This window comes from Gorilla gorilla, chromosome 2 (genome assembly GCF_029281585.2).
Source record: "Gorilla gorilla gorilla isolate KB3781 chromosome 2, NHGRI_mGorGor1-v2.1_pri, whole genome shotgun sequence".
Lineage (NCBI taxonomy): Eukaryota > Metazoa > Chordata > Mammalia > Primates > Hominidae > Gorilla > Gorilla gorilla.
This window is the reverse complement of record NC_086017.1, coordinates 23348626-23463834: the sequence shown is the minus strand read 5'-3', so window position 1 is coordinate 23463834 and position 115209 is coordinate 23348626. Positions and strand designations below refer to the sequence as shown.

General features: G+C 53.3%; 1 protein-coding gene across 4 annotated transcripts; it reads right to left on the bottom strand.

The window, feature by feature from the left end:
- Window positions 1–10473: 10473 nt before the first annotated feature.
- Window positions 10474–99624, bottom strand: FBLN2 (fibulin 2). 4 transcript variants are annotated; one of them, XM_055381061.2, is made up of 19 exons: window positions 99483–99574; window positions 88294–88399; window positions 76979–78325; window positions 40508–40619; window positions 39039–39168; window positions 34567–34747; window positions 30593–30802; window positions 29861–29974; window positions 29047–29148; window positions 26958–27098; window positions 22319–22453; window positions 20928–21065; window positions 19850–19993; window positions 19606–19734; window positions 18953–19078; window positions 18083–18199; window positions 17443–17571; window positions 12315–12438; window positions 10474–11320 (listed from the first exon to the last, which is right to left on the bottom strand). In XM_055381061.2, the coding sequence occupies exons 3-19, from the start codon at window positions 78282–78284 to the stop codon at window positions 10963–10965; spliced, it is 3696 nt and encodes a 1231-aa protein (XP_055237036.2). In that variant the 5' UTR covers window positions 78285–78325; window positions 88294–88399; window positions 99483–99574; the 3' UTR covers window positions 10474–10962. The 4 variants fall into 4 exon arrangements, with proteins under 4 accessions (XP_055237036.2, XP_030865301.3, XP_055237039.2 ...); XM_031009441.3 differs by lacking the exon at window positions 88294–88399 and having other exon boundaries at window positions 99483–99622; XM_055381064.2 differs by lacking the exon at window positions 26958–27098 and having other exon boundaries at window positions 99483–99589.
- Window positions 99625–115209: the final 15585 nt, after the last annotated feature.

The following is a 115209-nucleotide window of genomic DNA, read 5'->3' as shown; positions in this document are numbered from 1 at the left end:
TTCCATCATTAAAGCCTCTAGCTATCAACGATGGTTCCATCCATGGCAGAGCAGGCCAGGCCAAGCCAGCCCACAAATCTGTTTGCAGGAAGATTCCTGTGGTTGGAATCCCTTGGTCTTAGGAATGGGTCAGAGGAGCAGACCCCAGGGAGCCCTTGGGATCATGGACAGACCTACTGTTCAAGGGAGGGGTGGCCACTCTGCCCAAATTCCCTCAAGGACCAACCGTCACTCAGTATCCTATCCTCTCCCCACTTGGTCCCCACAGACCTCTGGCCTATGCTCCCACCGCACCTTTCCCTCCAGCCACACCGGCTGTGGGAAAGCCTTGCAGCCCTTCCTGCAGTCAGAAACACCTTTCCCCCGTGCCACTTGTCCAAATCCACCCCTCCATTAGTTGCAGGCAGAGCGGCCAGGCTGGGGCTGCAGCCACGAGGGGGCACTGTTGCCCCGCAGCTGCGTCAGAACTCATCCACAAAGCTGGAAGGTGCTTCTGTCCCACCAGCTTGGCAGAGCAGCAGGCGAGGAGAATGCCTGTCTCACAAAGCTATGGAAGCTAAACGAGGGGAACATCAGTGGCCCCATCCCACACCCGGGACCTGCTGGGGCCGCTCTGATACCTCCTGCGATGGGTGCTCACTGCCTCCAGCCAGGCTGCCCAGCCCTTGGCGGGAAAAGCTCTGCCTGGAGAAAGGGCTTTGCAATGGACCCTGTCTATTTTGCAGAAGCCATAAGGTCCTGTGGGGCAACAGGGTCTTCCAAATGAAAAACGTTGAGAAGAACAGATGTACCTTGGGAACCATAAGGAAGAAGCAGTTTGGGGTTTCCAGAGAAGCCCAAAACCTAAAAGGGCACGTGAAATTCCTCAGTGTTGACATGTTGGCTCAAAACTTTTCTAAATATTGTACCCAAGCCAAGCAATGACCCACTTGAGCCTACAGCCCACAGGATGGGATGCTGGTTTTGGGTGTAGCTCGGTGACTCAGAGAAAGCAGAACCCTTAGCGCCCGTGTGCAGAACAGCCGGCAAGCAAGCGCGGCACGCCCCTCCACTTGGCACATCTCAGGAAGTGGGATGATTGATGGGGACGCACAGGCTTTCTGGAGGGCAGCCTGATAAAATGGGGTCAAAACTGGAGTACAGACACCCATGATCAGCAGTTCGCTCCTTGGTTGCATGTCCAGGGAAGTCCACAAATGGGCTCCCTTCACTGCAGCAGAGTCTGTGGGGTGCGTACCTGGGATCAGCCTGGACACGTGATCCTAGGGAAAGCGTGGGGTGCCCCTCGGAGGACTCCATAGCAGGCACCAGCAACAGACAAGATGTGCGCCAACAGGAAGGAACACTTAACACTGCTGACTACACAATTAGGGAGCCGAGTGGCATCCGTAACACCAGGCTGCAAAGCAACTGCAAATATGTGCACCAAAGAGTGCGCTGCAGCGAGTGGGGAGGAAGAGAAACTTCACAGTGGAGAGACCCAATCAGCACGACCTCAGCCAGGTGGGCAACGCCAGCATCACAAGGGATGCCTCATGTTGACAGCAGCTGCCCTCCATTGGATGTGCTGATCAGGGCACTTTACCTGTGTGATCTTCCTCCCCAGACCCACAATCCCAGTCTAATCATGAGAAAAGTGTCAGACAAACCCCAGTAGCGGGCATCCTACAATGTATCGGGCCAGTCCTCCTCAACTGTCAAAATCGTCAAAACCAAGGCAAGAGCCAGGCATGGCGGCGTGTACCTGTAGTCCCAGCACTTTGGGAGGCTAAAGTGAGAAGATTGCTTGAGACCAGGAGTTCAAGACCAGCCTGGGCAACACAGAGAGACCCCCCCCCATCTCAAAACAAAAACAAAATCCCAGAGCTAGCCTAAGAAACCGTAATATGTATCCCAGAGGAGGTCCTGGGACAGAAAAAGGACATTAAATAAAAGCAAAGGAAAGCTAAATAAAGTATGGACTTTAGTTAAGAATGTATCAATATTGATTGACACATATCTCACTGTGCACATATAGTAATGTAAGGTGTTAACAGTAAACGGAATTAGGTGGGGGACTACTCAGAATTGTCTTTGCACCTTTTCTAGAAATCAAAAACTATTCTAAAACTAAAACTTTATTTTAAAAAATACATGCCCACCGCACCACAGTACCCATTTTCTAAACCAATTTTCAGCACAGAGATACACAATGAAGGTGTTATGATGGAGGCCGGCGGGGCAGGGATGGGGATATTGACACAGCCCCCAGGGACAATGGTGTGGGTGAGTGCCAGCCTTCACCCCCTAGCTCTCCAAAACTAACCCAACAGGAAGGCCGGGGGCTCCAGGCACTCCCCACATGCCCTCTGCATGCCCTGATGGTGGGGCAGCTGCACAGACCTGCCCATCATGGTGTGCCCATCTCTAGCTGGTCCCAGGCTGGCCATGCCCAGAAAGGACAGGCAGGCTGACCCAGGTGTTGGCCCCACAGGCAGCAGGAAGGCCCTGGCAGGGGAGGCCAGCAGGTGGGCTGGGTGCTGCCCTGACCGTGTGGGACTAACACATATGAGTGTGTCTGGGGTCTGGGGACCTGTGTTCCATTCCACACACCCCTCCTCAGGGCCGGGAGAGCAGCGCACATGCGGGAGGGCGGAGATCATGAACATGGGTGTGAATGTCGCTGCTCTAGCTGAGACGGGTCCACCAGGCTTGTCCAGTCTGAGATGGGTGAGTCACTGTCTTGTCCCTGAGATAAGAGAGGGGCCCAGGCATGAGATACAGCCCAAATGATAAGACTGGCATCCCAGGACCCCACACCATAGCGTCCCAATATCCCCAGAAGGATCAGCTCCAGCAGGGCCTCCCTTATAATCCGTTCTCCAGCCTACAGCCAGAGGGGTATGGGGAAATGCAGTTCCAAGGCTGTCATCACTGCCCCGTGCTTCAGCTGCTCCCAGTGCTCTGGGGATTTGCTCAGAGCCCTGGTGGAGGCTCGTGGTGCCTTGCTGACCCTGCCTCACCCCACCCCCTCCACCCTCATCCCTCATCCAGTCCTTCCAGTCAGATCAGGCTTCTCCGCTTCAGAAGCTTTGCACATGCTGTTCCCTTGGGCTGGCATGCCCTTCCCTGCTTTTCACTGCATCCAGCTGGACTTTTTTTTTTATTATGTTCAACAGAAAATTCACAATCAGGTCTTCGGCCTGCCACTCAGCTCTGCCTGCCCTTCCCCTTCAGGAGACAGGTGCCGCTTTGTGACTTGCCATAGGCTTTCTGCCTCCCGCTTAGCCGCCAACCTCCAACTCACAGCTCAGACTCTCTCATCCCTCTGCAGGGCAGTATAACTCAGCAGTCCAATTCCTCTGTCTTTGTAGTCATCATTCCCTCAAATTTTTCCAATGCCTGCATCAGCATTCCCAGCCACAGCATTCCCTCTACCAGCATTCCCTGTGAGTGTTCCCGGGCCACCACTGGTGCCATCTTTAGCAATCGTGCTGTCACCTTGTGCTGGGGAATATCTGTGCCCCAACCACCAATGAGCTCCAGTAAAAACTCTGGATACCAAAGGCTCAGATAAACTTCCTTGGTTGTTTATCCTCTTTGTGTATTATCATACATCATGTCTGGGAGGAGGTCACACCATCTGAGACAACCAGAAACTCCATGTTTGGACCCTTCCTGGACTTTGCCCTCTGTGTCTCTCCCCTTGGCTGGCTTGGATCTGTATGCTTTCACTATAATAAAATTGTAATAAGTATAGCACTTTCCTGAGTGCTATACTTTTCTTTGAGTCATTCTAGTGAATGATTGTATCTTAGGGTGGTTACAGGGACCTCTGACTATGTCACCAATTGGTCTGAAGGGAGGGTGATCCTGGAAACCCCACTCTCGGCTGGTGCCTGAAGTAAGAGCAGCCTGGTGGGGACTCCTTCCTTAAACTCTGTCATTTGCTGAACTCCTTACAGTTGGTGGCAGAGTTGGGACTTTCTAGACCAACTCTGACTCACTGGAACATGTGGTTTGGGAAGAGTAAAGGGTAGGAGCTGAGGAAACTTTCATTCCTGGTGGTGGCTGTGCTGCAATCCATTTTTTGTCTTTTTTTTTTTTTTTTTCAAATACACTGGCAGTTAGAACCAATACAATCAATTTTTTTGTAAGGTAAAAGTTATCAATGGAATTTAGAAATGAGGGATCCAACTCCTAAGCAGCTGGCTCACTAGAGTATAAGGAAATGCAAAGAAACAACAAAAAGGGAAAATGTGAAATCCCTTGGTTATTGTTATCTGCAGTGGTTAAAAGGTAAGTAAGGGTGAGTGTAGGAAAGGACCCTGGTGCTGAGCCAAGATTCTGGTCAGCCTGGACCACAGCCTCTAGCCCGAAGCCCTACCCAAGGAATGTGTGGGGTAGATTCCGATGCTGGGCCAGGGTACAGTCAGTTGACCCAAGGTGTAGCTACTGGCCTCAGAGCCTCCTCCAAAGGGAAAAGTGTGCCGAGACAACAGATAGTAAAGGTTTTCATAAGAGCATGGACAAAACAAAGGGGTAGGACCAAGGAGAGAGTCAAGGGACTCATCCCAGCAGGGTGGAAGCTTTTAAACAGGTGTTAAGAAATAAGATGAATAAAGTGGATATTGATGAGGATGAAACAACGGCCTCAATGCAGCACTCACAGAAGCTGGATGGACCCTGCCGGCCGCCCAATGTGAAAAGGCCCTAAAAAACCTGCTTTATTCATTCTAGTTCAGAAGATTTTTAAAACCTGGGAGGCCTAAAATGACAGTGAGAATTCTGATCTCGAGTTGCCTGAGGCAGTGGTCTCACAATCTAACCAGGAGAAGGCCTGAGTCTCTCGGCCCACCCCCTAGCTGGGGACCCAAAGCCGTACACACACGGGTGAGTAAAATGGCCGGGGGAGGAGAACAGACTCCGTCTGTGGGAGCCTCTGCTCTGTGATTCCAAACCCTGTCAGCGAAGCCCGAATGGAGGCTCTCGTTCAATGGGGAGGATTTAGAAATGTGATGGTTGATGGAATTAAGGTGGATACTTAGGTGAAAACTGGAATGTTGGAACAAATTCTCTGTGAAGTGCCTGCACCTGCTTTATCGGAGCATATGCTGGGGATAGAGATGGTCTGGCTGGGGAATGCTTCTCCCACCGATTGCTGTAAAATAGAAGGCCTGTAAACCTGCCCTTCTGGCAATAGTGATTGAAGACCAGCATCTGGTCAGCTGATTCAGACTTTGGAGGGTACACACTCCACGTCCAGGAATATTGCAACTCCTTCCCATAAAACTACCCCCAAAAGCCCTGGAGTCCTTACACAGACCAGGCTGTATGGCAAAAGCCTGTTAGTGCCACCCAGGGGTGACCACTGGGATTTGGGACTAGAAAATTTTCATTTGAGAGACAATGATTGGATTTTGACTGAGGCCACCCTAATGATTGAAGGCTATAAAATAATCTAAAAATCTGAAATACACATAATGTTCTGGACGATGTCAAAGAAACACCCTAATGGGGAGAATTTCCTTTTTTTTTTTTTTTTGTGAGACAAGGTCCAGCTCTGTCACCCAGGCTGGAGTGCAGTGGTGCCATCTCAGGTCACTGCAACCTCCGCCTCTTGGACTCAGGCCATCCTCCCACCTCAGCCTCCTGAGTACCTGGGACTACAGGCGTGCGCCACCATACCTGGCTAATTTTTGGATTTTTTTGTAGAAATGGGTTTTTGCCATGTTGCCTGGGCTGGTCTCAAACTCCTGAGCTCAGGCGATCTACCCGACTTGGTTACAGGTGTGAACCACCACGCCCGGCCCCAGAGTTTCTTAATAAAATGGAAGTGGTTTGTGCAGGAATGTGCTGCCTGGGGATGCAAAGGGGTACTTGGCGTAGTCACGAGCAGACAGGCTTTCCCCTAGGGCCAACTTTAGAACCACCCAAGGGGCTGCCAGATCCTACTGTCACTTGGCTGATGCTCTGTGAGAGCTCTTGACTGGCCAGTGTGTATAGATGATGGTTCCAAGGTATGCAGACAGCACAGTTTGGAAGGCCAGCCCTCCAATGGAAGAAGGTGAAAATGAATCAGCTCGGTGGGAGGGACTGCGTGCTGTTCAGTTGTGTGTTTGTGTTTTTACTGATTCGTGGGTGACCTTGTCAGACCCTACGGTCAGGCAGGAGGGCAGCGGAAACCTGGCCTATTAAAGGGATACCCGTGTGGAGCACAGCCCTGCAGAATCACCCTGGGAATCTGAGGGGTGCATTAAAGTGGGACATGTTGATGGCCATTAAAGGAACCCCCTTCCAGGATCAAGAAGTGATTGGGATGGCAAGTAGGCATCCCAGTGTGCTCGCTTGGGGTGGCCCCCTGGGTCCACGAAATGAGTGGACATTGGGGCTGCAGATGAACCTAGACACATTCCTCTTGCACCCCCTAGGCACAGTTCATAAGAGCTGTTCTTTCTACCAACAGACAGAGAGACAGAGACTGCTGATGGCTGTGTGGCAGAGTCCCATGAGGGAAGGCCCTGCATGGAGCTGGCAAGACAAACCAAACATAGAAGCCCCAGGAGGCCACCAAAGGGCCCTGACAGGGAAAGGCAAGACACTGACTCTCGCCTGGGCTTTGCCTCCCTGGCAGCAGACACTCGAGGTACTATAAAAGTGTGGCGATGGGAGACAGTGCACGAATTTGCACTGCCCACTCACACTTCTCCGGACCAAGGGACACACTTTATAGCCCTGAATGTCCCACAAGGGGCAGAGCACTCTCATCCTTGGCATAAGGTTGGATAGAGAACCAGAACATGTAATGGATACTGGTTGTCTAAAACAGAGGTGGTGGGGCAGGAAAGAGTGACTTGCATGCCATCACAAGTGTGTGTCCACCCCAAACATGAGAGGGGCCAGGAGAGGGTCCCCGCTAGATAGAGTCCTACACCTTTTCTTTTCTGTTTTTGTTTTGTTTTGTTGTTTTCGTTTTGTTTGAGTCTCACTCTGTTGCCCAGGCTGGAGTGCAGTCATGCGATCTCAGGTCACTGCAACCTCTACCTCCCGGGTTCAAGCGATTCTCCTGCCTCAGCCTCCCAAGTAGCTGGGATTACAGACATGCACCACCACATCCGGCTAAATTTTTTTTTTTTGTATTTTTAGTAGAGACAGGGTTTCACCATATTGGCCAGGCTGGTCTCGAACTCCTGACCTCAAGTGATCCACCCGCCTTGGCCTCCCAAAGTGTTGGGATTACAGGCGTGAGCCACTGTGCCTGGCCTCCTATGCCTTTTCTAAGAGAACTGGGGAAGGGAGGTTGCTGGTAAGACTGCTTTTTTTTTCTTCTCCACATCACCTCGCCTTCCTCCTTTCCTATCTGCTGCAGTGGCCCCAGGACCAGGGCTGCAGCTGCAAGTGCTGAGGTAGCAATGACTCCTAGGCAGGAGGGTGCACCTCTAACTCCAAAGCTTCATGCCAGAGCTCCTGAGGGCTGATGGAGTGGATGGTGCCTTCACCCCATCCGGAAAAATCAGGGCTGCTGGTGAGGGCAGGCACATTGCCTGGTGGTGGAGACAGACCACTAGTTCTACACCTGTGAAGCCCCATCCTACACCAACCGGAGTGGACTGTCAGGGAGGCACTTGCTAGGCTGGCATTGCTTCTGACAATCCGGCCCAACAGCATGGCCGAACCTCATGGACCTTCCAAAGGTGGAAATACCTGGATACAAATGGAGAAAAGGAGGAACCGGAGCTGAGGGTAAAGCAACCAGTACGTGGGTTGTGTAGTGAGGGAAATCCTCTGTTTTTTTGTTTTTGTTTTTTTTTTTTTGAGACGGAGTTTCGCTCTTGTTGTCCAGGCTGGAGTGCAATGGCACAATCACAGCTCGCCACAACCTCCGCCTCCCTGGTTCAAGCAATTCTCCTGCCTCAGCCTCCTGAGTAGCTGGGATTATAGGCATGTGCCACCACACCCAGCGAATTTTGTATTTTTAGTAGAGATGGGGTTTCTCCATGTCGGTCAGGCTGGTCTTTAACTCCCAACCTCAGGGGATCCGCCCACCTCGGCCTCCCAAAGTGCTGGGATTCCAGGCGTGAGCCACCACGCCCGGCCGGGAAATCCAATTTTACGTGAATCCTACATTACAGTACTACCTTAAGAGCAGCGTGGAGGGCATCGTCTCAGCTCAACTACACCAGATGCCTGAAAGGGTGACGCCAAGGCCGCCTCTGCTTTTGGAACTTGACAAGGTCGAATGGCAGCCTGCAAACCTGAGTGGCCTCGCCCTGGGGGACATCTGCTGGTCTGATGTGGTGATGGACTAAACTGCTATGACTGAGTGGGACTCCGGTCTTCCTTTTTAGGTGACATCCACCAGACTGCAATATGGTCCTACCTGGCATGGTTGGTAAGGTTATAACGTTGATGGTGATGGCAAATGTATTGAAACCCTGAGTTCCGGCCTCCTCAGGATGTAGCAACGATGGAGAATGACACTTGCGGAAGAGCTAGGTGGAGCCAACCCCGGGCTAACGCCTGCACACGGTGGTTCTTTACATGCTTCATAGGCACGGGCAGCCCTGCCGCAAGGGAGGAAGCAGGCAATGCTAAAGGAGCTGCCCAGACAAACGTGACTATTCCACTGCAAGAACGCTGGGGCTGCGGCCGGGGGTGGCCTGCAGGGTGAGCTCTCGGCCCCCAGAACGTCCTGGCTGGCACTGGAGTACCAGCGTTTCCAGGAGCTTTGCTACCTCAGTTCTGACCTCTGAGAGGGACTGGAGACTTAGGGCCAGCCACGCTGACAGCCAGGTGGTCAAGCTCCCAGACACACCTGGACTCCAAAGGTGCCCTGTTCAGCTCTATTCTGGTGTGCTGCATCCTGAGGACACGGGAGCTCCGTGACTGGGCTCTCCTGGACTCTGCTCTAGAATTCATCAATGACTTTAACCTGCTTCCTTTCACCATAAACTGTCTGAGTCACGCAGGTGAATTAATGAGCCTGAGGGTGGACGTAAGGACCCCCAAATCTGTAGCCCATTGCTCAGACGTGAGGGTGGTCCTAGGGATGCCTGAGCTTGTTTCTGGTGTGCAGTTCTTGGTCTGCAGTGAGGGTAGTCTTGTAGGGGCTATTCCCTGAAGCTGCAGTTTGCCAAACTTGCCGGCAGGGAATTCTAGAATCACCTCAGAAACTCTAAGGTCTGAAGAGAAGTTGTTCTCCAAGAGCCTCCGTATGGATGCGCTGGGTGCCAAGTTCATTTTATTGGCTCGATGGCCTGTGCAGGAAGAACAGCTGGAGCCCCTGTTCACAGGGGAGACCAGTGAGGGGAGGCGAAGTCACTTGCCTGAGGTCCCAGGAGTAACCGGGGCTGGGTAGGAGCAGGAACCGCTGCTGCCAGCCAGGGGTATCCCTAACCTGCCTGTCCTCTTGAATGGAGCCTGTCACCTACTGGTTCCCGCTGGTGGGGACTGTGCACCACAAAGGTGCCGGATCTAGTTTTTCTGAAAATCAGCAAAATAGAAGGAACAGAGACAGCCCGGCCAGGGACAGGGAAGACCTGGCTTCTGCTGCACCCTTGGGGATGGGGGCCGGCGAGGAGCAGGGACAGAGGGCCCCCACCGCAGGCTTCCGGCAAGAGGCTCCCAAACACCTGTCCTTTAGAAGCCTGAACAAGTCGCCACCTCTTAACATTGGGAGAGTTTGTGTTGAGGAATGAGAACATCTGGCCATCCCGGGCCACGTGCCCAGAAGGCGGCCTTGCTGGAGCCAAGTGTAGGCGCCCCCTTCACACAGGGCGTGTGCTCCCCAGCGTGCCCCGACAGGCCTGCTTCCCTCCACCCACAGTGAGAAATGCTTTCTACCAAAAGCCAGAGCTAGCGTGCCCACGCATAGGTGCACATGCCCCATGTACTGTGGTTTGGTGAAGCAGTTCTTCTCTTTACAGGGTGTGAAGCACTCATATCTCATCTGCTCTATTCTACGTCATTTTAAAAGTGCTGGCTGCCGCCCCCTATATTTAACTCTAGACCCACGGAGCCCGAGCAGGGTCCTCAGAGCTGGGTCCCGACACCTGCTCTGATGCTCGCTGTGGGCTGGGGGCACATCCCTTCCGCTCTCAGGGCCTCAGTTTCCCAGGTTCCTTCAGGCTCCTGCCCAGGTCTACTGCCTGACCTGACAGCTCAGCAACAGGGGCCAGGACAAGTTCTGGACGACATCCAAGTGACAGGCCATCAGTGGAGGTCTTCATTTGGGGAAGGCAGACGAGGGAGGAGGGAGGAGGAAGGAGGAGGGAAAGCTGAAGTGGTAAAAGCAGAATAAAGAGCCTGGTCAGTGACTGCTCACACTGGGGTGCCCTCACCCCAAAGTCAAACTTCAGGTTCGGGGCTCGTTGAGAAGGACATCAAGGTCTTCATCAATGAATTGACATGCTGGCCAGGCCACAGAGCCCTGTGACATCTGGACAATGTTGTCAAACTCTAAACACTTTACAAAAGTAAAAGGACCAAGAGGCGTTTTCCTCTGTTACTTTATAACCCTTTCATACTAGTTGAACTTTTTTTTTTTATAATGTACATGTACTACTTTATAATTAAACAAAAAAACTTTAAAATGATTTTTTTAAAAAAGAAAAGAATTAATCACAGTGGAACATGAAATGGAATGTCAACTTTGGGGACGGGTCATCCAGAGGAGTCCAAGAGCCCCAACATGGTCGCGTGTCTCTGGTCCTCAGGTCATCACCCAGCCTCACCCACAGGGCACCCGCCACGGCCGTGGCCCACCGTGCAAGTTTCCACTTGGTGCCTGCGTGGGAACGCACCACCTGCCGTGGAACTTCCTCCTGCGGGGCAGAGGAGGGGTCCAGAAGCCCACAGGAGTCAAGTCAGCAAAATTAAGTTAATTTACAAAGTTATAGTAAAAACCACAATAGTGACCCAGTCCCTCCCACGCAGTGTGAGCCCTGGGCTGCGCCACACCCGCAGGTGGCCCGTGCTGGCACCTCACAGGGCAAAGGTGGTGAAGAAGATGTGCATCTTGGCCAGGAAGGTGGTGACGGAGCCCTGCCTCCAGAGCTTCATCTCCACGTCCAGGGCAAAGTCCCGGGGCTCTAGCACGGCCCGCTGCAGGTAGACCACACCCGTGTAGGCGTTGAGCCTGCGCGTGCCAAAGTATCCCTCCTCGTTGCCCTTGATGATGTTCAGGGCGATGGTGTCCCCCGTGAAGGCTGGCGCGGGGCCAATGCGGAAGATATGCGCAGGCACCAGGAGGCCCGTCTGGAAGTTGAGCTGGTAGTGCGTGATGCGCGCTGGCGAGTTCTGGCACTCCAGGAAGTCGTGGCACGTGGTGCGCTCGCACTTCCTGCAGGGAGGATAGGCCGGGTCACCCACAACTCGCCCACCCCCCTCATCCCCAGACAGGGACACAGATGGCACAGCTCAGCGGCAGGATCAAGGGCCAGCTCTCTCCCTAATGGCCTGGAAGCCTCAGGTAAGTCCCCTTACGTCCCCTGGGTCTCAGTTTCCTTGCCTGCGAGATGAGGTTAATAAAAGCTTCACAGGCTCACTGGAATGGGTGAGTTTAGCATGGCACTGGCCAGGCTCGTTAACAGCTCTTACCTGTCCCCATGCTCCTTTCTTCCTCCCTCCTGCCATCCTCCCATTCTTCCTTTCTCCTTCCTTCTCCCTCTCCCCTTCCCTTCCTCCTCCTTCTCCCTTCTTCCCAGTGCACCCAGTGTCCCTCCCAGAGTCCCTCCCAAGTGCCGGGCCGTGTGGCTGGTGGCAGAGTAGCGGTCTGTCAGTTCTGAGGTTAAGTGAGGTTAAGGGGCTGCCGCTGGCACTCCTGATACACTGAGCTGGGGAGTGGCATGTCACAAGCAGCCTTGTGGAGGGGCTCATGTGATGCGGAGCTGAGGCCTCCTGCCCAGAGCCACATGAGCAGTGGCAGGACCCCGCACCCCGGACAGGCAGCCCCTGAGATCCTGAGCCAGACCACCTAGCTACACCACTCCCAGGCTCCTAGCCCTCAGACACTGCGTGACGAAGAGTAAGTATGTGTTGTATTCTGGTGCTAAATGTTGGTTGGGGTAACTGGTCACACAGCAGTAACTACCATGTGTGTGTATGAGGAAGAGGGCTGGTGTGTTGTATGTGTCTTTTCCCCTTCCTCCTCTCAACCCTGAACTCTCTAAAAGCTACTTATATTTGTTTTGGCCACCTAGCCCACAGACCCAGCAGTCAGGGGCTGGGAAGAGAGGAAGGTGGTCAAGGCAGGCGCCCATCTCTCAGCCTCTCCCCTGGATAGTACAGGACCAGGACAGGCTCCCTGGGACTGGGACTGGGGTGGGGACACTCACGTTTTGGAGACTTGGACATAGTTGGGAGGACACTCGAAGCGCAGGCAGCGGAAGCTACCCTGGATGTTGTGGCAGGTCTCAGCCTCGGAACAGTTGTGGGTACCCAGTGCACACTCATCCACGTCTGGGGGAGAAGAGGGGCAATGGCAGGGTCCCCACAGCTGGGGGACCCAGCCTGAAACTCCCCAGCCTGCATGAAAGGCCTGGGCCCCACGGCAGCCGGACCTGTGAGAATAGCCCGTGTGCCTCCCTGCACACACATGCCCCATCTCACCTGCTCGGCACCCCGCAGCAGGGGGCCTGGCTCTAAAGTATCAATCACCTCGTGTCATGCCCTCCCAAGGCTTCTCGCGCTCCAGAATAAAGCCCAGCTCCCTCCCCTGGATGCCAAGCCACACAGTGCAAGGCTCTCTGGCCTCTCTAAGCCCCTTCTCTTCCACAGAGGCCACAGTCCTGCTGGACATCCTTGGGCTGCCCCAGTAGCCTGACCCTTATCCTACCCAGGACCTTTGCTGCTGCTGGAACGCTATCCCCAGCTTTTCCTACTGCTGGCGCCTTCTCATCTTTTAACTCTCAGATCTTGAGTCACCCCCTCCAGGATGGCCTCCCTGACCACTCTACAGTGGTCCTCCTGCCCCATCACCCTCCATCCCACCCCATTTTATCATCCTCCTATGGCTCCATGCTCTGCAACACACCGAGGCTGTTTGGTATGGCTGCATGTTTTGTATGTTTCTACCGTCCCCCCTCAACCTGGGCTCCAGGAGGGCAGGGGTGTTTGTCTTTCTCATTCCCATGCTGTCCCCAGTGCCCAGTGGAGTGCCTGCATGGAGCAGTGCTCAATACTTCTTGCTGGATGGAAGTCCAAGACCCATCACTTGCAAGTCCCGACTCCGAGATGCAAAGCTATGGGTCAATGTCCCCCATGAGCAACAGACGTGCTCACGCTTCCTGTACATTCAGAAGCAAACATACATGTGCAACTCCAACAGGCACATAGGTTCAGCACACACGTGAGCACACGCACACCCCCACAGGTGCACAGAAACAAACACACAGAAGGCCCATTTGGGACAAAGAAACATACACATATAAACGTCAACAGACATATGAATAGATACCATTCACAAAAGCTCAGAGAAGCAGGGGTGGGGTAGGGGTGTGTGTGTGTGTGTGTGTGTGTGTGTGTGTGTGTGTAACCCACAGGCACCCTGGAGGACAAAAGGTCTTAGAAATGGGTTCTTGAGAAACTTTGAGGATGAGCTGCTCAGCCCAGAGAGGGCCGCCTCAGGAGGCCTCCAGAAAGTCCCGTGGGGTAGGGGCAGGGGGTGTTCCAGGGGCAACCACAGAGGGCTTCAGTTTTTGTTTTCCAGTCCTCCATATTGACACCATTTAGGAATTTCTCCTCACTCAGTCCTCACACCAGCCCTGTGCAGCGAGGGTCACTGGCTTCCTCAGACAGAGGAGGGTGTGGAGGCTCAGAGAGGGGCAAAGCCTTGCTCCAGGTCACACAGCAGCGAGCGGGGCAGCAAGTCAGGCATGCCTGATGCCAAAATCTGGGACCCAGTCATGATGCCAAGCTGACTCCTAACAATAACAACAACATAATAGTAATAATACCAATAGTCAGCCTGCCTCCAGAGTTTACTGCCTGACATCCCTGTGATGCTTGAGGGACTCTGCACCCACGCCAACCCCACGGGACAGGTGCAGGTGTCCACAAATGTGCCCAGGGTCACACAGCTGCCAGGGCAAGGCCAGGACTCAATACCCCTGGACCGCCTCAGACTCTGGGCTCTTGGCCACCAGGCTCTCTTGTAGGGGGTCAGCTCACATCTATTTACCTCTCCAGGCCTCACTTCCCTCCCTCCGTAAAACAGGCCCCAGGGTGGCGCAGAGGTGAGTGGGAGAAAACATGGCAAGAGGCCAGGCAGGGTAGAGCCCAACTGGGTGGTCCCAGGCTGCTGATTATTCACTAGTGGACTCCACATGGAGAGGGCCTCCTCCTGCTCCTTGGCCTATGCCCCGGGTGGCCCGCTCCAGTGACCCTGGAGCTTATGTGGGTGGGGCAGGAAGGATGTGGGAGCTTTTTGCTTTGGCTCTGGGCTGCTGCTGATGGAGATGCCCAGAAGGGAAGGGCCAAGAAGGGTGAGCGGCTACAGCCTGGCCTCACCAAGCTCGCGGGAGGCGGTCAGTCACAGGTCTTCCCTAACGCCCCAGGGCCTCGCCCATCGGCGCTGCCAGGCCCCTGGAGAGCGCAGGCTAACGTGGGAGCTGGATTAGGCCCCGCATCCAGGGCTGCCATCGCAGCCTCATCAGAGACAGCCAGGGTCAGCCGCAACTCAGATGTGCAAAAGTGGGTGACAGAGCAAAAAGGACGAAACAGGGGAGTCCTACAAAATTCAGCCCCGGAAGAGAGGCTTCCAAGGGCTTCTGAAGGACTTGAGGCCCAGAAGCCCACAACAGCTCAGGGGCAAGACCGAGAGTGCTGCTCAAAGCTGGCCTGCCCCATCGAGTGGCATGCAGAGATGGGCTCTTACTACACAGAAACGACCGGGACTCAGAGTGACTTTCAGCAGTGTGTGTGTGTGTGTGTGTGTGTGTGTGTGTGTGTGTGTGTGTGTGTGTGTGTGTGTGTGTGTGTGTGTTTATATCTGCTAAGGGAAAGACTGGAGGGAAATGCATGCAAACATGAGCAGTGGTTCCCTCTCAGCTCAGTCGTGGGGTCAACTGTCCAATGAGCACCTACTATGTGCTGGGCATTGCTCTAGATGCCGGTGAGCCGGACAGATAGGGCCCTACCTTCATGGAGTGTGCATGCCAGGTGAGAGGGCTGAGTCTAAATTCCTTCGGATTTTCCTGTCCTTTTCTTTTTTAACTATTGGAGAGAGGCTAAAGGCTAACGGAGACATTATCCAACACATTCTTTCCCCCAAGCCAGCCTCCCCCAACCCTGTTTGAGCCGAGAGACCTCAGGGTTTGGCCCAAGCCAGAACAGGAGAAGACGACAGCCTCTTAGCTCTGAAGGTCAGGAGCTGCAGAAGTCGCTACATGGAGTGACCTGTGAAATGGATGAGGCCGGGGAGCCGGCAGCCCCCACTGTGCCTTCGCCCTCCATGTTAGTCAGAAGGCTCTTCCAGAAGGAAGGTCTGGAGAGCAAGCGAGGGCGGCAGATGTGCAGGTGTGGGGCTCTACCTTGCCCCAACCTCCTGGTGGGGCTGATGGCACACTGGGGGCCTGCAGAGGGGACCTGGCCTCGCCAGTTCTTCAACACAGAGCAAGTCGTCGGGGCAGAGGAGCAGCCACCCCAAGAAGAGGACGCAGAGACGGGGTGGCGGGCAAGCCCGGGCAGGAGAGAAGCGCTGGGGTCAGGTGCACCCACAGTGGGCATATGCCAGGTCCCGGGAAGCCCTCTCTAGTGGCTAGCCAGGCACACGTGGGCATCCAGGTGTCCTGAGCACCCCCAAGGTGTTTGGTGTAGGTCAGAAAATAAACAGCCAGGGAGAGTCTGTCCTCAATGTAGACAGGTTTGCATCCTGAAACTCCTCCAAGAGCAAATGTCACTGCAGTGCCTGATGGGGCTTCCTTGAAGTGGCCACACTTGTGTTCTGCCACCAGGAGGAACAGGGCCTTGGTGTCACATGTGAAATCACAATCCAGAAGGATAAAGTCGTATTCCCTGCCGAGCTGAGCACATGGTGAATAGAATCCTTATCTTTTACGGAGTCCATACCGACTTTTTTTTTAATTAAAAAGAAGAGGGCTTTGCAGCCAGCAAGACCTAAGCCAGCTTCTGTGGGCCCAGCAGGCCTCCCAGTCAGTGATTTATAGGGTCTTCTCACGGTCTTCTGATTTAACTTATGACTCTGATATGTTTGCATCCACCCACACAAAGGACTCCTTGTGCATTGGGACTAGGTACACACATAAGGGCTGGAACCTAGGGTCACGCTGCACTCTGACCTGCCCCATGCCACGCCACTCCACCCTGCCCTATGCTGCTTTCTGTTCTACGCTAATGGAAAGGAGAACACAGACAGCTGGCTGAAGTCTATCGACTTGATCTCAGGATCCACTGACAGGTAGCAACCACCAGCCTGCACTGTACTGAGCTAACTCCAAACCCTTCTGGGAGCTAACTCTGGCCCTTCTGCTTTTGTGGGCCAAGAAGATGCCCAAGGCTGGGCCAGGACCCTGGTCACACCCCGAAAGCTGCACCCCAGGGAACTCCAGGTTCTCAGCTCCATGTGTGGGGAAGACCTGGCCACTGAAGTCAGGAGGAGGTCTGAGCTCTGCGGCGCCAAGGGACCGAGGGGCCGAGGGAGAGAGGGGCCAAGAGGCCATGGGGCTGAGTGGTTGGTTCTCCTGGGGCAATGACCCCTTCTGTGTCCTGGCCCCTCACCTTGCCCTGGTGGCTTACCAGGCCCAGAATCCGGTGGCAAATGGCACTGAACTTAGAATTACGACTCTCTAGCAGAGGAGGAACATTAAATACCACAGAACACGGTCTCTATCCAGGGACACAGTCCCCTCTCTTGCAAATTCCACAGGTGACTGCCCAGCTCTTGCACATCCTCGATAGCAGGGGAGTGGGGGACCCTCCCATTGTGCAGCCCCTCCCAGCTCTACACAGCTCTGATGAGGAGAATGCCCCTCTGCACCAGGGTTGGGAAAAGCCTCCCCATGACACCCTTCCCTACTCCCCAGGATCCCGCCCTACTCTCTGGGTCCACAGACCTGCCTGATCCCCTTGTCCCTGCATAACACTGCAGAGACTCGGGACACTGCCTGGGACCCCTGCGGCTCTTCTGCAGTCTCCTCACTGGGCAGGCTTCGTGCCTCAGTAGAACCACCCCATAGTATCCCTGCTCCACTCTCAGGGCAGGGTCCAGAGCTGAGCACAAGCCTGGAAGATTCTAAGCTGGATTGAGCAGCAGCAAGATTGTCACGTTCTTCATCCCAGGCACAACCTCAGTTAACATGGCCACTGGTAGCATTGGCCATCCTGCATTTATTCACTGGGTGTGGGGGCTCCAAGTGCATGCAAGCTGTGCGAGCTTTTCTGTGCCTGCTTGGAGCCTGCCCAAGGCCCTGATGGAGGCGGGGGCGTGTGGGGGGACTTGCTCACCCTTGCAGGACCTCCCGTTGGCCGTCATGGTGTAGCCCTGCTCAGGGCATGCACACTGGTAGCTCCCTGGCACGTTGAGACAGCGGAAGGTGCAGAGGATGCCGGCGCCTTGAGCACACTCGTCGATGTCTGTCAGAGACAGGTTCAGCCCCTGGTGAACCTCATCCACCCACAGAGCCCAGCCACTGACAGTCAGCCTGTCCCTGTCACAGCCATAGAGCTTAGGGGCCCATTTTTTAAATGAAGACAAGGGGACTGAGAGAGTAGAAGAGAGTTGCCCAAGGCCACGAAGCAAAACAGGACTCCTACTCCAGTGCTTATGCCCTAGGGCTGCTCCGTGACTGCTACTACCAGCTGAGGGGACAATCAGATGCCAGTCATGGGTACCTATGTAAACTTAGGTCTTCATCCCCCTGAAGTCGGGACCATTCTTCCCATTTTACAGAGGAGGAGCCTGAGGTCAGACTGGAGAGGCAATCTGCCCAAGGTCACACAGCCAGGAAACTGCAGGGCTGGGGCTTGAACTCAGATCTGATGCTAAAACCTTTCTGTGTCCATGGCCCGAGGGACTCTCGGGGAGCCTGGCACAAGGGAAAGGAGTGACTCTCTGGAAGGGGGCCCTTGGACAGGGGAGAGGTACCTGTGCAGGTGTGCCCATCCTCAGCCAGCTGGTAGCCCTGGCGGCAGTAGCACTGGTAGGAGCCGTAGATGTTGGCACACTCCTGGCTGCAGCGCTGGGCCTCACACTCATTCACGTCTGCAGGGACACCAGCAGGCAGTCATGGCAGGGCCCAAGTCTGCCTTGGAGAGCCCATCCAAATGCTGTCTGACAGCCAGGCCCACCAAGCTCCCCGGCCTGGACTGGGGTTGACCCATGCGAGGGCCAGCTCTCCTGCCAGGCCTGGTGACTGGGAAGGGATCCATGGCCTCCCAGGGGTCTCAGCCAACTCACCTCACCAGGAGAAAATGAGGAAATTGCCTCCAGGCTGGGGAGGGGCTGGGAAAGACCGTGCCAGGTAAATGGGGCCAAGACCCCATGGCCTTCTGGCTTGGCCCCTCGCACCCTCACTGAGCAGCCTGGTGGCCTTACTCCACACCAGTCCCCACTGAGCTGGGGCCAACAGCACCATGAACACACATGGGAATAATGTTACAGCCCCTCCCTCAGCCACAGGTGCATCCCGCACAGGTAGGTACACGGACCTTGGATGCCTCAGATACCCTATTTGTGGGTACAGATGACACAGAGACCCAGACTCTCTGGACTGAGGGAGCTGGGGCCCCAGGACCTCAGCAGGGGAATTCAGGGCAGAAAACAACAGAAGGAAGGTGAGAGTGGAGGCCAGAGAGGGTTGGGCCAGACAGAGGAGGAAGGAAGGGCCAGCATGGGTGAAGGTGTGAGGGTGAAGGTGTAAGGGTGAAGGGTCACAGAAGGCTCTGGGCCTTCCACGGTGGGTCTGCCCACTACAGATACCAGGCGGCATAGGGTCAGAGACGAGGGCCAGCCTACCTTCACAGCGCTTGCCGTCCGCTGCTAGCAGGAACCCGGAGGCGCAGGAACAGCGGTAGGAGCCGAGTGTGTTCTCACACGTGTGCTGGCACAGGCGGCCTGGCGAGGCCCAGCACTCATTCACGTCTGTGGGAGGGCAGGCAGCAGGTACAGGGTAGGTGGCCCTAAAGCCAGCTCCCTCCACCCCCAAGGGCCATCCAGGGCCGAAGGGGAGGCTAAGTGGGAGAGGGACCCAGAAGGAAAGACAGGGAGAGGCCAGGACAGGGAAAGAGAGAGGCAAAGAGACCAGGTGGCGGGGAGGCAGCAAGGGTATTGGAGGAAGGCGAGAGGAAGAGGCCAGAGGGACAGACACAGGCAAAGCAACAGACAAGAAGAGATGGTGACAGAGACCGAGGGAAGCAGGAAATACCAGAGTAAGAGGGGCAGAGGCACAGAGATGAGACAGGAGGGACTGAGAAGGTGGGGGCGGGGGCCAGAGCCAGGCCCTGGCAGGCCCAGCAGGAGGATGAGGCCAGCTGGAAGGCGACCTTGTGGGCTCCAGCAGGTGGGCCCCACTCAGGCAGTGGAGGTGCTGGGCATGGGGAGGTGGAGTGCACAGAGGGCAGGGGCCCAGCCAGGTGTTCCCCAGGGGTCCTGGCCACCAGCCTACCTACCGATGCAGCCCCGGCCGAAGGCATCCCGCTGAAAGCCAGCTTTGCAGTCACAGCGGTAGGAGCCAGGGAGGTTGTGGCACACCTGGCCCTCACCGCAGCGGTGCACACCCGTCTCACACTCATTCACATCTGTGGGGGGTGAGCAGGGTACCTTGAGGCCTGGGGCTCCCTCCACACACACCTCCCAGGGGTGGGGAAGCGGGCAGGCCGGGCTGGCTGGCAGGGCAGAGGCGGCTGGCCTTACCCACACACTTGGCCCCATCATCGCTGGCATGGTAGCCGCGCGCGCAGATCAGCGGGTTCCTCTGGCACGTGTAGGAGCCCACCGTGTTGATGCAGCTGAAGCCTGGCCGACATGGCTCGGACAGTGACGTGCACTCATTGATGTCTGCAGAGGCAGGTGTAGGTAACAGGGAGCCCGGCATGGTGTCCTCCCAGGCCCCAGCCCCTCCCAGGGCCACACTGGGAGGGGGTCGGTCCTGGGCTCCAGACCTGCCCTGGTCAGAGCTGCAGGGCCAGACTGTCCTACCCCTGTGCCCCACTACCCAAGGGATACACCTCCCAGAACCCAAGCACCTGATGGCTGGCCCTACGCCCTCTCACATCTGCCCAACAGAGCAGCTGGAGGCAGGGTGGGATCGAGGCTGAGTGCTAGGATAACCACACCAACCACGTGCCAGGGGTCTAGCTGCCAGGGAAGCACAGCACATTAACAAGAAGTTTTAGAGGCACAGAGACTAAGCAAACCCTTTTTTGGAAGGAGTTGATGGGGGGCGCAGAGAGAGTAGAATCTCAGACCCACTTGGGGACTAGGCCGGCATCTGTAAAACTGTTAAATCTCAACCCTCGAGTACGGCATGGAATCACTCTAGGAGGTCTCACTAGCATTCTCTGAAAATGGGAAATTTCAGTGGGTGTCACATGCAGTACTGTGTGGGGACACTGGTGTTGCAGTTCTTCCCGGATGTGTGTAGATGTCTGTGCCAGGTCATGATCTATCACATAGCCACTGCTGACTGGTTAAAAAAAAGGGATACTCATTCGCATCCAGTCCAACCCCACAGATAGCTTCACAGAGGCCACTGAATAATAACTAGCCAAGGTTTCACAGCTCAAGGTAACAGGAGCAGCTACACTTTGGGGACAGTGGTGCCTCCAGGGTTGAACACTTGCCATGCCCATTCACAGGTAGGGACAAGGGGGCTGGGAGAGGAATGGAGCAGCAAGCCAGGCCTCCCTGGTCTCTAAAGCCCTCAAAGCCCCCACAATGCCTCCGGTAGAGCCCTAGGCTGGTGATCCCCAGCCCTGCAGCCCCCGCTCACCCACACAGTTGCCTTCCGGATCCTGCAGGAAGCCATCCATGCAGCGCTGCCGGGCCTGGCAGTAGAAGGAGCCCTTGGTGTTCTGGCACAAGAAGCCCGGCTGGCAGGTGTGCGTGCCCATCGCACACTCATCCACGTCTGCAGCGGAGAGGCTGGGTGTCAAGGGCTGGGGGGCAGGTCCTGCCTTTACACTCAGCAGCCCTGCCCACACATCCCCGCCCTCAGACCCATGACCCTGATGGCCACAAAGATCTCCCTGGGAAGCTGGCACAGCCACATTGTTGCCGGCATGGCCTTTGTCCCAGGAGTAATAACAACGTGACCATGTTTACTGCGCTTCTCTTTGGTCCCACCATTGTTCTGAGCACTCTGAGATGGATTTATTTCCTTAATCCCCACACAGCCCTAAGAAGTAGATGTCATGACAAGCCCCATCTTACAAAGAGGGAAGCTGAGGCAGAGACAAGGCTCCACCGCTGGGGAGCACTGGACCAGGACCAGAACCCAGGGGACTGGCTCCCAAGCCTGCTTTGTTCGCCACTGTCCTACACTTGCAGGGGGCGGAAGTGGGGATATCCCCACCGTGTGCCTAAATCTCTAAGGTAAGGTCATGTGTTCACACTTTAGAGAGGTAGCACAGGTAGCAAGAAGGCTCCAACCCCGGAGACTGTCTTTCTGTTTCTGGAACATGCCAAGAGGGCTTCCTCCCCACACCCAACAGGCCTTGGCACGCTGCCCCCTCTGCCTGAACACCCTCCCCAGGAGCTTCTCATTCAGGTCTCAACTCCAACATCACCTCCTCCAGGGGCCTCCTTGAACCCACCACTTACAGGAGCCCCCAGCCCCCAGCCACTCTGCCATCTCTGTTTGCCTGTGTGGACCCCGCTGCCCCAACCACAAGGTCAGAGAAGGGCCACAGCACCCCACCCTGGATCCCTGGTACCCAGGACCCGGCAGGCACATAAGAGCAGCTCAAGAAGTACTTGTTGAAAGGGTTGGATGAAACCCCTCCCTCTGCTTAGAAGGCTGGAATTTTCCAGTAAAAGGGACAGAGTGAGCCCTCTGTGGGCTCCACCTCAATGTACAAACCAGGCCACAGCAAGGGGGATAACTGGCACCCAGACACCGGCAGGCAGGAGCAAAGCCGGGGTGGACCTAGCCTGCCCTCACCCTGCCTCAGACTCCCATCTCCGCCCCAAACACCACCATTGTGGGGTCTTCCCACCAGCAGGAAACCCAACTAAGGGGAGCTTGCTAGAAAGGAGGGGATGGAGAGGGGCGTGGCCAGGCCTAAGCGTGGCCAGGGCAGGACAGGGGTGGGACCAGGGAGGGGCGGGGCAAAACTGGCCATGGGGCGGGCCCTCCAGTTGGTCCTTCTGGGCCCTTCTCACCTTCGCACTCGCCATCCTTGAGGGCATAGCCTGGCTCACAGGTGAGTGCCTTGTAGCAGTGGAAGGAGCCCAGTGTGTTCACACAGTGCTCGCCCCGGCTGCACGTGTGCAGGTCCGTCACACACTCGTTGATGTCTGCAGGGAGAGCGAGGCCATCAGAGGCTGCAGAGTCCCCAGGACAGTGGCTGAGTGCAGCCAGCAGACCTTGGGCCACCAGGAGGAAGAGAGCTCCAGGCCCTGCCCTCAAGGAGCTCACCATTCAGAGATGTGGCTGATGTCTCGGCACCCAAACATCCCTTCATTCAACAAAGATTTATTGAGCACCTGCTACGCACCAAGCACTGTTCTTGGCACTGGGTGTACGTCAGTGACCAAGACAGAAATCCCTGCCCTTGTGGGGCAGACACTCAAGGGGAGAGGCCACAATAAATACATAAACAAACATAAACGGAGGTGGTGATGAGTGCTATGGATAAAACAGAGCAGGACGCAGGAGACAGGGAGTGCCCAGGTACAGCGGGGGGCACTGGGCGGGATGGGTCAGGGATGGATTCTCAGAAAAGAAGACATCTGAGCAAAGATGTGACAAGATGACAGACTGGGCCATGCAGACAGTCCAGGCAGAGGGGTCAGGGACGTAAAGGCCCTGAGAAGGAAGCCAGCTGTGCAGGTTCAAGGGCCCACCAGGAGGTGGGTGTGCTGCAGGGGAGAGAAGGGAGAAAGAGGGTGAGCAGGAGGAATGGAGGGAGCCATAGAGAGTTCCAAGCAGAAGAGAAAGTGGTCTTATTTATTTGGAGCAGGGATCCCTGGCAGGGGCTGGAGAATAGGGGTGAGGATCCAGGCAGGAGATTCAGTGGCTCAGACTACCTTCAATGGGCTGGGAAAAGTGGCTGAATTCTGAAGTATTGTGAAGCTGGAACCAACAAAACCCACTGATGGATGAGATGAAGGTGAGGCAGGAAGAGGGGCCCAGAGCTTCTGGCCAAGCAGCTGGACAGGTGGCAGTGAGGGCCGGCTGTGAGGTGTAGGCTGTGGGGGAAGGTGGGAGCCCTGCTGGCCATGACAGTTTGAGGGTGAAGAGGCAGCTGAGGACATGCCTTGGAGTTCACACAAGGGGTCTGAGTGGGAATACTAACTTGAGAATGGTCAGATGGCTGAGGCCACCCAGGGGAGAGATCACACAGAGAGGAGGCCAAGGACCAGCTCCTGGGAGATTCCAGAGATAAGCAGTTGGGGAGAGGAGAAGCCAGTGAAGGAGAGAGAGGACGCATAAGGGAGGTGGGAAGCCACAGAGGCTCAGAAACTGTCCCCGGGCCACAGAGGCCACCAACTCAGAAATCACCCCCAGGCCACAGAGGCCACCAACTCAGAAACCGCCCCAGGGCCAGAGAGGCCACCAACTCAGAAACTGCCCCAGGGCCACAGAGGCCACCAACTCAGAAACCACCCCCAGGCCACAGAGGCCACCAACTCAGAAACTGCCCCAGGGCCACAGAGGCCACCAACTCAGAAACCACCCCTGGGCCACAGAGGCCACCAACTCAGAAACCACCCCCAGGGCCACAGTGGCCACAGAAGCCACCAACTCAGGAACTGCCCAGGGGCCACAGAGGCCACCAACTCAGAAACCGCCCCAAGGCCAGCGCTAAGCCAGTGTGGAAGGCTGACCCATTTACCCCCTCCTGGTGCTGCACCTTGTGGCGGCAGTCAGGTGCACTAGTCCCCTGCTTATCCATCCATTCCACACACATAACTCTGTGCTAGGCTCCTGTGACCAAGTGGGTGTGTCGGCCCCAGCCCCGGCCCTCAAGGACAGGCAGGTGGAGGCTTGGGGGCTCTGGCCAGAGAACTGCCTGCTGTGGTCTGGACCATCAGAGCCACTTCTCAGGAGTGGTGACATTCAAGCTGAGTCTACAAGGATGACTAGAGGACCAGGTGGAGAGGTGGAGGCCAAGGCCCTGGGGAAAGAGACCCTCCCAAACTCACAGGTGAACCAAACAGTGTCCAGGCCAGGCAGACCCGGGGATGGCTGGGAATGGGGAGGAGGGAAAGGGAAAGTTCTGGGCCAGTGGTTTCCAAGGAAGGCTTGGCTGGGCAAGATAAAGTTTTCTGATTTATAGGCTGGACTTACAGAGGGACACCGTTCCCAGGACCCCAGAAATGCCCATAACCCAAGAGCCTCCCACAGCCTGGAGGAATTATGGTAATAAATAACAGCAGCACCAAGAGCGGAGGCTCACCAGGGTCAGGTGGTTTAGAGGACATCGTTCTGCAAGCCCCATTTCTCGGAGGAGGAAATCAGCCTCCCAGTAGTGCTGTGACTGGACCAGAGTCACACGGACAGCCATGTGGCAGATCAAGAACGGAAGCCAGAGTGCCCGGCCCAGAGCTGTACCCTTGTACCCATCATTCAGGCACTGCTGCAGCACCACTTCATGGGGGGCTGAGAGCCGGGGGCTGCCTCCCTCACATCTTGCAGCCTGGCCCACCTGCAACACTTTTCCCTGTGCCCAAGACAGGCTTCAAAGTACAGACCACAAAAGGCAAATGGTAAACACAGGGGAGTCCCTGGCACAGGTCACACCCAATACTGTCCCACTTTGATTTACATACCTCCAGTGATGGGGAGCTTACTACCTCTGCAGGTTGCCTCAGTGAAACATTGGTTGAATCATAACAATGATGTCACAAGAGTAGCAACTTCTTTAAATGAACTAATTCATTTAATCCCCACAATGACTCTTTGAGGTAGGTGCTGTTATCTCATTCACAGATGAGGAAACTGAGGCTCAGAGAGTTTAACCAACTGGTTTAAGGTCTTATGATTAGAAATTGAAAGAGCCAGGATTTCAGCACAGGCAGGCAGGCTGGCTGCAGAGGCCACACTCTTGATCCTAGCATGAGCCTCCCATCTCACCTGCCTGGGTTAATAAACAAGTGCAGAGCAAACAAATGAACTGCAGGAGAGCCCAGTGGACATTTGTGGACGTACAAATGACGGAAAGAACGCGCAGCAGGTGCTAACACGACGGGATGAACACGTGTGCGAGGGGCATGGAAGGATGAAGAAGAGGTGCTGACGGGTTTGTACAGGATGAACAAGGAGGGAAAGAAATAAAGGAATGCGTGTGAGCTCATCAATTTTGCTGAATGGAATGTGCCCTTGCTCTTTCATTCCCAGAACCCATTTTGCAGCTGCCTGGGGATCCCTTTTAGTATGTTTTATCTCCAGGCAGCTAGACAAGCCTGCGTACTCAGGCACCGCGAGAGGGCAGGGCATCATGGGAGGGGTGCTCGTGGGCCCTGGTGGGATCCGCCTTCCCAGACGTACATACACGGACCCAACCCAGACAGGAAGAGCTGGCCGGCTGCCGGCTGCTGGCAAGCAGGGTCAGGAGGCGCATGTTGTGCCGACGGCTAGAGGCCTAGGGCAAACATGTCTGCAGCAGGCATTCAGCCCAGCACCATGGGCCCGTGTGCCCAGTGGTGAAAGGCGAGGAAGGAAGGGGATATGTCCAGGCTGGACATGGTCCCCAAGCACAGAGAAGACAAACGGGGCTCTGGTCACATGCCCTGAACGCACTATGTTCTGATCCTGCTTCTATACCTTTATTTGAGCTGTTCCTTCCACCCTGCATGGCCTTACTGATTTCCAAATGCTAACCCGATGCCACCAGCTGGAATGACCTCGCCCTCTGCGCGTCTCTGTGATGGCACTTACCACAGTCTGCCCTGAGTCCCAGCTACTTTGGGTCTATCTCCGTTTGGGACCAGAAACTGGAGGACGCAAGGGTTTACAGTCCTCTAAAAACATCAGAGGCTGCAGACATGTACGCACAGAGCACTCCCAGAGCCACGGCGCCTGGCCCACATGGGGCCTAAGAGAGGAGAAGAGGCATCACTGAGCACCAACCCGGGTGATGTGCAGGCCAGGTGCTGGGTATGAGCCCTCGCCCAGTCCTCTGGCCCCACGGTCAGAGGGTAGGAAAGGCAGGCTCAGAGCGGAGAGCTCCGCTGCTCAAGGTCACATAGCAAAGGAACGCCAAGCTGGTATGCGAGGCGGGCTCTGCTGGACCCCAGCCTCCATCCACCAGCCTCTGCGGGGGACCCTGGGGAAGGCACGTAGCTGTTGTAGCATGCTCATGGTGCCCAGGCTCTGTGCTACCCCGCATACATGTCACACAATCGTCAAAAGAGGATCAACAGCCTCCTTATTACAGATGAGAAAACCACGGCTGGCGGAAGACAAGTCATTCATCCAAGGCCACGGAGCTTCTGGGGGTCCTGCTTGGCTAGGCCTCCTGCCTCCAGACCCCACACATGCTATCCTGCTCCCAGCATGTCTGACCCCCTCATTTTCCTGCAGCCCAGGTGGGGTCCCTGATCCACCAGGCCACACATCCAGTTCCCTGACACATAGACACGTCCCTGGGGAAAGCAGCCTCCGGGTGGAGCTGGCAGCCAAGCGGGACAAGACGCCAGGGCACAAGGGCACGACACAGAGCACGGGGATGCCGGCTGTGCTGAGAGCTCACATGCAAAGGGCAGGCCCTTTGACATGTGGCCACAGTGTGGTGGGCTTGGCGTGGAGCAGAGCGGAGAGCTGTGACGGCGGGCGGCAGGCAGGGCCCTGGCTTACCCACGCACTTCCTGTGCGCATTGAGGATATAGCCATCGGCACAGAGCACTGTGTGGTTGACACAGTAGAAGGATCCCAGGGTGTTCACACAGAACTGTCGCCGGCTACAATCGTGAGCACCCATCAGGCACTCGTCTTGGTCTAGTGGCAGCCGCAGGAGGAAAAACAGAAGGACTGTTAGAGGGACATGGGCTGCCACGGAGCATCCAGTGACAGGAGAATGAGACCCAGCAAGGGGCGGGGGCCTGCCTGGGGCCTCCCCGCCTGACTGTGTGTAGCTGGGCCTTGGGCCCAAGTGTGAGTGTGCAGAGCTGGTCCCCACTGCCCCAGTAAGGATGGTGGTGAGGTGAGACTCAGAGAGGGTGGGTGGCTGCCCACAGTCACAGTGGGGACAGGACCAGAGGCTGCCTCCCGTACGCACTCGATACTTCCCACATCCACAGGCGCCAAGAGAACCACGCCACCAAGAGCTTGCAAAGTCCAGTACTTAGGGGACCAGGCCAGCCACATAAACCAGGGAAGGGCCCACAGGGGCTCCAGGACACTGAGTGTCTGTGCTCCATCCAAAAGGGGACAGGGGTGTGGGCCCCTTGTATGCAGATTTCACAAAGTTTCAAGAGAAACCTAAAATCTGGAAGTGTTTTAATCATTCTGGTGCTCAACACGTTTGGAACTCACTTGATTATTTCCAATGCAGCAGAGTTGAGCAGCGCTCCTCCGCAGACCAGGTGCCTCTCTGAATGCCCATTGCAACCTGGACCCCAGCTTTCACTGCCAGGGCTTCCAGAGGAGGGAGGGGGTCCTGGGGATGCGCAGACATGGGCTAGGCTGCATGACCAGCACAGGCAGAGGGGCCTCACAGGGCTGGGCCCAAAGGAGGCCTGCCCCAGAAAAGATGCAGCCCTTACATCTTCAGGGCCCTGGGAGATAGGGGGCGGGGCCCAGAGAACCCAGCACCACCTGGACCTGAGAGCTGCCCCCAGCATCGGAGAGGAAGGCCTGCCGGTCACTGCCATGTCACGTACCCTGGGCAAGTCTACTGTCCTCTCTGGGCTCATAGGACGGTGTTTGTCCACATCAGAACAGTCTCGGCTGGGGATGGACACGGGCTTTCAGCTTCTGGGAGGGATGTGGGTATTCACCCAGGCAGACTTGACTCTGTTCTCCCCGAGACACCCACCAGGGTCTCATCTCTGAGCCAGAACTGCCATACTTCCTAGACTCTGCATACTCCATTTCTGTCCTGCCCCCAGGCAGGAGGTAGAGTCTTGAGACCTCTCAGCTTGGTTCTTCAGAAGCCATTCACTGTGGGAACCAACCCAGCAGGTGCTGGATCCAATGGCCTCATTTTACAGTGGGGGGTCCTGGCCCACAGAGGCCCCACAAAGACAAGACCCAGACCTAGGCGGGGCCACGGGGGTGGAAGGAATGTGATCCTTGGACAGCTAATCATCACCAGTGTCCTTCATTTGGGAACACATTCAGCCAGGCATTCCTGCTGTCCAGCCTCCCTCCCACTTCCCATCAGGGACACTTCTGGCTGCCCTTAAAACAACCGGCATTGCTTCCCCTTCCCCCTCTCCACCCAGGCCTGGACATGGCTGCACAGACCAGGGCAACCCTCAAGGGCAAGGTGAGTGGAGGTGGTGTCCACGGACCAGCAGCATCCATATCACCTTGTTAGAAGCACAAATTCTCAGGCCCACTCACCCAGACCTATTGACTCGCTCTTAGGGGACTCGGCAGAATCTCAGGACTGCCTGTTTGACCCAGGCCTCCAGAGACTCAGGTGCACACTCGGCAGGAGAAGCACTGCTCCAGGAAATGTGGAGCAACACCATGCGACGAGCCCGGGCTCTGTTCCTATGCAGCCACACTGCAGGCCCACCCTGGAGTGCATGTATACATCGCATGTACGGTGACAGGGAGTGACTGTTTAACCTGCTCCACTAGGGGTGCTCATCATAGCAGCCAAGACTTTTCCTGCACAAACTCAGCAAGTTTTAAGTCTCAGCCACCCCCACCTGGAGGCCCCCATCACAGGCCAACTCAGGTTTGCACAGGTAGGAGGGCACCCCAAGGCACTCACCTTCACAGGACACGCCATCCGCCATGATGGCATAGCCGGGAAAACAGGAGCATATGGCTGAGCCCCCAACAGTGCTGCACACCTGCTTGCAGGGTCCATTGTCTGGAGGAAACCACACAGAAATCAGAGACCACCAGGCCCTGGCCTTGGTCCACACTGGCTCATTCCCCATCCCTGGCTCTAACCTACTAGTGAGACACAGAAACAAGGCCCCTAGGAGGCAGGGAGGCTGGGAGACAAGGAACCCCACTCCTGCTCCTTTTCACAGGTTCATCCATTAAGTCTGCTCCAACACCGTCTGGCGTCGGGGACAACGTTCTGGGTCGACCTCCCCCACCACTCGGATCCCAGCCCATGCCTTGAGTGACAGCAAGAACAGTGGGGAGATGGAGGAGAAGAGAGGAGGATGAAGAGAAAGGGAAGGGGGCAGGGAAAAAAGCAGGGGAAGGGAATGAGGAGAAGAACAACAAAGAAGAGGACGTTCTACACAGCGCTGAACACAGCCTCCACAACAGGTCGGCAAACCAGGATTTGACTACCTCAACGTTACAAGAATGGAGACAAAAAGCAGCTAACTGGCTTGTTTGGGGTCACACACCAGGCCCTAGGCTCCCCCCACACCACATCTCCCCAGTGACTTCCTCAGCTCCTCACTCAGCCCCGGGTAAGCCCATCATCCCCAAAACAGAAGCACACCCTTTGGAGGGGCCATCTTGCACATACCCAGCACCAGACAGCTCACCACCTGCAAGCAGCCCAGACCCACCCCCTGGACCCTGGGCCCTGTCCTGGAGACACCACCCCCACTGCTTACCTTTGCAGGTATTGGGCTGCGGCAGTGGCAGCGGGATGGTGTTAGAGGCCACCTGGGAAAATTCTGACTTCAGTGCAGGCTCCTGTGGGGCTTCCGGCTGTGGAGGGTGACCCTCTGTCATGGGTAGAGCAGAGTGGGGGTTGCGGGGAGGTCTCAGGTCTTCAGCCAGGCCTCAGGCACTTCCAGGCACCTGCCCTTCTCACGCAGGGCACCGACATTTAATCCCCCACCCCATTTCACGGGAGAGGAAAATGAGGTTTGGAGTGTGCATATACCTTGGGAAAGATCAATCTCAGCTACTGGGGGCAGAGGGGGTAGAAGGAAAGGAGGCAAGGAAGAAGAGAGGGGGGAAAGGAAAAAGAGTGTCTGGATTAAAAGCCAATCAATTCTGGGACCAGTGGCTGCGAGGAAATCCCTCAGGATCACCATGGGCCCAGCACTGGGGAGATAGCTGGGTTTTGGTGAGAGCCTCTGTGGCCTGAGCCTGTCCCTGCGCTCGAATATGGGACAAGGTGCTGGGGCCAGGTCCCTGCAGATGGAGCCCCAGGAAGAAAGCTTCTATTTTTCCTGCCTCACAAATCCCCCATCACTGGAAGCTTCAGGCTTCTGTGGGTTCCAACGTGTGGAGTAACAGGAAGTGAAGGACCCCACAGTGTGCACCCCAGGAATGCCACACCCCCTGGCAAGATCAGCCCTTCCCATAGCCCCTGCCCTGGCCATCAGGGCCCTTACCTGGGCGGCAAGTGCGGCCATCGTCCTGCAGTGAGAAGCCAGGAAAGCAGGCACAGTGGTAAGAGCCCACAGTATTGATGCAAAGGTGCTGGCACAGCTCTCCCGGGAGGAGAAGGCACTCATCCTGGTCATCGCCCGGCAGGCTGTTCGGCAGCTCAGCCTCTGTGCCCAGTGACAGGGCCTCTCGGCCCGCCATCTCTGCCTCTGAAACTAGGACAGGGGTTAGAACTCAAGACAGAGGCAGCTTGGTCAGAGTAGGTGGCTGAGACCACCAGCTTTGGGAAACTAGTGCAGGTCCTCATCAAGACCTCTGTGTGCCCAGCAGACAGCAAGGATGGAAGAAGCAGGATGGATGGATGGGTGGGTGGGTGGATAGATGGATGGATAGATGGGTGGGTGGGCAGGTGAATAGATAGATGGATGGGTATAGATGGATGGGTAGATGGATGGGTGGATGGATGGGTGGGTGAGTGGATGGGTGGGTGGATGGGTAGATGGATGGGTGGGTGGATGGGTAGGTGAATGAATGGGTGGGGGGGTGGGGGGGTGGATGAATGGATGGATGGATGGATGGATGGTTAGATGGATGGGTGGGTGGATGGGTGGGTACATGGGTGGGTGAATGAATGGGTGGGTGGATGGATTGGTGGGTGGATGGGTGGATGAGTGGATGGATGGATGGATGGATGGATGGATGGATGGATGGATGGATGGGTTGTGACTGGATGGGTGGATGAATGAAGGAGGATGGATGGGTAGATGGAAGGATGGGTGGATAGATGGATACATGGGTAGACGGATGAATGAGTATTTGGCTGAATGGATGGATGGGTGGGTGGATGGGTAGATGGATGGGTAGATGAATGGATGAGTAGATGGATAGATGGATGGGTGAGTGGGTGGATGGGTGAATGAGTGAATGGAAGGATGGGTAGGTGGATGGATACGTGAATGGATGGATGAATGGGTGTGGGGCTGAATGGATGGATGAATGGGTAGATGAAAGAGTGGATGAGTGGATGGGTAGATGGACGGGTGGACAGACAGACAAACAGATGGATGGATGGATTGGTAGTAGATGGATAGATGGATGGATGGAGGGATGGATGGATGGATGGATGGGCAAATGAATGAACAGACCTCAAGCAGTAAGAATGAACCCATCAGAGCCAGGTCCAAGTCTTCATCACTGAGTCCTCTACAATAAGACAGGGTCAGATCCACAAAGAAGCTCTCACTAAAGTGTTACAATGGATTCAGACCCCTGACCTCAGTGACATCAAGGAGGACCATCCTTAGCAGCAGAAAGGGCTCCAAATCTGGGCTCTATTGGATCAGATGTGACCACTGACCTGGGCCTTCCCTAGCTGGGTCAACTTGGGAAGCACTAGGCCTCTCTGTGCCTCCAGGTTCTGGAATAAACCCATCTCCCAGGGTTGTGCTGGGGAGCAGGTGAGAGTGGAAAAGAAGGCTCCTGAGGCTGAGCTGCCTTGGGAAGCTCTTTATATGACAACTGTGGGGAATGCATGCAGCCAGGACTTCAGGGGGAGGCCTACAGCCCCTCTAAGCTCTGTGCCAGCCCAGGGCCTCCTTCCCACCCCACCCAGGCAGCAGAGCCCATAGAGAGAGCAGCTGCATGAAGTCACGTCTGAGGAACGTGTTTCATATGGAGGGTGTTTACGTTAAGCTGCAGCCCAATCAGTCCCAGCCGGTGCCTCCAGGCAGGGCCATGATGGCTGGCGGTCTGGTCCTGCAGAGACTCAGCACTGCAGGCAGGCAGCGGACAGACCTGGACCCAGGGCTCCTCCTAGCACACCACAGGCTAGACAGTACCTCCAGGATTCAGGCTCAGCTCACCCTCATCAGCATCTTCCTCACAGGAGGAGGGAGCATGGATCTCTGGCCAGGATCGTGCCTGGCTCTGTTGCCCACCTACTCCCTTCCACCCACCTGCCTTTGACTTTTGAAGCCAGACTTCCTCCCAAACTCTACCTTCAGCCAGACTCTTCTGGGTACTAACCTGGCCTTCACATCAGTACTCAACCATTCCCCTTAGAGCCAATCTCAGCAAGTAGCACTTCCTTGGACTGGACTTACTCTCTGTACCCACATTGGATTGGCAAGGGTGGTTGGTACATCTGTTTTGGTTGATCTGCCCAGGTCTGGCCTGGTCCAACCCCCATACACTCACCCCTGCCTCTGCCTCACCCTGATGGGAGATCCAGGTATCTGTTCTCCCACCTGTACCACACAGGATATGAGCTCTTTCTGTAGGATCTCCTGAGCCCTGGCACCTGTGGATAGCAGGCATCTTAACCCCTATGCACAGACTTCTGCCATCTTGCATTATAGTGACAGAGATCTGGGTCAATCGGAACCAAGGCTGACTGGGTCTAGATAAAACTCAGGGCATCACGACGGCTGGGGCAGAAATGGGAGTCATTAGAGCCAAGGTGTCCAGTCCTGGCTGTGCCAAAGACCCGGCATGTGCCTGGGGCAAGATCCTGCCCTTCTCTGGGCCTCATCTTCCCCCTCTGAGCTGCTGAAGCATGGCAACGGTAACAGCAACAGTGGTGGCAATGCTGAATGCATCACTAGGCACTGCCAAAAGCCCTTGACAGGCATCCTATCATTCATCCTTGCACTGAACAAGGTAAAGAATACAAGACCATTTGACAGATGCCACAGTGAAGGCTCTGAGAAGGAGCCTTCCTTCTGTGTGACCTGCCCCAGGTAAGCAAAGGAACTAGGATTCCAACCAAGTCTGCCTGACTCCAGAGACCAAGAGTTTAATCTTGATATCAGGACCTCATCTGTGGCTTTAATTCCCACTCCATGAAGTGCCCAGGACAAATCCACAGGGGCCCCAGATGACGGTCCATAGGAACAGCGAAAAAACTGGGCTGGTGGTTCTGGAACCCACCTGGACATCTGGTCCCCAACCAGTTGAGGCTGAACATGTGGACACCAACAAAGCAGGCCTGCCAGGACTCTCACAGCACCAGCCCCAGGGCCACAAAGGCCCATGTACACAAAGGACACCTGCTGATTCACTGGGGCACCCTCATCAGGCTCCTGCAGACCCACCAGGCACAGAGGAGGCTAATGGTCATGGGTCCAGGAGACAGCCCTGGCTAGGGGACAGGGACTGGACATGGCAGCTGGAACAGTGGCTACAGCACAAGAAGGGAAGAAGAAGGGGGTGACAGCAAGGTCAACAAGGATGGATGCATGGATGGATGGATGGATAAGTAGATGGATGAACAGACGGATAGGTGGGTGGGTGGATAGATGGATGGATGGATGGATGGATGGATGGATGGATGGATGGATGGATAGATGAATAGATGATCAGACAGATGGATAGATGGACAGATGAATGAATGAACGGATGGGCAGGTAGATGGATAAATGGATGGATGGATGAGGGATGGATGGATAAACAAACGGATGGATGAGTGGATAGTGGATAGGTAGATACATGGATGGATGGATGGATGGATGGATGGATGGATGGATAATTGGGTGGGTAGGTGGGTGGATGGGTGGATGGATGGATGGACAGATGATGGGATAGAGGATGAATGAGGGAGTGAATGAATGAATGGATGGAGAGATGGACAAGAGGATGGGAGGATGGGTGGGAGACAAGCGCAATGGATGGAAAAAGAGCAAACTGATAAGTGGGTAGGGAGGAAGATGTATAGACAAAGTAGACAGGGAGGAAGATGTATAGACAAAGAGAGGGGAGGGTGGTGAGTGGACAGTGAAAGGGTGATGGGTGGTAGTTGGTGGTTAAGTTGGTGGAGTGGGTAGTCCACAGAAAACAATGAAATCACCATCCTCAGAACTCTGTTTAGAGCAGAACTTGTGTCTCAAGCCACAGGTGATGATGGACCCAGGGTCCCCACAGAAGGCCAGAGGTCACCCAGCCTTTGCCCCATATGCCGCAGCCAGGGAAGAGCAGCACTCACCTCTCCGTGGTGCAGCTGCGGGCTCTGGAGGTCGGCGAACCTCAGGTACTATGAGAGGCTCTTCACCTTCACAGCAGGAGAGCATGACATGATTGCAGGGATAGCCCAGGTTAGGATTGGACTCACACAACTGGCCCTCGGCCCGCACGCGGAGGCCCAGGCCACAGCAGTCACAGCATTGCTGCAGGGAGAGACAGTTATCACTGCCCAATCTCTGGCCCCAGCCTGGAGCTAGGCTCAGGGGAGGGACTGATAAATGGAGATGAATTCACCATTATCTTATCTCCTCTGCCAGACTATGCGCTCTCCCAGGGCAGAGGGGTCCTCTGCCTCTATTTCCCAAGTCTGGCACGGGTAGGACTAATGTAAGTCTTTTGAAACAGATAACAAATAAATGGCCTTTTGTTGAAGGAACTATAACCCCCCAGCCACACTCATTATCCCCTCATGTTTACTAGCAAACCCCAATTCTATTCAAGTCAGTTAAAAGATGGCATTTCCCAGGGGCCTTTGCAGTTAGAGATAGATTCCCTCAGCGGAGCCTTCAGGAGGGCTTTAAACTGGGGATGACTCTACTTGAATCAAGTACATCGTTTTTGCTCCCCCTCTTTCTCCTTCTTGGAGTACATCTGTGATGGCTGGAGCTTTAGCAGCCAACTTGGGCCATGAAGTGACCCTGAAGATGGAAGCTACAAGTTAAAGATAATTAAACATAAAAATAGAAGACTAGGTTCCTAAAGATGTAGATCTACCCTAGCCCAGGCTGCTTTTCTTCAAAAATAAATTGGTTTTATTTATTTTAAAATACAGTAGTATTTTGGTTGCAATAACAGCAACAATTATTCAATCTTTTCTGTGTTCACTGTCTTTGCAATGTGATATTGCAGCTGCTTCTATTAAGAGAAAGTGTGTATTTCCCAACCTCTTGGTTGTGCCTTCTGTCTTGCTTTGGCCAACAGAATGAGATACACATGATGGTGTGCCAGTTCTTAGCCTAGGCCTCAAAAGACCTTGAATGCTTCTATTTATTTTCTTGGAACTCTGCACATCCACTAACTGAACAGGCCCATGCTAGCCTGCTGGGGGTTGAGACACTGCAGGGAGCAGAAACAAGTCATCCCAGCCAAGGCCATCCTAGGTCATCTAGCTCCAGTGGAGCCATCAGCTGACAGCAGCCACATAAGCAAGCACTCACCCCCGCCCCCAGGATCAGCTGAGCATGGCTCAGGTCAGCAGAAGTACTCAGCTGACCACAAATTCATGCATTAAGCCAGCAACAGGCCACTAGGTTTTGGATGGTATGTTACCCAGCAACAGCTAACTGATACTCTATTCTTGCATCTCTCAATGTTGAACACTTCCCACTAATGAAGGCCCATCACACACTTAACACTTAGTTTGCATTATCTCTGATCCCCACAACCACCCAAAAAGACATGGATTATTATCCTCATTTTATAGATAGAAAAGCTGAGGCTCAGAAAAGAGAACTGGCCGGGCATGGTGGCTCATGCCTGTAATCCCAGCACTTTGGGAGGCCGAGGTGGGTGGATCACGAGGTCAGGAGATCGAGACCATTCTGGCTAATACGGTGAAACCCCGTCTCTACTAAAAATACAAAAAAATCAGCCGGGCGTGGTGGCGGGCACCTGTAGTCCCACCTACTCGGGAGGCTGAGGCAGGAGAATGGCATGAACCTGGGAGGCGGAGCTTGCAGTGAGCTGAGATGGCGCCACTGCACTCCAGCCTGGGTGACAGAGCAAGACTCAGTCAAGAAAGAAAGACAGACAGACAGACAGAGAGACAGACAGACAGAAAGAAAAAGAAAGAAAGAAAGAAAGAGAGAGAGAGAGAAAGAAAGAAAGAAAAAGAAAAGAAAAGAAAAGAAAAAGAGAAAAGGAAAGAAAAGAGAACAGTCCAGGGTCAAACATAAAGACAGAAAAGGGGATTCTAAACATTTCTAGACCCTGTCAACAGGATCCTCTCAGTAATACCAGTTGTTTTAAGGAAAAAATTGACCCCAAGATGACCAAAATTGAAGTCAAAATCCTCTCCCAAATGCCAGAACCATCCAGCGGTCTCTGTCACCATCACCCAGGCTTGAGACCTTGGGCTTCTTCAATTCCTTCTCCCGCTCCTCAGTCAGGTTGAGGTCCCTTCTGGAAGGTTTCCTGAAACTGTGCCACTGTCGTAGTTTGCCCTCACCTCTGCTGTAGACAGCCAGCTATCCATCCCAATGTCTGTTTCCCTTTTTTCTCATGTTCATTGGGGCATCTGACCTCCCAGAATAAAGACACTACATTCTCTAGTCTTCCTTGCAGCTAGATGTAGCCAGGAGATGAAGCTCCAGCCAATGAAATCTAAGCAGAACTACAGTCTGCCCTCAAAAAAGGGAGCTCTTCTTCTGCTCATGTTCACAGCAGCATTACTATTCACAATAGCCAAAAGGTGGAAGCAACCCAAGTGTCCATCGATGAATGGACAGATACAGAAAATGTGGTCTGTCCACACAATGGAATATTATTGCACTTCAGAAAGGAAGGAAACACTTACATTTGCTACATATGGCATGGATGAACCTTGAAGACATTATGCTAAGTGAAATAAGCCAGACACAAAAGATCAAACACTGTATAATTCCACTTACATGAGTTCCCTAGAGGAGTCAAACCCACAGAGACAGAAAGCGGAATGGTGGTTACCAGGAGCTACAGGGAGAGGGAATGGGAGTTAGTGTTTAATGGGAACAGTTTCAGCTTGAGAAGATAAGAAAGTTCCTTGGATGCTTGGTGATGACGGCTGCACAACAATGTGAATGTGCTTCATGCCACTGAGCTGTGCGCTTACAAATGGTTAAGACGATCAATTTTACATCATGTGTATTTCACCATGATCAAAACTAATTTCAGCTGGACGCAGTGGCTCATGCCTGTAATCCCGGCACTTTGGGAGGCCAAGGTGGGTGTATCATTTGAGGTCAGGAGTTCGAGACCAACCTGGCCAATGTGGTGAAACCCCATCTCTAGTAAAAATACAAAACCAAGCATGGTGGCGTATGCCTATAATCCCAGCTACTCGGGAGGCTGAGGCAGGAGAATTGCTTGAACCCGGGAGGTGGAGCTGCAGTGAGCCGAGATCGTACCACTGCACTCCAGCCTGGGTGACAGAGACTCTGTCTCAAAATTAATAATAATAATAATAATAATAATAATAATTTAAAACAAGGGGGCTCTCCTGCCCCTTTCTGGAGTTCGTCCTGGACCAAGAGGTGGCAAATGAGAGCTGGCAGGGCAAGACCACTATGCCTGTGCCCCATTCCTGATGACCATGGAGACTCTCACTCCTCTAACTCGGCCCTACCTTCCTCCAGCCTGCAGCATATGAGAGAAAAACCAGTGTTCCAGGAAGTTTTCCGTTACTTGTAGCCAAACTGACACCCTGTCCCCCAGTGGCCACCATGAGCTCTAGTAGACAAACTCATCTCCTGCTGCAAATCCCTCCCACGGCTTTACAGACACTCTGCTTGAAGCCCAAAGCTCTCAGCATTTACTGTCCTTTATGGTCCAGCCTGAGGACTCCCGGTGGCCTGTCTCTACTGCTGCCAGACCACTGGACCACACACCCCATTTCCCAACGTCCTCACCTGTGTGTTAGCTCACACTGTTCTCTGCACCACTGCTGCCTGGTGGGGTTTTACCCCATCCCAATCCCACCTCCCATGTGAGAGAAACACCCTCAATAACCGGTCCCCACAACTGCCAGAAGAGACCCTCAAACTCTCCATGGGGTCCACCTCACCCACAGTCAAACCACAGTCCTTCCGATGATGGCCAGGAGCCCTGTCAACTCTCTGGGCTCAGCTCCACTTGCCCCCTGTCACTCGATGCACTCCAGCCACACAGCCTAGACATGCCAAGCAGGCTCTGACCCCAGGGCCTTTGCACGTGCTGCACTCTGCCTGAAAGCATTTCACAGACGTCCCCCACCCCGGGCATTGCACAAATGTCCCCTCCTCAGTGAGGCTGTCCCTGGCCACTGTCAGCTGATACTGCAGTCCCTCCCCAGCCCTGACACTACTTATCCCGCCTCTCCTTAAGTTTTTCTCCTTAGCACAATCGCCTGCAACCACGCCAGCTGCTAACATATTCATCGTGATCTTCCTCTGTCTTCCTGGCCAGAAAGAAATCCCTGGGAGGGCGGGAATTGCCATCTGTGTTACTCATTGCTACATCCCTGATGCCCAGGGCACACAGTGGTGCTCTACAAATATTCTGTGAATTAATTGGTCAATATAATAACTGATGATGTTTTCTGTGCAGATGAAGAGTCCTTCCACCCCAGGCGTGACGGTCACTCCCAGGAGGAGCCCCAAGGACAGCCTAACTTCTTGGGCCACGAGGACCTTCAGGCCCAGGCCAGCCTCCCGCCCCACCCCACCCCACCCTGCCTTGAAGGCCACAGGTCAGGCTTGCCTTGTACAGGGAGATGCCGCAGGTGTCGTTGTCCTCAGCCCCACAGGTCTCACCCTCCTTGGCTCCCAGGACGCCGGCCATGCAGCTCTTCTCCTGCAAGTAGGAGACACAGCAGTGCCTCTGGGCTGTCCTGAAACAGAGGGGGTAACTTAGCCCCCAGTTGCCCACCTCATCCTCCCAGAGTGGAAAGTGAGTGAGGCTCAGAGGAGGGAAGCTCTGCCCAAAGTCCACAGCAAGGGAGCCGGTGCAGGTGGCAGAGCCGGCACAACCTCCACTGGGTTGCATGGGTTTCATTTCTTGGCTTAACCACGAAGATGCAGGCCTGGGTCCCACTAGACTCGGAGATGTGTGTTCATGACCTCTGAGAGAGAGGGGTTGGCATCAGAGTCCCCACCCCCACAACGGTCGGGGAGGACAGAGAGACCTAATCCCAGAAAAGGCTGGCAGGTCAGCCTGGAGGAGCACAGCCTCCGGGTCCCTGGTCACTGCCTGCCAGTCACTGTTGGGCTGCCTGGGGCAGAGGTGGCTGACGAATCAGCTGCAGAGACCAGAGCCAGGACAGGGCAGCGGGGATTACAGGGGACAGGGCTCAGCACCCCCTGAAGTGGGACACATCCACAGGACGGATGCAAGCATGCACTAGGACCGCTTAGCCCCAAACTCCAGGGGTCCCAGTGCTGCATGCTCTAACTCCTAAGTTGCCCCATATTGGTAGAATGGCTGAAGGGAAAGATAAGGTTAGAATATAACCTTTTTTTATAGGAAGCAGAGTGGTCTGGACATTGGGAAACATGGGGTCTAATCCCAGCCATGCTGCCAGTGAGCTGTGTAGCTTTGAGTGAATCACACTGCCTCTCTGAACTTCATCTTTCTTATTTGGAAAAATGAGTAGGTTAGACGGGGTCCCTGGAAAAAAACAAAGCATGAGCAGCTGACCAAGAGCTCTCCTGGGCCTGGAAAAGGGAAGGCATGGGGATAAAGGATTGCTTTGCTGTGGTATCAGAGTCAGAAGAAACAACCAGCACAGCAGCAAGGGAGCACAGTGAGAGGCCAGCCTCCTGAAGACCCAAGGGTAGCAAAGCGGAGAAAGGAAGAGGGCAGAGGAGAGAAAGCCCGAGTGGCATGAGTGCGGCAGCAACTGCAGAATGTGGTGAGGGGAGCACCCGACTGTTCCTAGGGGACAGCACTCCTTTAAAACTTGTTTCAAATTGTACATTCCTCGGATCTTGCTCACTAGGCCAGCTACCAATTTATGTGGCTGGTTTGTTCCTAGGACCAGTCTTGGACTTTCCACCCCTGGAGAAAGCCTGGCCAGATGGCGCACGGCAGCCACACCCAATCACCCTCATGCCCCAGAGGCATGTGAAGGTGTACTCTCTCTGGGCTGCCTGGGGCCTGGGGTCCTAGGCAAGCAGGGTTCTGGAGAAGGCAAATGGGCAGCTCCGCCTGCTCCAGGGAGCCCACCCTACCTGCAGACATTGTCCTCAGTGCCACTCTCAGGGATCTCCAGGCACTCGTCATTGTCGATGGCCCACTGCTGTCCGGCTGCGCAGCAAGTCTCGATCAGGTCCTTGGTGGAGCCTGTGGATAGCAACATGAGGCAGAGTCACCATTCATAAGCCACCAAGTCCAGCAGATATGCAGGGGCCTGTCCAGGTCTCCTTTACTGGGCAGGCAAACTCATCCACCCCTGCTGCTGTGCATGCTGGTCGCTAACAGCTCACAACACAACTGTCTTTGGTGAACTGTCTGTGAGGTGGAGTCCTCCCTATGGGGGCTGGAAGGAGCCCAGCCAATAACAGGCTAACATGGGGCTAGAGCTCAGCCCCCACTCTCAAAGCAGCCAGTTCTGTGGGGGCCACTCACACTCTAGAGCTCCCACACGGTCAGACCTCACGTGGGCCACAGCTTTGTCCACCTCTCATCCCTCACTCCTCAGAGTTTCTCCTGAGAGGTCTCCCCAAATGAACCAACACATGCACAAGACCCCCCAACTCAGGCTCTGCTTCTAAGGAACCCAACCTAAGATGCTAAGACAGGACAAGATATACGAAAACAGCAGCAGTGGCAGCAAGGGAAGTTTAAGCTCATCCAGGAAATTCACAGAAGGTTCATGTTGAATACACACTTGACCCCTGGAACAACACAGCAGTTTCTTCCACCTCTGCAACCCCTAAGACAGCAAGACCAGCCCCTCCTCCTCCTCCTGAGCCTACTCAGCCTGAAGACAGTGAGGATGAAGACCTTTATGATGGTCCACTTCCACTGCATGAATAGTAAACATATTTTCTCTTATGATTTTCTTAATAACATTTTTTTTTCTCAAGCTTACTTTAAGAATACAGAATATAGGCTGGGTGCAGTGGCTCATGCCTGTAATCCCAGCACTTTGAGAGGCTGAGGCGGGCAGATCACGAGGTCAGGAGTTCAAGACCAGCCTGGCCAACAGGGTGAAACCCTGTCTCTACTAAAAATACAAAAATTAGCCAGGCACGGTGGCAGGCACCTGTAATCCCAGCTACTCAGGAGGCTGAGGCAGAAGAATTGCTTCAACCCGGGAGGCGAAGGTTGTAGTGAGCCGAGATTGTGCCACTGCACTCCAGCCTGGGTGACAGAGCAAGACTCCGTCCCGGGGAAAAAACAAACAAACAAACAACAACAAGAAAAGAATACAGAATATAGTCAGCCAGGCACGGTGGCTCATGCCTGTAATCCCAGCACTTTGGGAGGCCTAGGCAGGAGGATCACCTGAGTTCAGGAGTTTGAGACCAGCCTGACCAACATGGAGAAACTCCATCTCTACTAAAAATACAAAGAAATCAGCCAGGCATGGTGGCGCATGCCTGTAATCCCAGCTACTCGGGAGGCTGAGGCAGGAGAATCACTGGAACCTGGGAGGCGGAGGTTGTGGTGAGCCGAGATCACCCCATTGCACTTCAGCCTGGGCAATAAGAGTGAAACTCCATCTCAAAAAAAAAAATACAGTATATAATATATATAACATATAAAAATGTGTTAATTGACTATTTGTGCTATCAGTAAGGCTTCCTGTCAACAGTCAGCTACTAGTTAAGTTTTTGAGGAGTCAAAAGTTACATGTGGATTCTTGACTGTTAGTCGGGTCAGCACCCCTCACTCCTGAGTTGTTCAAGGTTCAACTGTATTTGTGACTGGGGAGGCTGGAAGGAGGCAAGGGTAGGGGAGAATGTCTTAAAACTCAAAGGCACAGGCTATAGGTTACAAAAATTAATGAATTTGATTACCTCAAAATTCAAATATGTATAACAAAGAACTCCATGTACACATATAATAGACTGCTGACATATTAAGAAATGTTTCTGGAATGTCCAAAACTGACAAGGAATTGCCATCTACGAAACATAATAAACTCCTGAAAATTAACAAGAGAAAAAAGAACTCCAAAGTAAAATACTCCTTAGGCCAGATGTGGTAGTTCACGCCTGTATCCCAGCATTTTGGGAGGCTAAGGCTTGAGCTCAGGAGTTCGAGACCAGCCTGGACAACATGGCGAAACTCCAACTCCACAAAAAGTTAGCCCAGCTACTCGGGAAGCTGGGGTGGGAGGATTGCTTGAGCCCAGGGATGGGGAGGGGGGTTGGAGGTTGCAGTGAGCTGAGATGGAGCCACTGCACTCCAGCCCGCGTGACAGAATGAGACTCTGTCTCAAAAAATAATAATAAAATATCCATTAAACTAGAAATATGAGTAAGAGTGAGAAATGCCACGCAGAGATGGGGACCCCCTTTTCTCCCTTAGTGCTGTATTCCTCTACACTGCTGCATGTCCGTGTGTCTGGGGTGGGAGTGGAGACTGCGGCCAGCTGGAGAGATGTGGCACCACTTATACAGTTAAGCACACGCAACATCAAGGACCCAGACGCTCTGCTCCTGGTGTCTGTGCCAGGGAAGTCCTCACGACAGCCCGTAACACAACCAGTACAAAGATGCCCATGTCAAGTGTTATTTGTGGAAGGGGGTTGCGGACAGCCTGGGTGTCCATCACTGGGAGGGGAAGATGAGGAAAATCTGGGGCCATGCTACACGCAGGAGCTGTCAGAAACAATAGACTGGATACACACACAGCAGCATGAGCTGGACACACAGACACACAGAAGTGTGGAGGAACACAGCACTAAGGGAGAAAAGGAAGAAGCCAAATCAGTTCTACTATACAAATTTAAACTATCACACATAAAATAACAATGCATACTTTGCAAGAACACATGACAGCAAAAAACACACTGATGAGATGAAACTGTCAGCTATGCAGATGGAGGTGGTGGATGGGAATGGAGAAATAAGATGAAAGGAAATAAAATATTAATAAATAAATAAAACAAGAGCCTTGCAAAGAGGATAATAAGAGCCATGCCAAGAAATGAGACGTGTAATTAACCCAAGCGTTTGCCCCTGAGGTCTAAAGTGACATTCCTAAGTCAAGTTTATACAGAATGCCTAGACATTCGTGCTGAGGGCAACAAGTAACAGATGAGTGCCTCTGAGCCTGATGGGCCTGGGTCCACATCTCAGCGTTACCACTGACAGCCGCTTCTCCTCCCTACAGACTCAGTGTCCTTCTCTGTATGAGGACTGAATGGCTGTGTAGGTGCTAAGGCCCACAAAGCCCTCTAAATGTCCTGAGCAGTCCACGTAAGGGCACAGGGCTGAGGGATAGATGCCGTGAAGGACGGCACCTGCACACTCCAGCAGGAGCAAGAGCTCACTGAGGGTCATCGGCTGCGTCGCCTTAGCAGGCACGGCAAGTTACCAAGCTTTCTTAAGTTTTCATTCCTTTTCCGTAAAACAGGGAAAACAGCTTCCATCACAACCTGTTACTGTTCTGCTCTGAGGAACCAAGAGAAATGAGAACTGGTGTCTACCAGAAGCACATAGCAAACATCATACTCAATGGGGGAACATTAGACACATCCCCCACTGAATTATTAAATATTACAAAAATAATGCCCAAGGGCCATGCTACTATATAGCATTGTCCTGAGATACTAGCAAATGCAGTAAAACAAGAAAAAAGGAGGCCGGCTCAGAAATAATACCACACATCTACAACCATCTGATCTTTGACAAACCTGACAAAAACAAGAAATGGGGAAACGATTCCCTATTTAATAAACGGTGCTGGGAAAACTGGCAAGCCATATGTAGAAAAGCTGAAACTGGATCCCTTCCTTACACCTTATACAAAAATTAATTCAAGATGGATTAAAGACTTAAATGTGAGACCTAAAACCATAAAAACCCTAGAAGAAAACCTAGGCAATACCATTCAGGACATAGGCATGGGCAAGGACTTCATGTCTAAAACACCAAAAGCAAGGGCAACAAAAGCCAAAATTGACAAATGGGATCTAATTAAACTAAAGAGCTTCTGCACAGCAAAAGAAACTACCATCAGAGTGAACAGGGAACCTACAGAATGGGAGAAAATTTTTGCAATCTACCCATCTGACAAAGGGCTAATATCCAGAATCTACAAAGAACTTAAACAAATTTACAAGGAAAAATCAAACAACCCCATCAAAAAGTGGGCGAAGGATATGAACAGACACTTCTCAAAAGAACACATTTACACAGCCAACAGACACATGAAAAAATGCTCATCATCACTGGCCATCAGAGAATGCAAATCAAAACCACAATGAGATACCATCTCACACCGGTTAGAATGGCAATCATTAAAAAGTCAGGAAACAACAGGTGCTGGAGAGGATGTGGAGAAATAGGAACACTTTTACACTGTTGGTGGGACTGTAAACTAGTTCAACCATTGTGGAAGACAGTATGGCGATTCCTCAGGGATCTAGAACTAGAAATACCATTTGACCCAGCCATCCCATTACTGGGTATATACCCAAAGGATTATAAATCATGCTGCTATAAAGACACATGCACACGTATATTTATTGCAGCACTATTCACAATAGCAAAGACTTGGAACCAACCCAAACATCCATCAATGATAGACTGGATTAAGAAAATGTGGCACATATACACCAGGGACTACTATGCAGCCATAAAAAAGGATGAGTTCATGTCCTTTGTAGGGACATGGATGAAGCTGGAAACCATCATTCTGAGCAAATTATTGCAAGGACAGAAAACCAACACCGCATGTTCTCACTCATAGGTGGGAACTGAACAATGAGCACACTTGGACACAGGATGGGGAACATCACACACCGGGGCCTGTCGTGGGGTGGGGGGAGGGGGGAAGGATAGCATTAGAAGATATACCTAATGTAAATGACGAGTTAACAGGTGCAGCACACCAACATGGCACATGTATACATATGTAACAAACCTGCACATTATGCACATGTACCCTAGAACTTAAAGTATAATTAAAAAAAAAAAAAAAACTTAAAAAAAAGAAAGAAAAAAGGAGGCCAGGAGTAGTGGCTCACACCTGTAATCCCAGCACTTTGAGAGGCTGAGGAATGCGGATCACGAGGTCAGGAGTTCAAGACCAGCCTAGCCAACATAATGAAACCTCGTCTCTGCTAAAAATACAAAAAAATTAGCCAGGCTTGGTGGCGTGCACCTGTAATCCCAGCTACTCGGGAGGCTGAGGGACAAAAATTGCTTGAACCCAGGAGGCGGAGGTTGCAGTGAGCCAAGATCGCACCACTGCACTCCAGCCTGGGCGACAGAGCAAGACTCGTCTTGGAAAAAAAAAAAGAAAGAAAGAAAGAAAAAAGGGCCAAAGAAATAATAGAAAGAAGAAACAAGTCGTTATTGGCAGATGTTATGGTTTCATCTTCCTAGACAATCCAAGAGACTCAAAACTCACAAAGTATTAGAATTAATACAATTAACAATAATGACTATAATACAATAGCCAAAAACAAAAACAACACACTCAAATTAGTGGCTTTCCTATACCCCCATAACAATTAAATAGAAAAGTTAATAGGAAAAAATTCCCATTCAAAAGAGAAACAAACCTAGAAATAAATCTACAGTGAACATGCTTGATTCACATGAAGAAGAAAATTTGATTGTCTAATGGGTATAAGATACACTTTATTCAAAATACATACCATGTGTCTAATATGTACCTTAAAGATGTCAATTCTCCTCTACTTACTCTACAACTTCAATGCAATTCCAACCAAAGCAAAGTGTAACTGTCACAGAATTTGTCGTGTTAATTCTAAAATTCATCCAAAAAACGAAATGCTTAAGAATACCCGAGAACATTTCTGAAAAATAAGAACAGAGAAGGTAGACTTTCTCTAACAGTATCAGAATACACTTCAAAGTTCTAATAATTAAAACAAGAAGACAAGGCGCTCAATGGAAGAGAAAAGACTTCAGAAACAGACCTATGTGCATACGGGAATTGAATATATGATGAAGGTGGCATTCAAACTTGGCAGAGAAAGAATTTATGATGCTGGGACCCACATCACACCATACACGAAAGTAACTTCCAAATCTATAAAGGCAGGATTAGAATAAAATTTACAAAGATAATTTTAGAAAAAAGAGAATCTTCTTCAGAAATAAAATCCATAGCCTGTAATCCCAGAACTCTGGGAGGCTGAAGCAGGAGGATCACTTGAGGCCAGCAGCTTGAGACCAGCCTGAGCAACATAGTGTGACTGTCTCTTAAAAAGAAAAAATTTAACCAGGCATGGTGGTACATGCCTGCATTTCCAGCTATTCAGGAGCCTGAGGGGAAGGGATTGCTTGAGCCCAGGAGATGGAGGCTTCAGTGGGCCATGCTTGTGCCACTGCACTTCAACTTGGGTGACAAAGACCTTGTCTCAAAGAAACAAATAAATAACCCTCTCACAGCAGTCAGCACTGTGAGAGCCTCTTGTGGATGAGTTTACTTTCTCAGTCCTCTGTTTCCTCCTTTGCAATGTCAGCTCCCAGAGGGTAGGTCTCTTATCTATCTTCCTCATAGCCATATCTCAGCCCCCTGGCACATGGTGGGTGTTCAATGAGTATTTGCTGAATGAATCTAGGAGAACCTGGGCAACTGAGAGGTGCTGTGTCGGAGGCCGGGATCAGTGCTCACCATCTGAATGGAACATGGCTCAGACATGTCTGTCCCAGGACTCAGGAGCACTAGGTGCCAGGCAGAGTCCTGCCTCCACCTCCCAGGATGCCAGAGTCCTGACTTCAGTCTCTGTGGCCACTGAGAGTGACGCCACCATTCAATGTCTCGTCCCCTCTTGTTATACTCTGGGCATGTGGGAGACTCTCCTTATTTGAATACTTCTGGTGACAGGAGGCGACTCTGCCCAGGTGGTTTATCCTCTCTTCTGCACAGCTCAGACTCACAACATTTTTCTACAGGACCGAATCCTTCCTCCCTAAACCTCTTCCAAGATTGCCTTACAGAGATTATGGTCCCTGGCTCTTAGCCAGATGACATCAGTGGGATGCCCAATGAGGATAACAGTAACAGCTGAAATATAGCAGTGCTAGCTACCAGCCAGGCAGGGTCCCAGCACAGGAACCTCACAGTTACTAAGAGTGAGAACTGTCAGCAATCCTATTTCACAGATGAGCTGGGGAGTTAGAAATCCCGAGCAGAGTGACTACCCTTAACAAAAATGCACTGTAGTCAGGTGATGGACACCCTCAACACCCTGACGTGATCACTGTGAATCACATACACGTCACAGAATTTCACATGTACCTGCCCCATAAATGTGTACAAATGGCCAGGTGCAGTGGCTCACGCCTGTAATCCCAGCACTTTGGGAGGCCGAGGTGGGCGGATCACCTGAGGTCAGGAGTTTGAGACCAACCTGGCCAACATGGCGAAAACCCATCTCTACTAAAAGTACAAAAATTAGCTGGGCGTGGTGGTGGGCACCTGTAATCCCAGCTACTCAGGAGGCTGAGGCAGGACAATCACTTGAACCCGTGAGGCGGAGGTTGCAGTGAGCCGAGATGGCGCCACTGCACTCCAGCCTGGGTGACAAGAGCAAGACTCCGTCTCAAAAAAAAAAAAGTGTACAAAATTAAAAAAGAAGTCGCAAGCTTCAATTTCCCCTCTTACTCTCCCTTCTCCAGGCCTGAGCGTCCCCATGTCTGTTGCACAGGTGACCTAATGCAGCCGATCCTGAAGGTCGTCTCTGGGACTCTAACCATCATCATATTGAGAGGTGGCTCTGCTTTCGTGGGTGTTGAATGGCGCTCTCTGCCTGCTCCTCCTTGATCAGGTGCCAGGTTTCCCCCCATTCTCTCCTGGCCACCTTCCTTCTCAAACAAAGCTCAGGAGCTGTGACCCTTATGCTGGGAGGGCCACCCAGTTGCAGCAGGAGGGGAAATTGTGCAGGTGCCATGAGTGGCATTGCCAGGTGCCATCCAAAATGTGGGAGGCAGAGCCAGGCAAAGCCCAGCACGATGAGTGAGTACCCTCATCTCATGTCCAGAGGCCCCAGCCCTCCACCCTGATTCTCCAAGGCTCCGCCCAGCAGCCACCTCCTCTCCTCTAGGTCTCCTTCTGAGACCACCTCTCTCAGGTCCCCTAGCCCCTGCCTGGCGCTCTCTCTCTCTCGCTCGCTCTCTCTCTCTCTGTCGTGTTTTTTAACTTCCTGAGCACCAGACTTTTGGAGTCTCAGCCCTGGGGCTTCTTCTCTTCTCCAACACACCCTGGCCTGGCTGATCTCATCTCTAAGCTTCCAATGCCACCTTCCTCTTGCCCCTGCCCCCCATGTCACATGCACATGCCCACAGCTGGCCAAGAAACCACCCCAGATGTCTCCCTGGCACTTCTCCAGCTGGAATTTGCTCAGCTCCGGATTTTCCCAAGCCACCCCCTCCCTGGGTCTTCCTGTGTCAACCAAGGCCCTACCATCCTCAGGACGCTCCCAGGCCAATCCCCCATCCCCCGCCTCCCTCCAGTCTATCACTCACAGGGCCACCTCCAAAGGCATCCCAGTCCACCAGCCACCCCCTCCTCCACCACCCCTTCCTGCCCTCCTTGCTTCCACTTCTGTCACCCTCCAGCCCATCACCCACAGGGCTATAGAATGACTGTCCACAAATACAAATCAGATTGGATCACTCCTGCGCCTATGGCCCCCCATGGTCTACACTTTCCTTACAAAGTCCTACACGGTGGGGCCCTGCCCACTTCCCCTCCTGACCTCCTTTCTCTGACTCACTCTCCCACTCACTCTCTCTACTCAGGAGCTCCTCAGACTCAGTCCTGCCCCAAGGCCTTGGCATTTGCCATGCTGCCTGCCTGGAATCTTCCACCTCTCCCTGTGCTATCTGCTGCCCCCACTCTCTATGGGACAGGCTCCTTCTCTTTCTGGGGGTCTCTCCTCCTCAGAGAGGGTCTCCCTAACTTCCATATCTAAACTAACTCCTACTCAACCGTCATCACATCATCTTACCTGGTCGTCCTCACAATGCCCTGGCCTTCCACATCCCTGAGTCATCTTGGGGAGACTTGGGGCTCCACAGATCCCACAGAAAAGCCACTGCCCCACAGGATAAAGTGCCTCTCTCTGGAGTGAGACTCAGGGCCTTCACAGCACAGCCCTGACTCAGCTCCCAGCCACACCTTCTCTTGTTCTATGCCTTTGCACACGCTGTTCCATGCTAGGATGCCCTTCTTCTACCTTGGCCAACTGGCGAGTATCCAACTACCCATCCCTCATGAGCCAGTCCAAATGTGACTCCCTGCCTGTCTGTGCGTCCAGCAGGCTCTGTCTAGCACCCAGGAAAAGCAGCTCCCTCCTCTGACTTCACTCATGTCCTTCGACCATGATGTCCCTGTCGGGTGGCAGGCTGTCCCAACCACCAGATTGGGAGGGTCTCATGGGCCAAGAATCAGCCTAATCATTTCAGGGTCTCCAGTGCCCAGCACACAGCACAGACCAGGTCCTTGGCAAAATCTGGGGCTGGGTGAAATACTTCAGGCTCTTGGTGTATATCATCTCATGTAAAGCTCACATCAACAACAAGAGGTCGGTGGGATGATCTCCCTGTCCCAGAGGTGTAAAAAGAGGTTCTAAGAGTTTGAGAGAGGGAGCCCAGGGGCACAGCCTTAGGGAAATGACAAGGAAGAATGCAAACCCTTACTGGCCACCTCCCCTTACACCACTTATATGTAGCAGATGCTACCAGGGTCACGAGATGAGCACAGGCATGTCCTTCCACTGCTGGAAGCACAGGTGTGTGGCTGGGCTACCACTCACTGGCTGGGGCACTTGGGCGAGTCACTCAGCTTCTGAGCCTCCATTTCCTTGCTTGTAAAATGGGCAAGTAACTCTCCCCGCCCAAATTTCACAAGTGGGAACGTAAGATTCATTGCGTGGCAAATAGCTGATACTCAGTAAACACAGCCTCCTGTCTCCTGGCACATATAAGATGCTTGGTGACTACTTTCCAAATTAATTAACAAAGGGGCAGACAAATCCATGGAAGGATTAGCAACCATCCCTTCAGCAGCAGAAGCTGGTGCAGCCTTCAGCCATGCCTACCCTGCCTCCTCTTTCCTCTGGCTTTTTGAGAATTCTCCATTTCTGTCCACTTTGCTGCTTTGCAGGAGCTCAGGCCGAGGGGGAGCAATGCCTTCCCCACCTGCCGGTTCTCAGCAGCACTGTGGAAAGAGAGACGCAGGTGCTCTCCCATTCTGACAGCCCAGCCTCAACTCAGAGATTCTCTCTGGCCTCCTGGGATTGGCAGTGACATGGCCCAGCAACATCCCAGCTTCAGAACACACTGCCACGGTTGACTTCACAGCATCAGGGCTCCGGGCCTGGCAGCAGGGTGAGCACAACCCTTGCCCAGCAGGAACCCCGCTGTTCCCACGCCGAGTGGCACAGAGCAGGTCCACTCTGGAAAACCACTCACTGTCCCCTGGTAAAGCAGAAGGCGCCACACCCACGACCCTGAGTATTCCGGTGGTCTCCAGGTGGTTTCCAAGTGCCCACAAATGAGAGAAAGGGTCCATAGGCTGCAGTGTGACCACATGATGCCAGCCACCTCACTGCCACCACGTGCAATAACCCACAAGGAGCACACCAACACTGCACCAGGGAAAGAGGCAGGTCACAGGGGAATACTGCACACAGCCTTTCACGTGACACTCAACAACAGAGAAGAATGAAGCAAGATTGTTCGGGGGTAAAATTATAAGGAAAAGGAGGGAACTCCTGCTGACTGCCATCAGGACGGTGGTAACTGTGGAGTGGGGTGTCAGGGGCGGCCCTATGGTTTCTGTCCTGCTGCCCATGTGGACACTTCCTGAACTGCTCTCCTCCCAACAAAAACAGTACTGAAAAAGGTAGTATGATCAGAAAACTCTAAGACTAAAGACTAAAAGAGTCTTTTAAAAATAGATCCAGGCCAGATGCAGTGGCTCACGCCTATAATACCAGCATTTTGGGAGGCTGAAGCGGGAGGGTTGCTTGAGGCCAGGAGTTCAAGAGCAGCCTGGGAAACATAGCCAGACTCCATCTCTACAAAAAATTTAAAAATTAGCCAGGCATGATGGTGTGTGCCTATAGTCCCAGCTACTTGGGAGGCTAAGGGAGGAGCATCACTTGAGCCCAGGAGGTCAAGGCTGCAGTGAGCTATGATCGTGCCACCGCACTTCAGCCTCGGCAACAGAGCAAGACCTTATCTAAAATAAATAAATCAATAAACAAATTTATTTTTTAAATTTAAATAATAAAAAACAAATTTATTTTTTAAATTTAAATAATAAACAAATTTATTTTTTAAATTTAAATAATAAATTTTAAAAATAAAATCAAGGTAAGTGAAACAAGCCAGATACACAAGGATAAAGACTATGATTCCACTTGTATGGGGTCCTTAGAGTAGTCAATTCATAGAGACAGAAAATGGAATGGTGGGTGCCAAGGGCTGGGAGTGGGGATATAGGGAGTTAGGGTTTAATGGAGACAGAGTTTCAGTTTGAGAAGATGAAAAATTTCTGGAGGTGGATGGTGGTGACAGCTGCACAACGAGGTGGATGTAATTTATGCCTTGGAAGAGCATAACTAAAAATGGAAAATGTCATGTTATGTGATTTAAAAAATAATAAAAATGCATTGCAGTGTAAAAAATTTGTGACCCTGCAATTCTCCTTGTAGGGATCTAATCTGCTGATAGATGAGATGCTCCCATGAACACAAACAGGAGCATCACAGATTCTGATGCATCTGCATTTGTGACAGCAAAGATCCAGAAACAACCTAAATCCCATCTGCAGGGCAGTGATTAAATAACTGATGCTGATCAGCCTAGGTAACACAGTGAGCCTCCATCTCCCAACAAAATTTTAAAAATTAGCCAGGCATGGTGGCATGCACCTGTGGTCCCCACTACTTGGGAGGCTGAGGCAGGAGGATGCCTTGAGCCCAGGAGGTCTAGGCTGCAGGGAGCAGTGATCACGCCACTGCACTCCAGCCTGGAGACAGAGCAAGACCTTATCTCAAAACAAAGCAAAACTGATGCTATATCCATCTAATCGTATGCAGCTGTTAAAAAGCGTTAGATCAGCATGCACTTACATGAAAGAATTTCCACATGTACTATGAAGAATTTTTTAAGGGTCAATCCTGAACAGTATCTCTAATAAGCTACCATTTGTCTTCCTAAAAAGATACATGGATATGCATGGATTATTTCTGGAAGGATACCCAAGAAACTGGTAACTGTGGCTATCTTGGGGAGGGACTCAGCCCTGGGGAGGGAGGAAGGAAACTGACTGTTTACCCCTTTTGTATTTGTATTTGTTTCTTATCTTATGCAGGTATTACCCATTTTCTGAGGATCCTAAGCTCCTTTGATCATAGGACAATGGGTTCCCTGAACAATCCAATGCAGAGGACATGACCCCTCTAGACAGTCCCCGTCCCTTGACATTAAAGCCTTAAAGAATTCTGGCTTTGAAAATGCTGCAGAAGTTTCCACACCTGGCAGGAGGGTGGTGACAGGGCCATCTCCACCAGGCCCCTGTTTGGACAGGAAGTTTGTGGGGCCTGAGCAAACAGCACAGAGAAGGCTGCAGCCCTGATGTTCCCGCCAGCCTTGGTGTTCTCCTGGGGGTGTGGAGGGACAGGGTGGGAGGGTTACCTGAAGGTCTGTGGAGGCGCCTTGAGTTTTTTTTATGAGGACTGTAAAATGGACAGACAGAAAGGGTTTCTGAACCTGGGTCTGCCTTCCTCCCCGGGATCACAGAAACCAGCAGGGGATGGCTAAGAAACAGCAGGAGCGGCCAGGCAGCGGGGTCTGCCTGAGCTCACCCAACTCAGCCTGAGGGATACCTTCCTCAGCAGGCAGAGCAGCCCCAGCCAGCCCCCTCAGCACCGGCTTCTGCATCCCCACTGCTCTCTGTGGCCCTCACATCACCTTCTCCTCTGTGGGTGTTTACTGTCTGGACACCCCAGCCTGGCCAGTCCGGCCAACCGGCCGGATCTCAGGCTTGGCAGAGCTGCCGCTGGACCCCAGCCTGCACCCACGGTATCTTCCCTCTGGCTCTAGAAGGAACGTCCCAGCCTCAGCCCCCATTTTGCAGACCAGCAGACAGCTCTGGAAAGAGGAGGCACAGCTTGCCCCAGACCACACACCCAGCCGGGGCAGCCGCAGGATCTCACCCCAGCTGCATGGCTCCAGAGTGCAGGCTCCTGAGCCAAGCATCAAAGAAAGGAAAGAAGGGGACGGAAGTTCAAGTCCCCATCCTCATCAGTTCTTCTAAGGGAAACAAGGCCCTCCCTGCCACCCCTCTGGCCCCTTCCCCAAGCCCACTCTCACAGCAGGCTCTCAGCTGTGCACCATCCTGCATAGGGTCTGGACCTGGGAGCCTGGGCTCTGGGGTCCCTCTGTGTCCCCAGCTGAGTGCCACCTGAAAGCCAGCTTGACCATTCAGCTCTGCCAGCTTGAGAAGCCTGGCAAAAGCTGTTTCCTGGGCCCAGGTCAGGGGCTAGGGCTCCCCCTCCCTCCAGAGCCCACGGAGCCAGGATCACTTTAGTAACAGCCACCACCCAGCTGGGAAAACCAAGACCCAGGGAGGCAGAGTGATGTGCCCAAGGGTTTAAACATACATTGTTTAAACGACAGGGTTATTTTGTGAGGTTATCCCCAATCCTCAGGACAGGAGTCAAAGCTGCCCAAGCTGCAGGTCCCCTGAGCCCAGGAATGGTGAGAGACGGGGTCTGAGCACAGAGAGAAGCCCATCACAGCAGGGACCTCTGACCCGCCCAGAGAGAAGCCCATCACAGCAGGGACCTCTGCTCCATCCAGAGAGAAGCCCATCATAGCAGGGACCTCTGCCCTGCCCAGCACCACCCCCAGCCCATCAAGCCTGGGCAAGTGGGTCTCTGAGCGACGGAACTCTGCCCATGTTTCAACATGCAGCCCCCAAACGTCAAGGAGGGTGGGTTTAACCGCACCCTCAGTATCCTACCCACCCACTGGGGTCTATGTGCTTTCCAAAAGTCTCCAGAAAAAATGCTTGACTCCTGGGCCTGGGAAGAAAATATAATGGCTCCAAAATCTAAAGAGACAACCACAGAAAAGAACTGGGAAAATGTTCACTTAAAAGTCTATACATTTTACAAGATACCAGCTTGTCAACTGTAGCTCAGCTCAACTCTGAAGTGGAGGTAAAATGAGTGTTATAAAAGCTTGCAGTGTCAGGGGCAGAGGAAGAGGAGGTACACTGGCTTAAGACCAGCTGCTTCCAAGGCTGAGAGAAGAAGAATTCATACTTGATAATGGTTACAACCGCCCGCGCTGGGGACTTCTGAATATGTCACCCACTTAATTCAGCCGCCCGCGCTGGGGACTTCTGAATATGTCACCCACTTAATTCTCCCCACAACCCTGCAGGCTAGGGGCAGTTATCTTCCACTTTTTTTTTTTTTTTTTGAGATAGAGTCTCACTCTGTCGCCCAGGCTGGAGTGCAGTGGCGCGATCTCAGCTCACTGTAACCTCTGCCTCTCAGGTTCAAGCAATTCTCCCGCCTCAGCCTCCCGAGTAGCTGGGACTACAGGGGCACACCGCCACGCCCGGCTAATTTTTGTATTTTTAGTAGAGACGGGGTTTCACCATGTTGGCCAAGCTGGCCTTGAACTCCTGACCTCGTGATCCACCCACCTCAGCCTCCTAAAGTGCTGGGATTACAGGTATGAGCCACTGCGCCCGGCCAATTACCTTCCTCTTAAAGGTGAAGAAAGTGACTGTACTGAGACTGGAATGCAGCTCTGCCTGTCCCCAAAGCCCAGGCTGTTGTCTACCAGAGACAAACTTGAAAACATTTCCTTATGTTTATATCACAATGTGAATGTGCATATTAACTTTAACCCATGCCTGGGTAGTTAACATGTGCAGGACTCCAATGAAGATCCAACCCTCCAGAGGTGGCTGCTAAATTCAGTGTGAATATTGCCATCCTATCTGTGATGACTGCAGAAATCGCCTCAACGCTTTGCAGTTCCTCCCATTGAGAAGTGGCATCTATTTCCCCACCTGTTGAATCTGGGCTGACCTCATGACTATGTTGCCCTGGACAACAGGATATGGCACATGTGAAATCCAAAGGGGCCTTGTGGCTTCTGCTGTCTCTCCTGGGACTCTGTAGTCCGGGCTGGGCTGATGGAGGATGAGAGAGCATAGACAACCATCCCAGCAGAGGCCATCCCAGACCAGCTATCTCCCAGCTGAGCCCCCAGCTGACCACAAACACATGAGCGAGCTCAGCCACACCTGGCCCCCATCAGCAGAGCCCAGCCCAAATTCCCAACTCACAGAATGAGCTAAATAAACTGTTGCCAAAGCAAACTAATATAAGCCACAAATACTTAGAAAATAAAGGGTTAAAATCAATACAATTTGCAATAGTATTAAAAACATCAATTAGCTAAGAATACATCTAATTAAAGATATGCAAGAACTCTACACTAAAAATGACAAAACACTCCCAAAAGAAAATAAAAACAACCTAAATAAATAGGGGGATATATCATGTTCATGGGCTGGAAACTTAATATTGAGATGTCAATTCTGTCAAATCTGAGCTACAGATTCAATACAATACCAACTGAGATGCTAGCAGCCTTTTAAAAGGGCTAATTCCAAATTTCAATGGAAATGCAAAGGACCCAGAACAGCTGAAACAATCTTGAAAAAGAAGAACAACGCTGGAAAACTCTCACTAGCAGATATTAAAAATTACTACAAGGCTACAGTAATCACGACAGAGTGGTAATGGTGCAAAGATAGATAATGGAACAGAAAAGAGAGGCCAGAAAACATTGGCCGGGTGTGGTGGCTCACGCCTGTAATTTCAGCACGTTGGGAGGCTGAGGTGGGTGGATTGCTTGAGGTCAGGAGTTCGAGAGCAGCCTGGCCAACATGGTGAAACCCTGTCTCTATTAAATAAACAAAAATTAGATGGGTGTGGTGGCAGGCGCCTGTAATCCCAGCTACTCGGGAGGCTGAGGCAGAAGGAGGATCGCCTGAACACAGGAGGTGGAGGTTGCAGTGAGCTGAGATTGCACCACTGCACTCCAGCCTGGGCAAGAGTCAGACTCTGGCTCAAAATAAAAAAAAAAAAAAAGAAAGAAAAGAGAGGCCAGAAACAGACCATACAGATGCAGCCACTGGATTCCTGGAGAAGCTAACAATGTAACGCAGTAGGGGAAAGATGGCCTTTTCAACACATGGTGCTGGGCCAGCTGAATGTCTATCAGTAAAAACTGAATTTTGACTCCTACTCACACCATACACAGAAACAAGTTCCAGATGGACTAAGGAGCTAAATGTGTAAGGTAAAACAACAAAACATCTAGGATATTACAGAAAAATATCTTTATGACCTTGGGAGAGACATCGATTTCTTAAACAGGACACAAAATCTTGAAAAAGAAGAACAATGCTGGAAAACTCTCACTAGCAGATATTAAAAATTACTACAAGGCTACAGTAATCAAGACGGAGTGGTAATGGTGCAAAGATAGATAATGGAACAGAAAAAAGAGGCCAGAAAACATTGGCCGGGTGTGGTGGCTCACGCCTGTAACCCCAGCACTTTGGGAGGCTGAGGTAGGTGGATCACTTGAGGTCAGGAGTTCAAGGGCAGCCTGGCCAACATGGTGAAACCCCATGTGAGATGTCTAGGGGCCATCTGTTAATACAAAATGTACTAACATAAATATATAGATCAACAGATGATACTTCATTCCAATTTGGAATTTGTGTTCCTCAGATGACAACATTTGCAATGAATTCATCAGAAAGTTTTATTAAGAGAGTAAAAAGGCAAGTCATAGAATGAGATCACCTATGTGGAATCCAACAAGAGACTCATAACCAGAACATATTTTTAAAACCCCTATGAATCAATAAGACAAAGAAACTTAATTTTAAAATAGGCAAATGACAACAAAATAGCCAAGAGTAATATGAAAACGTAGACAATATCATAACTTGTAAGAGAAGGCAAATAAAGGCCGCAGTGAGCTATTACTGCGCATCCTCCAGACTGGCCAAAATTACAAAGAATGGCAACCGCCAGAGTTGGCAGAAATGTGGAGCAAATGGAACTCTCATGCATGGCTGGTAGGGATGCAAATTGGCAATGTACTTTGGAAAACCATTTGGCAGTATCTGCTAACGTTAAACATAACCTTTGATGCAGCAACTCCAGTCCTCAGTATGTATCCAACAGACATGGATGCCTAAGTCTTCCAAAGACGCAGACGAGAATGCTCACAGCAACAGTGTGCAGCATGGAACCCAAATGTCCATCGACACTAAAACTGATTTTTAAAACTATGATTTATTCCTACAATGGAATCATAAGCAGTAATTTTCTAAAAATGAACTACTGCTATATACACCAACATGCATGAGTCTCAAATACTTTACCTTGAGCTAAAGAAGCCAAACACAAGCAAGATCACGCTGTATGTTCCCATCATTCAAAATAAATTCAAGAACAGAAAACAAAACAGGGCTGGGCATGGTGGCTCACGCCTGTAATCCCAGCACTTTGGGAGGCTGAGGCAGGTGGATCATTTGAGGTCAGGAGTTCAAGACCAGCCTGGCCAACATGGTGAAACCCCATCTCTACTAAAAATACAAAAATTAGCCAGGCATCGTGGTGGGCACCTGTAGTCCCAGCTACTTGGGAGGCTGAGGCATGAGAATCACTTGAACCTGGGAAGCGGAGGTTGCAGTGAGCCAAGATGGCACCTCTGCACTCCAGCCTGGGCAACAGAGTGAGACTCTGTCTCGATAAATAAATAAATTAAAGACTAGGCAAGAGTTAGGCCAGGCATGGTGGCTCCTGCCTATAATCCCAGCACTTCGGGAGGGCGAGGCAGGAGGATTGCTTGAGGCCAGGAGTTTGAGACCCACCTGGGCAACATAGGTAGACCCCATCTCTACAAAAAAATAAAAAATAATTGGCAAGAGTAATAGATGGTGATAAAAGTCAAAATAATGGTTTCCGGCAGCAATGGGGTTAAGAACTGAGAAAGGGCACCAGGAAAACTCTGGGGTGCTTGAAATGCTTTCTATCTTGACTGTGGAATGCCTGGGTTTACACATAAGAAGAAACTTGCTGGGCTGTTCTATTAAGGCTTGTTGCTTTACTATCTATACATTTTACTCTAATAAAAAGCTCTAAGACGAGTACTGTTATATTAATCTGGATTAAAAGACACTCAAGAGCATGTACATTATGCTTCAATAGAAACTTTAAGAAAGAAGGAAACTCAGGAGACATAACAACCAAAAATAAACCAAATATCTAATCATCCTTGATTAGACATTGCTTTTATAAAACGAGCTATACAGTACCCTTTGGGAAGAAGAAGAGAGAGATTAATATAGTTGGAGTATTAGAAGGCATTAGGGAATTGGTAATTGTGTTAAGTATAGGGTCATGGGATGTGATAATATTAGAGAATATCGTTATTTTTTAGAGTTGCAAGATACAGTGTCAAGACTGAAATATCCGTGTGTGTGTGTGTCCCAAATGAGAGACAGCACTGGACAATGATGAGGCTGAGCCCCTTCTTCACTGAGCCCCCTTCCCCCTCAAATAGCCCCACTGAAAGTCTGTCCCAGCTGCTTAGTGTGGACTGGGGTTCCAGGTGGAACCCTGGGATGTTAGTGAGCTGTGGCTGGGAGAGTCAGTTACCAAAGGGGGCTTGATGGCGGGCTTCAACAACATGGGTGGGAGGGGCTGTGAGACCCCATAGTATTTGACTTCCAGCTGCTCCTTAGAAAGCTCTGGAAAGTGGTATGTTCGCAGTCAGATGACCCATGAACAAGCCTCACCCTTCCACAGCCTTCCAGGGAGCCAGCGATGTGTGCGACTGTCATCGGCATTTTCATGGGTTATTTTTGTTGCGATGTCTAGGGGCCAACTCTATGCGAAAGAGAGAAAAGTATCTTGCACAACTCTGGGCTGCCCTGATTCAGAAGCACAGAAATTCTTGACAAGTTTAACTCTGTTTAAAAAGAATGTGTGGAACTTGCAAGACACTAAAAGTGTGCACTGTCCCTTCTCAGAAAGAACTATGAATTCCCTCTTTCATTATTATTTAAGGAACTGCTATTACCTAAGAGACTATACTTCTGCTCAAACTGAAGTTTGATGTAATTCTGATTCTTAGAATGATGTTTTGTGTTACTTATAGATGAATCTTATAAATGATTTAATTCTGTTGTTTTTGCTTTCTCGCTTAATTTCCAGCCCATCATACGTACAGTTTAATAAGAGATATTTAACTACATAGCAATTTTGGTGTTCCCACGCCAGTATTTACTATGAGAAACGTAAACATACCTTTTTAGAAACATAAATAATGATTGATAAAAAATAAAAGTAAAAATATCACATAATATAAACTGGATCTTTTTTTCTCTTAGAAGTAAACAGGAAGTGGGGCACCAGCACTGTCCAGCGTGGTCTTCTGCAAAACCTCAGGTGATCCGTGCTGGCCGGGGAGGCATTGACTCAGAAGTCCTGCCTGGAGAAGAGGCAGCAGGTACCCTGGGAGCAGCCACCAGCCGTGCTCTGCCAGAGCAAAGCCAAGGTGGTCTGGGACCTGGAGCTCAGGGTTCCCAATGAGAAGCCACAGGGCCAGGCTGGGGCCCTTCCAGAACCAAATGCCCCGTGCCTCCGCCTGGCAGCTTTCCATTTCCCTTCACCCCACACAATCATGCATCACTTAACGAAGGGGACACGTTCTGAGAAATGCGTGGTTAGGTGGTGTCGTCATCGTGTGAGGACATAGAGTGTCCTTACCCACACCTAAGTGTCATAGACTACTACACACCTGGGCTGCATGATATAGCCTTGCTCCTAGGCGACACACCTGTCCAGAACATGACTGTACTGAGTACTACAGGCAACTGGAACACAATGGTAAGTATTTGTGAATCTAAACAAAGCTAGACACAGAAAAGGCACAGTAAGAATATGATATAAAAGATAAAAAGTGGTTCGCCTGTATAGGGCCTGCAGACCCAGAAAATCTGAGACAGGTCTCAGTTAATTCAGAAAGTATTTTGCCAAGGTTGAGGATACTTGCCCAAGACATAACCTCAGAAGTCCTGACCACTTGTGCCCAAGGTGGTTGGAGTGCAGCTTGGTTTTGTACATTTTAGGGAGGCATGAGACATCAATCAAGTACATTTAAGAAACACATTAGTTTGGTCCAGAAAGGCAGGACAACTCAAAGCAAGATTGGGGGGCGCCTCCAGGCCATAGGTAAATTTAAACATTTTCTGGTTGACAATTGGTTGAGTTTGTCTGAAGACCTGGGATCAATAGAAAGGAATGATGTTTGGGTTGGGATAAGAGGTTGTGCATGGTGTAGTTTTATCATGCAGATGAAGCTTTTAGCTAGGCTGTAAAATGTTCCTTATCAGACTTAAAGTCTGTGCTGATGTTAATGTGAGAGGTATAATGAGGCCTCTCTGACCCCCACTTCCCTTCATGGCCTGAACCAGTCTTTCAAGTTAAATTTTAAGAGCGCCTGCTGAGAAGGAAGTCCAGTTAGATGGTTGGTGGCAGGGGCCTTAGAATTTTATTTTTGGTTTATAGGGCCCTTACCATGCATGGAGCTTGCAGGACTGGATGCTGCCCTGGGTGACTCAATGAGTGAGTGGTGAGTGCATTTGAAGACCTAGGGCACTACTGTGCACTACTGCAGATTTTAGAAACACTGGACACTTCAGCTACACTAAATTTAGTTTAAAATATTTTTCTTTCTTCAATAATAAATTCATCTTAGCTTACTGTAATGTTTTTACTTTATAAACTTTAATTTTTTACCCTTTTGTAATAACGCTTACCTTAAAACATAAATGCCCTCATTGCACAGCTATAGAAAAATATTTCTTTATATCCTTACTCTATATGTGTTTTTATTATTTTTTTAATTATTTATTTATTTTTTTGAGACGGAGTCTCGCTGTGTCACCCCGGCTGGAATGCAGTGGCCCGATCTGGGCTCAATACAAACTCCGCCTCTCGGGCTCAAGTGATTCTCCTACCTCAGCCTCCTGAGTAGCTAGGATTACAGCCCTGAGCCACAGTGACCAGCTAATTTTTGTATTTTTAGTAGAGATGGGGTTTCACCATGTTGGCCAAGCTGGTCTCAAACTCCTGACCTCAGGTGATCCACCCTCAGCCTCCCAAAGTGCTGGGATTACAGGCATGAGCCACCGCACCCAGCCTATTTTCAATTTTTTTTTTTAACTTTTAAATCTTTTTTCTTAAAAACTAAGACATAGGCCGGGTGCGGTGGCTCCATCCCGTAATCCCAGCACTTTGGGAGGCTGAGACAGGCGGATTGCCTGAGCTCAGGAGTTAGCAACCAGCCTGGGCAACATGGTAAAACCCGTCTCTACTAAAATACAAAAAAAAAAAAAAAAAAATTAGCTGGGCGTGGCACCATGCGCCTGTAGTCCCAGCTACTCAGGAGGCTGAGGCAGGAGAATTGCTTGAACCCCAGGGGTGGAGGTTGCAGTGAGCCAAGATCACGCCACTGCACTCCAGCCTGGGTGACAGAGCAAGACTCCGTCTCAATAAAAAAATAAATAAATAAATAAGACATAGGCCAGGCGTGGTGGCTCATGCCTGTAATCCCAACCCTTTGAGAGGCCTAGGCAGGCGGATCACGAGGTCAGGAGTTCAAGACCAGCCTGACCAACATGGTGTAACCCCGTCTCTACTAAAAATACAAAAATTAGCCTGGCATGGTGGCGGGCACCTGTAATCCCAGCTACTCAGGAGGCTGAAGCAGGAGAATAGCTTGAACCCAGGAGGCAGAGGTTGCAGTGAGCTGAGATCACGCCACTGCACTCCAGCCTAGGGGACAGAGCGAGAATCCGTCTCAAAAAAAAAAAAAAGAAAGAAAGAAAAAAAGAAACTAAGACATAAACACACACACTAGCCTAGGCCTACACAGGGTCAGGATCATCAATATTACTGCCTTCCACCTCCACATCTTATCCCGCTGGGACGTCTTAAGGGGCAGTAACATGCAGGCAGCTGTCATCTCCTATGATAGCAATGCCTTCTCCTGGATACCTCCCAAAGGACCTGCCAGAGGCTGTTTTATAGTTAACTATTTTTCAAATAAGTAGAAAGCCAAATAACACACTAGCGCGCAGTAGTGCCCTAGGCCTACCAAAATAACAACAAAAACATAGTAAATACATAAACTGGTAACACAGACATTCATTATCAAGTATGATGCACTGTAACTAACTACACGTGCTAGGCTTTTTGTTTTGTTTTGCTTTTTTGAGACAGAGTTTCACTCTTGTTGCCCAGGCTGGAGTGCAATGGTGTGATCTTGGCTCATTGCAACCTCCGCCTCCTGGGTTCAAGCGATTCTCCTGCCTTGGCCTCCCAAAGTGCTGGGATTACAGGCATAAGCCACCACGCCCAGCCCATGTGCTAGGCTTTTGTACTACTGGCAGTGCAGTAGGTTTGCTTATACCAGCATCACCACAAACACGAGTAATGGCTACGCTGTCACTAGGCAAAAGGCATTTTTCAGCTCCTTCAGCTTCACCATAATCGTATGGGACCATCACATATAGAGTATAACATTGATGGAAATGTCATTATGCAGCGCTTGACTGTACTTGGGACCGTGGCCCCACCAGGCCCGCCTTCCTAGAACTTGACCAGACACTGATTGATCTGATTCCCCCATGCACACCCCCCACTAAAATATATCCTTCCTCTGTCTAGTTGCTCCTGCAGAATAACTGGCCACTCTGCACACTCAAAGTGAAGCAATCAGCACTGATCAAAGGTGCCTAGGAGAGGTCAGGGTAACAAGCTCACCAGCCTCACGCCAAGCAGGAAACATTTCTATCCTGATGGCCACGGCTGGTGGGGGGTGGGAGGCACAGAGCCTGGAAGCCAGAGAGCTCCACTCAAAGCCCAGCCACGCCCCCACCAGCCAAGCAACCTCCGGCAAGACCCTTGGCCTCCCTGCTCCTGCATCCGGGCTCCAGGGACCACACGGTGACAGATGAGGAATTGTGAGGTCGTCCTCCATCGCTCATCCACCACCAACCCAGCCCCAACTGCCAGGTGGGCCAGCTTGGTGGGGAAGAGACAGAAGCACAGCCATTCTCTGATCAGCTTCCACCTCCAGCTTAGACCTGTGCCCTGAGCTCCATGCTCAAGTTCCCACCGCCAACACGGCATCTCTACCTGGGCATCTGAGCTCACTCTAACTCCTCCCATGTGAGCACGTGAGGAGCACATAGAGATGAGCTTGAGGCTGCTCATCTCATGCCCATGCCTGTGTGGTGGCATTGCGGACAGTCCCTGATTCCCAACCACCACACCCACACAGCCATCCTCCCCAAAGCCTACTGCCCACTCCCTATCTGCCCTAGACCCACCTTCCACCAGTCAGCCCTGCTCTTTGTTGAGGGAGGCTGGCCTGGAGGGTGGCATCCTGAGGTCCCCATACAGGCACAGTTGCCTCTACCTATGGCCATGGCTACTCACTGGAGCCTCAGCTCTCACCAGTCTCCCCTGCAGGCCAGGGGTGGTGCTCCCACTGTTGCTGGTCCAGGTACTGCACAGTAACCTGCAGGTCCCTGCCCTCAGCCCTCCAAGTAGCCTCGCCATGACACTGATCCCACCAGCTCTGACTCAGCTGGGATGGGAGCTCTGCGCAGAGAGAGCCTGGGTTGGAGTCAGGGCTCCTGGGCCCCCATCCTCTGTGCCTGCAGAGCTCTCAGCCAGCTCCTCACCCAGCACTGGACCTCGGTGTCATCCTAGTGGTGTCATGAGGGGTGGCAGAGGGAGAGTCCAAGTTATGGCAGCAAGCAGGTGCCTGTAGTGTACTTTGTGGGTGCTTTAAAAATATGTGAACGAATTGCTAACATTTACAAATTGGGAGCTGTCATATGAAGTTCCAGATCCCAGGCTTCTTGTAGAAAATCCAAAATTTTGGACCATGCCAGGCCTCCACAGCCCCAGGGCAACAGCAGGAGCGACTGCCCTTGTGTTCTAGGTACAGTCTCTGGTCCCCACGGCCCCCACTTTCCAACGAGCTGTTTCACTCCCAGACTTCTAGTGCTGCTTCTCCATTGCATGCATTCTAAAGGCCGGCTGGCCACAGTCGCTGGAGTTAACAGCAGGGACCCTCATCCCTAAGGGTCTTCACCTTTGTGGTTCCCGCTGAATCCCTGGCACCCAAAGGGTGAGGGGGGCAGGCGAGAGGACGGGGCTGGAAGCAGGAGAGAAAGCCTCTCACTCCCTCTCTCCCTACTCCCCCACCCCCAGGTTCTGGGCCCTCTGTGCCGGGCAGGCTTGCCTACCTGCTAATCCCACCGTTATATATGGGGTCTATCACTGACCAAAACATCCTTATGTGGCCCTTGACTATACTTGGAACCACAGTCCCACCAGGTCCACTGGCCTAGACCTTGACCAGGAAGGTACCAGGGAGAGGCCTGAGGGGTTGGGGCAGGGGAGCGAGTGCAGAGCCTGAGGCCTGCCAGCTTGCCCTGGGCTCAGCTTTGCCCCTTGAGGGCCAGCCATCCAGACAGTCCTGAAGCCTCAGTCTGCCCACAACAGGGAAATGCCTGCTCACACTGGGCAGCCAGGCAAACTCAGGGAGGCAGCAGGCAGGAGGTGGAAGCGCCCAGTGCAGGGGGCCAAGTCAAGGGTTGGCAAACACCTACTTCACTGGTTTCAGGAACCATGGACAATTCACTTAACCTGCCTGGGCCCCAGTCACCTCGTCTACAAAATGGACATAATGATGACATGCCCTCACAGGGGGGTCACGACACATAATGGACTGATACACGTCCAGTGATTAACACAGTGCCTGGCACATAATAAATGCTCCACTGATGCAGGGTGACCTGTGAGGGTGGCAAAGAGGGCCCCGCATGCAGACTCAGTAGAGGAGGGTGCCCCTCCCCTTGTCTGTGGGAAGCCAGCCTTGCAGCCAGGCTGTATGGCTGAAGGAGGGGTCTCGCAGCTCGCGCATTTGCTGACGCAGTTGGCAGGGGCCGAAACAAGAGTGCAGCATGGGAGGGAGAGAGCCAGTGAGGAACACGCTGCTGCACATCTGGAGGCAGCTGGAGTGGCAAACACAGCAGCAGAACGGCCCCTGCCCAACCCCGCCAGGCCTGGCTCCTCTGCTCTTTTGCCAGAGGGGACAACTTCTGGCCACCAGAAGATACACACCTACATTCTGTTTGAAGAAACAAGAACACAAAGCCCTCTTCTCATCCCTCCCCCGCCACCCCAGTTCCTGCAGAACCTCTGGCAGGACGAGGCAGGGAGCCCGTGGCCCAGAGCAGCACTCTGTGCTGGCTGCCGTTAGCCCGCCTGCTCCTCTCAGTAATCCTGAGACTAACGGGACCACCCCATTGTACAGATGCAGAAACTGAGGCTCAGAGAGGATGAGTCGCTTGCCTGAGGTCACACAGCCACGAGCGGCAGAGGCAGGAATTCACTCTCTGAGGGCCAAAGCAGGCTCAATCTCACTGCAACTTGGCCCCAAGCCCACTTTCCCAGCATGGAGGCCTAGGAGTGGACAAGGGGGTGGAGGTCCCACCAGAGCCCCAGCCCACACAATTCTGATCTCAACCAGAAGCTTCGCCTCAAAGCCCCGGATGCTGCAGGCCAGAGGTCCTAGAGGCCCACAGCCTGGCCTAGCCTCGAGGAGGTGCCAGCAGGTAGAGGATGCTGACATGGCCCGCAGGGAAACTCGCAGCACAGATCTTGAACTCCAGCTCACTGAGTCCCCCAGGATTCTGGAAGGCTCAGGAGGCCAAGGACTCCTAGGCATGGTTCAGCCTCAGGAAAGCCGCCATCTGCTGCCTTGGCCTGGGTGCATGAACAGGATGCAGCCCAGGGCTCGAAGGCTGCCACCCTCTCAGCAGGGCCTCAGGACTTGGAACCACAGCATCCAGGACGCCAGCCATGAGTGGAGCTCTGCTCTGTGGCAGGCCTCCCCTGCACCTGGTGTCCACTGCAGGCTTTCTTCCCATTGAGAACACAGCTCTGGGAGGAAGCCATCAGTAAGCCACTTTTACAGATGAGAAATCTTGAGGCCCAGGACAGTTAAGCAATTTGCCTGAGGTCACACAGCTAGTGAAGGGCGGAGCCAGCCTCCAACCTGGGGCGCCCTGTGCCAGGACCCAAGCAGAAAATACAGAGATGCCTTTTATATCAACAGATCTGGCTTCAGAGCTGGGCTCAACACTTCCTCGCCCTAGGCCACGGCCAGGCACAGGTTGACACCACGGTGGGAAGGGACTCGTAATCCCTTTGCTGTAGGGTCACTATGGGAACTAAATGAGAGGAGGCACGTGAAGCACTGGCACGGGGTCTGGGGCTTGGTGCTCAGGCACGGGGGCACCCACTGAACTGACCGCCTGCATTCTCCCCCTCCTTAATCCCCACCATGGCAGCAGGACTCTGCAGTGACTCTCGCGGCCAGGAGCCTTGACCCTGGGCTGGCCTCCTGACTGGCTGACAACACAATGTGGCAAAAGCAGTGGCCCTACTAGTTCTGAACCCAGGTGCAAGAGTCTGTGGGTGTTGAGGTTTACGGCACGTGTACTACCTCAGCCTCCATGTCTGATTGGCCACCTAACTTAGATGATAAATTCCTGCTGTCTTTCCTCTATTTCAGCCCAGAGAGCTCCCTCCCCAAACCCACACCTGGCCTCCAGGCCAGCGGGATTCCAAAATAACACCTCCGTCCAGGAAAGGACTTTGCATTGGTTTGTTTCAAATCTCAGGCCTGCTTGCTTTAAAGTGCCCAACCACTACCGGACTTTCATGTTCCCCATCCTGGACCCCAGTGAAAGCCAGTGCCCCAGGCCCACACCTCCCCCACCCCACCCCTCACCTGCCGCCCCTGACTTCCCCGCGTGTGTGTGGCCCCCAGGTGCACCACGTATCCCCCAGGAAGTAATAAAATCTCAATCTCCATCTCAAGTCTATCTTAATCATTGAAGGAGTGCTCTCCATCTTCAAGATCCTAAATTAAAACACCTGTGTGTTTCTAATCTTTCTCTTGGACCTCTGTTTCCACAATGAGAACACGCCAGAGCTAACCAGCTGGAGACCACATGGCACAGACATGAGCCATCCTGGCTGAGGCCATCCCGGACCAGCTGAGCTGCCAGGTGACCACAGACACACGTTCAGGCCCAGCTGGTGTCAGCCACGCCTGGCCAGGTTAGCAGGACTGCCCAACTGGCCCGTGGACTTGGGAGCAATAATAAATGTGCACTGTGTGCGCTACGGAGGAGCTGTGGTTGCCTCACTTGCATTCCTGTGACAATGGGTAATTTATACATGTCCGAGGTGTGTCCAAGGAGGAAAGGCTAACATTGGTTTAGCGAGAATGGCAGGAAGGCCACCCCACAAGAGTGTTGGTGGGAGTGTAACCAGTGAGACTCACTGGGGAACCCTCAGACGAGGTGGGTGGAGAGCTACGCACACACAAACTAAAACCACCAGGAGAGGCTGCTCCCCACCTCTCAGACTGGCAAAGTCCAGAACCTGCTTAATTTCCTCTTTAGCACTTTCACCATCTGACGTGCCAGATTTCAGATGTTCATTTTGTTGACTGTGTGAATCCCCATCCCACGACTGGCAGCTCCAGTCTTGTCTGTTTTGCTCACCCTGTCTCCCCAGCTCCTGCAACGGTGAGAGAGGCACTCAATAAATACTTGTCGCATGAATAGAACGAGGAAAGAGACATTCTCATGACTGCAGGTGTAAGTAAAACCCAGTACACCCTCCAGGGCGAACAAGTGAACAACGTCTACCAGGGCTATAAAAATACATCCATATAAAAAAAAATACATCCATATCTCCTAGAGCTGAGCCAGCCAGCACCTCTCAACTGAAATGCACAGGCATAAGGACCAGAAGCCTGGCAGAGAAAGCTCATGGCCTCCACTGGAAACAACCCCAATGCCCCCAGCCAGGGAACAACAAGCTAGGCAGGGTCGATCCCTACAACGGAACACTATGCAACAATCAAAAAGACCCCCTGCCGATACACACGCAATGGCACGGTCGTTCGTTTATAAAAGTTTAAGAGCAGGAAAACTAAACTCTGCCATTAGAAGTCAAGAGAGGTGGTTTCCTAGGAGGGGCATAGAGGAGGCTTCCTAGGGCCTGCTCTTGTCTCATGATCTGAGGGTCAGCTTCACAGGTGTGTTCACTTGGGAAAATTCATTTGAGTTGTGTGCTTCTGACAGGTTCTAGTGGTTAAGTGTCAATGAACAGCATACAAAGAAAAAAAGCACAGACACATTGACCTCACAATTCCACACTGGGGCATGGTGTAGAGACGCTCACAGCAGCATCGCTTTTTAAGAGCAAAAGACTGGAACCAACCTGAATATCCATCAGCAAGGGAACTGGTAAATCAAAGATGGGGTCTGCATGCTGTGGGGCACCACGGCCATCAAACACAGAAAGGGGACTTTCCATGCAGTGACAGGAAAAAGCTCCAAGATCCATTGTTATTTGAAAAAGGCACAGAACGCTGTGCCTCCTATGTTAGTGCCTGTGAAAATACGTGCACGCACCTACATGCTTGTAGTTGCACTGACCAGTGGTTCTCAAGTGTGGTCCTGGCCCTATAGGGTCTCCAAGACCCTTTCAGGGATCCATAAGGTCAAAATTATGTTTGTCATAACATTAGGACATCGGTTGCCTTCTTCATACACTCTCCTCCAGAGCACAGTGTATAGCGGAATTCTCTGGAGACTACATGACATTGTGATGATGTCATCACTTTGAGGCTAATGGGATGTGTGCTTGCATATTCTAGAAGTTTCTAGAGCAATCTCATGAACACATGCTCAGCATCATTAGTCATCAGGGAATTGCAATCTAAACCACGATGAGATGCTATTTCATACATACTAGGATGGCTATAACAACTGGTGAGGATGTGAAGAAACTGGAACCCTTGTGCACTGCCAGTGGGAATGTAAAATGGTGCAGTCGCTCTGGAAAACAGTCTGATAGTTCTCTTTTTTTGAGACGGAGTTTCACTCTTGCTGCCCAGGCTGGAGTGCAAAGGTGTGATCGTGGCTCACCGCAACCTCCGCCTCCTAGGTTCAAGCGATTCTCCTGCCTCAACCTCCCAAGCAGCTGGGATTATAGGCATGCGCCACCACACCCGGCTAATTTTTTATTTTTAGTAGAAACAGGGTTTCTCCATGTTGGTCAGGCTGGTCTTGAACTCCCGACCTCAGGAGATCTGTCTGCCTCAGCCTCCCAAAGTGCTGGGATTACAGGCGTGAGCCACCACACCTGGCCTCAGGCTGGTAGTTCTTCTAAGGGTTAAACACAGAGTTACCATGTGGCCCAGCAATGCCACTCCTAGATATGTTCCCAAGATGAATGAAAACATGTGTCCATATAAAAACTTACACATGAATATATATAGCTGCATTACTCATAATACTGAAAAGCTGGAAGAATAATGTCCATCAACAGATGAACAGATTTTTGAAATGTGGTATATTCATACAACATTATTCAACCATGAAAAGGAATTAATGACACATGCTACCACATGAAATGGACCCTGAAAACATCGTGCTAAGTGAAAGAGTCACACACAAGAAACCACATAGTGCATGATTCCCAGAGAGTCCAGGGGTATCCAGAATATGCAAATCCATAGACTCAGAAGGAAGATTCCTGGCTACCGGGGACTGGGAGAAAGAGGGAATGGAAAGTGACTGCTACAGATGTGGGTGTCTTTCTGGAGTGATGACAATGCTCTGAGATTAGATTCTGGGGATGTCTGCACAACTCCAAATCTACCAAAACCCACTAGATTCTGCTCCCTCAAAGTGGGGACTTTATGACATGCAAATAATATCTCAATAAAGTGGTTTTATTTGCATAAACTAACAGAGTTAGTTTTAAAAATTAAAATAAAGAAACCCACCGCAGGCCTAGCCTTGGCCCCAGACCCTCAAGATGGGTTGGGTCCGGCTGTGAAATGCACGCATTTTGCCCAGGTAGGCAAACACAGGGAGCACCCAGCTACCAGCCACCCAGACCCACTTGTACCTCTAGGTCCCCCATGGGAACCACAAACCCTCCTCCTCCACTGGGAGACTGGGGCCCCCTGCTACAGCCCCAAGATGACAGTTTTCTCTTCCATGAAATGGGATGTCCACGCAGAATATCTCCAGGTTGCCACAGGGTGAAACTTGCTGTTTCTGACAGATGCCCCTGAGCAGAGGGCCTGAACCCAGCTGCCCCCGGGCTGGTGGCAATGAGACCTGGGGAGCTGGCCTGGAGGGGACTGCAGCAAATGCAGGGCACCTGTCCAGCCACGGAGCTCTGTGGACCTGGGGCAGCCACCTGCTCCCATTCTCTCCGGCAGAGCCTCTATGCACAGCTGTGCTCTGGGTCTCTGTACTGACAACAGAGAGGATGTGTTCCCTTTCGGGAGCTCCTTGTGAGGGCCCTGTACCAACTCTGCCACTCCTCCTAGCCAGGGATCCTGTTAACACATAAGTTGGCCAGTGTCACCCCTTTGCTCAACACCCTGCTGTAGCTCTCACCTCAGAGTAGAAGCCAAAGTCCTCATGGTGGCCACAGGCCCTGGACAGCCTGCCCCAGTGATCTCCCAGATCTACTATCCCCCTCCCTCTCCCCCACTTATCTCGGCTCCACTGGCCTCCTGTCCAGGCACCTTCCTGCCCTGGGGCCTTTGCACTCGCTGCTCCGTCTTTCAGGTGCACACGTGGCTCGCTCCTCCCCTCCTTTCAGCTCTCTGCTCAGGTCACCGCCCCAGGGAGGACTCCCCTGTCCACCCACCCTTCCTCTCACTGTGCTTTTTCTTTTTTTTTTGAGACGGAGTCTGGCTCTGTCACCCAGGCTGGAGTGCAGTGGCGCAATCTCGGCTCACTGCAACCTCTGCCTCCCAGGTTCAAGCGATTCTCCTGCCTCAGCTTCCTGAGTAGCTGGGATTACAGGTGCCTACCACCACACCCAGCTGATTTTTGTATTTTTAGTAGAGACAGGGGTTTCACCATGTTGGCCAGGATGGTCTTGAACTCCTGACCTCAGGTGATCCATCCACCCACCTCGGCCTCCCAAAGTGCTGGGATTACAGGTGTGAGCCGCCTCACCTTGCTTTAATTTCTCTTAGCAATACCTGACATTATAGCAGATAATTCCCATGGACTTGTTTACTGTTTTCTTCCCCAACAGAATGTCAGCACTGTGAGGTGAGGGGTGGGGACCATACCTCTCATATTCTCTGCAGAGCCCAAGGGCCTCTAGCAGGGCCTGCACACAGTTGGAGCTCTATAAATATTGGGTGGATAAATGAGTGAACTGGGTAGGGGGGATCCCCCTGACCACCCTTTCTCTCAGTAATTCCTCCTCACCCTAGTTCTCCTGCCATCCTGAGCACTCCGACCTCTCTCCCCTCTGTTCCAAGCATTTGCTTACACTGTTCCTGGCCAGCTCAGATAGCACCTCCCCTGGGAAGCCTTCCTGAATCTTTGTGCCTTCGCTCAGCCCCCTCCCCCAGCTCCAGCTCTACTTCCTTCCTGTCTCCCTTCTGAGGTTTCTAGAGATCTGTCCCCACAGTTGGATGCCTGTGTCTTGTTCAATCCCATATCATTTACTCTACAGCCTTCATCAGGTGTCAGCTCTGAGCATGTCCTGGCGTCCCTGGGAAGGCAGAGATGAACCAGTATGGACTTGGTTCACAGACTGGGGGCTGTGAGGAAGAGAGGCCTGTGTGATATCTGGGAAGGCTTCCTGAAGGAGGGGGCATGAGGGGCTCTGCAGTGTCAGCAGTGTTCCCATCTACTCATTCTGCTGCCCATAGCTGTGGCCTTGGGCAAGGCTCTTAACCAGCTTGGATCCTGTTTTCCCATCTCCCAAGTCCTCCCACAGCACTTGCTGGGCATGGACCATGTGCAAAGCCCATGCACATGCAATGAGGGTGAAACTGCGGTCTCTGTGGGTTCCTCCAGGCCTACCGGCTGCCACCCCTGCCAACTCTGCTTCCAGCCTGCTTACGGTGGGCAGGGCACAGAACTCGCCCTTGCAGAGCACCTCCTGGGTGCCCAGCTCTTGTTTCTGTGATATGATCCTCCCAACAAGCTGGGGAGGTAGGCTCCATCTCCCTATTCTCAGCAGAGCACAGTCCAAGAGGTGTGGCTAACAGCACCAGGTCACAGGCGGGACCTGGTGGTGGGAGGTGGTGGGCTGGGATGGGGGAGGAGGGGAACATGCATGTTGTGGGTGGAGTGTGTAATGAAGTGCACGTGTGCCAGGGAGGGCATGCAGCCAGGCTCAGGAGCGTGGTGCATGCAGTGCAGCTTCCAGGGTTTCTGAAATAGAAGCAGCCCCACCCCTGGCCCCCAATCCTGCCTCTTGATGCCCGAGGCCTCTCTGTGGTCTGGGCTGTGGGATCCTAGAGAGCAGCTTTGTTATCAGGAGCCCCAGTTTTCCCCTCTGCCCTGAGCTTTCTCAAATAGATTTTTAGGTGCGGGCTTTGATGAGGCCTGCCGGCTGTTAGGCCCCCAACTGAGTCCCCCTTATCTTGTCTGACTGCTGATCTGGCAGAGGACCCAGCAAACGCAAAGGCCCAGAGACCAGAATTAGGGCAGGGACAGGCAGCTGCAGCTTTTGGTGTGCAGGGAATGGAAGGTTTAAGGACCCAAGGGAAGAGGATGAATTCAAAGGGGACCCAGAAGCTCAGGCCTGGCCAGATAAACATCCACAGCCGCACCCCACCTCTCACCCTTCTGCCCACCCATCGCCCACTTGTCATCACGAATTCATGGGCGCTGGCTCAACCCACAGAATCTGAGCATGTGGCTTACAGTTTTGTGCCTCAGTTTTTCCATCTGTAAGCAGCAGGGAAGTCCCTGCATCATGGGGCTGCTTTGAGGATTAAATGAGCTAATTTGTGTCCAATGCTCAGCTGAGGACTTGCTGAGCAATTAGAAAAGTGACGATGATTAGTCACCGTCTGTCCTCAGCCCACCCGCTGATATCTTCAACAGATACTCACAGAGCACCCTCACTGAGCCAAGGCTGCGACAGTGAGCAAGGCAGACGCAACCTCGCCCTCGTTTAGAGTCTAATGGGGGAGGAGGGCGTTACAGGGATGTACACAGGCAGGTTTATCCCTGGTCACGGCCATGTGCACGTAGCATGGGAGGGGTGGGAGATGGAAGCCCAGCGGGTGGGGGATTGGGCTGCCCAACTGAGCCTCTTGGGGGAAGTGGGGTTTGGACCTTAGCGCCCCTGGTTGCTGTTGTTGGTGGAGGCCTTGGGGGATCTAGATGATGGAGCAGCCCTTGGTGAGGAGAAGCTGGGGAGGCGGCTTTGCCCTGCTCAGCCCTGGGCCCTGCAGAAAGGGAGGTAATGGGGCCGGAAGTGACCCCTCCAGCCACGTTGCCATGGCAGCCCTGGGGCCTAGAGAAGGGGTTTCCAGCCAGTGCCCCAGGCCTAGCTGGGCTGGGGGTCCTGTCTTTGAGCTGGAGCCCTGCCAGGGATCCAGACTGCCTCGGCCAGGCCGTCCCTGCCTCTGAGCATGTCCAGATGTGGCCTAATGGAAGCCACATGCCCGGCTCCCTGGGCTGGGAAGAAGGGGTCTGACGTCTGTTGTCACTCAAGGGGCTTCGTGAGGGCGGCTTTTCCCGCAGGGCTGGCACAATGGAGGGCCACACGGAGGAACCCTTGGGCAGGGCGGCCCTCATGAGGTCGGAGGTTTCCAGAGCAGCTGGGGGCAGCCCCTGACCTGCAGAAGGCCTCTCAGCACAGCCTGTGGCCCCAGGAATGCATGGCAGGAAAGGGGCCCCTTCCTCAGGGCCTCACACACGCAGGTTCTGCAGGGCAGGAGTATCTGAATGCTGTGATGCTCTGGCTAACAGGGAAACCCTAAAACTCAAATGACTGCTGCTGTCCACTGCAGACGCCCCTCAACACGGTGACTCTGTTAGGCACCGTGCTCAGCGCTCTGTGATTACTGAGCCGCGTAGTCCTCACAACAGCCCTCTTAGTTTACAGGAGTGGAGAGTGGGCTACAGGGAGCTTGGGCCACCGCCTGTGGACACAGGGGCAGAAAGTGGTGGAAGCAGGCTTCTCTTCTGCCTTCTTCAGCTCTTCAACCTCTCACAGTGGTTCCCTTTTCTTTTTTTTTTTTTGAGTTTCACTCTTGTCACCCAGGCTGGAGTGCAATGGCACAATCTCAGCTCACTGCAACCTCTGCCTCCCAGGTGGTGATTCTCCTGCCTCAGCCGCCCAAGTAGCTGGGATTACGGGCGCCTGCCACCACGCCAGACTAATTTTGTATTTTTAGTAGATTTGAGGTTTCACCACGTTGGCCAGGCTGGTCTCGAACTCCTGACCTCTGGTGATCCACCCACCTCGGCCTCCCAAAGTGCTGGGATTACAGGTGTGAGCCACCACGCCCGACCCACCCTTTGACAGTGGCTTCTGAGTGCCCAGCATGTGCACAGGAGCCGGTAAGATGCTGAATGTACAGGGTTCAGTAAAACCCAGCAGAGACCCTGACCTTGGGGAGCTTGGGGATTTGAGGAGGAGATAGAGACCCCAGCAGTCACAGAGGTGTGATGTTCTGAGCAGTGATAGGTGCTGAGGAGTGAAGTGGTGAGCCTCACTCAGGGGCTCTGACTCCTCCTGGGGGTCAGGGAAGGCTCCCTGCAGGGAGTCTTGAGCTTCCACTTGAGCTGCAATGTAGAGGATGAGGTGATAAGTGGGCAGTGGTGAGAAGGGGGTGCTCCAGGCAGGGGAAACAGCACGTGCAAAGGCCCCGTAGTCAGATGGAACTGAACTTGATTGAAAGGAAGCTCTGACTGGTGTGAGAAGAGGCTGGGGAGGGGCAGGAGGGAGCCATATAGGGCAGAAGGTGGCATGATCTGATTTGTGTTTGAGGCGCTCCCCCCAGGTGCGGGGCTGTCCCCTCTCACACTGAGGGAGCTCTGGGCCTTTCCAATGTCTATGGGTCTGTGAGGCCCCCAGATTCCCTAGGCTGTGGCAGCACAGGGTTATCCACCCAGATTAACCTGTTTGCTAGAGGACTCCTGAAGCCTCTCCTCTCCAGTGTTGGCCCACGGGGGTTTCAAACCTGCGTGGGGTCTTAGGAGCATCACCCCAGGTCCCCATGGAAGCTAGACCAGGCTTCCGGATCTGCAAGCCCCCAGCTGATGTGACAGAATCACCCCCTGCAGGAGTTCAGGGCTCCTAGAGTAAGCAGGAAGGGGTCGGCCCGGTGGGGGCTGTGGCCCGTTTAGCAGCAGCGCCCTTTGAGGACGGTTCTTAGGTGGACTCAGCGGACCATTCCCCTTCTCGCCACAGCTCATGGGGTCTTCAAATGGGGTGTCTGACTGTGCCGGGCTATGGAGGACCTGCTGGGAGCAGGCATGGATGGGCAAGAAGAGGCCTGGGCCGCCTACCAGCCTCTGCACAGCCTTGGGCCGGTCCCCATCTGAAGCCTGGGTGCCCTGGTCCTGGCTGCCTGCTCTGATGTGCCTGATGGAGTGTATTGAACTCTGTGTCAGGTGGCTTGGAGGATATAGGGTCAGGAGTGCAGGCTCCAGGGCCTTCCAGGCCCACTGCTCACTGGTTGTGTGACCTGAGCCTCCAGCACCACCCTTGAGCCCCAGTTGTCTCACTGGTGAAACGGCGTACATGGTTGTAAGCACTCGGTGCTGCTGGAAGGACTGACGGGAAGCTGCCTGACCAGCTCGGAGAGGGGCCTCCATGGAGTGAGGGTACAGCTGGTGTGGCCCCACCACCTCCACTGGCCCAGCATGGCCAGCGCCCCTGCTCAAATGGCCCACCCACCTCGCCTCTGTCCACGAGTTCACTTCTTTCTACAACACATGCTTGTGAGATTAGAATTTGCTGCAGACACTTAGAAATGGGAAGATGTCACATAAAATTCAGCTTTCTGGCTGACATTTGTTGAAAAATTGGCGGAGGTGGCCATGCTAGGCTCCTAGGCCACAGGCCAGCCACCGGGGCAGCTGAGAAGAGACCGCCCTTCGCATTTCCTGCCAGGACACGTGGGGGCCTACCGGGCTGAGGCAGGAACCCTCCTCAGGGCCCCCAGCTCTGAAGATGTGCACCTTCTGGACCCTTGACCACTACCGCAGCCCTGCCAGGGGGCCCAGCACCTCCCACAACAGGAACCCCACTCCCACCCACCCATCCCATCCCAAGAGCTGGGCCTGGGAGAAGGTGCAGTCTCACAGCCTCCTGCCCACACCAAGGGCCTGGGGTGGCCACCCTAGGCCTGGCCCCACAGTCCAGCATCCCCAGCCCCAGGCAGAGACCTGGGTCAGTGGCCAGAGCCCGAGGCTGCCCTTCCCACACAAAGTGCCCTGAAGGAACCAGGACAGGGTCTTACCTTCAGGGCTACTTCTGGGGATAGAATGGACAGAGTTGGGGTCTGTGTCCTCCTCCACGTGGGAATGGGGCAGAACTTGTGGCTTCCTGGGCACTTCCTGGGTGGGTGGGATCCAGGCTGCATCAGGCAGTGATGTGGACAGGATGGTGTGGGGGCTGGGCTTGACTGGGTCCCTGGGAGAGCCAGGCACGGCCTGAGTTGGGACGAGAGCAGCCTTGCCCAGGCCCGGTGCAGGCGTCACGCCCTCCAGCCCAGTGCTGCGGGACGTGGCTTGGGCATCCGGGATGAGGTTCTCTTCAGGCCTTGCCCCAGCTTCTGCCCTTGCCCCAGCCTCTGCCCTCTCCTCCTGGATGGGAAGACTGGGTCCAGCTGGGGCTGTAGTGGGCAGCCCATCCAGCCCCCTGTGGCCACCTGCTTCCAGCTGCTCAGTGACAGCCATTTCCTCTCTCTCCTCCTCCTCCTCTTCTTCCTCCTCACTGTCCTCGGTCACTCTCCTAGCTTTGGCCTGCACTGGGGCTGGGGGACCCAGGGCAGCAGCCGCTGTGGGCCTGGGGAGGGCAGCTGGCCAGGGGGGTGCCTGGATGGTGGACAGTGGCTGACTCCCACCTCCCAGAGCAGCTGGGGGGCCCCCTGCGCCTGCCTGGACTGCACCCGCCTGGACCTCGCCCCCCAGGGCTGCTGCTGCTTCCACCTCGGCCACCTCCTGGTCATAGCTGTAGGGGTCTTCGTAGTGTCGCTCGGGGTCACCCTCCTCGGCATCTGAGAAGTTCCCGTGGCAACCGGGGAGCTGGTAGCAGATGAGCTCTCCACCGGCATCAGGGCAGTGGCAGGCCCGGCAGGGCGGCAGGTGAACAGTGTGGCCAGCGGCGTACTTGCGGCCTGCGTGGACGCAGCCCACCTGGCCACACTGTGGGCAGCTGTCAGCCACCACTACAGCCTCGATGCAGTTAGGCGGCAGCTCCGGGCACAGCATGAACTGGCAGCTGATCTTGCCGCCGCCTGGTGGGCAGGAGCACTCTGTGCTCCCGAAGTCCACAAAATAGGACTGACCGGCAGGCACGCGGCCGCGCACGAAGCCACCCTGTAAGCAGTCATAGTACTGGTAGCCCTCGCAGGCACAGCCCTGCTGCACACACGTGGCGCAGCAGGCACCCGGCTCCAGCGCCTCCTCAATGCAGTTCTCCAGCGGCGGGCACTCCACGCCCGTGCAGTCCTGCCGAGGGGCAGCTGAGGCCACGCTGGGGCCCACGGCCAGGGCCAGGCCCAGAGCAAGCCAGGCTCCTGCAGGCTCCCAGAGCAGCACCATGGTCCAGGCCAGCCCAGGACGGTCCCCTCTCCTGTAAGACCCTGGGGGAATCAGAAAGGAAGCCTGTCAGTACTGGGTGTGCATACACAGACACGGTGCACACCGGCACGCACGCGGGCAGGGGGCCCAGCCTCAGCCACCTCACACGCATGCTCTCATCCCCAGGAGCACACTAAGGACTGCCTCACACACACACACAGGCTCCGCCACACATGGGTCAGATCACACACAGGTGAGTGTGCAGTCGCTGGGTGCCACAGGTGTTGACCTGGAGTCGCTGACAGCCCCACATGTGTTTGCTGGGCCACTCGATCCTCCATCCTCACCTGCATTCTGAGGCAGGTCCTCTGAGTGAGCCCTCGTGCCCACACACACACATGCACAGCCCCACACCCACTCGGTCACACTCACCAGGGCGCGTCAGGCAACATGCCCCATAATCCTCTATGCAGTCACACACGCTGTCTCACCCACAGCATGCCCACATGCCAGTAGACACCCTGGGCGGTCTCACATGCACAGTCCCACGCACACACCCGACCAATCCCTCCCCCCAGATCCCTGACTCAGTCCCCAGCCACGCACCACAGCTGCTGGCCAGAAAATAGTCAGTGGGGAAATGCTGGGCAAGAACAAGACCCCCACTACAGCCCCAGCCCGCAGACCCTAGGACTCAGGAACACACCTCTGAGACCCTCGGGACTGCAGGCTTAGCCTCAGGGGACGCTCCTGTCCCCCTCCCCAGTAGCACTGGCAAATGCATCCTGATGCCTTGCTGTCCCTAACACCCCACCAACTCCCCCAGTCATGTCCATTCTCCCCGCAATCTGTCTCCACTCCCTCCCCACAGTCTCTACCCCTTCCTTCCATCTCTAGGCCCTGTCCCCACTCCAGTCTCAGCTCTGATCTCCACTGGAACAGCCCCGCCACCTCCCTGCCCACCACTCCTCCCCTTTCCCAGGGAACCAGTCTGGCCTGAGAGCAGCTGGCCCCGACATGCCATGGCCTCACAGCCCGCCCCAGTTTCCCATGGCCAGAAAGGAAAGGTCTGGATTCCCAGCTGAGCCTGGCACTCGAGGCCCTGCAGGAGCCATCCCAACCCGACCCTCCCACAGGCCCTTAGGCCTGAACTCCCCCAAGGGCTCTCTTCTCCCCTCTCATCTTGCACAAGCCACTCAAATGCCACCTTCTCACCAGTCCTCATGCCTCCTCCCTCCTCCACCCTGGCCCAAGTCCCCAGTGCCTGTAGCCCCACTTGTGACCCAGTGGCCGTACCTGCCTCTTATAGACAGCGAGCTCCCCAAAGTCACAGGCAAGAGCTCCTTCTCTGACTCCCAGCCTAAAGCACAGCCCCGTAGGGCAGTGACAGAGGGACAGCAGGACTTGTTACCACAGCAGTGGTCCCCAGGCCTGCCCCATTTCTAAAGGAACGCCTCCTCTGCGCCCAGCCCCTCTAGGAACCAGGGGTTTATCAGCCAGCAAGACAGGTTCCCAGCGTCCTCACAGCACTGACACCCTCAGCGGTGGAGGGGCAGGTAATAAACCCAAGAGCAAATCTGTAGAGAACTGAACACCAGGCAGGCATGAGCCCCATGATGAAATAAATGAAGGGAATCAAGGAGACGGAAGGAGGATGTGGCAGTGTCAGGGGAGCCCGTGTCAGTCCGGCGGAAGAGGAGGGCTTCTCTGAGGAGGGCGTCAGGCAGGGAGTGGCAGGGCCAAGGGGCTGAGGCCGGACCAGCAGCAGGAAGGTGAAGGACAGAGAGGGCCCGCAGGGCTGAGCCACACCAGCACATGGGTGGTAACTGCGGAGCAATGGGCTTCCAGCCTGCTGTGAGGGCCTCTGGGCATGCCTGCAAGTGCTGGAGCCTGGGACTCTCCAGTGCAAGGGACCCACCCAGCTGCCCATTGCACTGAGATAGGGGAGCCAGCAGGGAGCAGGTGAGAGAGCCCAGGGCAGTGAGCGAAGAGAGGCAGGAGATGGTGGCACAGGGGATCTATTTTGAAGGTAGGACCCACAGGATTTGCTGATGGATAGGATGCAGTGGACAGAAGACAGAAGACAGAAGTCCAGGAGCGCCTGGAAGGGGGAGTTGTGTGACCGAGGCAGGGAAGGCTGCGGTGGAGGGCCATGGATGGGCGGGGAGATGGAAGCCCATGCCCAGACCAGGCTCAGGGCCGGCGGAGTGCTAGGGAGCCTCTGGGGCCTCGAGGGCCGACACCCCTGCCCTCACACTGAGGTGCCACCTCAGGAAGCTGGAGGACTCCGTAAAGCCACTGACATTAGGAATGGGCCCCTGGGAGAATCAGGGCCTTTACTCCCAGTCAGCAAAAGCAAGGACCCTCCAGACTGCAAGGGAGAGGCCCTCAGGTCCACTCTCAACAGTTCTTTCTGTGTTGGTTTTTAGAGACAGGGTCTTACTCTGTTATCCAGGCTAGAGCACAGTTGTGTGATCACAGCTCATCGCAGCCTCAACCTCCCGAGCTCAAGCGATCTTCCCACCTCAGCCTTCTGAGTAGGAGGAACTACAGGCGCACACCACTACACCCAGCTGATTTTTTTTAACAGGGGTCTCACTGTGTTGCCCAGGTTGGTCTTGAACTCTTGACCTCAAGCGATCCTCCCGCCTCAGCCTCCTACAATGCTGGGATTACAGGCATGAGCCACCGTGCCAGCTGACAGTGTCTTTTAAGAAAGGAAATCTTTGGCCAGGCGAGGTGGCTCACGCCTGTAATCCCAGCACTTTGGGAGGCCAAGACAGGCGGATCACTTGAGGTCAGGAGTTCGAGACCAGCCTGGCCAACGTGGTGAAACCCTGTCTCTACCAGAAATACAAAAATTAGCCAGGCATGATGGCGTGTGCCTGTAATCCCAGCAACTCAGGAGGATGAGGCAGGAGAACTGCTTGAACCCCGGAGGTGGAAGTTGGAGTGAGCCGAGATTGTGCCACTGCACTCCATCCTGGGGAACAGAGGGAGACCCCGTCTCAAAACAAAAGGAAATCTTTGGTGAACTGAGACCCAAACTCCCTGCCCTCCTGCCTTCAGGTGCATCACACACCTAGGCATGAACGTTGTGTTCTGAGAGGACAGTACCCCAGCCACAGGACACAGGGCTGTCCTAGAACTTCTTCCAGAAGAACTTCCTTCCCAGCCCACCCTGCCCCACCACCCAGTCCACCAAGTCCATCCCCTTGCTCTGCTCACCGGCACAGCCCCCAGGGTGACCTGGCCCCTTGGGCCCCCAGGACCCCAGCATCACATTCTGTCCATGCTCAAGCAATCCCAAACCTCAGGCTTGCCCATCTCCCCACTCCAGGCCCAGGGCAAATGATAAAGAACATCAGGCCCAAGCCTGACTCTGCATTTTCCACATTTGCTGCGCAACCCCAGGCACGGCCCTGGCCCTCTCTGAGCCCTGGTTCTGCATCCACCCAGTGAACGTGTTCCACCATACCTCAGGTCATAGTCGGGGGCCCACCAGCATTATCTGGCCCATACGTGCATTTTGTTTGGCTCACACAGTGGGTTTCTCATTTTAAATTGGTTACCAGCATGCATAAATTGAAAACGTTCACATAAAAATTCAGGTTTCCAACTCCTGTTTCAAGCCACAGAGCTCTGGCCACCCTGAGATGTCACATGGGGTGTGAGCTCCCAGGTCCCCCATGTCGTCTGGGCCCCCCCAAATGCATGCAGCTCAGAGTATCCTGGTGCTGTCTGATGGTTGTATGTCCACTCAGGAGGGGAAAGGACCATCTGGGATGTGTCAAGAGGGAGTGGCCCACGTGGTGAGGGGGCCCAGGCCCCTTGGGGTGGCTCACCTGGGAGAATAGTAGACCTCACTGTCCTCACATCTCCACAGCTGCTCCCAATGGGGCGTGTATGTGTGGGGCGGGAGGTGGGGGCATGGAGGAGATGGCAGATGTCAGCTCCAAGTGGAGAACGCTCCCTCCAGGGCAGGGACTGACCAGGCTGCTGGGAAGGAGTGAGCTCCCTATCTATCGCCAGAGATAAGCAAGCAGGGCTGGGGACACTCGTACAAGAGAGAAGCAGGAGGGCACAGTATCTACACTGCAGGGTCACAGAATCAAACATGCCCCTCCTGGGAGCTCCAGCTGAGTTTTCCCACAACCCCGGCTTCTGCAGACAGCTCCCACCCCTCAGCAGCCTGAAAAAAGAAGCCCCTGGAGATGGGGTGGGGAAGGAGGCCTGACCTCCCTGCAGGGGAACAGTCCCAGCAGTCAGAGCCTGGCTAGCAAACAAAGCCCCTGGGACTGGCTGTGGTGGCCAGCCAGGCAGTCACACTGCACCAAGCCAGCCCTCCCGGGTGGGGACGCAAGAAACAACAAGATACAAAGTAAAACCACTGCAGCCTCTCCCTTGCACCCATCAGGAAGGCAAACACTAGGATAGTGGTATTATTATCTTCTTATGCCACTGGCCGAAGTGTCACCTGGAGCAGCCTCTTTGCAAGGCAGTACCCATGTGAGAATTCAGCACATGCACTCCATGACCCTGTGCTTCTGACGCCCAGTGTGCGACTCAGAGACGTCTGTACCAGGTCCATATGGCCCCTGGTGGTCACCGGGCTGCCATCTGGGGACAGGAAAGGTTGGCAGGTGGAGGCCACCAGGCCAGTCACTGTCCAGGCTGGCCTCTGGCTGCAACCCTAGGAGGGGTGAGTGTTGGCAACTGCTGGCATTTTTGAAAGATGAATGCTTTACGTATCATGTGTGCAACACATATCACGGCATTAAAAAATAGGCAGGAGACAGGATCTTGCTCTGCTGCCCAGACTGGTCTCAAACTCCTAGCCTCAAGCAATCACCCTGTCTCGGCCTCCCAAAGTGCTGGGATCACAAGCGTGAGCCTCTGCGCCTAGCCATTCCTCTGTATTTGGCGGCCCATTCTTCACAGGAAGAGCCAAAATGACAATGGACATTTAGGTGACAATGAGGACGTCAAGCCACCATGAAGTGGCACTCAGCACTTAGCATCTGGGAGTGCATCCAGCACTGTGAGCAAGGCTTTGCCACCGGAGTGGAGACACAAGAGCAGGCTCCAGACAGGACCAGCGGCGGGTGGGGCTATCACAGCTTTGGTCTTTGTTGATCAAATCCCTGCTGTGGGTGGGGGGACCAGGGTATTCTAAAGTGGCAGCAGGGTTCACACCTGGGGTTATGTACTCAGGGCCATCACTTGAACGTGCACAGGGCAATGTGGGGGCGGGGAGACATTCAGCCAGGGTCTCCCCAGGGAGTGTCCAGCAGGGACAGGTGACTCAGCACGCAGTGTGAGCCTCCTAGAGACCTGCCCACTCCTCACAAGGCACCTGGGGCAGGCAGGATGGGGAGGGAGGGCTCCGGCACATCAGAGTCAGAAGTGCCTCAGGATGTGGCTCAGGCCCCAGCTGCCTCTCTCACCTGGCCACAAGCTCCTCGCTCTGCTGTCCTGATAGGGCTGGGCCCCAACCTACCACAAAAACAAACACACATCCTATAGTAAAGCGACACCGCCTCCTTTGATAAATTAACCTTCACATTCATCCACAGCAGGCCCCAGATGAAACCTCTCTGGGCTGGCAAGGACACTGGAAGGTCAACGCCACCTGGGGGGACATCCCCAGTGCTGCCACTATGGAAAGGGGGGGGGTCCCACCTTAGTGAGCACACAGGCCACAGGATATGACACTGGATCAGGAAGGAAAGGTCTTCCCACCTCCAGTTCTGACCCTTCTGGCTCTGATGAGATCCAGCAAATACAGATCTGGGATGTGCACAGGCATCTCAGAGAAATGATGGAGAACTGTCTAGCATTTAAGGATGTCCTGTACAGTATTTGGCACACATCTGTCACTTATCTGAAATTCCAACTTAACTGGGCAACCTCCATTTGATGAGGCAACTATAGATAAGAACAAAGTCTCAGGTTGGCGCCGGTATGGCTTTAAAATTTTTTAAATATTTGCAGGGGATCTCTTTTAAAAAATAATAAGCAGCTATATCGAAACACTGGGACTTGCAAACTGGGACTGCTGGGGATGGCAGCAGGGAAATAAACACACAAGACACTCACAGACAAGACAGTGACAAAGAAACCCATAATCAGTACCACCTGGCCCGCTGGCTGTGCCCACACAGCTGCCCCCGGGCCCAAGTCCAAGCAGAGAGCAGGCACAAACCAGCCACCCAGCCTGTTCACACACAGATGTGTTTGTGGGGCCCACATGGTGCTTTTTAAATTAGTTGCCAATATTACTCATTGATAATTAGTTTAAAATGATAACATTTAATGTCAGGACACTTGACCCTGAAGCTGTGGGGCCCAGCAACAGGGCTTCCCTGGGCTAATCTGGATCCACACTCCCTTCCCATTGGCATCGTTGGGCTTCCTGAGTCATCTCTACCAGCCTGAACACTCCAAGGCCTGAGCGTCTCTTGTCCACACCAGGAGGAGAGAGGCCTGCATGAGGTGGGAGCTCCTGCCCCTCCAACCACCCCGCCCCAGGGTCGCCTCCAGAATAGCTTGGTTTCATGGGTTAGGACCTGCCCCTTCTATATGTGATAGATGCTGGGAGTTCTCACCCTCTTCCAAGGAGACCACCCCTAGCCACATGGTGTAGTTGGCCTCAGTAGGTCAGCTGCATCAGAATCCAACCCAACGCCCACAGTAATGCAAGACCCACAGTGCTCAGAGGGATATGTGAGCTGCGCACTGTCTTAGACGGGGCTCCCCAGAAGCAGAGTCCGAGGCAGGGACGCTTGAGGGCATGGTCTGTCAGGGGAGAATGCTCAGGAGAAGGGCAAAGGAAAGCAGGCAGAGCCAGGGGGAGCTGGGCAAGACTGCATCTCAGCTGGAGTCCAGTGACCCACGAGAAGCCATGCAGTGTGGGGGGCACCCCGGGTGCATCCCACTCAGAGGCATGTCAGTCACTGGCCAAAGACCATGGAGAGTGACCTCCGAGGCACTTCACGGGGAAGTGACACCTGCCAGCAAAGGACAGGCAGCTGGAGAAGGCACAGGTGTGAGTCATCAGCAGCCAGCACCTGTGGCCGCTGGGAGACATGTGCACCTCCAGGTGAGAGACCTGGGTGGGCACCCACAGTGGCCATGGAGTTTACTGAGCAAGACACACAGCCACACACCAGGCAGAGGCAGGGAAGACAGCCTGATCCTAGAAACTGTCCAAAAATCTACCCTTAATTTATCAGTGGGCCTGAGACCACCTGAGGCCCAGAAAGTAATTTTTTAAAAATAATATTTGCGCATCCAAGTTCACTACAGTGTTATTCATGACAGACTCGAGTCACACGGATCAACCCAAGTGACCACCAATGGATGGATCAACAAAATATTCCATACAATGCAATATGATCAACCTTGAAAGGAGGGGCATTCTGACCCACGCTGCAGCACAGATGAACCCTGAGGACACTGTGCTAGGTGAATAAGCCAGACACCAAAGGACAAATCCTGTGTAATTCCACTTCTATGAGATATCTAGAGTCATCAAATTCAGAGACAGAAACTAGAATGGTGGGTGCAGGGACTGGAGGTGGGAAGCAGGAGGAGTTCCTGCTTAATGGGGACAGAGTTTCTGTTCAGGATAATGAAAAAGTTCTGGAAAGAGATGGTGGTAATGGTGGCACAACGTGAACTTCCATGACGCCACTGAGCTGTGCACTCAAGCAGGTTAAAATGGTAAATCGCAGCCGGGCGCGGCCTGCAACACCAGCACTTCGGGAGGCCAAGGCGGGTGGATCACGAGGTCAGGAGATAGAGGCCATCCTGGCCAACATGGTGAAACGCCATCTCTATTAAAAATACAAAAATTTGCCAGGTGTGGTGGCATATACCTATAATCCCAGCTACTTGGGAGGCTGAGGCACGAGAATTGCTTGAACCCAGGAGGTGGAGGTTGCAGCGAGCCAAGATCGCTCCGCTGCACTCCAGCCTGGGCGACACAGCAGGACTCCATCACAAAAAAATAAAAAATAAAAAAATAAACTTCATGTTACGTATATTTTACCAAAATAAAAGACAATAATCACACATGTGCACTGTAGAGCCAAACGTAAATAACCAAAGAACAGGGAGAAGAAAGGGAAGAAGAACTGCACTGAAGATGGACAGGAAATAAGGGCTGCTCCTGAGACCTCCCCTTAGCAGTATGCTTCCTGGCAGCCAAAGCCAAAAGGGAAATTAGAGGGTGACCCGGTGCTCCTTCTCTGATAAGAGGAAGTCATCTAGTTCACTGGGAAAAATAAACTTGTTCTTGGCACAAAGCATCAAGTAGGGATTTTAGCTGTTAATCAAGTTCGTGTCTATCACTTCCTCAGTGCCAACACAATGCCAATCACTGGACTGTGAGTTTCCAGGGATATTTATTTTCCCTAACCATTGAATACCTACAAATGAGGAAACTGAGGCCCAGACAGAGTAAATGATCTGTCCAAGGCCACATAAGTAGTAAAAGGTGTGGGGATTTGAACAGGTCTGTCTGGCCGAGAAAGTTGAGCTAGAGTCCTTTAGTTTGCAGCTATTCATCAAACAGTTGCTACCGGCCAGCCCACTGCAGGTGCTGGGATATGGCAGCGAACAAGATGAAAGAAAGTCCTACCCGCATGCAGCCAATGTTCTGATGGGGGGAAGAGATAAGGGCGTTGTGACAGAGACAGACTGCATGCTCCTTTGGCAAGAATGGTCAGACGAGGAGGCCTAGGAGGCAACCTACTTGGTGATATCATGCAAAAATGTGGTGGCCATGCAAAGATCTGGGGAATGGTATCCTAAGCAGCACTAACGGTATGTGCAAAGGCCCTGAAGCAGAAACCAGCCTGACACACTGCAGCCGGCATGCAGGGAAGGAGGAAGAGAGTGGTCGCTGGGAAGTGAGCAGCACAAAGAAAAATGATAGAGGTGGGGGGGGGGGGCGGGGGGGGGACACACATCAAGGAAGAAGAGATGCCAAGGAGAGGGCGATCAGTCAGTCACTGAATCCGGGGCCCAGGGACCTCAGCAAAACATCTGGTACATTTAGTGGATGTTGTCCCAACAGGGTGGCAGGGCCACCACTAGGTCACAGCACACTGGGAATTCAAGAACAGACTGTAGACACCCCTTTCGAGAAATCTGGGACAGATTCCAGTCATAAAGTACAAAACCTGGTAAAATCTAAAGCTATATCATTTAGGGACTGCAAATGTAGGAACCAGAACTAGAAAGTCAAGCAGGAGTTGTCACCACCAAAGTCTAGTGGCCAGTAAGGGAAATCAGAGGACCTATGGGGGCAGGCAGTATCCTCTTGCTTTGCCCAGGTGGTGGTGATCCAAGAATTTCCTCTACCACCCTACACCGACTTTTAGGTACTCTTTTGTATGTTTGTTTGTTTTTTCCCTTCAAAGAGACTCTGTATCTAGCTACTTGGGAGGCTGAGGCGGGAGGATTACTGGAGCCCAGGAGTTGGAGGCTGCATTGAGCTATAATCACACCACTGCACTCCAGCCTGGGTGACAGAGCAAAACCCCATATCTAAAAGACAGAGAGAGAAAGAGAGACTTTTTAAAGAAAATAAAAAAGAACCATTGCAGTAATCCAGAAAAAGGAAACAAAAGCCAGAGAAGGTGTTGGCAGGAGAAACGGAAAGAAGGGAAATGATTCGAAACTCACAAATTATCAGAGCAAAGTAATCAAGTTGGCTTCAATCTTGAAAACTACCGTTGCCTTCATTTCCTCGTGGGCAAATGTCTTAATAATAGCACGATGTGCAAAAGACCAGAAGCTTGGCTGCGAGGAAAGGGCTACCGGGCCAGGAGGATGAGGAGAGGTCTGTGGTCCTTTCTGTTGAACAGGTGAGGCTGATGACACAGGTGGGTGGTGTGAGACCCCAAGGAGGAGGAGGGAGACAGCAGGTCCAGGGCAAGCCCTACACGTGAAGTACAGACCAAGCTGTGGGCCGCAGGTGGGGCTTAGGGTACCAGGTGCCCCATGCTCCTCACACACTTACTGGTCACTGGGCCTTCCTTCAACAGGGTGAGCTCATGAGAATCCTGGGAAAAATAATCTTTCAAGTGGAACAGCCAGGGTTTTCTCCCCTCCCTTCCCTCTCCTCCCTAAAAAAAAGAAAAAACAAGAAATGAATAAAAAGCTCCCTAAATTTTAGGTAAGAGCTGACCCTACATACACAATCACTAATCTCATTACCAACATAAGCAGGTGAAAAATTACAAAGATTAATGTCCGTGACTTTTAATCAACCTTTGAGAAAAGAAAATGTTGCTTTTGGCATTGAAGGGAGCTGGTATTTTCCTTCCCCACAAGTTACTCCTCTGCAAAGAGGAAACACTCCCAGGGTGGGAGCGATGAGAAATGAGGCTGCCCACGGCCAAGGCTGAGATCACCGCCCTCCCCACCTGGCGCTCCACACACCCTCCACCCGACCCTAGAAGGAGGCACACCCATGCCCCGCCTGGGGCGGGGGGAGTCCTAATCCCCAGGCATGCTCCACATGGTCTGCTCCTGGACCGAGATCCTGCCTCCAGGGACTGCTCATCACCTCTCATCCCTGCTCCAAACCCTGAATGGTTCTCCATCAGCTCTGGCCCCCTGGAGAATGTGCAAAAAGCTATGGATAATACACACCCAGCTCCACCAAAAAAAGCACATAATGAACCAAGCTCTGCAGCGACACTGGGTGGTTTCTGACCACCTGGCACATATTCAGCCTCTTTCCAAGAACAGCCCCTAGATTTCGTTCTGTGGCCCCATCACCCTGCTGGAGCTCCAATCAGCACTTCCCATTCCCCTTGCAACAGCACCTGACTCAGAGATGGACACCAGGACAATTAGAGACTATAAGACCCACCTCAGGTAAAACACTGGGCAAACAGCTTCTCTCTTTCCTACTGTATTAGACTAAGATGATTTAACATCAAGGGTACCTGAAGCCATCTTGTCATCAAGTGGAGACCGTCAGAGGCTGGCACCTGCTCATAAAACACACAAAAGCCAAGAAATCCAAGAAAGAGAAACAGGGTCATAGTGATAGCTGCCCGGCACCTGGATCCAGCCGTGCCTGAAGCTAACTGAAAAACTGAACTTCACGATGACATGAACCCCTTTTGATTAACCTAACTTGGACCAGGTTTTCTGTCCCTTGCAACCAAGAGCCTTAACAGACATATGAGCACATACCTAAAACTGCTGTGTGAGGGAGTTTCATAGACTCCCTGGAGTCCACTCACAGACCCCTGGCTGAAGTCCTGTGGCCCAAGGATAAAGAAAAAACTCCTAACGGAGACATTCAAAGCCCTTCACCAACTAACCTCACCTAGCTTTCCTAACCCATCCCCCTCTGTTGTCCTCCACACACCCAACTCCTGCTAAACTGGAAAACTATCTTTAGTTCCCAGCCCCTTATCTTTCTCTCATCATTAGCTCAACCTGCGATGCCCTCTCTCCTGAAACTCTCCTAGAACCCTGAACACCCAAATCCCACCCCATGCTTTAAAGCCAAGCCCTGAGGGTGGGATAAGTAGGTAGATGGATGAATGGGTGGGTAGGTAGGTAGGTGGGTGGGTGGGTGGGTGGGTGGGTGGATGGATGGGTGGGTGGATGGGTGGATGGACGAGTGAATGGATGGGTGGCTAAAAAAGTAGGTAGGTGGGTGGATGGGTGGGTGAGTGAACAGATGGGTGGGTGGGTGGGTGGATGGATGGGTGTGTGGGTATATGGATGGGTGGGTGAGTGGAGAGGGGTAGATTAATTAATCCGTATGGCCCGAGCACAGGGCTGGCAGAGAGGATGGGATGAATTATGAATGTGAGTATCCCAGAAGGGCCTTCAGAAACAGAAAAGGCTTCCCTGAAGTCACCTGGCTAGTCACTGGCTAAGTGACCTAAACAACCAAGATACGTGTCCACCTTTCATACAGAAGCACTTTCACTCCTGCGTCCGCCTTTTAGTCTCACAAAGGGCTGAGATCCTAGACTTGGGTGGCGGGGTGGGGGGAGTGGTGCCAGCAAAAGACAGGCAGAGAGAGACACAGAGACTGACAGAGACAAGGAAAGAGATCCATTAGTGAGACAGAAAGAGACCAAGACAGAGAGATGGAGAGAAGCACAGACCGAATGCCAAGCAGACAGCCAGAGACAGACAGACAGCCAGAGACAGACAGCGATGGAGACAGGCAGGCGGGGCCGGCCTACGGCAGACCCAGGCTCCCTTGGCCACCACAGCATCTGGAAGGAGGCAGCAGCCAGGGGAGCGGGCAGCCCAGTCTCTCTGCGACTCCCTCAGGCCTTTGCCGTGCCCAATTTATTTGCACGGCCCTGAAATTTAGGAATTTCTCAGGGCTGCCAGTGAGGCGGCCAGTGTACAACCAACAGCAGGGTCTGGCCCAGTCTGTGGTATAACCGTTGGGCTCAAGAGCCTTGGAGGCCCCCAAGGCAGTCAGCCCCTGCTGCCAAAGCCAAGGGAGACAGCCAGCAGGACCAAGCTCTGGACTCCCAGAGATCGGAGCTCAAATTTGAACCTAGCCCTGCCACTAGGCTGCTGGGCACCTCGGAGCATGTGACCCTCTGAGCAGCAATGCTTTCATCTGCACAGTGGGTCTAATCACTGCAGCCTTTTTCCTCTGGGGAACCCCCCTTCACACTTCAGGCTACGTGGACTGCTGGATGGCCAATGAGAGGAGTCCCTGCCCCATCCACAGTGACAGGTCAGAGCAGTCACACGACCCAGTCACATGGCCCATGCTGATGCTCCTGGGAGGAGGCTGCCTTGCTCCAGAGCTTCTGAGCTCGAGGGTGAGCCTGGAGCTGCTGGGGCACCTGACCACCACACGGCAGAGCCTGCCTGGGAGTATGGAACACGGAGAACAGCAGAGCAAGAGACGGAGACCCGGTCCTGATGGCATCTGCAGAGGCCCTGGATACAGCCATGCCTGAAGCTACACCCTGTACTTTTTTAGTTCCATGACTTTTTTGCTGAAATTGTACTTTCTATCACCTGTAACCAAAATTATCCTGACATTTGTGAAAACAAAGAACCACCTTCTTGTATTCATGGCTGACTTAACCCCAAAATGTCTGAGTTGCTGGGGTTATGTGTCCCTGCAGTAGACTAGACCCCTCCTAGGGCAGCAGGCTGCCTCGCTCAGTCCCCAGGCTCAGGGAATGGCTCCAGACATGTGCCTGGGGCCACATCAACGCATGACCCCCTGACCCTCCCCAGCCACAGCTGACTGGCCCAGGGCAGACGTTCTTCCCAGGCTGGGCTGGTCACAGCTCCTCCCTGAGCTCTTGAAGTGGAAATAAAAGAAAGCACAGACCACCTGCAGGGGAAGAAACAGCAAGTTCTGAAGGTGGGCACATTTCCTGCCATGTGGCGGGCATCATTTCGAGAGAATCAACCAGGCTCACAGAGAAAGGCAGAGACAAAAGAAAGATGGGGCGTGAGGGAGTCCTGGTGGCTGCAACTTGACCCAGGGCTGACGGATCACTAGTCCTTCCATGAGGATGTAGTGGGGCCCCTACGTCTCCTGAATAGCCTCAGACACAGAGAAGCCTGTGCAAAGGGGCCCCTGCTTCCAGCAATGGGCAGGCCAACTTCCGAAGTCACTGTGGGGGACCAAGCCCAGGTCACAGGTGGGCTACAGTGTCATGTGCTGATGCCCAACCAGACCCTGGGAACCCCAACGTCTAGGGCCAAAGAGGGGTCACTCCTCCCATCCCATGCACAGGAAGCCATGGCCTCCCCACCACACCCTGCCTTGGGGTCACACAGGGACTGGCAGCTGGTGTTACAGTGTTTCCATCCTCAGCAGTTCATTAAACCAGTCTGTTACAGGCTGAACATCTGTGTCCTCCCCACATTCCTATGTGAAAGCCCTGACCCCAGTGGGATGGTATCAGGGGGTGGGGCCCCCCATTAGGAGGTTTAGATGAGGTTACATGGGTGGAGCCCCCATGTGTGGATTAGTGTCCTTACAGAAAGAAAGACCAGAGCTCTCTAGCGCTCCCTCCCCCCCTCCCTCTCTTCCCTTCTCTCTCTCTCCCTCCGCCGCTTCCCACCCCCAACCTTGTGAGGACACAGCAAGAAGGCAGCCATGTGCATGCCGGGAAGAAAACTCTCACCAGGAACGAAATCTAGGGCTTAGACTTCCAGCCTCCACAACTGAGAAATAAATGTCCATCTTCAATCTCCTCCCCCACTCATCTGTGACATTTGTTATAGCAGCCGGAACCCACCAGGACAGTCTTAGGGCACGGAGCTGGGGGCACAGAGGACATGGCCACTCCCTGAGAGCCAGACACTTGGTCTCAGAGAAGACATTCCTGCTAGAGGGCTGGGGCCTCCTCCATCAACCCCATCCTAGCACGAAACACGCCAAGGCAGCCCCAGGAGATGAGAGGTATGTGATGCCCCCACCACAGGGGACTTTCTGGGCAGGGATAGAGATGACTGTGCAGGGACAGCTGATTTCAGGGACAAGCACCAACGCTCCGTGATCTTGTGAGGAAATGTCCCCGCAAATCCCTCTGAACCAATCTGGCTACTGGAGACCGTCTCTGGGCAGCACGGGTGTGCCTCCCACACCTCTCAGAAGCTTGCCAACCATTCTTTTTAAAAACCAGGGTGCTGGGCACAGTGGCTCACGCCTGTAATCCCAGCACTTTGAGAGGCCAAGGCGGGTGGATCACAAGGTCAGGAGATCGAGACCACCCTGGCTAACATGGTGAAACTCCGTCTCTACTAAAAATACAAAAAAATTAGCCAGGCGTGGTGGCGGGCGCCTGTAGTCCCAGCTACTCGGGAGGCTGAGGCAGGAGAATGGTGTGAACCTGGGAGGCGGAGCTTGCAGTGAGCCGAGATGGCGCCGCTGCACTTCAGCCTGGGCAACATAGCGAGACTCCATCTCAAAAAATAAATAAATAAATAAAAATAAAAATAAATAAATAAAAACCAGGGAACACTCACTCGGGCTCAAGGCTGTGGCAGGGCATACAAGGTGGCTAAGATGCTAAGCACTGTATTTTTAGTGCTGTATTTATTTTTATGGGTATTGCTGGTTTAGGACAAGTGATCCTGATTTCTGTCTACAGTTGTGATCAAAAGTTTCCTTTAAAAGTAAGTATAAGCATCCAGGTGCAGTGGCTCACGCCTGTAATCCCAGCACTTTGGGAGGCCAAGATGGGTGGATCACCTGAGGTCAGGAGTTTGAGACCAGCCTGGCCAACATGGTGAAACCCCATCTCTACTAAAAGTACAAAATTAACCCAGTGTGGTGGCACGCACCTGTAGTCCCAGCTACTCGGGAGGCTGAGGCAGGAAAATCACTGGAGCCTGGGAGGCAGAGGTTGCAGTGAGCCGGAATCACACCACTGCACTCCAGCCTGGGTGACAGAGTGAAATTCAGTATTTAAAAAAAAAAAAGTAAGTATAAGCAAAACAGGGAAGCGATTTTTTAAAATAACATTAAGTTATTAAGTATGATGTCAAGGACAGGAGGTAGGAGGATGCAGCCGAAAACACGGTGGTGAAACTCATCCTCACTCTGTCAGAAAGGAAGCTGACACCCTCTGGCTTATTCCCCAAGAAAGTGCACAGGTCCCCGTATAAGCCCTCTGCCTCTACCAGCCCCATAATCAGACAACAGCCATCAGGGCCCCTGGGATGCCCATGGGCCAAAACGGTGAAATTAATTTGTTTCCACAGCCATGCAGGGGAGCAGAGATGAGGGAGGACATTGAGATGTTCAGCCAACACCAACCACCACGAGGACAGTGAGTGTCTCTGCTCCAAGGACTAGGGAAGTTATCTAAGAAACCACAGTGATGAGCGAGATCTTCAGAGACAGACAAGAGACAGAAAGAGAGAACGTGTGTGTGGGCACGCGCATGCGTGCTCATCAATGTTTTTTGACGATGTGTTTTCATTTTGAGGAGACTCTAAGAAGAACAGAACTTTCTGGATCATCTAAAAGCTCAACTTGGGACCAAGGTTGGGGCTGGGAATTCAGGGCCAGGATGGGGGTCCCAGGCTAAGGAGGGAAGAACTCTGGGAGGCTTATCAAGCACTGGGGTACCCCGATCACAAGCCCAAGGGCTGGCCCCGACACAGATGATGGTGTCTCCGTGGCCAGAAGACAGAAGCCACGGGAGACATGGGTGGCTGCACTCAGCCACACTCAAGAACCAGCTACGGCCAGCAGCACTGTCCGCCTCCCCAGAGCGGGCCTGGGGCTCTCCATTCATCCTTCAGCCTTCACACCAACCCTACTGGGGGCCCCTACCACCAGGCCCATTTTCCAGATTGAGAAGCTAAGGCTAGGAGACAAATCCCTCATGATGCAGGCTCCGGGGGCTCAGGCCCAGGCAACGCTCAACTCCCACGGTGTTCCCCATGCGCCCAGCTGGGCCTCATCACACTTCAGAGCCCTCCTCCCGTTTCAGGCTCTTCCTGGGCAACAATGTCAGCATAGCCAGGGGGGCGCCCCCGATTCACAGATGAGCAACCAGAAGCCCGACAAGGTGTGAGACCTGGGACTGGCAGGGTCTGCCTGAGCACATGGGTGCTCCCCTCCACATCCCTGGCCCGGCGCAGGTGGGTGGCACCACTTCCTCACCAGCACACAGACCTGGGCGGGGCGCACTGGCCGCCTACAATACAGCCCCTCTCAGGAAAGCCAGGCTCCCCACCCTCGAGGAAGGAAATAACCTTTCCCCAAACCAGCACTGGCTTTGCAACAATCTCCATACATGAGGGGAGAGAGAGGCATTTCTGCAACGTTTCTAAATTCCAATAACTGAAGACAATGGCACAAAATGACGCACGGCTTGACCCACGAGGGGCCCTGGGAAAGGACGTGCGCAGAGGAGGCGAGTTTGTGGTGTGGGCGTGCAGTGGTGCCCCGTATGCGAGGGCAGCTCGCCAGGCAGGACCTGGAGGTGGACGGAGCTGGCTCCCGTCCCAGCTCTTCCTCCTCAGTCGCTATGTGACTGCAGGCAAGCACGCCCCACTCTGCGCCTCAGTTTCCCGGCCCTGTCACTCTCACAGGCCTCCCACCTGCCGCCTTGTCCTCTCCAGGCCCACCCCTACACCTGGGCTGCAGAGGGACCCTTCAACCTCACAGTCTGGCCGCGCCTCCTCTGCTCAGAACGCCCTGAGGCTGCCTGTTGCTCACTCGCAGACCAGGACTGGAGGGCCTCCGTTTTCAGGGTCTAGTTGGCCTTGCCAGCCTTACTTCCCACTCTTCCTCCAAGCCCCCACTCTGAAAGAAGCCAGGCTTTCTCCTGTCCCCAGGTGCCCCTCACCCCTCTACCTTCATATCACAGTGCCTGCACCACCTCCAGGAAGCCCTCCCTGACCACCCAGGCTCAGCTAGATGCCTCCTCAGTTCCCATGGCTTCAGCGTTCTCCTCCAGGATGGCCCCGACAAAGCATTTCAGAGCAACCCATGCAGGCACCCCTGGGGATGACCTTAAAAGGGGCCCTGTGTTCCGCTCCTCTGTACACCAGCCCCTGGCACAGCGTTGGCCCACACCAGAGGCTACTGCCAGCACTGTGGGGTGATGAAGAGAATCCAAGGCCCTGGGCACACTCCCTGGCAAAGGGTTTCATAGAGCTGCTAAAGCAGGAACGCCAACTCCAGGGAGCCCCTCCCTGGCCACCCCCACACAACACCCAGTCACGGCTCCCGGGCCTCCCGAGGTGAAGCCACAAACCCCCTGCTCCCATCACCCTATAATGCCTGGCTGGAGGCACAGCCCTGTGGTCCCCTCTGCCCCTGCAGCATACAGGAGCAGCGCCTCTGTCTGGTCTATTGGTAGGGTAGACCTCTGCAGCCCCAGCATTCAGAAGGAGCCCTGGAGGCAGAGCTGCCTGCAGCCACACGGACACCTGCACCGCCCACACTCGGGGACCTGGGGAAGGAAACTGGATGACAGAGGGCTGCTAAGGACCAGAAGCCATGCATGGTGTTTACGTCCACCACGGGGCAGGACAGCCGGCCTCACCCTGGCCTCCCCTTTCACTCACTCCACTTCCAATCCATCAAGAAATCCTGGCAGCCCCACATGCAAAGTCAGTCCAAATCTGACCACTCTCACCTCCAACGCTGCCACCGCCCTAATCCAAGCCCCAGCTTCTCTCACCTGGATGCTGCTGCATGGATCCCCACAGCTGCCCTCCAGCCTGCTCCCTGCCAGCAGCAGTGTGGGGGAAGGGACCTTTAGGATCTCAGTTAGACCCACCCCTACCCAAACCAGAATCCACCAGCAGCTCCTCAACACACCCAATCACCTGCACCTGCTGTGAGTGAGGATCACTTGAGGCCAAGAGTTCAAGATCAGCCTGAGTAACAAAGTGAGACCTCATCTCTACAAAAAATAGAAAATTAGCTGGCTGGTGTGCGCCTGTAGTCCCAACTACTTGGGAGGCTGAGGCTGGAGGATCACTTGAGCCCAGGAGTTTGAGGCTGCAGTGAGCTGTGATCACACCACTGCACTCCAGCCTGAGAGACAGGACGAGATCCTGTCTTTAAAAAAAAAAAAAAAAAAGGAGGGGCCGGGCACGGTGGCTCACACCTGTAATCCCAGCACTTTGGGAAACTGAGGCGGGCGGATCACGAGGTCAAGAGATGGAGGTTAAGTGGCTGTGCAATCTTCACCTTAGGCCCGAATTTGCTGCAGAGAACACAGTTTCACTTACCATCAGCATGCCCCAAGCATTTACGAAGCACCTATTGCGTGTCAGGTGTGGATGGGCTCAGGGCACTGCCCTCACGGCCAAGGAGACCAAGTCCTCCCACTAGTGGCTCAGTAAGAGGGGCAAAGAGCTTTGCTTTGGAGGGAAAAGATCCTGGGCTGAACCCCAGCTCTCCCCCTTGCCTGCTGGGAGGCCCTTTCCCTACCTCCCCTTCCCCGTCTCTTAAATAGGTGCAAGAGTTCCACCCTGCAGGAGGGGTGGCAGGATCTGGGAAGAAAAGTGATGAATAAAGCCTGCCTCGGAGAATGCTCTCTGGCATGAGCTCTTGCTTCACGGGGTCCCCATACCACCGTCCCCCACAGCCTAGCAGGAAGTGTCTGCCACCATCACAAAGATGCCCTGTGGCCCAGGGCCCTGGGCGCCACTCATTGCTTCAACGACTAAGGCCTCGAAGGGTAGGAGGCCCGCCCAGGGTTTCCCCAGCCATGCATGGAGGACCAGCCTGGGCCTATGCTTGAGGCGGGCAATGGAGCAAAATCAGCCCAATGCATGCAGCAGTCACAGCCGCACAAAGGCCACGCAGGCCAGGCAGGAGCTGAGAAGGCATGAGAGGGCCAGGTGGGGACGGGGACCAAACAGCGCCCCTACCCCATCCCCTGGGTTGGGGGTGGGCAGCACCAGCCAGGAGATGCAGATCCTGAACTACCAGACCTTGTGATTTTTCAAGAGAAGACGGAAATCCGGACTTTTACGTGAAAACTGCCAATTTGTAAATGCTGGCAGCTAATTAATTTTTTAAAATAATAATAACATGGTGAGAGCCAAACAAAACATGCAGGGCCAGCCACAGCCGGGGCTGGCAGGTTTGTGCCTCCGGAATAAGATTCTTTGACTTCATCCCCTGCTCACCCCCATCACACAGCTCAGCTGCAGGAGGGGAGGGCGGGAAGTCAAGGGTGCATCCCAGGGGAGTAGCTCCCCCTCCCTCTCTTCCTCCTGCTGGGAAGTCTTCACCCCATTTGGCATATGGGGAAGTTAAGGCCCAGAGCCCCTATCAGCCACAAACACACACCAGCTCCCAATCCATGCCAGGCTGAGGGAACACTTCTCAGCTGCCACCCAATTCATCAGGGCTCCCTCTGGGAGGGCCCGGACCAGCATCTCAGGGGCATCAGGGTAGACACAAGCACCCAAACCATCCTGTTTGACTTCCGTTCTTCTCTTTTTGGCCTGTCAGGGGACGCCTGCTGGCTCAGGCCTGCTTGGGACTGGCCCAAGTGGTCACTGCAAAGCTGATATGGGCAACTCCTTGTGGCAGCAAAAAAGGGAGGGAGGGCCCCCCTATTTCGGAGACTGGAGCAGGGGAAGGGAGAGAGGATGCACGGAGGTGAGGAGTCAGGCCCAGCCTGAGGCTGAGCCACCCCCATGCTCCCCACAGCCACCCAGGTCCCATGGTAAGCAGCCTCTGTCAGGAGGAACCACCTCCCTCCTCCAAAATCAGCTCCCCACCCCCTAGGACAGGGGAGGACTGCCCATGGAGTGTCAGGGGGGCTGGGACTGTGAAGTCGTGGGGGTCTGTGACTCGTATGTGAGACTCGCAGTGTGTGGCACTCCCAGTGTTTGTGATTCCAGGTATTTGAGGAGCACACGCATGTGAGAGACACATGTGTGATACATATGATGGAGATACGCATGTGATAGCTACCCCTGTGTGGCGGACGTGTGTGCGTGTCAGAGGGCAGTAAGGGCACATGTGTTTATCAGAGGCACAACTGTCTGCTAGAGGCATGCCTCGGAGGGTGCCAATGTGCAAGGCATGTGTGTGTGGAGCACTGTGTGCTAAGGGGACGTGAGATGAGTGTGAGAGATTCTGGCCTGGGGGAGCTGGCGGGGTGAGCATGGGTCTGGGAGAGGGAGGATGTGGTGACAGGGAGGGTGGGTGCGCCAATGCAGAGCGTGCAGAAACTTCTGCTGGTGTGAGTGCGTGTGTGGCGGTGAGTGTGACTTGGGGGTGATGGAGGGGGTAGTGTTAGACCAGGGACTCTAGTCTTCTTTCCCCGAGGGTGTTGACCCGGCCCTCTGGACTGGAGGGGCGGCAGGGTCCTGCGGTCGGGGTGGGGGTGGGCAGTGGGACCAGAGGGGATGACTGGTGGGAGCTGGCCCAGGGGGGAGAAGTGAAACCCAGAGCGGAGGAAGCTGCGGACCTGGGGTGGGGGAACCCGCCCGCGGACCCCTGGCCCCCACCCCGCGCCGGCCTCTGTGCCCGCATCTGTACACTGGGTCGCGGCGCTCGCGAGCCGTCCCCGCGCTGGGACCGGTAGAGCGAGACCCGGTCGGACCGGCGGCGCGGGTGGAGGCGCGGGCAGCCCGCGAGGCGCGTCCGAGGGTCCGCCGAGCCGTCGGTGCGTCCGAGCGCCCCCGAGTCCTGAGCTGTGAGGCGCGGACCGACGGGGATGAGTCCGGGCGGGAGGGGCCGCGTGCACTCACCGCGGGGCACTGCGCTCGGCGTCCGTCCGTCCGTCCGCCCGGCCGTCGGCGCGTCGAGAGCCCGGGCGGCCCCTGGCTGTGTGCGCGCGGGGCGGGGCGGAGGCGCGAGAGGCGGGACCAGCCGGCCCCCGGCCCCCTCCCCTGACTCCGCCTCCGCCTCCGGGGCGGGGTCTCGGCCGCCCGCCGGAGATGGGGCCGGGCCGGCGCCGCTCGCTCCGAGCCCAGACTAGCTGACCCGGCTCCTAGAGGCCGCCTGGCGCGCTCGCTGCGGAGCCCGCACCCTCCCTGCGCCCGGCCTAACCTCTGAGTGCCAGACCTGGCACTGCTGCCCACAGGGCAGGGCCAGGGGTTGGGGTCCGGCCGCCTCAGCCAGCCTGAGCCTCAGCGATCACCCCTGGAAGATGGGCCCAGCAGCCTTGGGCACATTGTGAGGGCCTGAGGGGCCCGGCTACAAAACTGCCCAGAGGCCAGGCCCTGCCTCCCACCCGCCTTGCTTCCTACCCTGGGGGCCTGCCTGCAGCCCCACTGCTGCTACACGTGCCTGGGCAGACGGTACTGAGCCCCCGGCTTTGGAACAGGTTCAGTTTGTCCTTTTCCTCAGCCCAGCTCTGATGCCTGTGACCACTGTGTGACCCCCGGGGTGTCTCTTCCCCCAGCCCACACCGATCCCTTTCTGGGTCTCTTTCGGGGTCTCCATCTCTGATCTAATGTCATCTCTCTGTCTCCCTTGGTTTGTCCCTCTTGGTCTCTGCATCTCCCTCTGACTTTATCTCTTGGTCTCTGTGTCTCTCTGAGTCTCTCCCATCACTGTCCAGAGACATGGCCTGGTGGTCACCACCTCACATCTGAGCAGCAGCCATGGGCCCAAAGTGTGCCCGCCCCCACCCCCAGGGGTCTCCCTGCAGCCCAGGAGAGGGGTGAGGCAGCCAAGAGCAAAGGCACAGGGCAGGGCAGCTGCCTGCCCAGGGCCGCACAGCAGAGAGGAGGTGGAGCCAGGAAGGGCCCATTGGCTTAGATGGGGCCACCCACAGAGGAGCCAGGAGCGGATGGAGGGGCCAAAGCCTGAGCTGGCAGCCTGGGCCTGGCCTGCCCCAACTTGTGTCTAACCCCAGGCAGGTGCCTTCCCTCTGGGCCCGTTTCCCCATTGGAGCTCTGTGCTTGCTGTTCCCTCAGGGCCTTTGCCATTGCTGTTCCCTCTGCCTGGGATGCTCTTCCCCAGATCCACCGTGGCTGACTCATCCCTGCATTAAGATGCAGCTGAAATCCCACCACCCCCAGAGAAGCCCTCCCTGAGACCCCAGCAGAGGTAGCAACTACCACTCTCCACCCTGGGACTCGGCCACACTCTTATTACAGTACTTGTCACTGGCTGATTTCTCTTATTCATTTATAAATGACTATAGGTAGGATCACCTGGTCATTAAGAAAGTCACCACACACCAGCTGTGTGACCTTGGGCAAGTTACTTCACCTCTCTGGGCTTTATTTCCTCAACTGTAAAATGAACATAACAACATCAAAGCCTATCTTATAATGTTATTGGAAAGATCAAATGAACCGAAATGAGCCAAACCGAAAGTACAGATGCTCCTCGATTATAATGGGATCACGTCCCCATAAACCCATCGTAAATCGAAAATATAGTAAGTTGAAAATGCATTTCATCCACCTAACCTACAGAACATCATAGCTCAGCCAAGCCTACCTTAAATGTGCTCAGAACACTTCCATTACTGGCCTACAGGTGGGCAAAATCATCTAATACAAAGCCTATTTTATAATGAAGCATTGAACATCTCATGTAACTCATTGAATACTGCACAGAAAGTGAAAAACAGAATGATTGCCTGGGGATTCCAAGTAGGGTTTCTCCTGGGTGTGTACCACTTTCTCAACATCCTAAATTCAAAAAATCCTAAGTCGAACCATCGTAAGTCAGGGATTATCTGTACTTTGGATGGTTCTTGACCCAAGGGAATGCTCAGTAAATATCTGATGAGTAAATGACAGATTGAATCCTTCCTCCTGTGGGGGAAGGAGGGGCAGTGGCCTGGGGTGATAGAGACCCTGGGCAACTGCTAATGAGGCTCCCTTCCCCGACAGGGCCCAGGCCTGGGAGGAGAGGCACTGAGCCAGATGCAGCTCACTCTGCAGCCCAGGGAGCCCAAGGCCTGGCCCGCCTTCCACAAGATAAAGTGGAGACACTTCTCCCGTCCTGTTATCTGAGCCGGAGATGCGGCCAAAGCGGCCGTCCCTTCAGAGCCCTTCCAAGACTGTTATTGCAGACAGAGCACGCATCACCCACCAGGAATTTGGGGCCCAGGGCCTGGCTGAGACATGGTTGGAGGAAGTTTCAGGCTGATAAGGCCTAGACAGAATGATCACAGTGGGCAGCGAAGTTATTTACATCAAGTGACAATCTCACCAGCTCCCTGGGCACTGAGGCGCCAGGGCCAGCAGGCATGAGGCTCACTTGTCCCACCTGTGCAGCCTGGATTGGGAAGAGAAGCCTTGCTGAGCTTCCTGGGTCTGCATCCTCACTGGGTAGCCTTGGGGAGGCTGCCTACGTTGGAGCATGGGTTCTGGGACCCAGTGGCTTTGATTTAAATCCACATCCTCCCTGTATGACCTTCAGCAGGTGGCTTCAACCCTCTGGCCTCAGTGTCCTAGCCTATAAAGAAGTTCCTGCCTTATAGGATTGTTTTGAAGTTAAGATGCTTACAGCAGTGTCTGGTATATCGTAAGCCCTCCATTAAATGTTTGTTGTTGTTAATCACAAACAACATAAACTAAATTGAGCTGTTTGGATGAGAAAAGAAATTTGTGATCACAGTGTGCCTGGAAACCAAGCTTCGGGGAGAAAGGCCCAGTTACAGGGCCCAAAATCTCGCTGCCCACCTGGGTGCAGACAGCGTGAGGGCTGCCCACTCCTTGAATGGTGGGCCCCGGACTCCCCGCCAGGACTTCTCCCCAGCTCCCTCCAAGGGTCACAGTGCCTCTCCTTCCCCAGCAGTGGGTTCTGCCCTGAGCCTGCTTAGTCATCTCTCCCGCCTCCCATTTGACAGCAGCTGCAGCCACAGTGGGAGCAGTGTGGGTCTCCCATCTGTCCCCAGTTGCAAGAGATACTAGGAAAGTCAGTGTCCAGGCCCCCCAAGACCCTCAAGGGGAAGAATTCCACACGATAGGAAAGATATCTAGACATAGGCCCACCTCCCCCAGGGGACAGCCCCACCTGCCATCCTGCTGCCCAACGAAGACCCAGGACACCACACCTGCTCCCAGGCTTTAGAACAAGGCTTCTCAGACCTGGCAGTGCATCTGAATCACCTGGGGAATTTCTCTTTTTTGTTTTTTTTTTTTGTTGTTGTTGTTGTTGTTTTGGAAATACCACTGTCTAGACTCTACTCCAGAACAATTAAATCCCAGTCTCCAGAGGGTGGAGTTGGGCATCAGTACTTTTTTTTTTTTTTGTAATCCCCAGTAGGTTGTAAGATGCTGCCAGATTTGAAAAACACCACTTGGGGTACCTCCCTCTAGCCTTCCTCTTCCAGCTTTGTCCCTCCCCAGAGTGAAGAGTCTAAGAGAACAATGAGATGTGCCCGCCAGGAGTCCCTGATGACCCCTACTCCTTTCCAGATCATATGCCAGTGCCCGGAAGTCCCTGCTTAAATGGCCCTGACCCCCAAAGCCTGCACAAGTCTCTTCCCATCTTCCCTCCTCCCAAGAGTGGACTGCACACCAGTCTATACACCCCAGGCCCAGGCCCGAGGGCAGCTGCTGGCAGGTAGCATGAGCAGAGCATGGACATGTGGGCACACAGTCACTCCTGGGAGCCGGACACAGTCACTCCTGGGAGCCGAGTTCAGGCTCTCTCTGGTCTGGATCCCCACTGCATCTCCAGCCCTTCACCCACCTACACCCTGTCCTTACATCCCAGAGCCCTACTCCTCACCCAATGAAAAGCTGATTTATTCTCTTACACCAGGAACTTCCCCACCTCTCTGCCTGTCCATCCCACTGTGAATGCTGTTCCACCTACCCAGATCCTTCCTGCCCTGTGGCAGAAACCCTCATCGGCCCCCACCATTCATGTAAGAAACATAACTATAGAAATTTTAGATGGCTTTCTGGCTGAAGATTTCACTCCCACCCTCCCTGGCAGCCATGTGGGACCACAAACATGTCGTGCTGTTGAATTGGGGCAGAGTAATGTGGACAATTTCTGGCTCACGGCCTTAAAGGAAAAGATGATACAGCCACTTTGTATTACCAGGTGAGAGTCACATTTGCATGGAAGGAGTCCCTGGGCAGCAGAGGAGCACCACACCTGGCCTGTACCTTCACATGAGTCTTTTATAGCCTTGCTATAGCTAACAGCCTAACCTACACCCAACTAACAACCACCCCTCCCACTTCAATATCGAGCTCAAATGCTCTACTGAGAAGTCATAGACGAGCTGTGTTCTCTAGTCTCCCACCAAAGCTCATGACTCAGAGCCTTCCAAGAAGACTTGTGCAGTCTACATCTTTGGTTTCTGCCCATCCCCATCCCCTGCTCCAGCTGCCAGCCCCTGAGGCTCCTCTGCAGAGCCTTCTTGGCTCCGTTCTGGGTTGATGTGGTTCATTCCATTGATGTGGTGTGGCCCACTGGGGAATCCCCTCCCCAGCCACGGTGGTTGGCTCAGGGAAGGGTATGTGGCCCTAGTGAGGGGCATCTGTATGTAAGGCAGATTGTGCCTGCCCTGGAGCCAGGGGAGGGAGCGCTCTTTCTGCCCTATTGCCCAGCTGGGGATGTGAACCAGTAGCTTGGAGACCACCTCTTAGGGGAACTTGCTGAGAATAAAACCAGCTCAGAGGTAAGGGCTGAGAGGAGGAGGGGAAGGAGAGAGAGGCTTTCTGATGGTATGATGTTTAAGCACCTGGTTATAGCTCGGCCTGAAGCCATCTTGCCCTTGGATCTTTCAGTTACAGGGGTCAATAAATGCTCTTTGGGGCTTCAGCCAATTTGAGTTGGGGTTTTGTTTTTGAATTGGTTTAGTTGGGGTTTCTTGCACCTGAGATTTGGTGTGCTCACTTCTATCACCCAAGAGCCTTGGCTAATGGAATTCATCTCACTGAGACGACATTACCCACCAAGTCCAGCACCTGCACTTCCCAGGCCCCTTTGAACACTGGTGTTTGCCATTAAGGTTCCATGTTTTATGATGTCTAGGCTCTCTCCAAAGGTGGTTTGCCTTAAATAAAGGGGGCAGTGATTGTGATGAAAAATAAACTCATGTCTGTTAACCATATACTGTGTACTAAGCATTTTAACAGGTACCTTACACGGATTAGTTCATTTAATCCTCTACACAATTCTAGAGGTACTAGATATTTCCCCCATTTTACAAATAAACTGAGGCTCAGCATCATAGCTAGGGCCCCCACCTGGAGCAGCCCAATTCCAGAGTCCGCACGCTTTTCCCTGCCCTTCTAGAGGAAGAGGGAGAACATCGTAGTGAGGTAGTGGGGAGCTGGAGTGTGCGGACAAGGACTGGGTGACCCCTTGGCCGAGTGGCAAAAAGGGCTGAAGTGCATAGAATAGAGTGTCTGGGGAGAGGAGTGGGGGAGAGGCATTACAACTTTTATTCCACTCTGGGATTTCTCTGCACTTTCCCAAGCAGTCTACTTATTCCAGGAAAGCCGCCTGGCCTCACAACTCCCGTCTGGGAATGGTCAGCCCCTACCTCCTATGGCCCGGCTCACTCGTGACTCATGCTGGCCCATTCCTTTGCCTGGTGTGATGAAATTTGGCCCAGCCTTGCTGTTGGGGCCAACTCTTCAGGCGGGGGAAGGGTGAGGAGGCAGGGTGCTGGTCTTAGAGGCTGGGACCTCCCTAGCAGGCTGGAAAAATAGGCTGAGCAGCCTCAGAGCCCCTTCCCCACTGCAGCCAGCCAGAGAGGGAAGAGACTTGCTTAAGGCCACACTGTGAAATCCTAAGGGGCTGAAGGGGGCCCGCAGGACAGCAAAGGCAACCCAGAGACACGGGGCCTGGTCCCAGAAAGGCTCTTGCCCACTCTCAACCTCAGTTTCCCCATTTGTTAAATGAGAGAGACGGGCTCTGATTTTAATAACTAAGTTAGAAACTACATATAATAAAACATTCAATATTGGGAGATTCTATCTTCCCAAGAGAATCTCATCCAACCGCTTTTGTTTTTTTTTTTTGTTTTTTGTTTTTGGTGGGTTTTTTGTTTTGTTTTGTTTTGGTTTGGTTTGGTTTTTTTTTTGAGATAGAGTCTCTCTCTGTCGCCCAGCCTGGAGTGCAGTGGAGCAATCTCAGCTTACTGCAACCTCCAACTCCCAGGTTCAAGCAATTCTCCTGCCTCAGCCTCCCAAGCAGCTGGAGATATGCTACCACACCCAGCTAAATTTTGTATTTTTAGTAGAGACGGGGGTTTCACCATTTTGACCAGGCTGGTCTCGAACTCCTGACCTCAAGTGATCTGCCCACCTCTGCCTCCCAAAGTGCTGGGATTACAGGCATAAGCCATTGCACCCGGCCCCAACTGCTTTTGTTTTATACATATACATGAATGTATGTATGTATGCCTGCCCACAGCTTCTAATAAATATTTTCCATCATGTGATATATTATGGTCATTTTTCTATCAATAACAGATATCAATAACAAATATCCAAAGATATCAATAACATAAATCTTTGGAATCACTGTCAATAGCTGTCCAGTATTCTATCAGAATTAGCTTAGACTGTGCAGTCCAATTCTAGTCAATAGGGGAACGACACTGCAGTAGGGGCTACCTGCGTTAGGGATAAGAACCCCTTCCCCTCCCTTGTGTTCTCTCACCTTTGCTCCATCTGCAAGATGCACCCTTCTATAGAAGTAAAATTGCCTTGCTGAGAAAATTCACGTTTGAGTGCTATTTCTTTTGCAGCACCGAAAATTTATTTCTAACACCTGTAATGCCAACTACTTGGTAGGCAGAGATGGGAGAGTGCAGTGAGCCATGATTGACCCCTGAACTCCAGTCTGGGAGACAGAGTGAGACCCTATTTCTAAAAAAAAAAGAAAGAAAAAGAAAAAGAAAAAAACATAAATCTCTGTATTTTGGAGCACTTGTCTATTTCCAAGAAGTTGCAAGGACAAAGGGCATATATACTATGGTGGTGTCCATCTTGGTCGTAGTAACTGATAAGCATTTTTTGTATAGCAGGAGTGCCAACCTATTGTCTGCCAAGCACATGCTGCAGACTCCTCTAGTTTAGCTTTGGTTATATACTTTTTTACACATAGAATTTTTAAAATTTGATGTAGACAGACCTACCAGTATTTTTCTTTGTGGTCTATGGTTTTGGGGTTGTGCTTGGAAAGCCTTCCTCTATTCCAAGATAGAAATAGAATAGTAAGCTACCTATATTCTATTCCAGTTCTTTTTTTCATCCATCCATGAAACCTTCATTTATTGGTGCCCTTGAATCTAACCCAGAGCCCCTCTGGCTGCCCCTCCCATGCAGCTGATGGCTGGTCCTCCAGCAGGTTGCCTTGTTATGGGGCAAGAATTTCCAGTTATACCTGGAAACCTCCCCTTCTAGGAATGTGAAGAAGGGAAACACATCTCTGTTTAAATAACAAACTTTGGCCTCTGAGGCCCCAAGTAACCTCTGGTTATCTGGCAGGACTTGACCCAACCCATCTTGGGTATAGATGGGTTTTGGATAATTAGGATTATGGTGGCCATGAAGATGTATCACTCAGATCTCCACTTATCTCTGCAGCATAGGTCACTGACTGCTCCTCCACACCTGCCATCACATTTGCACTGAGGCCACTGTGAGCTGCTCCCAACCAATGACAGAGCACAGAGCTAGGAATGGGAATGCAGCAATATCCCAGAGAGACCCAGGACTCCTTGCACTCACCTGCTGGAAAAGTTCCCAGGCCCAATCATCATCCTGGCTGAAGCTTTTTGGAATTGCATCACATTCCAAGACTCCTCCTGCCCAATCCTTCTTCCCCTTCTCCCAGCACAAGTGTCAGAATTGTGCTGCCCTCTGAACCTCTCTCTGCCTTCTCCTGCTCCCTCCCTGCTAAATTTCCTTGCACATCTAATCCTGTCTTGCTTGGCAAAATCACTTTGGGCTTCTTAACAGACCGAAACTAATCCAATGATAGAAATGGTGATTGAAATCGTCACTGCATTATACAGTTTATGAAGCTCAGACACAGCTGCCTCTCTTGCATGTCCTCCACCCACTGAAGGTTAAACACTGGGTGTCCCCACTTCACAGATAACAAAACTGAGACAGCTCAGAGGCAGCTGAGCTTGGGTCCCCCCAGGCAGCATGAGTGAGTCACACAGCCCCCTGGAGTCCCAGGCTCTTCTGTCTAGGCCTCTCAGCCCAGAGCCTGTGCCTGGGGCCACGGCCCAGCAGGCTCTGTGTTTCCTCATCCGGCCCTAAGGCCCTGGGGCCCCAATGGGCCACTGGAATACCAGGAAAGACAGAGCCTGGAACCCCCTTCCTTGGGTGGAAAGAGCCCAGGTGCCCCTGCCCCAGCCGAACCCAGAGGAAGGAGCCAGGAACTGAGCTATGGGGTGGGAGGGCAACACCCTCTCTTCTTGAGCAACTCTGGATGTTGAGAGAAAAGTCATCCTCGCACAGAGAGGTGACCCCCTTCTGGGTTCTGGCCCCACCCTCTGGTCCTCTTGGCCTGTCTGCTTCTCCTCAGCCAAAGCCTCAGGCTGCTCTTCTGCAGGCTGAGCCACCCCAGCTGCTCTAGTATCCTGGGGCCAATTCAGCCGTCCCTCTTCCAGGACTATTCCAGGGACTGAGCACAGGTCCTTAGGGTGGTCTGCATGGCCCATAGAGAACTTTCACTTTCCACATTCCAGGCTTCAGGCCATGTGACCTAAACTGGCAGTAGTTATTCGGGGTGATGTATTAAGCTGCCAACACACTCTGACTCCAGGGTCCCTTGACCTCCTAGTGAAGGTCCAGAGCTGCTTGGCCATGGGCAGTTCTGTCCCTCTGTCCTGGTTATCTTCACTGAGTTGCCCTCTGGTCTCTTCCCATCCCTCCCGCTTTCCCCCAGGTGCTTCAACCCCTCCTTTCTCCAGGCCTCTTCACCAGGACCCTGATAAGGGAGCAGATGGGAGACCCACATCCTCTGGACCACACTGGCCAGCTGGCCAAGCCCCTGGAAGTAGAGAAGACCCCCGCAAGGTGTGCCTTGATCCTTCATTTCCATCTGTCAGCCCTGGCCTCCCGACATGTTCAGGACATGGGCCCAGTCTCGGCTCCATGCCCCTGATCTCCACTCACCCTGACCCCCAGCAGGAACATAGCTTCAGTGTCCATCCAGCCATCTGTGCAGCCATCCGCCCACACAGGGATGACGTAGCACGTGGTTACCAGGTCAGACTCTGGAGCCAGGCTGCCTGGGTTTGAAGCCCAGCTCGGCTGCTTAGTAGCCATGGGACCTGGGAGAAGTTGCCTCTCTGTGTCTCAGGGTCCCAACTACAAAATAACTGCCTACCTCGGCATGCTGTTGTGAGGACTGAGTTATATGCTTAGGAGTGCTTAGGAGGTGGTTTGCATGTGGTAAGTGCTCAATAAGTATTAGCTAATATTACTCAACAAACCTTTCCAGGGCACCCACTCTGTGCCAGGTACTGTGCATCCTACCAGGGCTCTGGCCATGAGTAGGGCTGACTCGCCCCTAAACACATGGAGCTCACATTCCAGTGGGAGACAGATATAAATCCAACAACCTCACACCCACACAATAAGAAGCGCCTTGAGGCAGTGCTGCAGGGGAGGTGGTGCGGACAGTGGTCAGCTGGAGCCTGGCTGCCTGGCTGTGTGCTAACTCAGACTCGGGAGGCTCCTAACCACTTGGGCTTCCTGTCCTCTTCCATAAAATAGGAATAGCAGCTCCTACATCGCCAGGCTTTGGGAGGGCTCCATGAGTTAACCAGTGGGAAGGATCAGACAGGGCCTGGCACACAGGAAGTGCTCAAGGACAGTTAAGTGGGCTCTGGGAAAGGGATCTGGAAGCTGAGGAGTCCACTGAAGGGATAGTTGGGGAGACGAGGAGGTGGCAGGGTCAGGCCTCATGGGGGAGCCTGTGGGCACAGGAAGAAGCTCCATGTTTATTCCGAGAGCAGTGGGAAGCCACTGGAGGAGGCTGGTGCAAGAGTCCAGGTGGGAGATGATGGGGTTCAGACAGGGCTGGTGGCATGGGGGCAATGGTAGGATTGGAGAGACACTGTGGGGGAGAGGACACAGACTGGTGTGATGCTGAGAGCCAGAGAAAGGGAGGGGCAGGCTCACACACACACACACACACACACACACACACACACACACACACACACAGGTTTCTGGCTCAGGAGGTGTGAATGACAAGTTGGGAAAGGGTGCCAGTCTGGACTTTCTGCTGCAAGTCACAGTATACTTAACTCGAAGAGGCTAAGTCAAGAAGGGAACTATTGACTTCAGTACCGACAGAGTACAAGGGTGGACTTCAAGCACAGCTTGATCCAGTCTCTCAAACATGTTACCAGGAGCAAGTTTCTCCCCCCTTGCCACTCAACTCATAAACCTTCAAGTCCAGCTAGAATGCAGCACTTTTGCACTGGTCTTAAGGTTCTCCCCAAATGGAGGGACTCAATTCAGGTGCCCAGGCCTGAACCAGTCACTGCAGTGGGGATGGGCTGTGCTGACTGGCTCTGCCCAGGTCATATATGTGCCCAGAGGCCTGAGCAGGTGGGAGGAATCTCCACTTGGAAACTGAGGGCTGTTCCCAGATGCTGGAGAGCGATCCATGAATGGCCCCAAAAGGGTGGGTAAATTTGCAGCCTTGAGTTTCAGGTCAATTTCTTGGACATTAAATTCAGACACTGTCAGATATGTATTTAGCACACATTTTTAAAATATGTTCTCTCTAAAGTTTTCAACAGACAGAAGGGGACTTCATCAAGCTCCTCAGTGATTGGCTCTCAAGTCGTGGAAGCCCCTGTGATCCAGCCAATGAGAGCCCAGAGATACCCAGAAATACCCAGATCTCATAGGGTCGTTGGCTCCCACTAGGCTGGGAACTGAAGGCCAAGCACACGGCGAGGGTCTGATGGAAAAGCAAGTCGCCTGCGGTTGGTGACTAATAATAAAACAAGCAGGTTACACCCACTGCAAAAATGTTAGCCAGCAGGAGAGAATGTGACATGAGCCCAGGGGCTGATTCGGGTTATGTGCAAACACTAGAAAGGGGTCCTGAGAAAAGCATGTGCTTCTTGACCCAGAAATCCTCTCTGGGGCCTCTTCCCAGTCACACTAACTCCCAGAGTTTCCTTAAAAGTGTTCCCACTTCTGTATGCACCCCTAATCTGTTCAATTAGGGCTGTTTTTGAACTTGATATAAAGAGACTCATACTTTAAGTGTTCCTCATTGCACTGAGGAGATGAGATGCATCCGTCAGTGCCTACAGGTGGTCTTCATTCCTTTTCAGTGCTGTATAGTATTCTACTGACCAGCTCTTGCATACCAAATGATTCTCTGTCTACGGATATTTAGATTGCTTTCTGGTTTTTGTCATGTTTTGTTTTTCCTGTTACAAATAATGCTGCTATAACCACCTTGTGCCTGTCTCCCTGTGACATTTGTAGACATTTGTATGAGTCCTTTAGGGCAGACATACAGCTAGGTCATGGGACATGCACATATTTAGGCTCATCAGCTCATGCCAAATAATTGCTGCAGAGTGTTTGTGCCCATGTGTATTTCCACCAGTTGCTGCCAAGCGTGCCACCTCCTCACCAACTCTTGTGTGCCTGTGTGGTAGGTGTGAAACGGTACCTTGGTGTGGTTTTAGTCCACATGTCCCTTGTTACTGATGAGGATGAACATCTTGCCGTGTTCGTCATCCATCTGCATTCTCCTTTTTGTGAAATTTCTGCTCATGGCTTTTGCCCCTTAAAACATTGCTTTCTTCTTTGCAATCACTAATTTCTAAAGCACAATCTGGCCATGGGACTCCCTGATTTTAAGCCCTCCGTGGCTCCCTGTGGGCCTCAGAGTCAAGCCCATACTCAGCAGCCTGGCCGGCAAGGTCCTAAAGTGGTTTGGCTCCAGTCTATGTCTCCGTTTTTGATGGGAGCTGTTTCCTGTTTCCGCTCACGGTCTCCCCTCCCCCGACTCCTGCTTCCTCCACTGGCTTACCCACTCTCTGCTCTCTGCAACCTCCCAGCTCCTGCTTGTGCTGTGCCACCTGCCAGGAGCACCCTGCCCCTCCCCCAGGACACCACATTCTTTCCTGGCTGCTTCTTTGTCAGCCTTCAGGTCTTAACTGAAACCTCACCTCCTCCCAGGAGCTCTCCTGGCTCACTCTCACCCCCTGGACTGTGCAGCCACAGCACCTGTGAGCGCCTGTCTCGGGGCACTACTCCTGTGACATCAATGTCAGTGGGTTCATCAGGCTTTGCCACTGGATGGCAAGCTCCCTGAGGGCCAAGATCATGACTGTTTTGTTTACACTTCTATTCCTGGTAGCTGGGAGTGTGGCTGCACAGAGCCACACTCTAAAACTCTAAAACTCTCAGTGGAAGGACAGGAAGGAGGGAAGGATGGGCTGGAGGAGCGGGGGTTGTTAAAGAAGAGCGGCTACACCAACACAAACAAACTCTATGAGGGACCCAGGGACTTCTGGGAACCCATCTTAGGGTGGAGAAGGGAGAACACTGGACTGGGAAGCAGAGAGCTAGTCCTGCCTCCACTGCTGGCAAACTGAGCTCTCTCGACCAGTCTCTTGCTCTCTCTGCCTCAGTTTCCTCATCTAACAGAGGGTGACCCCGGCCTCCTCCATCACAGACAGTGCCCCTAGATGGCCAGCCTGAGGTCTGACCCATAATTCCAGGCCTAGGGAGCAGGCAGACCCCAGACCAGACAAAGGGGCCTTGTTCCCCGGGCTCTCTGGAGGAAACATCCCCCCACAGCTTGGCTCCTGCTGAACAAAACCATATGCCAACGTGTGGGAGGAGGGGCAGGTGGGCGGCCAGCATCCCAGCATCCCAGCACCCTTCTCAATGTCTGGGCCCCTGCCCAGAATGCCAGATGCCACGGACTTCGAGGAGAACTCCCTTCCACCCCTGCCCCAACCCCGGCTGCACCAGGCCCTCATCGGAGTCTTCCATGGGGCTGCGGGAGCCAGGCAAAGCATACCCCCTTCCTGTCTCATGCACGGCTCATGCCAACCTGCCAGGCAGGCCCTGCTTTCAGGCCCGTTTTACAGATGAGAAATGCAGGATGCTTGGAGGTGGTGGTGTAAGCCCTTGGGCTCAGCCAGGAGGGGCAGAGGCAGCCTGACCCCCACGGTACGGCCACCCTCAAGGCTCCTGCCTGAGACCACAGTGTCTTCTAAAGCACACAGCAAGTGCCAAATCCCATATTGACCTTCCCTCTAGAAGAGTGGGCACAGTGCAGCCTCTCTGCAGCAAGCCCAAGAATGGGCAGGGAGAGACGTCACCATACGGCCTGCCAGACAACTTCAAGGAAGAGGCGGCTCTCAACCCCACAGCCAACTTCACACAGCTGAAATCAGCTCCACGCTCCTCCAGGCTCCCCCTACCACCTGCATCCCTCCGGAGAGACTTCAATCTCCATCCTGCCACCCACAGGGTGTGTGACGTGAAGTAAGGAACTCCTTCCCCTCACCTTTGTGTTCTCACCTGTGAAATATGAACAAGGGTGGCTGGCGGGAGGATGGAAAAGCTGTGGCTCCACCCCACTGGACTTGTGGAAGAGGCAAGAAACACAGAAAATAACAACTGTGGACAAAGAAGGGAAACAACTGGAATGTTTATCCGCCAGCGGGAGTTTCGGATGGCGCGACCATTGTGGGAAACCATTTGGCAGAAGGGACCAAAACAGAACATATGTGCGTGCTGTGACCCAGAAATCTCCCTCCTCGGTTTCCACTCAGGACAGCGTGTGTCCTCCAGGCAGGAGGCACAAACAAGAAGATCCCCAGCAGGGCTGGCCATAGCTCCCCAAACCGGAAGCCACTCCTCATCCACTGACAGTGGAGATGGGCAGGTGTGTCATGGGGCCACCACACAATTGAATACCCACAATTCACAACTACACACAGCAAGGTGGATGTAGCTCACAGACATAGCTCAGAGCCAAAGAAATTAGACACAAAGGAGTACACAAGTATGGCATATGCACTTTGTACATTTTGTGTGAAGTTCCAGAACAGGCAACACTCATCTATGCTGTTAAAAGTTAAGAGCAGGGGCTGGGCGCGGTGGCTCATGCCTGTAATCCCAGCACGTGGGGAAGCCAAGGCAGATGGATCACAAGGTCAGGAGATCAAGACCAGCCTGGCCAACATGGTGAAACCCTGTCTCTACTAAGAATACAAAAATTAGCCGGGCATGGTGGCGTGCACCTGTAGTCCCAGCTACTCAGGAGGCTGAAGCAGGAGAATCGCTTGAGCCCAGGAGGCAGAGGTTGTAGTGAGCTGAGGTGGCGCCACTGCACTCCAGCCTGGGCAACAGAGTGAGACTCCATCTCAAAAAAAAGAAAAAAAAAAAGTTGGGAGCAGGTACCCTTTGGGTGGTTGTGCCTGTAAAGGGGCATAAAAGGGATTGGGGGGCGCTGGTCAGGTTCTGTTTCTTGAGCTGTGTGCCAGTTCCACAAGTATGTTCAATTTGTGAAAAGCCAGGGTGCACACATTTATGATACAGGTGTCGGTAGCTGATGAAAGACAGGGCTGTGGTGCACTGTTCCCCCAGGGATGTTTATTTTGTTGCTGGTCTCTAAAGGCATGGCTAGAGTAGTTCATTGCAGACAACATCCTGCCTATAGTCCTTCCGCTGGTGCTGGAGGTCACCTGCAGCCTCATGGTTGGCTCCTGCATATACAGATGACTTGTCACCTACACTGCTGCTTGCAAGAGCTCATCTGGCCCATGTTGACTGGGCAGCCCAGGCATGTCCTGAGTTAGTGCCTCCAGGAGCCCCTCTCAAGCAATGGGGGGCAGGGCTGGAGGTCTCTTGCCGGGACAATTCTGAGCTGTGCTCTGCACTGTCGCTTTGGATCCTGGCTGGACTGAGCTCCAGCGGCTCCCAGTGATGACATTCATTAACATGCCTTTTCCGATTTAGAGACAGGATCTCACTCTGTCCCTAGGCTGGAGTGCAATGGCGCAATCATAGCTCACTGCCACCTCAAATTCCTGGCCTCAAGCGATCTTCTTGCTTTGGCCTCTCAAAGTGCTGGGATCACAGGCGTGGCCCCTGTGCCAGGCCTAACACACCCTTTGTGGGCTTCCTCCTTTCCCTGCCTCACACCCTCACTGTGCTGTCTGGGATAATCTTCCAAACAAACTACTTGCACCCAAATCCTTGCCCCAGGTCTTCTTTTATGTCCCCAGATGTTAAGACAAGAGGGATTGTTCATATCTGGGAATCAGGAGGTGGTAATGCCAGTCTCCAAAGGAATCAGAACATACCACAGGGCCTTAGACAGGTCACCAGCCTCGCCTGAGCCTCCTACAGGAGAACGAGGTGCTGAGGAGCCCTTTCCTTTTGCAGGAATTAGTGGCCAGGACCCAAAACTCAGGACAAAGAAGCAACCAGATGCCCACATTTTAAAGAGAGCCAGCAGCCCTTGCCAACACCCCAAGATCCTCTCCTCAGCCAGCCCTACCAGCCTAAATATGCA

Excerpts from the sequence above, each read along its gene's own strand:
- FBLN2 (XM_031009441.3), bottom strand. The coding sequence starts at position 78,284 with ATGGTGCTGCTCTGGGAGCCTGCAGGAGCCTGGCTTGCTCTGGGCCTG. Across the intron at positions 39,169-40,507 it reads ACTGAGGACAATGTCTGCAG|GACAGCCCAGAGGCACTGCT; the intron begins GTAGGGTGGGCT and ends CCTCTGTTTCAG. Across the intron at positions 19,735-19,849 it reads TGATGGGGCCAAGTGTGTGG|ATGTGAATGAGTGTGAGACG; the intron begins GTAAGGCCAGCC and ends CACCCCCCACAG.